The sequence below is a fragment of the Triturus cristatus genome, chromosome 1_2, assembly GCF_964204655.1.
Source record: "Triturus cristatus chromosome 1_2, aTriCri1.1, whole genome shotgun sequence".
Lineage (NCBI taxonomy): Eukaryota > Metazoa > Chordata > Amphibia > Caudata > Salamandridae > Triturus > Triturus cristatus.
The window spans coordinates 822,013,998-822,158,176 of record NC_140580.1 but is presented as its reverse complement, the minus strand read 5'-3'; the positions used below and the strand labels follow the sequence as shown (position 1 = coordinate 822,158,176).

General features: G+C 45.5%; 1 protein-coding gene across 1 annotated transcript; it reads left to right on the top strand.

The window, feature by feature from the left end:
* The first annotated feature begins 32,601 nt into the window (after positions 1 to 32,601).
* RPL22 (ribosomal protein L22) lies at positions 32,602 to 108,543 on the top strand. Its single transcript, XM_085608877.1, has 4 exons — positions 32,602 to 32,735; positions 35,870 to 35,974; positions 69,499 to 69,623; positions 106,291 to 108,543. The coding sequence occupies exons 1-4, from the start codon at positions 32,724 to 32,726 to the stop codon at positions 106,433 to 106,435; spliced, it is 387 nt and encodes a 128-aa protein (XP_085465003.1). The 5' UTR covers positions 32,602 to 32,723; the 3' UTR covers positions 106,436 to 108,543.
* The last annotated feature ends 35,636 nt before the right edge of the window (positions 108,544 to 144,179 follow it).

Here is a 144,179-nt window from a genome sequence, read left to right as displayed (position 1 = left end):
AAATGATAGAATGCGCCCATATTTCGCCCCTCACCGTCTCCAGACTCCCTAAGTGGTGTAGAGGAGCTATATCAAGCGCCAATAAATACAAATAAATAAACTTGTCTCTGTACCATAATGATTAGCTCGAGCCTGGCGCTTTCTTCCCCCCATCAAAAACGCTATAAAGTGTATGGGCGCAACATGATGGCACTACACAGAATACTAATGACTAAATAACTACACACATAACTAAAGCAATATGTCCCTGCTTCTTAAGCATGATCGTGTTACGTACCTAGCTTTTTATTAATCGTTGCAGGCTATCTAAGCGCACTGAAGTGCCTGGAAGGCAGCGTGTTGGCGCTACACAAAACACCAATAACTGCATTATTGTCTTTTGCTGTTTACGAATACATTATCACTCCAGATTCTCAAAATATTCTGATGTGCCTTGAAGGCACCATGTTGACGCTCTACAAAATACGATCTAGTAGGCTTGTAATATTTATTTGAATCCTGTTGGAAAACACCAGAGTACACTCTGCTCTTCTACTCTGGAACATCGTACGCTCTGACGTGTCTGAAAGGCAAATTGTTGGCGCTACACCAAACAGCGCGGTACAAAAGGGGGTGGCAATGGACGGAGCATCAGAACCAATTAAACACTCACACCCAGTCAACAGATCTGGGTTTGAGCCATCACCGTTCTTTAGCCCACTCTGCCATCCCAGTTCAGACATGGCCATATGCAAATCAGTCTGACCCTGTGCCTCATGGGAACAGTCCAGCCCGAACTGCCAAGCCATGCCTTCCCTGGACCGGAAACAAGCTTCCTAGGACCGGTTTCTGGCATTTCAGCCGTCTTCAGCCAGGCTTGCTTGAATCCAGTGGCAAAGCGAGCAAGGGACTCACGTCTGAGCATACCCTGCCAACTTATGGCGAACAAAGCGGTACAAAAGGGGGTGGTAATGGACGGAGCATCAAAACCAATCAAACACTCACACCCAGTCAACAGATCTGGGTTTGATCCATCACCGTTCTTTAGCCCACTCTGCCACCCCAGTTCAGACATGGCCATATGCAAATCAGTCTGACCCTGTGCCTCATGGGAACAGTCCGGCCCGAACTGCCAAGCCATGCCTTCCCTCGACCGGAAACAAGCTTCCTAGGACCGGTTTCTGGCATTTCAGCCGTCTTCAGCCAGGCTTGCTTGAATCCAGTGGCAAAGTGAGCAAGGGACTCACGTCTGAGCATACCCTGCCAACTTATGGCGAACAAAGCGGTACAAAAGGGGGTGGTAATGGACGGAGCATCAGAACCAATCAAACACTCACACCCAGTCAACAGATCTGGGTTTGATCCATCACCGTTCTTTAGCCCACTCTGCCACCCCAGTTCAGACATGGCCATATGCAAATCAGTCTGACCCTGTGCCTCATGGGAACAGTCCAGCCCGAACTGCCAAGCCATGCCTTCCCTGGACCGGAAACAAGCTTCCTAGGACCGGTTTCTGGCATTTCAGCCGTCTTCAGCCAGGCTTGCTTGAATCCAGTGGCAAAGCGAGCAAGGGACTCACGTCTGAGCATACCCTGCCAACTTATGGCGAACAAAGCGGTACAAAAGGGGGTGGTAATGGACGGAGCATCAAAACCAATCAAACACTCACACCCAGTCAACAGATCTGGGTTTGATCCATCACCGTTCTTTAGCCCACTCTGCCACCCCAGTTCAGACATGGCCATATGCAAATCAGTCTGACCCTGTGCCTCATGGGAACAGTCTGGCCCGAACTGCCAAGCCATGCCTTCCCTCGACCGGAAACAAGCTTCCTAGGACCGGTTTCTGGCATTTCAGCCGTCTTCAGCCAGGCTTGCTTGAATCCAGTGGCAAAGTGAGCAAGGGACTCACGTCTGAGCATACCCTGCCAACTTATGGCGAACAAAGCGGTACAAAAGGGGGTGGTAATGGACGGAGCATCAGAACCAATCAAACACTCACACCCAGTCAACAGATCTGGGTTTGATCCATCACCGTTCTTTAGCCCACTCTGCCACCCCAGTTCAGAAATGGCCATATGCAAATCAGTCTGACCCTGTGCCTCATGGGAACAGTCCAGCCCGAACTGCCAAGCCATGCCTTCCCTGGACCGGAAACAAGCTTCCTAGGACCGGTTTCTGGCATTTCAGCCGTCTTCAGCCAGGCTTGCTTGAATCCAGTCGCAAAGTGAGCAAGGGACTCACGTCTGAGCATACCCTGCCAACTTATGGCGAACAAAGCGGTACAAAAGGGGGTGGTAATGGAAGGAGCATCAGAACCAATCAAACACTCACACCCAGTCAACAGATCTGGGTTTGATCCATCACCGTTCTTTAGCCCACTCTGCCACCCCAGTTCAGACATGGCCATATACAAATCAGTCTGACCCTGTGCCTCATGGGAACAGTCCAGCCCGAACTGCCAAGCCATGCCTTCCCTGGACCAGAAACAAGCTTCCTAGGACCGGTTTCTGGCATTTCAGCCGTCTTCAGCCAGGCTTGCTTGAATCCAGTGGCAAAGTGAGCAAGGGACTCACGTCTGAGCATACCCTGCCAACTTATGGCGAACAAAGCGGTACAAAAGGGGGTGGTAATGGACGGAGCATCAGAACCAATCAAACACTCACACCCAGTCAACAGATCTGGGTTTGATCCATCACCGTTCTTTAGCCCACTCTGCCACCCCAGTTCAGACATGGCCATATGCAAATCAGTCTGACCCTGTGCCTCATGGGAACAGTCCAGCCCGAACTACCAAGCCATGCCTTCCCTGGACCGGAAACAAGCTTCCTAGGACCGGTTTCTGGCATTTCAGCCGTCTTCAGCCAGGCTTGCTTGAATCCAGTGGCAAAGTGAGCAAGGGACTCACGTCTGAGCATTCCCTGCCAACTTATGGCGAACAAAGCGGTACAAAACGGGGTGGTAATGGACGGAGCATCAGAACCAATCAAACACTCACACCCAGTCAACAGATCTGGGTTTGATCCATCACCGTTCTTTAGCCCACTCTGCCACCCCAGTTCAGACATGGCCATATGCAAATCAGTCTGACCCTGTGCCTCATGGGAACAGTCCAGCCCGAACTGCCAAGCCATGCCTTCCCTGGACCGGAAACAAGCTTCCTAGGACCGGTTTCTGGCTTTTCAGCCGTCTTCAGCCAAGCTTGCTTGAATCCAGTGGCAAAGTGAGCAAGGGACTCACGTCTGAGCATACCCTGCCAACTTATGGCGAACAAAGCGGTACAAAAGGGGGTGGTAATGGACGGAGCATCAGAACCAATCAAACACTCACACCCAGTCAACAGATCTGGGTTTGATCCATCACCGTTCTTTAGCCCACTCTGCCACCCCAGTTCAGACATGGCCATATGCAAATCAGTCTGACCCTGCGCCTCATGGGAACAGTCCAGCCCGAACTGCCAAGCCATGCCTTCCCTGGACCGGAAACAAGCTTCCTAGGACCGGTTTCTGGCATTTCAGCCGTCTTCAGCCAGGCTTGCTTGAATCCAGTGGCAAAGTGAGCAAGGGACTCACGTCTGAGCATACCCTGCCAACTTATGGCGAACAAAGCGGTACAAAAGGGGGTGGTAATGGACGGAGCATCAGAACCAATCAAACACTCACACCCAGTCAACAGATCTGGGTTTGATCCATCACCGTTCTTTAGCCCACTCTGCCACCCCAGTTCAGACATGGCCATATGCAAATCAGTCTGACCCTGTGCCTCATGGGAACATTCCAGCCCGAACTGCCAAGCCATGCCTTCCCTGGACCGGAAACAAGCTTCCTAGGACCAGTTTCTGGCATTTCAGCTGTCTTCAGCCAGGCTTGCTTGAATCCAGTGGCAAAGTGAGCAAGGGACTCACGTCTGAGCATACCCTGCCAACTTATGGCGAACAAAGCGGTACAAAAAGGGGTGGTAATGGACGGAGCATCAGAACCAATCAAACACTCGCACCCAGTCAACAGATCTGGGTTTGATCCATCACCATTCTTTAGCCCACTCTGCCACCCCAGTTCAGACAAGGCCATATGCAAATCAGTCTGACCCTGTGCCTCATGGGAACAGTCCAGCCCGAACTGCCAAGCCATGCCTTCCCTGGACCGGAAACAAGCTTCCTAGGACCGGTTTCTGGCATTTCAGCCGTCTTCAGCGAGGCTTGCTTGAATCCAGTGGCAAAGTGAGCAAGGGACTCACGTCTGAGCATACCCTGCCAACTTATGGCGAACAAAGCGGTACACCAAACAGCAACACACTCGTTGCGCTGCATTAGGACTATAATTTTACGCCTCACCACTTTCAAATGTCACCAGCCGCCCCTGGGTCAGCTTTACTAATAAAAATGTATATCTGCCTAAACATACTCATTTTAGCAACATTAGAATAATGAAAGACTGGGGAAGTTCTAACTACAGCACAAAAAAAGAAAGCAAAGTTTTAACTATACCATTCATGTTTGAAGGCAGCTCTTTGATGACAGTTCATTGGTCACTGTCCTATGTTAGAATTGTAACTTCTGAACTGCAAGTAGCACAAGGATCTCTGTGACAAAGGCAGTAACCCACTGAGCTTCCACATAAAATACAGTTCATCTGCATTTAAAAACTGCTAACAGACAAATAATTGCTCTCCAGCAGGATCATTTATCACCAGCGTTATCTGGGCATTTTGTATTGTCTTATTGTTGTCCTGCAGTGGCCATGATAATGATAAAAACTGTTTAAATGAAGCACACACGAAGTATGTGTCCTGTGGGCCTGTGCATATTGTAAAAAGAAAAACAAATAGTAACACATTCTCTTACCTACTCCATTAGTCAAACTTAGTGTCACAGCCTGATGTGATAAGCAGCTGCAGGGGGTCAGAAAAGGTGAATAGGAATAAACAAACTTATTTTCTCCGGGCGCTGAATAGAAAAATAAATATCCACGCAGCAGAACATTGTCGCCTTTGCCATGTGGAGCAGAACATTGTCGCCTTTGCCATGTGGAGCAGAACATTGTTGCCTTTGCCATGTGGAGATGAAGGGGTGACAAAATAAACAAAGCCTCGTTAACATGTAAATGGTCTTTTAAAGACCTGTGAAGTACTCGGGTGCGGCTGCGATAATCTCTAAAACTGTCTGGGTGTGTGCGCGCCGGGAAGCTGTCTCAGCACGGACGCACACACACGACAGGATTGGGCATTGAAGCACTTTGAGCTCCATGGCGTTGCGCGCCTGCCTTCAGGCCCTCACTGCGAGGGCCAAGGCTCCTAACCCTAGAACCGGTGCCTGCTTTGAGATAGTATTCTTGTTAATTGCAGTGCACACCGGCGCTGCAATTAACAAGAATACTATCTGAAAGGCCCACATTCAGCCCCGCAGCTGCCCACTATTAGCTAAAGAACTGCAGGGTCAAATACGACGTGTGCTTTCAGAAGATTCTGAAAGCACACGTTGCGTATGACTCTGCATTCCTTTTGCTGATAGTGCGGGGCTGAACGTGGGCCTTTGAGATATCATTCTTGTTAATTGCAGCGCCCGTGTGCACTGCAATTAGCATGAAAACCATTTTAAAGGCCCACATTCAGCCCCGCAGATGCCAACTATTAGCAAAGGAATGTGGTAATCTAAAGCGCGAAGTGTTCTTTCAGAATCAAAAACACGTCGCGCTTTAGATTACCACATTCCTTTTCCTAATAGATCACGCCAGCGGGGCAGTTTGTGGGTCTTTGTGAAAGTATTCGTGTTAATTGCAGCACATGACGGCGCTGCAATTAACAAGAATACTTTCACAAAGGCCCACAAACTGCCCAGCTGGCGTGCACTATTAAGAAAAAAATGCAGCAAGTGTAGGCGCTTTAAAATTGGTGGCGTGAACGGGCTGTGTTGTGTGTGTGCACGCCACAATCGGGGATACTTTAGTGCGCGCGCGCACATCCGCGCACGTTCTAGGGAACAGTGGTGGTCGGTGGGTGTTGGCGCTGTTCCCAGTGCGGTCGGCCACTAGGAGTTGTCCCAGGCCGAGGGGGTGGATCTGAGGATGAGGACTTCCGTCTTGTCCGAGTTCAGCTTTAGTCGGCTGTTCTTCATCCACTCGGCGAAGGCTTTCATTTCTTCGTGGAGGTTGGTTTTGGCGGTGTGGGGGTCCTTGGTGAGGGAGAGGATCAGCTGGGTGTCATCGGCGTTAAGAGATGATGTTGAGGTCGTGCAGTCGGGCGCCGTGAGCGACCGGTGCCATGTAGATGTTAAACAGCGTTGGACTGAGGGATGAGCCCTGGGGTACGCCACAGATCTCGGTGGCTTTGGAGCAGAAGGGGGAGGCGGACACTCTGTGTTCTGCCGGAGAGGAAGGAGGGGGTCCAGTCCAGGGCCTTCTCTTGGATCCCGGCATCGTGGAGGCATGTGCGTAGTGTGCGGTGGCAGACCGTGTCAAAGGCGGCTGACAGGTCCAGGAGGATGAGGGCCGCGGTTTCTCCGTTGTCTTGCAGGGCCCTGATGTCCTTGGTGGCGGCGATGAGGGCAGTTTCTGTGCTGTGGTTGCTGCGGAACCCGGACTGGGACGGGTCCAGAATGCTGTTCTCCTCGGGGTAGCGGGTCACTTGTTTGTTGACGGTCTTCTCGATGACCTTCGCCGGGAATGGGAGCAGGGAGATGGGCTGGAAGTTCTTGAGGTCCTTGGGGTCAGCCTTAGGTTTCTTGAGTAAGGTGTTGATCTTGGCGTGCTTCCAACTCTCCAGGAAGGTTGCTGTCTCGGAGGAAATGTTGATGGCTTTCCGGAGATGGGGTGCGATGGAGGCGCTGGCTTTGTTGAAAATGAATGTTTGCTGTAGGATCAGCTTTGCTGCCTGGAGCAGAAACCGGGTTGTCTTGCATGATAGCTGAATGCTGTGGCCATTCAAAAATGTAATTACTGCAGGGTGGCAGTGTAAGAAGTTGGCCTGGTATACGCTGCTCACTAATTCTAGTGATCACCTTGTACCATGCCAAACAACCCTTATGGTGGTGGTTGAAGTCAACCTTGATAGACCAGCTATCCTAGTGGTAGCATGGACAGTGCAGTCTGCAGGCTAAACTCTTGAGGGCATGTGAAGCCAGCTGTTTTACCATATGTAACCTCCTTGAATACCAAATGAAAGGACACCACACAGATATATATTCAAAATATATATGTATTTATTTACCAAAAGTATCCCCTATACTCTTTATGAGCACAGAAGCACATTCGTTTAAAACAAGGCAGTGTTTAAATATACAAAAGTTGCACAATTATGGATGGGCCAGGTGGCCAGCTAAACCATATACTAAAATAGTGGTATAAGAACCACTAATAGAAAGGAAGGAAGGCCTAGGGCCTTGGGAATCGCTGGGACGACAAGGAGCTAACTGCAGTTAGTGACCAGGAGGCCCACAGGATGCATGTGCAGCGTTAGAAGTCACACGCATGCACCTATTGATTTCAATGGGTGCGTAAAAGTCACAAAGTTAAAGAAAAAGGAGCCTTCCGGATGGACCAGAATGTAACAACTTGAAACCTAGACACTAGAGATGTTTCTCTACCCAGGAGCACCGGAGTGCCAGCGTTACCTCACCCACAGGAAGCGGGTGCACAGGGGTCAAAGTGCGTCGGGTTTCGTCGTGCAGGTCTATGGAGCCTGAGGATGAAGATGCTGCAGGCGGCCAGGCAGGAAGAGTTCGGGTGGATCCAAGGATGGATCTGAAGAGTAGACGACCTGTAAGCAGAGGGGACAGTGTTCAAAGTCACTAGCCAGTGACGGGCGTGGAACCAGGAAGGAACCAGGCGATGTCGGATGCCAACAGGTGAAGAAAGGAAGCTTGTCTCTGCAGCCACGTGGAAGTGAAGATGTCGACGACGTCCAGGAGTCACTCACGAGCTGTCCCACGAAGGCTCTAGCTGATGGCGGTGTCGGCTTCTCGATTGGAGCAAACAGGCCTTGGCTAATGCGAGCCACGCAGGAGTCGATAAAAGCTTGGTGCTCTAACCAGCAAGGTCAGAGGGGCTGCTCCTTTTCACAGGAGCAAGGGCCAGTCTGGAGCAACCAGACCAGTGGTGTTGTTTGTAGATTTCGTCGCCAAGATGGCCACTAGCCAACGGGCCAGTAACCGGGATGACGCGTCGAGTGGCAAAAAGCAAAAGGGCCCCACGCAGATCTCGTGGATGCTGGGGGGCTGGTCTTTGGTGCAAATGCTGCTCGGTGTTGGGGCTTCTCAGGGCCCAAAGCACAGCATTGAGAATGCCTCAGGTGCTGCGCAGTCAGCTTGTTGTGGATGTTCCAAGATGGCCGGTCCCATGTCTCTCGGTGCCTCCACGGGTTTCTTCTTTGCAGGGACTGTGGATCTGGCTCAGAGATGTCTGGGAGTCTGGGTCTTGTCAGGCTCTGGGCTCGGTCTCCAGCGGGAGGCGGCGGCAAAGCAGTCGTCGAGTTGCTGGATGGTGCCTGTATTCACAGGGTGGTCACTCCTTGGCCACAAGGGAGATTCTCTTCAGTCTTCTGTGCAGCAGAACGTCGAAGTCCAGTAGTTCTTCTTATTAAAGTCGAGTTTCAGGATGATCTCAAGTCTTGGGACACAGCTCCTACTCTTATTCCAAATCTAGGGGCCGGATTACCTGCTAGGTCCCTCCTCTGGGTGGGACCAGGAAAGGGGGTGGTTACACCCCCTTTCCTTTGTCCAGTTTCGTGCCAGGACTGGGGCTGGAGAGCCCCAGCTCCGGTTTGAACTGGCATATGCACAGGGACACCTTTTGTGCCACAGGCATGTCTCAATCTATTCAGCCCTCCCTAACCCACTACACAAAATCCTGTCTGGGGTGGTGCAAGCACCTCCCCTGACAGGAAACCCTTTGTCCACACCTCCCAAGCTGGAAGGACTCCCAGCAGCAGGAGGGCAGACTTGTGTCTGTGGTGCCAGCATCCATTTTGTGATGCTGAGGCTATGTCTAACTTTACCCGGGTTTCAGGTTAGGTACATGTTGTGTCCCTCTAGAAGGGTGGAATGCTACCTCCGTCGCCAGAACTGGCAAGGGGGTAGTATTCCAAATCGTATGACACCTTACTCGACATGTTTTGATAAAGCCAAACCAAAGTTAGCATTTGACCGCGAGGTACATAATGCACTTAAGAGTATATGGTATGGCAATATCATGAAACAGCTGAAGGACGTTGTTCCGAAAGCTGCAGACAGGCTCAGCTCATGCCAGAGCACCATCTCACATGAAACCAAGCACTCTGCCTCCAGGATTGTTAAGGCCTGCCATAGGAGTGGCTGATAGGTTACCATGTGTCCATATATGTTAGATATAGATATACTATATCTAAGTAAGAGGTGATTACACCAACTTACCCCAGCTGAGTGATCAGCCAGTTGTGTCAAATAGTGAGGCCAGGCCAGGCCAGGGGTGGCATAATACATGCTGCAGCCCCTGGTAGGCCTTGGCTACACCTATGCCCTGGGTACCTGGGGTACACTGTTACAGGGTCCAATAAGGTGAACCAGTTCCAATTGGTAATGCACCTAGTGTGCATTGGCATTAATTTAGGGAGAGAGCAGCAGGGCTGTGGGTCTGATTAGCAGGCCCACAGCCACACTAAGTCATAAAACCAGTGAAGTAAAAGCAAAAATTTGGGGTGACCATAGGATAGCAGACCCTACTCTCCTACAGGCAGGACCTAATTTGCAGGGCCCTTAATGCAGGGAGTAGCAGTTTCAGCCTAAGGAGTAGAGGAGCAGAGTACACACAGATTAAATGGAGCACGCTTTCTCAACTGTGACCACATAAGCGGCAGTGGCTGTCTGGCCAAGCTTGGTTCCAGGTAGGTGCAAGGTCCTTTGATGGAAATGTACCCAGTCCGAAGAGCAATAGGGCATGTTGTATGTGTGCTGACATATGTGACATCAGATATGGCTGTGGCTCCTAAGAAGAGTAAGACTGCAAGAATTCCCATGCATGCCATTTGTGGGGGAGCTTTGCCTTGTTGATGATCCATGAGTGCTGTTTTATGGCCATATTGCTGACTTTTTTAAAGGCGATGAAGTCTATTTTTGAGTTTTAGGCTGTATCTAATTTTAAGGTGTGAATAGCCTGATCTGGGTTTGATCCATCACCGTTCTTTAGCTCACTCTGCCACCCCAGTTCAGACATGGCCATATGCAAATCAGTCTGACCCTGTGCCTCATGGGAACAGTCCAGCCCGAACTACCAAGCCATGCCTTCCCTGGACCGGAAACAAGCTTCCTAGGACCGGTTTCTGGCATTTCAGCCGTCTTCAGCCAGGCTTGCTTGAATCCAGTGGCAAAGTGAGCAAGGGACTCACGTCTGAGCATTCCCTGCCAACTTATGGCGAACAAAGCGGTACAAAACGGGGTGGTAATGGACGGAGCATCAGAACCAATCAAACACTCACACCCAGTCAACAGATCTGGGTTTGATCCATCACCGTTCTTTAGCCCACTCTGCCACCCCAGTTCAGACATGGCCATATGCAAATCAGTCTGACCCTGTGCCTCATGGGAACAGTCCAGCCCGAACTGCCAAGCCATGCCTTCCCTGGACCGGAAACAAGCTTCCTAGGACCGGTTTCTGGCTTTTCAGCCGTCTTCAGCCAAGCTTGCTTGAATCCAGTGGCAAAGTGAGCAAGGGACTCACGTCTGAGCATACCCTGCCAACTTATGGCGAACAAAGCGGTACAAAAGGGGGTGGTAATGGACGGAGCATCAGAACCAATCAAACACTCACACCCAGTCAACAGATCTGGGTTTGATCCATCACCGTTCTTTAGCCCACTCTGCCACCCCAGTTCAGACATGGCCATATGCAAATCAGTCTGACCCTGCGCCTCATGGGAACAGTCCAGCCCGAACTGCCAAGCCATGCCTTCCCTGGACCGGAAACAAGCTTCCTAGGACCGGTTTCTGGCATTTCAGCCGTCTTCAGCCAGGCTTGCTTGAATCCAGTGGCAAAGTGAGCAAGGGACTCACGTCTGAGCATACCCTGCCAACTTATGGCGAACAAAGCGGTACAAAAGGGGGTGGTAATGGACGGAGCATCAGAACCAATCAAACACTCACACCCAGTCAACAGATCTGGGTTTGATCCATCACCGTTCTTTAGCCCACTCTGCCACCCCAGTTCAGACATGGCCATATGCAAATCAGTCTGACCCTGTGCCTCATGGGAACATTCCAGCCCGAACTGCCAAGCCATGCCTTCCCTGGACCGGAAACAAGCTTCCTAGGACCAGTTTCTGGCATTTCAGCTGTCTTCAGCCAGGCTTGCTTGAATCCAGTGGCAAAGTGAGCAAGGGACTCACGTCTGAGCATACCCTGCCAACTTATGGCGAACAAAGCGGTACAAAAAGGGGTGGTAATGGACGGAGCATCAGAACCAATCAAACACTCGCACCCAGTCAACAGATCTGGGTTTGATCCATCACCGTTCTTTAGCCCACTCTGCCACCCCAGTTCAGACAAGGCCATATGCAAATCAGTCTGACCCTGTGCCTCATGGGAACAGTCCAGCCCGAACTGCCAAGCCATGCCTTCCCTGGACCGGAAACAAGCTTCCTAGGACCGGTTTCTGGCATTTCAGCCGTCTTCAGCGAGGCTTGCTTGAATCCAGTGGCAAAGTGAGCAAGGGACTCACGTCTGAGCATACCCTGCCAACTTATGGCGAACAAAGCGGTACACCAAACAGCAACACACTCGTTGCGCTGCATTAGGACTATAATTTTACGCCTCACCACTTTCAAATGTCACCAGCCGCCCCTGGGTCAGCTTTACTAATAAAAATGTATATCTGCCTAAACATACTCATTTTAGCAACATTAGAATAATGAAAGACTGGGGAAGTTCTAACTACAGCACAAAAAAAGAAAGCAAAGTTTTAACTATACCATTCATGTTTGAAGGCAGCTCTTTGATGACAGTTCATTGGTCACTGTCCTATGTTAGAATTGTAACTTCTGAACTGCAAGTAGCACAAGGATCTCTGTGACAAAGGCAGTAACCCACTGAGCTTCCACATAAAATACAGTTCATCTGCATTTAAAAACTGCTAACAGACAAATAATTGCTCTCCAGCAGGATCATTTATCACCAGCGTTATCTGGGCATTTTGTATTGTCTTATTGTTGTCCTGCAGTGGCCATGATAATGATAAAAACTGTTTAAATGAAGCACACACGAAGTATGTGTCCTGTGGGCCTGTGCATATTGTAAAAAGAAAAACAAATAGTAACACATTCTCTTACCTACTCCATTAGTCAAACTTAGTGTCACAGCCTGATGTGATAAGCAGCTGCAGGGGGTCAGAAAAGGTGAATAGGAATAAACAAACTTATTTTCTCCGGGCGCTGAATAGAAAAATAAATATCCACGCAGCAGAACATTGTCGCCTTTGCCATGTGGAGCAGAACATTGTCGCCTTTGCCATGTGGAGCAGAACATTGTTGCCTTTGCCATGTGGAGATGAAGGGGTGACAAAATAAACAAAGCCTCGTTAACATGTAAATGGTCTTTTAAAGACCTGTGAAGTACTCGGGTGCGGCTGCGATAATCTCTAAAACTGTCTGGGTGTGTGCGCGCCGGGAAGCTGTCTCAGCACGGACGCACACACACGACAGGATTGGGCATTGAAGCACTTTGAGCTCCATGGCGTTGCGCGCCTGCCTTCAGGCCCTCACTGCGAGGGCCAAGGCTCCTAACCCTAGAACCGGTGCCTGCTTTGAGATAGTATTCTTGTTAATTGCAGTGCACACCGGCGCTGCAATTAACAAGAATACTATCTGAAAGGCCCACATTCAGCCCCGCAGCTGCCCACTATTAGCTAAAGAACTGCAGGGTCAAATACGACGTGTGCTTTCAGAAGATTCTGAAAGCACACGTTGCGTATGACTCTGCATTCCTTTTGCTGATAGTGCGGGGCTGAATGTGGGCCTTTGAGATATCATTCTTGTTAATTGCAGCGCCCGTGTGCACTGCAATTAGCATGAAAACCATTTTAAAGGCCCACATTCAGCCCCGCAGATGCCAACTATTAGCAAAGGAATGTGGTAATCTAAAGCGCGAAGTGTTCTTTCAGAATCAAAAACACGTCGCGCTTTAGATTACCACATTCCTTTTCCTAATAGTGCACGCCAGCGGGGCAGTTTGTGGGTCTTTGTGAAAGTATTCCTGTTAATTGCAGCACATGACGGCGCTGCAATTAACAAGAATACTTTCACAAAGGCCCACAAACTGCCCAGCTGGCGTGCACTATTAAGAAAAAAATGCAGCAAGTGTAGGCGCTTTAAAATTGGTGGCGTGAACGGGCTGTGTTGTGTGTGTGCACGCCACAATCGGGGATACTTTAGTGCGCGCGCGCACATCCGCGCACGTTCTAGGGAACAGTGGTGGTCGGTGGGTGTTGGAGCTGTTCCCAGTGCGGTCGGCCACTAGGAGTTGTCCCAGGCCGAGGGGGTGGATCTGAGGATGAGGACTTCCGTCTTGTCCGAGTTCAGCTTTAGTCGGCTGTTCTTCATCCACTCGGCGAAGGCTTTCATTTCTTCGTGGAGGTTGGTTTTGGCGGTGTGGGGGTCCTTGGTGAGGGAGAGGATCAGCTGGGTGTCATCGGCGTTAAGAGATGATGTTGAGGTCGTGCAGTCGGGCGCCGTGAGCGACCGGTGCCATGTAGATGTTAAACAGCGTTGGACTGAGGGATGAGCCCTGGGGTACGCCACAGATCTCGGTGGCTTTGGAGCAGAAGGGGGAGGCGGACACTCTGTGTTCTGCCGGAGAGGAAGGAGGGGGTCCAGTCCAGGGCCTTCTCTTGGATCCCGGCATCGTGGAGGCATGTGCGTAGTGTGCGGTGGCAGACCGTGTCAAAGGCGGCTGACAGGTCCAGGAGGATGAGGGCCGCGGTTTCTCCGTTGTCTTGCAGGGCCCTGATGTCATTGGTGGCGGCGATGAGGGCAGTTTCTGTGCTGTGGTTGCTGCGGAACCCGGACTGGGACGGGTCCAGAATGCTGTTCTCCTCGGGGTAGCGGGTCACTTGTTTGTTGACGGTCTTCTCGATGACCTTCGCCGGGAATGGGAGCAGGGAGATGGGCCGGAAGTTCTTGAGGTCCTTGGGGTCAGCCTTAGGTTTCTTGAGTAAGGTGTTGATCTTGGCGTACTTCCAACTCTCCAGGAAGGTTGCTGTCTCGAAGGAAATGTTGATGGCTTTCCGGAGATGGGGTGCGATGGAGGCGCTGGCTTTGTTGAAAATGAATGTTTGCTGTAGGATCAGCTTTGCTGCCTGGAGCAGAAACCGGGTTGTCTTGCATGATAGCTGAATGCTGTGGCCATTCAAAAATGTAATTACTGCAGGGTGGCAGTGTAAGAAGTTGGCCTGGTATATGCTGCTCACTAATTCTAGTGATCACCTTGTACCATGCCAAACAACCCTTATGGTGGTGGTTGAAGTCAACCTTGATAGACCAGCTATCCTAGTGGTAGCATGAACAGTGCAGTCTGCAGGCTAAACTCTTGAGGGCATGTGAAGCCAGCTGTTTTACCATATGTAACCTCCTTGAATACCAAATGAAAGGACACCACACAGATATATATTCAAAATATATATGTATTTATTTACCAAAAGTATCCCCTATACTCTTTATGAGCACAGAAGCACATTCGTTTAAAACAAGGCAGTGTTTAAATATACAAAAGTTGCACAATTATGGATGGGCCAAGTGGCCAGCTAAACCATATACTAAAATAGTGGTATAAGAACCACTAATAGAAAGGAAGGAAGGCCTAGGGCCTTGGGAATCGCTGGGACGACAAGGAGCTAACTGCAGTTAGTGACCAGGAGGCCCACAGGATGCATGTGCAGCGTTAGAAGTCACACGCATGCACCTATTGATTTCAATGGGTGCGTAAAAGTCACAAAGTTAAAGAAAAAGGAGCCTTCCGGATGGACCAGAATGTAACAACTTGAAACCTAGACACTAGAGATGTTTCTCTACCCAGGAGCACCGGAGTGCCAGCGTTACCTCACCCACAGGAAGCGGGTGCACAGGGGTCAAAGTGCGTCGGGTTTCGTCGTGCAGGTCTATGGAGCCTGAGGATGAAGATGCTGCAGGCGGCCAGGCAGGAAGAGTTCGGGTGGATCCAAGGATGGATCTGAAGAGTAGACGACCTGTAAGCAGAGGGGACAGTGTTCAAAGTCACTAGCCAGTGACGGGCGTGGAACCAGGAAGGAACCAGGCGATGTCGGATGCCAACAGGTGAAGAAAGGAAGCTTGTCTCTGCAGCCACGTGGAAGTGAAGATGTCGACGACGTCCAGGAGTCACTCACGAGCTGTCCCACGAAGGCTCTAGCTGATGGCGGTGTCGGCTTCTCGATTGGAGCAAACAGGCCTTGGCTAATGCGAGCCACGCAGGAGTCGATAAAAGCTTGGTGCTCTAACCAGCAAGGTCAGAGGGGCTGCTCCTTTTCACAGGAGCAAGGGCCAGTCTGGAGCAACCAGACCAGTGGTGTTGTTTGTAGATTTCGTCGCCAAGATGGCCACTAGCCAACGGGCCAGTAACCGGGATGACGCGTCGAGTGGCAAAAAGCAAAAGGGCCCCACGCAGATCTCGTGGATGCTGGGGGGCTGGTCTTTGGTGCAAATGCTGCTCGGTGTTGGGGCTTCTCAGGGCCCAAAGCACAGCATTGAGAATGCCTCAGGTGCTGCGCAGTCAGCTTGTTGTGGATGTTCCAAGATGGCCGGTCCCATGTCTCTCGGTGCCTCCACGGGTTTCTTCTTTGCAGGGACTGTGGATCTGGCTCAGAGATGTCTGGGAGTCTGGGTCTTGTCAGGCTCTGGGCTCGGTCTCCAGCGGGAGGCGGCGGCAAAGCAGTCGTCGAGTTGCTGGATGGTGCCTGTATTCACAGGGTGGTCACTCCTTGGCCACAAGGGAGATTCTCTTCAGTCTTCTGTGCAGCAGAACGTCGAAGTCCAGTAGTTCTTCTTATTAAAGTCGAGTTTCAGGATGATCTCAAGTCTTGGGACACAGCTCCTACTCTTATTCCAAATCTAGGGGCCGGATTACCTGCTAGGTCCCTCCTCTGGGTGGGACCAGGAAAGGGGGTGGTTACACCCCCTTTCCTTTGTCCAGTTTCGTGCCAGGACTGGGGCTGGAGAGCCCCAGCTCCGGTTTGAACTGGCATATGCACAGGGACACCTTTTGTGCCACAGGCATGTCTCAATCTATTCAGCCCTCCCTAACCCACTACACAAAATCCTGTCTGGGGTGGTGCAAGCACCTCCCCTGACAGGAAACCCTTTGTCCACACCTCCCAAGCTGGAAGGACTCCCAGCAGCAGGAGGGCAGACTTGTGTCTGTGGTGCCAGCATCCATTTTGTGATGCTGAGGCTATGTCTAACTTTACCCGGGTTTCAGGTTAGGTACATGTTGTGTCCCTCTAGAAGGGTGGAATGCTACCTCCGTCGCCAGAACTGGCAAGGGGGTAGTATTCCAAATCGTATGACACCTTACTCGACATGTTTTGATAAAGCCAAACCAAAGTTAGCATTTGACCGCGAGGTACATAATGCACTTAAGAGTATATGGTATGGCAATATCATGAAACAGCTGAAGGACGTTGTTCCGAAAGCTGCAGACAGGCTCAGCTCATGCCAGAGCACCATCTCACATGAAACCAAGCACTCTGCCTCCAGGATTGTTAAGGCCTGCCATAGGAGTGGCTGATAGGTTACCATGTGTCCATATATGTTAGATATAGATATACTATATCTAAGTAAGAGGTGATTACACCAACTTACCCCAGCTGAGTGATCAGCCAGTTGTGTCAAATAGTGAGGCCAGGCCAGGGGTGGCATAATACATGCTGCAGCCCCTGGTAGGCCTTGGCTACACCTATGCCCTGGGTACCTGGGGTACACTGTTACAGGGTCCAATAAGGTGAACCAGTTCCAATTGGTAATGCACCTAGTGTGCATTGGCATTAATTTAGGGAGAGAGCAGCAGGGCTGTGGGTCTGATTAGCAGGCCCACAGCCACACTAAGTCATAAAACCAGTGAAGTAAAAGCAAAAATTTGGGGTGACCATAGGATAGCAGACCCTACTCTCCTACAGGCAGGACCTAATTTGCAGGGCCCTTAATGCAGGGAGTAGCAGTTTCAGCCTAAGGAGTAGAGGAGCAGAGTACACACAGATTAAATGGAGCACGCTTTCTCAACTGTGACCACATAAGCGGCAGTGGCTGTCTGGCCAAGCTTGGTTCCAGGTAGGTGCAAGGTCCTTTGATGGAAATGTACCCAGTCCGAAGAGCAATAGGGCATGTTGTATGTGTGCTGACATATGTGACATCAGATATGGCTGTGGCTCCTAAGAAGAGTAAGACTGCAAGAATTCCCATGCATGCCATTTGTGGGGGAGCTTTGCCTTGTTGATGATCCATGAGTGCTGTTTTATGGCCATATTGCTGACTTTTTTAAAGGCGATGAAGTCTATTTTTGAGTTTTAGGCTGTATCTAATTTTAAGGTGTGAATAGCCTGCTGAAGGACAGTTGACCACGAATTTTTGTGATCATTCTGCCTTGCCAATTCCGACCAGCACAAAGCAACTAATGAATGTTGTGGGTCTGATCTCAGCTTCCAATAGAATTTGACGAGTGCTTCGCTCCTCATTGGGCCTTGGTGAAACAGACCAAACTCCAGTCTGACCTGAGATTGTGACATATGTTGTGGAAGGAGAAAAAATTGCTTGAAGAGTGTCAATTGGAGCAGGTTTAGAGTGGTTGCATCGCTCTCTTTCAGTAGTTCAGAACTATAGGTGAGTGATGGAAGAAACTTTGCTTTGATGATCTGTAGCAGATAATGATGCTGCATGGCTTTTTTTGTAGAAGCTTGAACATAAACTGAAGTTTGTTTGCGGTTGCTCTTCGAGAGAAGAGGTTCTCCCTGAAGGTCAATTGGGCATTCATAAGCACACCTATGTATTTGTACAATACAATCAGTTCTAAGGGTTTACCTAAGGCTTTCCACATAAATTGAAGGGCAGTTCTCCGCGATGTCTTTGAAGAACATTTTTATGTGGTCTAGCTCCAGCCCCAACGTTTGGGTGTATTTTGGCCATTGGGTAATTAGGAGCTGAAGGCCAATCGGAGTTTGGCTTAGTAGCACAATATCATCAGCGTATTGAATACATTGCAGAGGTTCATGGACTAGTTTGGGAGGGTTGTACATACATTTGGTTAGTTGTTTGTCTAGGTCAGCTGTACAGATGTTAAATAAACACGGGTCTAAGACCCACCCCTGCTTTAGGTCTGTGTGTGTAGGAATCTTGCAAGTGGTTTTGTGGCCGTCGCCAACCTTGATTTGGTCCCAAGTGTCTGAGTACAAATTATTGATAGCATTCAATAGTTTTGATGGCACTCCCCATTTGGCCATTTTTGCCCAAAGACGATCCCTTGGTACCCTTTTGAAAACTGCTTTCAGATCCACAAAACAAGCATAGAGTTTGGATGTTTTGGTTTTAACCTTATCTGCGAGGAGACTGACTGCTAAAAGGTTAGTTGTTGTGTTCATGCCTTCTCTGAAGGCTGTCTGCGTTTTTGGACTAATGTTTACAGAGAAAACACAGGCTTCCAAATCTATCAAGAGACTGTAGGCACAGATCGTTGCTTCTACGTCAATGAGGGCGATCAGTCTGTAGTTTGCGGGGTTAGTCTACGAGCCTGATTTATCAAGAAGTTGAAGTATGCCACCTCGCCAGGATGCCGATATGGAGTTGATGAAGAAGGCATAATTGAAAAGAGGGGTTAGATGGGTGGCCGAAAATCATTGATCTTTTTTAACCCCTCCCCTGCTCATGACGGAGCCATTCCGTCATGAGCCACGGTTGCCGTGTGCTCATGACGGAGTGGTTCCGTCATGCCGCGACCGTTGGCGGCCGCTCCGCCCACGCGGCGCTGTTTCCCCGCCTGTGCGGGGGGACAATGTAACTGGGCGGAGTCATGACGGAACCACTCCGTCATGAGCACAGCTCAACCGTGGCTCATGACGGAGTGGGTCCGCCATGAGCACAGCGCCACCGCGCTGCCCCCCAACCCCCCCCAGCACTGCGGCGGAATTCCCGCCGCAGCGAAGGGGTTAAATAGAACATCTGATGTCTGTTCGGGCATGGGGCCCCCTCAGATCTGAGTTGCTTGTGAATGCACAGGACCTGTCGATGGTCCAATCACAGGCAATCTAAAAGGGTGGATGCTAGGTCCGCCATTGAGGTGGTTTAAACGTTGGGCTCGGGCTGGACCAGTGCGGTTCTGTATGATTGGTCAGGGTTGTCCAAGGTGTAAAAAGCTGCTATTTGTGCAGCCTATTCAGCTTCAGAGATGGCAACATTGTGGCAGTGGTGGTACCCATTTGTGAGTTTGTTAATTTCGACCCAGAACAGTTTGCTAAACGTCAGCCAGTGTGTAATCCAGGACTGCGTTTGTTTTATGTGACATCCTGGTGTATGCTGCCAGTTGACCCTGGGGGAAGTGTCCCTTTAGTGTAAAGTGGCCATTGTTTTCTAAGGCCTAGATACATGACTTTCCATACCGGTCAATTCAGGAATAATTTGAGATAATTGCTAGGGCGGTTAGTTGCATCTGTGTTTGGTGCTCTTGGGCCTTCGCAGATCTGCTTTGCAATAAAAGCATATTGAAGTTTCCTGACAACACCAAATGTGCTTGCGGAAAAGTGAATTAGAGGGATTTGAGCCAGGCAATCAGGGTCTTTGTTTTGTCAGTTTTACTCTTATTACCTGCATAGAGGTATAAATTAAAGACTAGAAGAGTGAATTTCTTGTGTCCGGGGGAGGAGGCTGACAGTTTGACACATTGAATTCAAGGAAGGCCCAGGTCTAAGGGTTCTTAATGCCACTGAAGGTTGATGGTGATTTAGGTGGAGAGTCTGCCTGTATCTCTTCCTGCCTGGTTTGAATTTATGCTTCAATTTAAAAGTTCTTTGAAGCCAAGTAGCAGTATAGATGTGTGCAACCAGGTTTCCTGCAATAGCAGGATGTCAACGTTTTGTAGGAAAATGGTGGAGTGATTCTCGACGACCTTGCTGCTGACGCTGTTCACATTGCAGGAACACAATTTTAATTATGTTTTTTCAATGCTGGGACCCCTTGCCTTTGAATTCATGTCTCTCACGTCACCCTTGAGGGTAACCCCTTCTTTGTCTGTAGGATGACCTGCCTTGTGTGTAATAGCGCTCCTGGTGTGTCAGGCTGGTGGTTACTTGAAATGTGTAGATGGGCTCTCTGTTCTCTTGGATCTGACACACCTATGTCCCCCCTTAGTACGCCACTCGTTGGATTTGGCACCCTGTGTGACAGTCATCTGGCTCTTTGCGAGGGAAGTAGGGGGCTGGGGTAGGGCTCTGGCTCAATCCTTTTTATTTTGATGCGGAGGAGAGACCTTGATGTAGTAAGTATGGCATAGACAATACATATGTACTATGTTCCCGCAGTGCACTCCAATAGTAAACTCACTCTTTTAATCAATCATTTCAGTGCACTTTTGTAGTTTTTCTCCTGTGTGTGTTCCAGTATAAAGTGCAATTTCTGCTATTGCACTGTGGCAATTTTAGAAATACATTGTAAAAAAATCCTCCTGTTCAGGAGACTGGCAAGATTCTGAACTGGAGAATTTTTTACAATGGATTTCTAAAATTGTAAAATTCTACAAATTGAAAGTCTCCAATGAGAATATTGAAGAAGCAACAATGGTCAACGAAAATATTTGTGAATAAATACCATAGGATGAATAAAAACAACAGAATAAAGGGATTTTATTACAAAATTAAGATGAACAAAACTGTTGGGTTTTAGAAGTTAGTAGCGACCAGAGTCAGGAGGTGGTGATCCACCTCTGACACATTCTTCATAGATGATACATGACTACACTGTGGTACAACTTTTTTCATTGCTCATATTGACTGCCTCTATTTGTACAGAGTGTGACTACAGGCTCGCCTTGCCACTGGAGGACCTATGGAGCAAAACGTTTGCTTTTTATATGAATGTCATGTAATTATTCAATGTTTTGCACTGTCAAGTATGTTGTTGCGATTGTATGTTCGATCACAGGGTTCCTCACTATACTAAGTAGCAGTACTCACAAAAACACTTCATGAAGTATCTCTTTCAGCCTGCAAGGGCTTTAATCACTTTGAGGTGTTTTTTAAGCTAGTATGCACAGCGCTCCTTACCAATCTTTCTGGTGTGAAGCGTTCTGTTAATCTTATATGTGCTATGTATCATGGCAGGCTAATTCTCTGCTTATGTATTACAGGCATAACAGACTATAGCACCAAGCAGGTGAAATGTGTATTTGAGCATGCAGAGTGTGTGAAGTTGCTACACTTCACGATGAATATACAATCTGATCAGGAGAGGAATCAGGGAGTGAGTTCCTTGGTCCTTAAGATAGCCATGGGGAAGGCTGGCTTGAAACATGTAGACTGTGTAAAAGGAAGGGTCACCAAAACCACACTTGCTTTCTACATTTCTTCCTTTTTAACCATGTCATCTGGAGGACAGAATAAAGCATAGCTTTCCTACCAGGCAGGTATTTTTAATTCACATTAAAAACCGCTCCAAGTCCTATTCTACCATCATCTAGTCTAGTGTATACCATTCAGTGCTCCCGCATATTTTGCAGGCAGCATCACACCCCGTTTTGCAGCGGAACGGGAAGAACCCTATGATGAAGCATGCCACCAAGGGGTAAGGGGTAACCCTGGTGGGTGAGGGTTATATAAAAAAGCCCTGTGCTTTTTTCTACCTGTGGTTTAGCACACACTGCAGAATAGGGCTCTATTTTTCTTGAGAAACTTGTTAACACTGTCTGAGCATTTGTTGCACCTCATTAGTACCTGTTTATCACCCAAATATAACATTAAGCAACCAAAAAGTGACCCGACAACCTTTTCAAAGGGCATTCCACTGCACTGCAAAAGATGTTGCTGCGTTTTTAGTAAGATTTGGGCATTTTTAATTCATTAATTAATTAATTAATCTTTATTCGGATTCAAAAATGTATCCATAAAAGCACAGGTCAAAATAAATCAATATTAAAATACATAAAATCGGTATAATAACAGCATCGTACAAAACAGTGCCCATAAAAGTCCAATAAATACAAAATAGCATTACGATATAGCTATAAAGTGCAGTTGGTTACATTTGTTCATTACAAAATGCCTCGATTTCATGTGACCCTAAAGGGGAAATAACATATACAGTGCACGCCTAAAAAATAGACCTTCATTAAGTACTCATAGAGGTACCTGAGTGGACTGCCGCTTTCAAGAAGGAACCTACACGGAAAACCAAAGCATCCTCTTCTAATTTAAGAATTTCTGTGTGGGCTGTTTTATGATCAATAATGGCAGTTTCCTTAAAAAAAGGAATCAAAAACAATTTTGTATACATTTGATAGAAATTACAGAAAAATTGAAAATGTGGCATTGTTTGTTTACTAAGGTTATCACATGGGCATAACATTTGATCTAGCTTAGCATTAAACCCTAGGGGGAAACAGAGCATATATTTCATAGTACCCGCTCTTAGTCGAAGCAACAATCCTCTTTCCCAACGGCTAATATTCTTCAGAAGGTAACTAGATGGCAGATAAGATGGCGGCAGTCGTACATCTTCTAAGGACCTATACCTTGCTACTGAAGATTTCAGGAGCTCTTCATCATGTCTAGCCCTGCTATACTTATCATATAACACTTCCTGAAGCGATTTTTTACTTACACCGTCCATATTAGTTGGGTTTAAGAAGATATATTCGAGGTTTACAATGATTAGACTTTCCCGTACGGCAGAAAGCCACGTTATGTCTATCCCCTTTTCACATTTCAGGCAGTCAGAAATTATATTTCTTGTAACTATTGCTGCTGGATTCTGCCAAATTTTAAGACAAAATATACTAGGTCGCGCCCTAATAAAGTCCTCAATATATGGCAATTTTAACTCTCCATGGCAAATATACTGTGATACGGAGATTGGGGCCCCCAGCAATTTCCTACAGAATCTGTTTTCCTCACCCTGAATGCCACTACAACCAGTGAAGCCCCAAACTTCCGCCCCATAGGTTGCAACAGGGATGCACTGCAATTTAAAAATGTTGGTAATAGGTAGTACCACCTCAACTTTTTTCGGTTGGGGTAGTGACAATACCGAATTAATTGATTTAGCGAATTTTCCCCTGCTGTGTGCCACATGAGTAGTCCAGTAACCATTGGCCGCAAATATCAGCCCCAGATAAGGAAAAGTGCGGATGCTTAGTAAACGTTCGTTGCCTATGGGGATTGAATTAACAAGGTGCTTTTTTGGGCCACATGCCATTATAACAGATTTGTTAAAATTTGTACGAAGATCTAAAACTGCCATAAAATCAACGAAACCCTGTATTAAAGTGCGCAGTGCATTTGGTGTGCAGCCCATCAGGACCGCATCATCTGCATATAATAAGGCGGGTAGGATATTACCATTAATGATGGGAACATTATTAGTGAGCTTAGACAGGGAGTCATGCAGATCATTAATATATAAAATGAATAAAAGAGGGGCCAATACGTGACCACACCGCCTTTACCAATCCACACCCGGGCCTTTTAGTCCCTATGTAGGTACGCTAAAAAATTAACTAAAACTTCGTCCAACCCATATTTTAAAAGAATAGATCAAAGGTGTGACCTGTTAACAAAATCAAAAGCTGAAGTAAGGTCCATGAAGGCTAAGTAAATAGGGGATTTTCGTGCTATGGTATATTTACCAATAATTAAGTTAAGGTATAGGCACTGTTCTACAGTGCCTATTTTGCTTCTAAAACCTAACTGACAAGAGTTTAAAATATGTTCATCCTCAGCCCAGGACCTAATCTTATTAAACAGGATTCTCCCAAGGATTTTTAATGTATTATCAATCAGGGAGATTGGTCTATAGCAGCTAGGGTTGGAACAATCACCCTTTTTAAAAATAGGAACAATAATACTAGTAGACCATGTGCAAGGAATTGGAGCAACAGTTAGATTATTAAAAACATTCAATAAGAGGGGTGCCCAAAAAACAGGTTTGTGTTTAATAAAATCTATCGGTAGCCCGTCGGGACCAGGGGCTTTATTGCCCAAGCTTTGGTGTATGGCTTCCTCGACTTCAGATACGGATATCTCAATCCTAGAGGGTCTTTGATAGTTATATGATTCCTCATTCCTTGGTGTGGCTTGATAGATCTTTGAAAAATGGGATACCCATGCTTCACTGGAGATTGTACAGCTTATAGAAGTTTATGGGTGGCCTGCAGTTCTCATCTCCTTCACAGCTAACCAAAAACCATTCCCGTTGTTAAGTTTGGTAGCGCACGCAAGGCTATCCCTATCCCTTTTAGGACCTCTTCTTTCCGTTGTTTCGTGATGCACTTGTATTGGTGTCTCAAGGATTTTACTAATACCGAGTCCCTAGGATTCATCACAAGGGCCTCCCGGAGATCTCTATTAGCTCTAGAGCAAGCACTATCAAACCAGCGTGGACACCGGTTAGACTCAGTTAGTGGTCTAGATAATATTTGTTTAATGCCCCCACACAGTTGAACAAAGGCATCAATTACCTCAGGGTTGTGATCAACTGGTGACAAACAACTAGCAATTAGTCCTGGAAAAGCTTTTATCATTCTAGGAAATAAGTTGTTGTTATCAATGCCTCGCCAAGCCAGTCTTAGATTGTCAGTGGAAGGCACTAAATTGCATTTTATGCTACAAACAATATTTGTTTTGCTATAATCTGCAGATTATGCCGTAGATTGTGGATTATGTGTCAAATGCGACAAATGTATAACTAAGCAAAAAAGGCCGCGGCTGCACAATCGCATAGTTCCAGTGGTCCAGATCTTACGTTATTCTTATATTGCTAAAAGGGTTTTTTTGGCATGTAAAAAATATGTTTTAGTACACACAAGCCCAACCACTACACTATGATTTTAATCCTGCCTGTGTGTTTCTCCAGGCCATGCCCTCTTACCATATAATACCTACCAATTTGAATGATATGTGACCCTGACACTTTGTAACCTACACTAGGTTATGGAAAATTTCCTGTATATTGACTTACACACTTTTATGATTCCTTTTTGTTGTATAATTTGTGTGTGATGTAAAGCTATACTAATAGTTATTAGTTTAAGTACTCCTATAGATACATCTGACATTCTTACAGTGCATGCATATCTCTTAGATGCAGTGGTTCAATTAAGTCAAAATTTGCCTTCAAATCATAGTTTATCTCTTAAGCACTTGTGAACTGCCTCTGTCTCTCCTCTCAGACTGTTGAAAACCATAGATCCAGAAGGAAAGCCTTCCAGTTTCACCTCATGGATGCTCTATGGCTTAAAGGATCAGCTTCTGATATGGCAATGCATTTGTCAACTGTTCCTGGCTGTTTCAACCCCCTTTTGGACACCATTATATTTCAAAATGGTGTTATTCCTGAAAATAATCTCCTTATAAGGATCAATTGCCTTGTTTGTCTCCTTCTAAAATGCCACTCCTAAGACTTTAAATATGTAAGTACCATTGCGCCATCACGGGGCTACGCAATAGTGGCTATGTTTTTTTATTATTATACAGTTGCATGTATAAGAGACTAAAGATGTGCACCAAATTTTATGGCAAGACCGGAGGCTCCTATTATGCTTTCTTTTCTTGCATTTATTCCAATAGCAGCAAGATAAGTATAAAACCTACACTCCCCAGAAGGCTGTAGGAGAAAACTACTGGCCAATGGGGAGAACAATAACGTAAAATAAACCAATCAGGTCAGGCCAACAATATAAAGACCTATCTGACCGCAAGCAGTCCTCTTTTCTTGCTGCTCGCAGTCAGATAAGTCGATTATTTTATTTCTCCTGTATTAAATTCTGTATTTCTAATTGTTGGGCAAATTGAAAGTGTTACCGTTGCTTTGCTTCCGCTTGGTTTCACGCGCGTTTAATGCGCTAGGTTGCCGTGGTTACGGCTTTGTTACAAACTGCGTGTTTAGCTTCCCCCTCAGTTTTAAATTCAGCGCGTCTGCTCGCGCGCGCGCTTTGTTTACCTTTGCCGGTGTTCTCCCCTCACGTTTGCTGCCTCAGTCACGCCTCGCTTTTTCTGCCGTTTTCAGCGCTGTCTGCCCCTGTATTGTAGCTTTGACTACAAGGTCTCCTCAGCGCTCCTCTGCCTGTTGCTGTGACACACCTCCTCAAGCTCTTTGCTTCACCGGCAAGCTCGCTGGTACACGCCCCCTTTGTTCTTTTGTCTGGATTAACCCCTTATTTGCCAGTTTTGTCATAATGGAGATTCCCAGCTCTCCTGAGCTTGACAATGAGGAAAACACTCATTTTAAATCAGATTTAAGCCACTTTATTAATTCTTCTGTGGAGACTGCAGTTGAACACTCCATGCAGAGAGTGTCAAAGACCATGGAAAATTCTTTAATCCGTATAATGACCAAAGCATTGGCCAAGTCTGCGGGGGAAAGCAGAAAACGAAAACTGGTTACTTCCACTCTTTTACCCAAAAAAGTGTCACATGTGGTTAGCGAGGGTTCCTCGCGCAAGATTGAGGATGCTATTCCTCCCAGGCCTCAGTCAAAGGAGGGGTCTACTTTGACATTTGGCAAAAGTAAAGCCAAGCTTAAAAATGTGGAGGTTCCTAAGAAGCTGGTCATTAATACCATCCAGGATACGGATGATGATGATTTGTGTGACACAGACGAAGACACTCTCTTTGATCTTTTTGGTGTTGGTGATTCTTCGCCCAAGAAGCAGAAGTTATCACCCTTTGAGTCCGAACCTATCCTGGACTCAGAGGGAATGCCCATGTTTGATCCTGCTTTGATTAGACATCTGAATTCTACGGAATGGTTTCCCATTCCCCATGTGGGAGAGTATATATCTCCCAAACTGCGACAACCTCTGGATAAATCAGTCAGAGCTAAATTGAAATCTGAATGCCCCAAACCTTCCTTGGCCTCCAACATTACGGTCACTCCCGCTATTGACCAACCGCTCCTCACCTTCTTTTCTAAGTTCGGTAAGGACCCTCGTAAGGGGGTGGACAGAGCATGGTCCCCTTGTCAGGACAAACTCTTGGATATGGTGGGCCCCCTTGCCCGCATTCTGGATCTGGCAGAGTCGGCGCGCTCTGAGGAGTTGGTGCTAAATCCTGAAGAGGTTTCGCTTTGGGCCCAGCGTACTTTTTGTTTATTGGGCAATGCCAATGCCGTCATTACGCATGAAAGGCGCAAAGGTCTCCTAATTAAGTTAGACCCTAAGTTAGCCAATTTGGCTTCTCAGGACCCTGGAGTCAAAGCGGACGGTTTACTCTTTGGTGATTCTTTGGTCAAAGACCTGTCTAAATTTGTTTCCACTTTTGCCTCTCTCGACAAGGCTCAGCTTTCCATCAAAAAAGTTTTTGCCCCTCGGGTTTTTGGCAGGGCCGGCAGAGGCAGGAGCCGCTCTTCCGGCCGTTTTTCCACCTACCAAGGTTCCAGAGGCGCCTCCAGCGCCGGATTTCAAGAGTACAAGCCTCAGTTTTACCCCCAGCATGGCCGTGGCTTCCGGGGACGTGGACAGAGGGGCCACAGAGGCAACAACAACAACTCCAACTTCTCCCAACAAGGTAAGCCTGTCTTCTGGCCCTCCCGTGGGAGGGCGTTTAGCTCTCTTTCTAAACAAATGGCAAACTTTAACCTCAGACCCTTGGGTTCTAAGTTCTGTCCAAGGCTATCTCATAGAGTTTTACGCTCCTCCTTTCCAGGATACTTTGCCTCCTCCTCTGGTTTTTTCCGCCGACGTGTCGCGCTTGAGCTCTCAAGAAATTATTTCCCTGTTGGCAAAGAAAGCTATCCAAAGACTCCCATTCGATCCCTCGGGCTTTCTTAGCACCTTGTTTCTGGTTCGCAAAAAGAACAAAAAGATGCGTCCTGTTATCAACCTCAAAGTTTTCAATCAGTTTGTTGTTTACAGGCATTTCAAAATGGAGACCATTATCCATTTGCGAGACACTCTGCGAGCCAGCGATTGGTTGGTCCGCCTGGACCTTCAAGATGCATACCTGACAGTCCCTATCCATCCCTCGCATTCCATGTTCCTCCAGTTTCAATGGCTGGGCGTCACTTATCGGTTTTGTTCGCTCCCCTTTGGGCTTTCTTCGGCTCCTTGGTGTTTCACCAAACTCATGAAACCTGTGGTGGCTTATCTTCGAGCTTTGGGTATTCGCCTGATCATCTATCTGGACGATATTCTTCTGATGAATGCGAGCAAACCAGGTCTCTTGCGGGACCTTCAGGTGACCCAATCCCTTCTGCTCGATCTCGGGTTTCTGATCAATCCGGAGAAATCCATGTTGATTCCCTCTCAAAGTGTAGAGTTCCTGGGGTTTCGCGTGGAGTCTCCCTCAGCGTCTCTCTTTTTCCCTACCGAAAAGATCGCAGCTATCCGTTCAGAGATTTCTCAAGTTCTTTCTCTCTCCCGAATCTCCCTTCGCTCCCTCGCAAGGATCGTAGGGCTTCTCTCCGCCTCCATTCAAGCCATCTTCCCAGGTCCTCTTCATTATCGGGCCCTTCAGCGCCTAAAAATACGACATCTACGTCACGGGCTGGCTTACTCAGATCTTATCCTCCTAGACAGAGATTCGCGTTCCGAACTGCGTTGGTGGATAGACCATTTAGATGCGTGGAACGGAAGGACTATCTTCGCCACGGCCCCAGATCTTGTATTAGAATCAGATGCCAGTCTGGCGGGTTGGGGCGCCCGTTGTGGGCCAATCTCGACTGGAGGTACATGGTCTCTAGAGGAGTCGTCATTGCACATCAACTGTTTAGAGATGCTTGCAGGCTCCTTTGCAATCCGCAGTCTCGCAAAAAACAAGGTAAGTTGTTCCATTCTTCTCAGGATGGACAATGTTTCTGCGGTCCGTTACATCAACCGTCTCGGTGGCACAAGATCCAAACCCCTTGCGGAACTCGCCAGGAGTCTATGGCATTACTGTCTCTTCCACAATCTCTCCCTCCAAGCCGAGTATCTCCCCGGCGATCTCAATTCCGTCGCGGATTGGCACTCTCGCTATCTCCGGGATTCCAGCGACTGGAGATTACTTCCCTCCGTGTTTCATTCTCTCTCTCTCAAGTGGGGTCCTTTCTTCATCGACCTGTTTGCGTCCCGCCTCAATTCCCAGTTACCTTGTTTTTACAGCTGGCGCCCGGATCCGCTAGCTTTAGCGACCGATCCGTTCCTTCAGGATTGGTCACTTCATCTCAATTACGCTTTTCCTCCCTTTCTTATGATCAACAGGGTTCTTTCCCAGATACGACACCAGTAAACGTCTCTAGTCATGGTAGTGCCCTTTTGGCAATCCTAGATATGGTTTCCTTCTCTTTTGGAACTAGCAGTGGACTTTCCGGTCCTTCTCCCTCATTCCACGGACCTTCTTCTGGACCCTCGAGGTTCCCCTCACACCCTCATTCTGGATCGGTCTCTGACTCTTTCGGCCTGGAAGCTCTCCGGCCTCTCTCTACTGACCAACTCCTTTCTCAGGAAGCTTCACTCTTTATCAGCCGAACCTGGGCTCCCGGTACTTCCAGAGCATACAAATCCGCTTGGTCTCTTTGGTCAAGCTGGTGTCTGGAACGGTCTATCGATCCCTTTTCAGCCCCTGTGACTTTTGTGGTTAATTTTCTGGCCTCGGAGGCCAGCGCTGGCATGTCCTATCGCACGGTGAACCTGTACAGATCAGCTATTTCACTTAATCATCATCCCATCGACAATAAACCGGTTGGCTCTCATCCGCTGGTTTGCCGTTTGTTAAGAGGAGTCCGATTTTCCAAACCCCCGTTGGCTAAGTATTCTTCTTTATGGGATGTTAATTTGGTTCTTAAATTGTTTATGGATTGGCCTGACAATGCTGCTCTATCGCTGAAAATGTTATCTGCAAAACTTACTATGTTGTTGTGTTTAGTGTCCATTAAACGTGTCTCTGATGTTAGGGCTTTAGACCTTTCTTCAAGGCAGTTTTCTCCTACTGGAGTGTTGTTTCAGGTGCAGAGACGCACAAAAACAAATTTACAGTCAGTGTTTTACCCTTACTTTCCAGCTCAACCGAAATTATGTGTAGGTCGCTACTTAAATGCCTATGAACAAAAATCTGCTGACTTTAGGACTTCTTCCCATACCCAACTGCTCATTTCTTTCCGCAAACCTCACCTCCCTGTTTCTTCTGCTACTCTGGCCCGTTGGGTCCGTTGGATCATGTCTCTTGCGGGCATTGATGCTTCTGTCTTTGGTGCTCTTTCTACCAGGGGTGCCATGGCTTCTAAAGCCTTTTGGTCAGGCTCGCGCCTAGAGGATATCCTTAAGTCAGCAGATTGGTCTAATGATAATGTTTTCAGGACCTTCTATTGTAAACCTGTGATTACTGCTTCTTCTCTGGTTGTTGATATGCTTTGAACTAGCATAATAAGAGCCTCCGGTCTTGCCATAAAATGTAGATTTTCCTAATAAGTTATGACGGAAAGTCTTAATTTTATTAAAGACACGGAGGCGAGTATTATCCCTCCACAACAGCTCTAATTTGTTCTGTTTTCCCCCCCTTAGGTACTCCAGCATTACCACCGCCTTCCTCGTGAGTCTGGTCCTACCTCACCGGAGTTCTTGACGTCGACGCCCATCTGTCTGCCATCTTGGTTTCCTCAGGATGTTTCGTCCATGGTGTTCCTCACTCAAGAACTGTTTACCTGGATATTGACTGTTTACCTACTGTTATTCTTGGTTCCTTTGTTTTCGTCTTCTTCCTAACTCGCACAAGAAAAGAGGACTGCTTGCGGTCAGATAGGTCCTTATATGGTTGGCCTGACCTGATTGGTTTATTTTACGTTATTGTCCTCCCCATTGGCCAGTAGTTTTCTCCTACAGCCTTCTGGGGAGTGTAGTTTTTATATTATCTTGCTGCTATTGGAATAAATGCAAGAAAAGAAAGCATAATACTCGCCTCCGTGTCTTTAATAAGATTAAGACTTTCCGTCATAACTTATTAGGAAAATCTACATTACATTGCGAATAGTAACCTTACAGTGTTTTTATAATCAAATTTATACATTTGAATTCAGACAATACAGCCACACGATAGCATGTTGAAGTACATCTCGACCCTGCGTACGGATTGTGTTAATCAAATTGCATCAGTTACAACACTGAAAAGTGTACAATGCATTTCCACCAGAAAACACCATTAGCACAATTGCATGCAATTCATTCCGCCTGACGCAGCCACTTGTCCCACACCATTTCATGCTTCTCCAGGCAGCCCCTTGCTACATAAACCTGTTTTTCCTGCATTGCACACCACTCCAAAGCTCTGCGCCGCTGTGGAGTATCCTTATAGTTATAAAGTAAGAACATGTTACATACAGGACAAGAGACCAGATTCAGGTGGGAGACTCCTGATTTGTGAAGCCAATAATGTCTTTATTATGGCTGTCTTCCTCCTGAAATTGCCTCTGTTTCAATAGAAATCAATGGTGGAAATACAGTCTTCCAATTATATTTTTTAAAATATCCCCCTTTCCTCCTCTAAAATGTTTGCATGTATGTTACCAAATTAATTGCCAGAAATGATGTCGGATTGATATGGAATAGCACTGAAAAAATGTACGTTAATATACAAAAATGAAAATAAAAAGGAAAGCAGGGTCACCACGAGATGGCCAACATCCTCAATGCAGTATGTTTTCTTTAGTCTGACTGCTGTTTTATTGGCATGAAAATATTTAAGAATAATAAGCAAAGTTAGTATGTATCTTTATCGGAATCCATTTTAAAATGTCGTCATATTTAAGTCTTAAGTAGTCGTTTAAAATGTAGAAAACCTCAGATTATTCTAGTGTGGATATTGGTTTTGCACCACAGGTGATTGACTATAAGCAAACGACAATCATAATTTAGAAAAAAGTTAATGTTTTTAAAAAGATGACCATATAGAAGTACTCCCAGTCCCTGCCCAAGATGGCCGCCACGTCCTGACAGCCACGCTGAAAACTACAGTAGCACGCTTCCTGCAAGCGTTTGTGTCTGCCGTAATTCGCCTCCTGACGATTTCTGCTCCATGCAAACTACGTCTTATAGTTCATTGACACAAAAGAAAACCTAAGTGGCAAAGCTCCATTGCTTGTCGAAAAGAAGCAGGACAATGGCAAAACCAACACGATCACAGTAACAAGCAATAATTTCCGATTTCAATTCAATAAGAAATTCAACTTCCTAAAAACTGCCAATATTGTCACATATTCTTAACATCCACTAGTTTTATATATTCGTTTAATCAAACTTCAAAAGTTATCAAATGTTCTGACGGTTAAACAATAATATCTGCGGGATTACGTAGCTCGAACTACCAACATCAATCATGTGGATTATGATAATCTGTTAAAATTTACAGCACTGCAAAAATAGCACTGATGCACAATTGTGTGCTGAGCGTAAAGTGTTACAAGGTTCCCTGAGCCTACTAACTCTGTCCCGTTTCACGACTTGAATAATCGATCCCCGGGCACCATGATCGGTTCCAAGTTGATGTATGCTGCCTGCACTCGGAAGTACTTTGCGCATGCGCGCTCTGCTTTCTTCTTTTCGATCGTAATTGAGTCGCAATGGCGCCTGTGGTCAGTATCTTGTTGCTCTAAGATTTTGATGTTAAGTGGTTATCATTGCTTGGGTGACACGCGCTTTCCACTCTGCTTCTTGGGTTCTAGACTGTAGTCGACTTGGAGAGTTTGGGGCGGTCTGGGGCTCCGTTTTGGAGAGACTGAGGGCACGTTGCGTTACTGCCAGGCGGCCTGTAGCAGAATCGTTTCCCACGAGCTCCCAAAACCGTGCGAACTGATTAGCCTCGGGGAATGGCGAGAACAGACCCTGCGTGGCGTGTGCACGATTGGCGTTGTGAGGGCCTTGCTTTTAATACTCTAAACGCATGTGACTATCTCCCCGCATGTGTCTATGCAAAGAGACTAGTGATCCTACGTGCTGGTTTTGTGCGATGTGAAATGAGTTAAGCCATAGGGTGACGTTTCCTGTTAGAGGACGTTTACGCCACCACTGTTAAACCGTATTTTATATATCATGCCGCTCAGGTTATTCTGTTATCACATGACCCTGTATTGCACGCAGTTGAATATACATGTGCATATGTTGGATTATTTTTGACCAGATAAACGAGATATCAGTCACGGCACAAAAAGGGGCAAACAGTGTGATAGGCGTTGCAAAAACGTTCCTTAAGAATACTATTATTTTCAATTGATATCATAAAGGGGCGGTCTACCGAAGAGGAAAATAAGTTCTTTCGTCAGTCAGGCATGCGAACATTCTTTAACAATAAGTATCCCAAAATGTATATTTTTTGGGGGGGGGGGGGGGCGGTTGAGACACTGTGGCAACATTCGCCATATTAAAGTCAATGTCCCTCAATTAACCATTCCAAATGTATTTCACAGTTACTAATAGTCATGCCTACAGACTATTCGTTCTTGAGTTGAGCGACACAGTAGTATTTACACCCACCACGAAAATTAGTAAGCTCTGAACGACCCGCCCTCAAACCATAGTACTTTTCTAATAAAACTAATTCTACTTTACGAAGTAAATCCGTTTCGTATACATTGGTGTGGGTTGTTGAAATGATAGGATTGTAGGGATAAAACAAACGTGCTTATCCTCCCGGGTTCTGGTTTAACTCTAGGCAGAGCTAGGTCACCTCAAGTCACATTTTTGGACTTGCTTTGTGTTCTTCTTTAAGTTTAAGTTTCTTTGAAATGTAATATACGTTGCTGTTTTCAAATCCTGTTTACATTGGCGAGTCCTCTGAGCACGCAAGGTAAACTTTGAAAGTTCGAAAAAGAGGACCTGGAATGGTCTAAGTGTATTTTTCTCATAAGTAGTGTCGATAATAGCAGCAACATTAGCCTGAAAAAACTAAATGGCAATGTTCTTGCAGGTACAATTGCTGTTTGCCTTCTACTTATTTTTACCTTCTCTGGAAATGTGTAGGTTGTAAGACTTGTGCAGTTTGTTCCTAAATATAAACAAGTATAGTTGAAGCACCTGTTGCATATCAAGAGCCCATTACCCAACTGTTGTATTGGAAAGTGCTAATTTTTTGGTGTTGCAGACCCAGATGTTCGTTCCAGCTATTAAAGCTCATTCTATGTTTGTTTACGTCAGTGGTCTTCAACCTTTTTAATGCTGTATCCCTGCCACCCTTGTTATAAAATATCCACAGGTGCTAACACCCCCTGACATTTTCTCAATTATTCTATACAATTGGCAGCTTTGGACATAACAACTCAAACATTGCAGTTACGTTCCATTATTCCTTTTAAGAATGCAGTCAGATAGGTTGTTGCCAACATGCTGGTGGCAACCTAGACTTGAGTGTAAATGTATCCACAGGCATTCTCTCTATTGGAGAATGGACTTTGAGGCTTCGAGTGTCTAACCCATTCTTACTCCCCATGCGACACACGTTTGACTCCTACTAAAGTCAAAACATGAAAGACCTTACCGATTGCTCATTACAGAATGTTTTTTTTTTGCCACCTTTTTCTTTTGCTAAAAATACAGTACAGTTTCGAGAATATTTGTTTATGGTACCCTTAAGGCATAATAAATGCTCCTCTTGTTCAAAGCTTACGCCACCACCCGCTGCCCCCACCCTCACCTCTGAAGTTCACACCAAGACCATCTCCCAGTTTGAAATCCTGGTATAATTTTATTTTTCAAACATTCCAACAGTATGGATGCTAAGCGTGCACATTGCTTCAGATGACTAAATATCTGCCCTGCATTGCTCCTAGCTACAAAAGCTAATATTTCCATTTGACCAGAGTCTGTCACTTAAAAATTTAACGGAATGAATAAATGCGACAGATGGATTCCGTCTTAAGAGTAGATCAAAAGCCATGCAAGCCTACGATGTAACATATTACAGATTTTTAGGCTTGAAAGCAAACTGGTCTGCATAGTCCTGTTACCCACTAAAATGCTATGAACCCTCTGCATGCTAGTTGGGGTAAATTCAACAGTGTTTATGGGCGCTTTTGTAACTGTTAAGCAATAGGTTTGTGCATGTGGTTACTAAGGTGTTTACCAATTGGCATCTAATCGCAAAAGGACTTTTTAAAGGACCATTTTTTTAAAGTATTACATGTACTCTAATTGAAGTAGAAAAAAAACAACGGTTACTCAGCTATAAAATATTTACTTGTATCCTGCATACTTTTTTTTGCCTTTTAGTGCACAAAGAGCACATTGTGATAGGGTTTTTTTGTTTGTGCGCCAATAGCATAATTTCCATGTCATTCATGGTACTTAAACAGGTTATTGTTCGTGCGGTTAAATATAAAGCTTTTGGTGTGGAAACATTTGCAATCCATGGACTTACTTTACACGGTAGTTCGAGCGATCTGACCAACGTATATTTTTATTCTAAAAAATATTCCTGTCTAGGACCAATGCATTGGTCTCCATGGTGCTTTGGTGTTCACTTAGTCAGTGTTCATTTAGTTACTGTATTTAAATTTGATATCACAAGTATGTACTGAACTGACACTAAATCGATCGTGCTGCCAGTAGCTTTCATATTGCAGCAAGAGATAGTTGATAATCCAACATCCAAAATACACCAGTCACTTGACCTAGGGGTACATGTCCCTTACTGAGCTTTCGTTGATCATGCTGTATTTTTTAAAGGGAACAGTTCATCAAACGTCTTGACTCTCTTTTGTGTATTCACTTGTAGAAGAAGCCTGCAACAAAGGGCAGCAAAAAAAAGAAGCAGGTTCTAAAGTTTACTTTGGACTGTACCCATCCCGTAGAAGATGGCATAATGGATGCTTCTAACTTTGTAAGTATTTTTTTTATCATTATTGAATTTTAATTTGAGTGTAATGAACATGGCTGCCAATAAATTGTGCTACAAGGATAACTGCCAACTTTTGTCCTGTCTACTTTTGTCCTGTCTGCATTTGTCCTGTCTGCATGTCCATTTTCCCTAAATCTCTAAGCCAAAATCCTTGACTTCTGTTGGACTGCACACTATCCATGGGTTCCTCAGTATACACAATCAGTAGCTTCTTCTACTGGGCCTTGACCCCTCTCCTCTATAGTGTACCACTCCTCGCAGCTCTTTATCTACTAGAGTATCCTTAAAGAAAACTGCTGCAGTAGTCTTCACCTAATAACAAAAGCTACCTCTTTTTTCCCCCTTATATTATGTCGACCTACATAAATTGTGATAACCGCTCTAAAGACTAAAATACGTTCACCATGAGCTTGACCAACATACAGTCTCTCCTAGGGAATAGAGCCTCATCCCAACCTTCTTTACCTTAGTGTTGAGTTAGTTATGAGGGTGAATGTGAAAAGTGTATCTGGCTTTTCAATAAGTGTTTACCTGCATGCTTTTTTTTTTCTTTGTTGCAAGAACCCAAATGTCTGGATTTATGGTTTCTTTGTGGAGGCAGATACCTTAGAATGACTTACCCCAAGCAAAACTCGCTGTTATCATATACATTTAGTTTTAATAACTGAATCATATAGGGTTACATCAATAAAATTCGAAAATTGTAATCCTAGTGGTTATTTTCATGACCTTGTTCGTCAGGTTTGCCAAGCTTACTTCCACAGGGCTTGTTATATATCCATTAAATGTTTTCAGCTATTGTAATTTTCAGGAAACACTTTGCTGAACTATTGAATTAAGAAAATGAGTTATGAAAATGAATGGGGCCCCACTGGTGCGCCCTCCTCTGGTGAGTTTGGCAGCAATAGACCTTCAAGGCTGGCAGCGTCGCATCTGCCTGAACTCTCGTCAGATTCCTTTGCTGTGTTGTCTACTTTTTTGAACCAGGACACATTCCTTACAACTGTATATTGATACCACCTACTAGGTTTCAGCCTCAAATGGGGTACAGAATTGCTACCCTTGGTGGCGGTCCCGCAAGAGGACATTGTCTCCTACCTGAACGCTAGGGGTAATCGCTCTCCTTTCTAGACTAGCCTGGTTGTTGGTGGCCTGTCTCTTCTCAGCCTTGCTTGTCCAGAATTGCTGGCTGCAACTCTGGGCCTGTTGGGATGCTGTCCCTTTTGGAGCTTCGCAATAGGAGGAGGTCCATTGAGGCACAGTTGGTGGTACTGTGTGGGGTATGTCTTTAGGCCCTCAGGAAGTGATGCAAACAACACTCTGGGTATTAGCCTTATTGTCAGCTCTCAGTCCTCATGAACCATTCGAATTTCCCATTTACTTGGGGCTACTAAGAAGTCACCTTCCTGTGTTGAATGGATGGGGACGTCATGTAGTCCTGGAATTCCCTCCCCTGAAATGGAATACCGTTATCAGTTTTCAGTTCAGTGGAGAGGTGTGGCTCACTAGGTAGAGGCGGCAGACCCGTAAGCAGAGAATCGGCCATGGACCAGGGTTCAATTCCCGACGCGGCAGGGTCGTGGACCAGGGTCAAAATGGACTTGATAATTCTCGCCTCGGTACCTACTCTAACCAGGAACACACTCGGCAACTCTGGGCATTAAGCTTGCCTCATCTCTACAACGGCCCCCCACAGACGCCGGGGATGCCTGGTTTCACCTTGGAGATACCCAGAAAGGGACCATCTCACAGGGATAGCCAGGACGGGTTCCCCAGCGGTCCACAGCGCCGGGACGCCCCCGTTGGTGGGCAGCTGTGCGCTTTACAAGCTTACAACATTTACATTTACATCAGTTCTATGGGCAGGCTGACTAGTGCAAATGTCTTCTCCAAGACTGGCTAGGGCTACCTCCATGTCTTTAGTCCTGCTATTTGACAGTTTATGAGAGCGTGCCGGTACCAAGATATCGTCCAGGGAAATGCTGGGCTGTCGCAGGACGAGGCGCCTGAGCACAGCTGATTTGCAGCCTTGAATTATCTGGGCGTGAATTTCTTCTGCTGATCGATGTTCAGGCATGTGAAGGCCAGTCTTCAATGGAGTGCTTGGAATTTATCAATGGACTCGTCATTCGCCTGATGGGTTTAGTGTAGTGTGAAATCTGGGTTGAGCTGTGGATCGAAATGTTGATTTAGGGTTGCCACTGCGATATCGGAGTCAGTGCCCCCACATGGGTTTTTGGGAAAGTTCTCGAACAGATTGTAAAGTTCAGCATCACCAAATGTACCCATAGTGATCTCTTGACCGCTCATTCGGTTTCACGGGTGGCATGAAAATAATGTTGCAAACACCCCACCCAAGAGCACCATCACAGTACAGCCGTGGCGGGGTCAGCTAGCTCGCTAATTGGGGATAGCCCCACTACAGAGGCATGTGTATATGGGGCTGCGGCGCCTGACCATGGCTTGTCATCGTTGTGGGCGCATTTGGAAACTAGTGTTGTCCTTGGCACGTTCTCCCGCACTTGGGGCTCGTGCCCTTTATTCCCCTCAGCCCAGGCATGTCAGTCCTGCAGTATCACCAATGTACTATCCTCTTTGGTGGTCCTCTTATTTCAGTTTACTTTCCTTTTTCTCTATTTTATTTGTGTAGTTTGCCAGCTGCGCTGTATTTACAATAATTTGCCACCTCCATCTTTTCAAACGTTATTTTTATTGCTCGTTGGCAGTGGTGGCTGTGTCTCTGCTTTCATATGCTTCTGCACGCTTTCTGTCCAGAAATTCAGGCAGAGACGCACCCATCAAAATGAGAATTGTATGGAGAGGTCCGTAATGTTTAAGGTTCAGGGTGAGGCTGGTTGCGTGATTTTGCCCTCGATGGAGCTTGGCCATCTTCTTGGTTGGTATTCTTATTTGGATGTCCAAGTCCCAGGGGATGATTTTCTGTTAGATTCTCCATACTGCTGGATTATGTTGGTGTGAAATCCATTTAAAGCGACAAATCAGAAGTATGCACGTTTAGGACCCCTGGTTATACCTACAGCACCTCTGTCTAATAATGCATGCAGGCAAAACATTTTCTGATGTATCCATTCTGACATGCTTATGTCCATGATTTGCAAACTGTGGCCATACCTGTTGAAAACTAGTGTGTGTCCGGGCGTCAAAGTACATACTGTGGTTCTTAATGATGTTTGGGAGGGGCACCTTTTAATACTTAGTAAATAGTGCTCATACATCAAAAACTAAACAGAACATTTTACTAAAAGGGGATCAGTAAGTAGACTGTGATTTTGCCCTGTTGAGAATGTTAATGAAAAAAGTGAATTTAAAGGGACAATCTTATGACGTTGGAACTATATTGTAGTCTATTTCCAATTCCCTTTATAGGACAGGAGGTCCATATTTCTTAGCGAACATTTAGTAAGGTGGTCTCTGAGGACAGAACTTCGACTAGAAAGGACTATAGTAAATGTTGCACTTTTAGTAGGGCACACTGGGTTGCTTCTTACCATGTTATCAATAGAGCCCTCAAAAGTCCTGCTGAGGTGGCAGAGGCTACAACCCCATGTTGGTTTGGAGCACAGCATTTGATTGTGCAGAAGTTGTGCGCTTCCAATGAAAGAGTGCATGCGTTTCACCTTTTCCTTTGTGTGAAAGGTTGTACTCAAATCCGCTGGAATGTATTGGTTATGGGTGCAAGCCAGTTATCAAGACTAGGTCAGCTCTGTTTATTATGAAACATTACGATATAGCCAGTAGGCTTGACATTAATTGTGAAAACCATATATTAGAAGGCTTTTAGGCTTTATGGATATATTATTACTCTGTATTAAAGATTACATTTCTTTTGTTACATAAAATGTCACAGATTATTGTAGTAGTCAAATGTTTTGAGCTTGGTTACCCCTCTGTCAGTGATGAGATAAGATAGGCACATTGGTAATCCTTGTTAGGCTCTCTCAGGAGCGAACATATTTCGATTTGACAACTATAAATTTATATTGGTACTTTTATTCCTGTTGGTTGCCTTGTGGGACAGCTGACTCAGTACAATACGTGTAAGTTGGTTACTGTGACAAATCAATGAATAATCTCAGGTTACTGCAGTAGGCAAGAGTTGTCGTGTTTGTCACTCTCCCTGGCAAATCCTGGGCGTAGAAGATTTTCACTGTTATAATCCTTTTTTCGTTAATTCTTTTTGAGATGTAGGTTTTGTCAACTGTAATTTTGTTTACACTAAGTATTTTTGATGGTTGCCAGATAATTCACGCTCATGCCTTTGTTGGTTATGTTGTCAAGCCAATGGTTAAGCCTTCTAGTTCATTGGCAAAATCTGTCAGATTCCATAGGTTTGAGCTGTTTTTATGAAAAATAAAAGTAAAGCCAGGCGGCTTGTCTTTCGTATTGTGAAAAGCTTGTGTTGAGGCAACAGGTTGTTAATACCCTGTGCTAAAAGCTGTAGACTGTTACTTTGTTGCACAGAATTGTATAGCACTCTATAGTAGGCAGTGGTTTTGCTCTTGATTTTCTGCTTGAACAAACCATGGGGATAGATTTGCACTATATTAATCCTTATAAGGTCCTCATAAAAGGGATTCTATATTGTTTTAACAACTGTACTCCAATGCTATTATGTCTGCTTTGCTGCAAAATGCAAGTTCAGAACAGCAGGTCTGCGTTAGTAATGGTGACAGGCAGTGATAGACTATGGGCCCGATTGGTCTATTAGGAAAACTTATGCCAGTTGCCATACGTCTTTGTTTATTATGAACACTTACGATAAAGGCAGGAGGACGTATCTGTTCTAAGACTTGTGTTAAAGCCAATAGATCTTTACAGGTGGATCTGTTTTGTAGTATTTTAAAATAAGCCAACATACTTAGTTACACTTTTGCTGGAAACGACGTCTCTTTCTGTCAGTCAGTCAAGAAAGCTTTATTCGATTTTCAGAGTAAAATCATAAAAGCATACATTTAAGAAAATACAGTACATATTTAATACAGGTAAAAACAGATCAAAAGATTAAAATGATCAAAGACATAATGCATTTTAGGATGGTTGCATTGAGTTCCGAAATTTGATGGCCTATTTTAGAAAGCTAGTTACTGCAGAGAGAATACGTTCATTTTCTAATTGTAAAAGCCTAGTCATGGCTAGTCTGCAAGTGCGGATTCCCCAAGCCTTTAAGATTGGTTTCAGAAAAGCTCCCCTGGGCAACTGGTAAAATTTGCAAAATAAAATAGTGAATATTTGATTGAGCAGAAGTGTCATCACAGGGACATAGTAAAATTTCGTTAGACCAAATATTACAGGCAGGAAAAGTAATCATACGAAAAAAGTTACCAAATCTGAGACGGGTCAATAGCATTCCAGCACAGCTACCTGTTTGTCCTTGCTGGGTCCAGCCTCTATTCTTTGCTCCCCTGTGTGGTGCCATACTTGCTGTGCCTGCCACCTCCTCCCTCCCGCCGCCGCGTTAGTAATTTCGTGGCCGCAGTGCACAGGGAGGAAGAGACTACATTACCCAGGCTCCCTGCTCGTCACCACCCCGGAAGCAGCGCGATTCCATCTCCCGCGCCCGGAGGCGTTTAAATAACGGACACTCTCCCCGCGTCGCGGGATCGCGCGCGGGTGGCGCCGGGCAGAGGGCGGGCCGTCTGTGGCCGTCCGGGGCCGAGGGGGGCCGGGCCACCCCTCGTGGTTCACGAAAGCAAGACTGAAAACAAGACTAAGTGTAAGACATTTAACTTCCTGCTTCACTATTGGTATTACCCTGCATATAAATTGTGTATAATATTGCCCCCCTGTTAATCGTGTGCCAAATAATGTCTGTTACGTCGCCCGTAAAATCAACTAAAGGCAAGAATACATCAATGGGAGGCCCACGCAAAGGGACATTAGATCACTTCCTGGCTAAAGCCGTTTCGAAGCTAGATCATCAAATAGCGGACACTGAACGCCGCCTGTCTTCTGATCTACTTCCCAATAAATGCTCATCTTTGGGCCTTATTCAAACGATCCCCTCCCCTACACCACAACTTATGGCTAACATGTCTATTCAAATCAGTGACCCGGGCATCCCTCTACTCCTACAAGACCAGTCGTTGATAGTGGATACCCCAAGGGAACTTGTGACTAGTAACATTAACGTGGACCCTTCCTTACATTCCACCTTGGAAGAGGTTCCACCAAATATCTCCTCTAAAGTAAAATCAAGGTCTAAGAAAAATAGCAACCTCCATAAAAATCCAAGACCTGGGGCCACACTAAAGAGAAAGCGGGGGGGTGAGGGTATGAAAGGCAGCCGCCCAAAAACACCAAGATTACATTCTAGCCCCATACAAGATAAAAATGTCCAATCACCTATTGTGCCTGATCCAACTGACGGTTTAACTCAGAGGATTGAACATCTTGTTAAATCCCTATTATTGCCGTTATCTGAGAGAATTAAAAGGCTGTGAACAATTAGATACTCTAGCAGTAGTATCTTCTTCGAACACCACACTACTGAAAGATTTGGTCATTCTTCAAACTACTGAAAGTCAGAAATCTTCTGGCACTACCTCTCTAGGTGATCCTTTACTGCCATCTAAAGCCAATATACAGCTCTCGCTTAAACCTGTAAGCGCGCTAACTCCAACAGGAGAGGGGAAAAAGTTAGCCCCACCTAACATCTTAGGATGTAAAACTACTAATAACATCAGGGCACTCTCCCCGAATAAACCCTTGAAAGGAATGGACGAGCACATTGATTTACCACCTGAGGCGGCACCCTATGTTGTAATACTCACAGGAGTACCAGAATTGACATCAGGAAAGAAAGAGGGGTTTACAGAACTTAAAAACAAAGTAATCTATTGGCTAAGTAAGAATAGACCTTTGCCCGCCAATATTAACGGTGAGATTCTATTCGTGAGAAGGCTGTCCTGGCTAGGGTGTAGGCCCAAGGATATAGAGGGTGATATCGTAACTATTAATTTCAAAGATCGGAGAGTAGTTACTCATATAGCGGATTGGTTTCTTGGGAGAGGAGGGGAAGGAATATCAACTCGTCTCTTGAGTTATTTCTACCCCCAATCTCTCCTTATCCCTTGTAACAATAGATCCACTCGTGAAACATCTAGAAATGTCAGACATCCTCCATTGCCTCAACATCCCAGTACATTCAGTTGCCGGATGGACTTCCTCCCTCTTCCACCCCTCCTAGACAGGCCTCACTTCTACCAACAGCAACATACATATAATATACCTCAGTACTCACCATGGTCTGTCCCTGTTACAAATCGCTTCGAAGCCTTGACAGACCTAGATGATCTGGATTGACAGATGGAAACTAACCCGGAAGTTTATCCTCATGAACCCCCTATTGTGGCACCTAACTCTCACCTTAAAATTGTAACTCCTGGCATGGATGCTCATAACCACTATGATCAGGGAATCTCAATCAATGAGGTAATCAATGACCAGGTTTCTATTAATCCTGATAAATCATATACTGGACCCCTCCCCCAATTCGATATCCTTATTGATCTTAGTTCCCTTCCTACCTTAAGTTCCACACGTAGAGATAAAATTACCAATGATCCCCCAATAAGGAAGACATTGGCTGCCCAAAACATTATCTCATGGAACGTTGCAGGCCTTCTTAATAAAATATCGCATCAACCCTTGTTAGACATAGTGACTAATTATAGTATCATCTGCCTTCAAGAAACGTGGGCTGTAGATGAACTACATATACCAGGATATCAGACCTTTCATGCACCTGCACAAATAAGTCCACAGGGGAGAAACAAAGGAGGCTTGACCATATATGTCTCTATAACACAGGGCATAAAAGTTATACGACATTTATTTACTGAGTAATATCAGATTTTAGCAATTAGTTGGGGTCACGTAAAATTTCTGACCCTCATTAATTTTTATAATAATATTCCAAGTAACAGCCTAGAAAGCCAGATCGATAAACTTATGCAGAGTGCTGACACTTCTAAGACCCAGAAAGAAGATGAGTTGGTTCTGATCTGGTTGGGTGATTTTAATTGCACAATCTGCCCACATGGCTCCAAAGGCATTTGCGGCCTTGGTGAACATAAGGATGATAACCCAACCCACTTTGTCCACTCTAATCTGGGAAATTCTTTTAACAATATGCTCTTTCATTTTAACTTGTCTTACATTAATGAATTATGCACCCCAAATATCCCCTTCCAGCCAGCTTTTCATGGGCGGGGTTGCAGCTCAATCATAGATTTCACCCTTATATCCTCATCCAATGCAGGGTTAGTTACTAATTGGGAAACACATGATGTCTTCTTTTTCAGCGATCATTACCCAATTTCTTTCAATCTAAAAATTAAAAACACTCATCAGACTTCCATAGATAAGTTTAACTATCACCCTAACATTAACTTAGCTACAAAAAATGGCTACTCGATAAAATGGGACAGGGTAAACAGAAACGGAGGAGTCATCAGAAATCATGACTTCCTTTTTAAAAATTCAATGTGACCGTAAAAAACTGTTAACTAGAGAGCATCGATCGGGTATTTATTCAGCAACCTATAATTTTATTGAATTCATTCCCGTTAGGCATAACTTTCTCCTGCCCGGAGATCACAAAGGCAATCAAAGACAGCCCCTCAGGCAAAGCACCTGGCCCGGATGGTGTCCCGACAGATGTATATAAAGCTGAGATCGATCTTTGGGCTCCTCTGCTAACGAATGTTTTAAATCACTCTAACCGACATGGGTTTCTACCGTCCTGGTCTGAAGCCATAGTCGTTCCAATTTTTAAAAAAGGAGACAGAAACGACCCCACCTGCTACCGGCCAATATCACTCTTAGATGCACTAATGAAGGTAGCAGCCCGGGCAATTTTAAATAGAATACAACTTTGGGCAGAAGAAAATAAGGTAGTATCACATTTACAATATGAATTTAGCCCTGGTAAAGGCACCATAGAACAGAGCCTAAACTTGGCCTTAGTCCTATCAAAATATACCCAGGCAAAAAAGGGAAAACTTTTTGTTACTTTTGTGGACCTGAGTTCCGCTTTCGATTGCGTGAACCATGAGACATTATGGTCTATTTTGTGCGAGATGGGTATGGATTTTAATATTCTCCAATTTATAAAAGCATTGTATAGGGACGTAGGAGCCAGGGTACGCTTTGGAAACAAAGGGGAGTGCTCTGATAAATTTTCCATTAAGAGAGGGGTGCGGCAGGGGTGCATTTTAGCGCCCCTGCTTTTCACCCTATATATAAACTCTATTGGCAAACACCTAACGGAATCACAGTGTGACTACCCGATGATTCGGGGAACTCCGGCCCCATTACTCCTCTATGCTGATGATGCTGCCATCATGTCTCGAACTAAGATTGGCCTTCAGAGGCCTGTCCTGAAATTCGCAAATTATATGAAAGAACGAGGGCTAAAAATTAACATCTTAAAAACATATACGATGGCCTGTGGTCCTGGAACAAAGAAAGCCCCTTGCTCAATCTTCTTAGACAATAAGAGGATCGAGACCACAGATCAATTTTCCTATCTCGGAATAAACTTTGATAGGAAGGGAAGCTGGCATGTAGCTATTAATGCCAGAAATTTAGCCTTCATTCGAGAAATAGGCGCCCTGAAAAAGTTCTCAGCCAAACTAGGTGGCAGACCAGTGAAAGAGTTGATTGAAATTTATAAAGCTAAATGCATCTCCACTGCCATTTATGGAGCTGGTCTTTGGGGCATTGAAAATTCATACTTGATTCACAAAACAGAAAATCAGTTTTTACGCAATTTATTTGTTGTTCCCAAAACAACAGCAACCTATTTTATACATATTGAGCTGGGTATGCCGTATATCTCAGATGTTATCAAAATTGCGCCTATACTACTGTGGCATAAAATTTGGGTCACGCCTGAGACCTCATTAAACAGAGACCTAATCACAGATTGCCTTAGTCTCGATGGATCAACCAACATTAAATGGCTTACCTATGTAAAAAACATGCTGACTGATCTTGGTCACTCTGAGTTTTTCGCGAGGCCATCAAGTTTGGAAATGGTGCCCAGAAAAACGTTAAGAGTTGGCTCTCAACCATCTAACAACTAAAAGATGGAATCTGGAAAAAACTAAAACAGTCACTGATTTCCCAAAAATAACCACGCATGAAGGCCTTCAAAGGTACCTCTTAATCCAGCCAAATTGCTATGCTCGAATGCTATTGATCCGTCTCAGATTTGGTAACTTTTTTCGTATGATTACTTTTCCTGCCTGTAATATTTGGTCTAACGAAATTTTACTATGTCCCTGTGAAGACACTTCTGCTCAATCAAATATTCACTGTATTTTATTTTGCAAATTTTACCAGTTGCCCAGGGGAGCTTTTCTGAAACCAATCTTAAAGGCTTGGGGAATCCGCACTTGCAGACTAGCCATGACTAGGCTATTACAATTAGAAAATGAACGTATTATCTCTGCAGTAACTAGCTTTCTAAAATTGGCCATCAAATTTCGGAACTCAATGCAACCATCCTAAAATGCATTATGTCTTTGATCATTTTATTCTTTTTATCTGTTTTTACCTGTATTAAATATGTACTGTATTTTCTTAAATGTATGCTTTTATGATTTTACTCTGAAAATCGAATAAAGCTTTATTGACTGACTGACTAGTTACATTTAATCATTTGTAAGCAGGGATTTTAGTTTTGATTGCCGTCTTCGAAACTGTAGGGGTTGAAGATTTGCACTGTAATTGTAGCTAAAATCTTTTCTGAAGGCTAAGTTGTCTGCGTGTATCTTGTGATAGAAAAGTCAGTAAATACGTACTGGTATATGTTTAAATATATATGTGGGCTTGTGTATACACAAATGTGCACTAAATAAAGCGAAGGAAAGAAGTGAAGAGGACATCTAAAAGGAAAAAGCGGCCAGAGCAAATTTTCAGTGGTTTGTGTGCATGTATTTGACCACGTGCTGTTGCACTCAGATCAGTGGAGCCAGTGGCTGAAGCACCTGTTTCCATACCTGATAGTAGTCAGCCTAGGGCAGTGGATCAGACAACTTCAGCCATTGAATCTATTGCTTTGTGAGTGACAGAATTTGTGTGGCATGTGCACAGCCATCTGAAAGAGTGTACCGAAGTGCCAGGATTGGTGGGCCAGTCTATTAGTTCTCCATTTTCTCACTCATAGCCCCTCCACCCCCTTTTAATTTCCCTGCTTCTTCCCCCCCCTTCTCTCCATTATTATTTTTTTTTTTTTAGCACATAGCGCCTAGAGACCCTCACGGGTGAGTAGCAGCACCATACAACCTCCTGATTGATTATTATAACTCCCCAGATTGTGCTGATTGGCCACTTTGACTGCCCTTTTCTTTTGCACTGCACCACATCCTGCAAGGGCACTTTCTCTATACTATGCAATCTTCATGGAATGGTATTGTCAAAAGTTTACCATTGATTTACCATTTCAAGATAGCAAACTTTGTTTTAAATGTGGCGGCCATGGTGGAACTTGAAAAAAAAAACCTGTACCACACTATTGCAAGGCGGCCACTGCTGCTATATTTTTGTTACTGCAAAGGAGGCAATATGTTTTTTTTCTACTTATTATCTTTAAATTGCTATGTTTGGTTTTTTGTTTTGCTGTCAAAAGCGGGTGAATGCAATAATAGTTTGACAGTAGTGGATATGAATAGATGTATGAATGCAAGGGTAAGTGACAGTACGTATACACTGATTTTTTTTTTTTAATGAATACCCTTGTGTGATTGAAGAGACCCTTTCATTTAAAAGCCACATTTATTGCCAATGCTTGTTGTAGAGAAGGATGCCTGAAATCGGACCGTATGTTCTTTGTAAGTGTGCTCAATGTAGTTTCAGATCTGGGTTATCAAGTTGGATGTGATTGTTAACAAGCCTACGCTAACAGTTCTGCAACCAGAAACTGGCAATTGTGACTTTTTTAGGTCTCAGCTAGCGTAGGCTGGCCAGACATGCGCAGTCTCGCTGGCGAGATTTTGTTTTTGGGTAGCTTTCACTTGCGGGCTTTAAGCCCCGCCCCTCTTTTCCATTGGCTGGTGTCACCGTTTATGCTAAATGGTGGCCAGGCATTGGAAAAGAGCTTCCAGTGACGTACACTTTTCTCTTTTAGAGCCGTCCCAGTTGGACTGGCTCGTCGGACTTCCTGCTGGCGTAAAAGGTTTCTTATCTTCTTTATGGGGCCAAACACATGGCCCCATAAAGACAAGAAACCTTTTAGCAGGCGAGGCCGTCCAAGTGGGACGGCAGAAAAAGGCGACAAACGTCATGGCCACAGCTTGTTTATTTGCAGCGCCGTCCACACGCTTGTTCTCTGTCTCTTGCTTTCTCTTTATTTAGTCTAGTCCATCTTGCCTCCATTCTCTCTCCCTTTCCGCAGTGTGTAATTTAATTTTAATCCGTGTTTTTTTCGCCGCAGCTACATGTATGCTAAGCATTGCGAGTCAAACACATACAGCCACAGTAAAAACGTAGAACACACGTCAACGCATGCAACTGGCCATCACACCCCGGTGCCCCATCTCGGCTACTCGCTCCACGCCGATGTCGCCAGGCCCTCAAACCGCATGAAACAAGAGTGCACATTTTGTTTGAAAGATGACACTTCTGCTGCCTTTTGTGGCTGAGAACCAGGGTCCACTTGGCAGCCGATCATTAATGAGGCTAGGGGTCATAGGTTGCACAAAAGGCCGATGACCCCAAAGCACCTAATGGGGCTTGCCCGAAAACCCCTGCGCTGGTGGAAATTCACTTTCAAGCTGCTTGCCTCTTCCTCTGGCCTAGCCTCGGAGCAAATGTTGGCAAACACTTGACTGGTGAGTAATTCAGCCTCGGATTGGACCAAGAAGCTCTTTGGGAAGGGGAGAGGGATAGGGTAACCCGAGACAAACCTGGGGGAGAACCAGGCTGAAAGAGGAACCTAGGAAGAGGGCTGCACAGGGCCCGCGGCCTTATTGGATGTGACAAGCAGAGATGGATTAAAGGGCTCTATGGTGCTAAGTACCCCCTTCTCGTCACAGCCAGAGAGACCCGCCCTGTGCTGGCCAATGGGGGCATCGTCTGATCGCGGACTGCAGATATCTGCCGCGTATATCGTTTTTATAATGTACATAAATGCAGGCAAAATCATAAAGTCAGGGCTTTTAGTGGGCCGGGTCCTGCCGGTTCTAATAAGTATTGGCATAGCCAATAGGTCTCGCCTTTGGGACCTTATAAGGGTTTAGCCATGCAACAGTTGCATAACTAAATACTTATAAGGTCCCAAAAGCGAGACCTATTGGATATGCAAAGCGGCCGTGCGGCCGCAAAAGTGAAAGTAATTGCTTTAAATCGCCTGCGCACATGCACTGTAGCTCTAGGCTGGCCTGGTAGCACTTTTTGGAGCCCTCTCAATAAGTCTCGCCAGTCCAGCGCATGCGCTGGGTCAGGCGAGACCTAAAAAGCAGGTGCTGACACTGGGCCCGATCGGGCTCTCCGTATTTGCACTCATCGGGGTGGAAAATAAATCTTCATTCTGCAGCAATGCCACCCTTCACTGCCTTTGATGTAACTTCAAAGAGACTTGCTATAATATTTTCCTAGTCTCGTAATTTTAAGAAGATATTGTATACAACTAAGCCATGGTTGTTGCTTATGTATATTATGAAACTAATAACCATTGACAAAGCCAATAGTCCAGGCTGGTTGTAGATGTAATGTTACTCGTTGCATTATATGTCAGGATGCAATAACAAACAGCAGAATACCAGTGGGGCGGCCCACAATGGTAAACAATTTTTACGCTTGGGTGTTTTCAAGCCACGCCTTTAATTATATCGACCGTGCCCCACTTGAGCCCCCCTAGTTGTTCCAGCCTACTTAAAGCCCTGCTTAAAGTTACTTCCTGCTTCATGTTCACATATTTGTTGGTCCTGGCAGCATGCTGGTCAACTTGTGTGATCGCGTCCTTCGTTTGGAGCACACTCTCCTAAGCATTCTGGTCCTTTTAGTGTTCAACATTATCAGATGAATACTGTTAATATGTTATGTTATTACAACTTATAGAGCGCACGATTACCATACGGTGTCCTGGCGCTAAGCATTGATAACCTAAGATAACAGAATGACTAAAACTGAGAGAAAAACCATGTTTTAAGACCCTTCCTAAAAACGCAGAAGTCAGAGGTGTTTCTCAACATGAAAGGGCGTTCGTTCCAGATTTTAGACGCACTATTTACAAAGCTTCTACCTCCCCAATTGACTTTTTTGAAGCAGGGAGTTTTCACTAGCTTAGCGCCAGTAGATCTAAGAGTTCTGCAAGGGATGTACCAAAAAAACGTATTTCTTAGAAACTCTGGGCCAGTCCCGTTCAAGGCCCTGAACACTATACATAGTGCCTTAAAACGGGATCTCAGATGAGTTGGGAGCCAGTGCAGCTTCTTAAGTTCTCCTTTGACTGAAACAGTCCTAGGAGTCCTGGTCAGCAATCTGGCAGCAGCATTTTGAATAACCTGTAGCCTATTTTGATGTTGTGTTTGTATATTAACATAAAGACTGTTGCAATAGTCAAGGCGTGATAATATAAGTGCAGTCACCACCTTTCGCAAATTCCCCTCAGATAAAAAGAACCTGGTTTTCCTAATCATTCTAAGCATCATAGAGCATCATAGAGCATCCTGATGTCACCTTGCTGACCTGGTCCCCCATATTGAGTTTATCTACCACAACTCCCAGGTTTTTGACTTTCCTACAAGGTGTGGGGCAAAGACCAAGATTAGCAGGCCACCAGTCTGGTGTCCACATCAAAGGATTATTGCCAAATCTCAGAACCTCTGTTTTAGCTGAATTCAGCTTGAGGCAATTTGCCGCCATCCACCTAGAAATGGATCCCATGCATTCTGAGAAACGTGCACCTGTTTCTTTTTCACCTCCCTCCATCACTGACAGCACAATTTGTGTGTCGTCCTCGTAGGAGGTGAGCTGAAACCCAAAAGATCTAATGATGCCAGCCAGGGGTGCCACATAAATATTAAAAAGTGTAGGGCTAAAAGATGTGCCCTGTGGCACCCCATATGGCAGAGAAAAGGGTTCAGAAATGTTGCCGTTAAGTTTGACTGTTTGTGACTATCCTTCAGAAAGGAGTTAAGCAGATTCCATGCTCGACCTCCAATCTCTGGTAGCCGATTAAGTAATACTTTGTGATGAACGGTATCAAAGGCCGCGGATAGGTCTAATAGGATCAACATCACATTCCCTCCCTTATCCATCACCTCTCTAATCTTCTCTGTCGATTTAAGAAGCGCCAGCTCAGTGCTATGAAAAGCTCTGAAACCGTCCAAGTTATTGAGCTGGAGAAAGTCACTAAGTTGCCTGTTTATAGCTTTTTCTAGTATTTTGGCTGGTAGGGGGAGTCTGGAAATAGGACGGTAATTTGTTGGGTCCTTAGGATCCAAAGACTGTTTTTTCAGTAGCGGAAGCACTGAAGCTTTTTTCCAGAGATTAGGAAAGATTCCAGATAAAAATGTCATTAAATGGAGGTGTCAAAACCCTACAGGTAGTATCAGTTATCTGCTTAATGATCCATGTAGGGCAGGGATCACTCGGGGCACCAGATTTTATACTATTCATGAGTTTCACAGTGTCCTCATTATCCAAAGGTGAAAAGTAGTCCAGGGTACTACCAGGAGGATGAGAGATTTCCACTTTTAGATCATTCTGATTCTTATCAATCAATTCTGACAGGGAAAGGAAGATTGATACAACTTTCGACTGGAAAAAACGCCCCGATAGTATTGCAAAAGTCAGGGTCAACAGGATCATTCGGCGTCCTGGGGTTTGACAGTTTAACTGTTTTAAACAGCTCCTTAGAGTCAGATTTAGCTTTCGTAATTTGTAAAGAAATATATTCTTTCTTGGCTAGCATAAGGGATTGTTTATAATTAGAGATCGTTAGTTTGAGTTCTATTTTATCAGACATGGCATAGTTCTTCCGCCATAATCTTTCAGCACATTTGCATAATATTTTTTTTTCCCTAAGCTCTCCTGAGTACCAAGGAGCGGTAGGTGAGGCCCTTTTCGGTGTCCATTTTATTGGAGGTGCTAGTTTAAGACACGCCTCCATTATCCAACTGTTGTACAAACATGTTGCTTCTTCAATGTCCTGCGGAGCTGTATACATTGTATCAATAAGGGAGGTTTCCAGTTGTTTAACACCTAATTTACCCCATGCCCTAGTAATGATCTCCTTGTTATGTTTGGAGCCAGTAGGATACCTCCTAGCACGCTTTAATTCAAAATTGACTACGAAGTGATCAGACCAGATAATCGGGAGAGTGGAGATATTAACTAGGTCAGTTATTAGAGAAGATCCCGTCTAGGGTATGTCCTTTCATATGAGTAGGAGAGGAGACCAGTTGTTCAAAGCCTCCTATGGCCATGATATTGTTAAGTATGGCTGTATCTGGATCTTCAGATTTTTCCAGGTGAAAATTAAAATCTCCAAGCATCACAAATGATTGTTGACTCAGTCCTTCTTCTAATATCACATTCAAGGAATCCAGAAAACCATTCTTCCCTCCTGGAGGACGATAAATTAAAATCCCTTTAAAAGGCTTATAGAGTGCTGAATAAATCTTAAAAGACAGAGCTTCACAACCTTGATCATAAACAGGTAAGAAATGTGGAGTAAGTGAGTCATGGTACATCACCGCGATCCCTCCACCCCTTTTCTGGGTACGATCAAGAGAATAACAGTGAAAGCCAAATGGTGTGGCTTTCACCAGGTCTGGACCCGAGGTGCTGTCTAACCATGTTTCTGTGACAAAGGCCAATTTGATATTGTTATCCTCTAATAGAAGGGCACATTCCAACGAGTGCTTTACTAATGATCTTGCATTGAATAAAATACATTTCAGATTAGTGTCCCTGCCAGTATGAAGGGGAGCAGGGATGGTGCCACGCAGGCATCGTGAAATCCACTTGTCATTTTCATTAATGTTTGCTGTTCAATACAGTTTAACACAGCAGATATCTTGTGCACGCCTGACCCTTTCTGACAAACACCCGAGAAGAGCGGCTGCGTCTTTTAGATGGGAGGGGTAATGCGTGTGGTTCCTTGGCAATTTTGGCTCAATAAGAGCCAGGAAACAAGTTCACACCCACAGGGCTCAGGCACACCCGTTTTATTTGCCACTTCAGGCTCTAGCAGTCCCAGCAAATTGGCATTTCTGTTCTGTTTAGCAAACTTGCCAGCACCACTAAGCATTCTGGGACTTGTAGTGTTCATTGTTCTCAGTCTAGGGAGGAGTTTGACTTCATACAGTCTCTGGGACATATTCAAGTGCTTTGCAATCATATTTGTAGCACAGTGCAGCTCAGCATGCACTGGAACGTGTTGCATATTTAATGCTTCTGGGGTAGAGGCAAGGTTGATTTGTATTTAACTGGTTCTTGCTCGTAACAGCAGAGCGAGCTAAAAATGTAGTGTGCTGAAGCAATGCGGAAAGTGTTGATACTGTGTCTACACACCTCAATGCGGGATTATATATCTCACGTGTTTTTCTCTCACAATGTTGTATTAGGATCCGACCACTCAGGATTTAATTTTACTTTATCCACGCAAACAGTGGGAGGCAAAGTCCTTTAAAGGACAGTAAGCACTATTTTTTTGTTTTTATTTGCAGCGCCGTCCACTGGCTTGTTCTGTCTGTCTCTTGCTTTCTCTTTATTTCGTCTAGTCCATCTTGCCTCCATTCTCTCTCCCTTTCCGCAGTGTGCAATTTAATTTTGCTGTCTCCATTCCCATTCTTATTTACTGCTCGGCGACTATCTTTTTTTTTTTTTTTCTTTCCCTAGTTTTTTTTTTCTTCTCTCCATCTGCCCCATACCTTCTGTCTCTCCTCCTCTGCTCATTTCTTCTCCCTCTCTGAATATGTCTTTGCCTCTCCCTGCCTATCCACTTCCTTCCTGCTCTCTCGCCTGCTATCTCTTCTTCTGATCCCGTCCCTCCCTCCTCATGCTGTTCTCCGCCCTCCCTTTTTCTGCTGGTGCAGGGGGGTAGGGGTGGAGTTGTGGGGGGGGGAGGGGGTTCGTGGATTCTTTGTTAAAAGAGGTGAAACATACTCGGAGTGGACTTGTCAGTCTTAAGGGAATCTTAATTTTCAACTGCGGAACAGGCTTCAGAATAGATAAGATTTTCAACATTACGCTGTGAAAAGGAAAGCCGATTTCCAGATGGGTACAATCGTATGAGACTCAGCTGGGCAGCGTCACAAACCGATCCGCCTCAGGCTGCTTCGGGGCTTCCAGGTTTTTAAAATATAAAGTTCTTAATACTGTCAATCAGCCTGCTCTTAGAGATCAGAATTTTGTTCGCTCAGGAGAGTGAAAAATATAAAATGGAAACTAATCTGAGCACGTATGCCTGTTGTGGCCAGCACTGCAGTAAAGGACCGACCGCATATCAATGAACCATCATGGCCTGCCTCTGAGAGGAGCAGCCTGGCCCAAACCTCTGTCTTCATAGGGGAACAAGAGCCCTGGGCGTGTTTTGGCTTTCTGGGACCTCACCAATGAAGATAGATTGAGTTCATAGCACAGCGAGCTACGGTGCCCACTTCCTGGCACATGGCCAGGCTGGCTCACTGAGAGGGAGAGAATGCTGGAATTGTATTGAATCACTGGTAGCTTCCATCTGTGTGTCCATCCATATCAATATTCAACCATTTGAAAACCTATCCATCTATCCGTCCATCAATCCACTCATCCAGCCCTCCATCCACCCTTTCACTCACTCATTCATCTGTTCACCATATCCATCTGTACACTCATCCATCTACTCTTCCACTCATCATCCATTCACTCATCTACCCTTTCACCCATCCTTCCACTTACTCCTTCATCTACCCGGTCACTCATCCTTCAACTCATTCACCCTTTCAGTCATCCATCCTCCCTTTCTCTCACCCCCTTTTTATTTAGCCACCCACCCATCCATTGACCATATCACTCATCGTTCCTTTCGCTCATCCATCTATCCTTTCACTCATACATCCACCCTTTCACTCATACATCCACCCTTTCACTCCTTCACTCATCTATCCACCCTTCTATCCATCCACCCTTGAGGAGGAAGACGAGGGCACTTAGCACCAGGACCCTGTCTCACACACGAAAGATCTGCGGCAGATCATCGTTCAAAGAATGATCCTATTCTGCTGTGTTTTAGGTGTTTCGGTGACTATCGTACTGGGTATATTGTATGTGTGTTCTCTGCTTTTGTTCATCCACTTCCACCTCACAACGTTTGCTTTGTTTTCAGTTAGTCTTACAATTGCATTCTCTTCAGCCTTGCGGTTTAAATTTCTGACCATAAGAGTTTTAATCTTAACTTCTCCTCTGATAAAATGTTGAGATCCTAGGCAAATCACTTCACCTCCAAATGCCAGTGGGCATTATTTCATGCAGCCACTGAAATATAAGGCGCTTAGAAGCTGCAAGATAATTTCAGAGGAGATGTAAATTGGACAAATCTGCAAATGCATCTTTTTGCTCCCTTGGCCCCGGTGCAAGTTAGTGAGAAGCAGAAGATGCAAGGGCGGCACACTATGACAAAGAGCAAGCAGTGCGGCTGATTTCCAATGAGCCAGGAGTTCTTGGCAAGTCCCAAAGCCACCACAAACATTGTAAATCAGAGGGAGCTCAGGGGGCAACTGTTCCGGGTAAAGGGTCGCACGTAAAATGGCCCAGTTTCCCCTCGTGTGTTCTTACTGATGGCGACCAGAGTTGCTGGATGTCTCGAGGTGAGAGTATGTACACTTGAACAACTCACCCGTTTCTGGTTTAACTGCCTCTACGCGCAAGCTATGTGGTACCATGAAGACCTTTAGATTTGTTACCCCCTCCCACTGCTCTTGTTCAGGTGATGAATCTAAAGAAGACACCCCAATACTTGGGGCTTAAATCATATATGCCTCTTTCGGAATATAAAAACAAGCATTGAAAATTCAATAGGTCTCGCCTTTGATTAAGTCAGAGGTCTTCAAACTTTTTTGCTCCGAGCCCCCCTAAGGAAAATATTTTTAAGTCTGAGCCCCCCTCCAAAACTTTATGGCAAGACTTGGGCGAGCGGAAGTGGTAAAGCTGAGTGTGGGGCTCATGTGTTGTGAAGCTGAGGGTGTGACAGCGACCAAGGTGCCTGCTACCTGAAAGAACTTTAATTTGGTGCCATTGGTTAATCATCAAATGTAGGGCCTGCTTGGGACCCAGTGTGGGACCCAGTGTAAGCCTTAATTGAGGAGTCACTGGAAGTTTCATGATGACAAGTGACATAAGGGTGTTGAATTCTGGAAAGTATCATTTTAATGGATACTTTTAGAAATGCTTGCAATGGGTACATTCTGATTACCAATTAGTAAAGACATGCTTTGAAAGCCCTTGTTTTATCATAAACACTAAACCCAGAGCAACTGGAATTGTACGATTCTGTGGCTTTTGTTCACATAATTATGGATCTTCCACATAAACCATCACCTGGTGCTTAAGCTGCAGATTTTAGAAAAAAATATTTCTTGCTCAAAACGATCAAAAATGTGGCGCCGTGTTCCCACATAGTGGAAGGCCCTTCACAAAAGTTAACTGGCCTCCTTTAACTTGATTATTTCTGTATTTGGTAAACTGTTACTAATAGGTAAAATCTTTGCCCAAATAGGATGTATAAAAAGTACAAAATAATGAAGTAATAGTATCAGAAAATATGCCGCATTATGTGCATTTTAGTTTTGTTAACACAGCTGCATAATTTGGTGCTCCCCGGTCACATAATTCCTGTGGCTCTGACTAAACCATGCTGCAGCACCCTATCTTATACTGTGTATACAGTTTTAAAATAATGATTTACATATTCACATTCCCAGTGCTGTATGTTAAGAGGATGGGACCTGTAACACTATATATACACATACATTCCATTTTCCCCACTGCGCTCACCAGGATTCAATTCTGTGACTGTTTGACCTCACACAGACCTCTGCAATGATTGCATTAACAAATTGAGGTCTCATAAATATTAATGAGTTTTCATTTCCGATGCGTGTTATTTTATTTGCATTTACCAGCAAGTGAAAAAACAGAACAAAATAGTTAAAGAAATGTTGTTCTTTTTAATCGTGTCTTTGACTGCCTTGCTCTTCAGCTGCTGTTTGTAAATGAAGACCGCTTGGAAACGCAGCCTGTAAATAGGCTTAAGAGAAAGCGGAACAAGCACTGGCAAAGTCAACAGGTGTAGGCTTAAGAACCTATTGATTTTTGCTAATATAAACTAAATGAAAAGGTGGTCGTTGAGGGGTTTAAGCACCCCAGAGAGCAAAGAAAGGTATACGGATGAGATGAGGAATACAGAGTGGTGAGGCACAGTGGATGTGCCCTACGCCAGACCTGCTGGCTTTGAAACTGGGGAGCTATGTTAACCCCAGCATCAGCACAGAATCCTGTGATTCTAGGCACATTATTTGTTCTGCCATGCTTAAAAAATGACCTGTGTATTGTACCTGATGCTTAATGTAAAGTGCGCAAATGGCTCTGCGGTGTAGTTTGAGTGATATATGAAAAAATAAATAAAACGGAAGCACATGAGCATTACGGGCGTTGGTCAGGGGCACATCAGTACACAGGCATTGGACTTGCACAGAAGTACACTAACCTTCAGAGTGACATGGAACGCAGGGTGTAGGGTAGAAGCAGCATACAAGGGAGACATGGATAAAACATGCACTCTAATGGAGTACTTCAAGAAAAGGGAATTCCTGAAAAGCTGGGACTCATGGAAGAAGAAAAGGATCCAATCGGAGATACTGTAAGAAGCTGTGCTACACAGAAGGGCCAGTCTCATGCTGAGCGGGCTTAAACAAACCGAACCAGCAAATGGGAAGAGAGTAACTGAGCGACAAAACAAAAAGCCAATGCTATGCAGTTGGCGGAATGCATTCTTAGGTATGCTTTCAGCATGCTCTCTGTAGAAGTCTGTATGACCAGACAGTGCAGACTTCGACCTTAAAAACAGGGAATCAAAATGAGCTTAAAAAGACCTGGAGCTGCATTGCTACTAGTTTAAATCGTCCATAGCAAGAGGAGTTAAATGAAAGGAGAGCGTTCCAAAAGGCGTAGCATCTTATGCAAGGGAAAACTACACTGTTTGTTCACTCTGAGATCCCAGAATCCTGGTTTGGGCTTTTTTTGTGCAAGAAAAGTATTTTGTGGCAAAATGCTTGTTTCGTTTGACTTTCGTTTTGATGTTTTGGTCTTCATTCGTGGCATCTTTTCCCAAAGTTCGTTCCAGGCTAAAGATATTTTGTTTACACTCAGGTTTGCCCTTTCAAGACTAAAGCCATTTAGAGCAGTTCTCACCTGAGACTTTCCCCAATAATGATTTCTGTTGGGTAGCAAAAGTGGAGGATGTTGCCTGATTGTGAGGCAGAGTGATTATGCTTTTAGAATGGGGAGTGATTATGCTTTTTGAGTGCTAAGCCATGGCTTTTTAAAGAAGGTATTATATTTGAGGATTTGTTGGTGCAGCGATTGTTGTGCTCCCTGCCCCATTCTTAAGCCTAAAGCTCCCACCTCTCCTGAGGGTTAAGCAAAATAATTAGGTCTTCCCTAAAGAGAGCTTTTAGCTGGCTGTTGGAGGAAGGCCTCTTGTTAACCAAACCAGGCTTAGACCAGTCCGTTGCTTATCATGGTTTGGCATTCTTTTCACTCTTTTGTGCTAGCTTCTCATTCAGTGGCTTTACTTTCTCTTAGTGTTTGTCTATCCCCTGGAGCAATAACATTAACTTTATGTCCAGGGTGGTTTATAACACATGTATTGCTTCTGTTACTACTGTAGTCTCTTAAACTGGAGGTATGAATAGCCAATGATGACTTTGAACACCTTTCAGATTGTCAAGAGTATTGTGACCACCATGCCCTTTTTGAGTTTTCCCAAAGGATACAGATTGCAGTAGGGTAGCGAGACATCTTTCAGCCGCTGAGCAGTCTTTTCTCCAAAGCTGACTTTGACGCAGTTCACTTTTATTGTGATATGTAACTTACTGGTGCTCATACTAACATGACCGTTTCTCTCTCCCGTATGTCACTCGGCTCCATGAAAGAGAATAGCTTGTGTTTGATTATTGAAGAAGTTCCCATGATTTGGAAAACAGTTGCCTCTAAAGCTATAGTTATAATGGCCACCTTGGTTAAATGAATAAGAAATAGCACGCTGTTTCTTGATGAGAACTAATTCAGATCAGGTTTTATTCTTCTTTCTTTAACGATCTGAAAACTTGAGGTATCAACTTGCCACTATGATGCATGCTCGGTATATGGTGCCTTGTTCTAGTGGTTATGTAGTTTCCTGCTATTCTTAATACATAGTCCCCACCCTCCAAGGAGATATTCTATTGTATTAGAATTAATTGAAGACTGGTGTTACATGTAAGTAATTTTACTTAAAGATGCTAGAAAAGTTTGATTTTCATTGGTCTACTGTCAAACATTTTGGTTGTGATGTAAAAAAAAATTTTGTCCTCATCTCACCAAAGATGTTGGCAGATTTAACAAGCTGACTTTTTGTTGTTACTGGGCGCCCTTGGGCTAACTGTGTTAGTCTAGACCAGCATGGCCTTCCTCACATATTTGAGGTCTGGTGTAATCATAGGACCCGAGAGGAGGACCACTACTTAACAATCGCAGGCGCCGTCCACAACCAATGGAAGCCAGATATTTTGTTGGTTATCCTCTCTACCATCATGCTCTAAACGTGCCATGCTCAGGGCAGCTTTAAGCCAGCCTTCTCTGCCTGGGGAGTTGGATCTTTCCACCTTATGCAGATCTCCCTCCTAGCCAACAGTACCAGGTATAACAACAAGCCCATGTGGATTTTTGGGAGCACCCCATTGGAAGAATCATTTATACCAAAAATCACCAAGTGGAGATCCATTTGTCTGTTTCAAAAATAGATGTTAAAGAGTCTCCCACATTTTTCCAAAAGGAGCTTAACTTCGGACATTCAAAAAAGATGTGAATATCGGCAGCAAGTTTACATCTAGGACAGTTTGGAGCCGGAACCGGGACGAACTTGGCAATCTTGGCCTGAGTATAGTAGAGCCTATTGAGCACAAAAAAGGGGTGGTTCTTAAGACTGGCGGGCTTTATATATTTAAAGTAACTTATGTGACGGTTCAAAAAAATCTTCAATGCCATAGGCAAGTGATGTTTGATTCTAAACCGATGTTTGAGGGGGGATCTCGAGATCCTCTGCTTCAAGGAACCTTGTGTCCCAAAAAGATATTTCTTTCTTTTTTGGCAGGGGGTCTTGTAGTATCTGCTCGAGTTCCCAACTCCCAACAATTTCGCCCGCTTCTGCCTCATACCATGATCTTAATTGGAGGAACTTAAACCTTGAAAATGTAGGACCAATCTTTGCTTGTAAGATCTCCCATGGAAGAATCCCATCTGGATCCACCAGATCAGACCACTTCACCAAACCGGCACTTTTAATCGGGGTAGCTAAACTATCACACAAGCAAAGAGGGGTTCCCGGAGAGTCCCAAATAGGGGCAAAATCAGAAAAATAACCTATGCTCCAAGTGCGTCTAACTTTGTACCAGATCGTCAAGGCAGTCTTGAGAACCTTAAGGCGAACCCGTTTAAAAAACCTTGGGGCCCCAAATTTATATAGAAACCCTCCTTGTCCACTCCTCAACCAATCCATGCATTTCGCCCAATAGTCTACCCCAGGTAGTTTCCTCTGGGGTAGTCAAGCGCATCCTAATGCCCTTGAATTGGAAAGCCATCAAATACCAGTTGATGTCCGGTAAGGGCCAACCCACCTTTTAAGAGTTTCCTTCTTAGTTTTTTCCATGATATCCTCGAACTTTTTTGTCCCCATATAAAACTACCAATTTTCCCCTGGATCTTACTTATGTTCTTGTGGGGTAAAGTTAAGGGAATTGCATTAAAAATGTACGTCTGCTTTGGTAAGACATACTTTTTCACCAGATTTACCCTCCCATAGATGGTCAAAGGGAGGTTTTTCCATCTGGCGAAAATTTGATGGATTTCCTTTTCAATTTTCCCCAGATTTATCAAAGGGATTTTGTTCAAGTACCTAAATTCCTTGCTGGTAGGGCCGCCTCTATACACCGTATTCCAGCACATAACTTCCGTTTTGGCTGAGTTGGCAAGGTACCCAGAGATCGAACTGAATTCCTTCAGCCTGTTTTCGAGTTGTGGAATGGAAAGTTCTGGATCCCTAGTGTATACTATCACATCAGCATACAATGCTAATTTACACTCCTAATTTAATGATTTAAACAGGCTGATGTTATCCAATCAGTTTACGCCATGGGCTCAATGTAAATATTAAATAAAAGGGGGGGGGGGAATAGGGGACACCCCTGTCTTGTCCCTCTCTGGATGTCAAAACTTGGGGTCAGGGAACCGTTCAGGAGGATCTTCGCAGATGTGCCTAAGTAAGTTCTTCAAAGTATGCACAAAAATAGGACCCATACCCATGACCTCCAGGACCCCCCAAAGGTACCTCCAACACACCCGGTCGAAGGCCTTAGCAGCCTCTAAGGCCACTACTGCCAAGGGGTCCGCCCTTATCTCAGCCAGATCAATGTTGCCTATCAATAATTGGGTTTGTTCCTGGATTACTCTCCCCACCATAAAACCTTTCTGATCGGTATTGATTAGGTTTGGTGCCAATTTCGCCAACCTCCCAGCCAGAATGCCCATAAAGATCTTGTAATCTGCATTCAGCAAGGAGATCGGACAGTAAGAGTCGGCCATCAGGGGGTCCTTTCCTGGCTTCAGTATTATAACAATCGTGGCCTCCTTCCAGGATCTGGGTATCACCCCATTGGAACAATAAACTGAATTAAATAAAAGTATGGAGTACCGGTAAAAGTTCATCAAGTAACAGTTTATATACATCATTGGGGAGAGCATCAAAACCGCAGCCTTTTTATTTTTTAATCTCTTTATTTGAACCCTGATCTCTTCCCTGCTCTAGGTCCTCCCTGTACAGATCTGAAAAAAGAGATGAGGCATTTTTGCATCTCTTCAGTCTTACTAGATTTGTTCCCACTACCATCAATGATGAGTTCGTTGATATTATTTTTTGCCCGGTCTATCCTCGCTTTCCAAGCCAATAAGGCCCCTGCTCTTTCCCCATACTCAAAGATTCCCATATTTCTTGATTGCCATTGGGCCTTACATTTCAAATCTAGGAAACACCGAAGGTCCTGCCTGGCCTCCTCCAGGTTCCTTCCTATCTGCTTCAGTTTTCCTGTATCCTCCGGGTTTGTGTTGCCCCTTTCCAATTCTAGAGCTGATATCCTACTCTCCAAGGTCTGTAATTCCAAGATCTTTATTCGGTTCTTGGAGGATATTCGGCCATGTAGCGTGCCTCTCAAGCTGGCCTTGTAGGCATCCCATACGTGTTCTATTGAAGTAGATCCTAGGTTAACAGTGAAAAATTAAAGAGAGGACTCACTGATTGACTGAACAATTCCTGAATCTGATAACATTGTTCTGTTCAACGTCCATCTAGATTATGAGCCAATGCCATCCGTGGAATATAAAAACAAAAGGGGGGCATGATCAGACAAATGACTCTGCAGAATCGATATATTAGTAAAGTTGTCTAAAATTTCTCTATTAACCAACACATCTATTCTGGAGGAATGGTGGTATTTTTTACAATGGAAAGTAAAACCTTCGGCACCACCTATCTTAGCCCTCCAGAGATCTACTAGATTTATATTAAGTATTACATTTTTCAAAACCCTGCGTGATCTCGGGGTCCCTATTACATGACTCAGGTTGGATCTGTCTTTAACCGGGTCAAGCCGGACGTTAAAATCACCTCCTATTACCAAGGGAGGGTTTGCCATAATTAGACTTTCTTGTAATTTAACTAAAAAGACAGGATCATCCGTATTTAGACCATAGAAAGATGAACAAGTCCCTCCCATCCCCTCAAAATCCATCAGGGCTATGATCCATCTACTTGTTTGGTCTGTCTGAACTGATTTAATCCTACAAGGAGCCCCTTTCTTCACTACAATTGCTACCCCGCGGCTACTTGTTGTTTGCTGAGAAAAACAGAAACACTATCCAGGGAATTTTGGAAAAAATTATCTGACTCAGTTTGATTTAAGTGGGTTTTCTGTAACAGGCAGACCTGTGCTGGTGAGAGTCCTAAGTACTTTAGGATCAACCTTTGCCTACGCGGGCATCTCAAACCATTCACGTTCCAAGAAATAAAATTGATTTTACGACCCCTTTTCATATTACCTGTCATTGGCTTGGGCGTCTTTTACTGGAATTTGGTGGCACTCCTTATTAAACAAGTGTGATGAGGAATATTATTTTCCCTTTCTGCTCCCTACCGTGTGCTCCCCTCCGTGACCCCCATGGTCCCTAGACCCCCCTGAACCCCGAGGAACCTTCCCTTCCAATAGGCTTCGCCTATTCGGACACTGCTCCCTCTGGCTATATTCAATTACTTTAAGCCTGCAGATGCTAGGATCCGGAAACCAAGCTCTCAGAGAAGCCTCTATATTCTTCCTTTACTTCCCTCCCTGTTTTTCACGATGAATCTTTGCAATGAGTGTCCACTTCTGTAGAGCGGATCATATACATGTGGTTATTCCACATCAAACGCAATGTAGCTGGGAACCTCAGTTGTGCTTTAGCCCCGAAACTATTTAACTCTACTAGTCTTTTCCCCAGCTCCCACTGTCTTGTGGCCGTTATGTGCGAGATGTCGGATCTGATGGAAAAAGAGAAGGGGGATCGATCTGAGAATAACGAAGAAATGACCCCTTCCTTTAAAGCAGATGTCAAGATCAGCTCTTTAACGGAATAAGACAAATTTACCAGTATCTTACGGGGGTTCTGCCTTCCCGGATTTCTTTTAAAGGGGTCCCTGTGGACTCTGAATTTCGTAATTGAGATCAATGTTTGGGTGATTCTTAAGAACTGTACCCTTCAATAAAGTAATCAGGAACCCCCTTATGTGTTCCCCCTCCAAAGCTTCCGGAATAATTAGGAACTTCAAATTATTTTTCCTCAAATGATTCTCCAATCGTTCGAGGTCGTCCTTCAATTCCTTATTTTGGGAAGATAATTTTGCCAGATGGGAGGTAGTAGACTCAATCGATTCTTTCAATTTAGGTATCTCCTCTTCAATTGCTTCAGTCCTTGCAGTAACTTCCTCTAACTTCTTAGCAAGAACCTCACATGTCCGAATAGCAGCTTCATTCGCTTCTGAGACAGAGAACCTATTAGCCAGTTCTGCTTGGCTCGTCTCAGAGACAGTAAATCTACATGCCATCTCGTCTTTCATGGCCAGGAGTAGGTCTGCAAGGGAGTATGTGTTTGATGCTGGTGCACTCAGATCGTCAGGAGGAGGGAGAGTTAGAGTTTAATTTTTATTATTCTGACTGGCCAGACCACTTCGATCCTCCATCCGCACCGTTGGGGCTGCCCCATTTGCACCAAAGCCTGCTCCGATCCTTCCTTCTGCAGACGTTCTTGCTCAGCACAACTCTTTCCTAGCCCTTGGCCCTGATCTTGATCTTAATTTTTCCGGTTGCTCCAGCACTGAGTATCTGTTGGTGAGACTGATCGCTGGGTGGATCTCCAGTTCTGGCTGAGATGATTCAGCATAGTTAAACTGTGCAAGCTCACTACCCTTGCCCACCGTCTTCATCCCATTTAAACCTATAGGGGCAGGAGTAGGAGCCAAGGGTAACATGCAAACCGATGTATGGGTAGGAGTAGTCCCAGTAACAGACTTAAGTGTGCTTTTATCCGCTGGTGCAGACGACGGGGAGAGTGGGGTTGTTGATGAGTGACATGACCTGATAAAAGGGTTTCAAGGACGAAGTGATTTTCGGGCAGATGTTTTTTTTGTCCCGAGACTTCGCCTTGCCTTTTTGAATTTTAGCTATTACCGAAGTTACAGAACCACCAGCCCCTCCTCCCTGTTTGCGCTGTGCCGGTATAATTCTAACTTCTGCTACTGCTACGGGGGAAGACTCGCTGGGGTAGAACAGTGAGTAATCACTGTATTGGCTGTCAAATGAGCTGCCCTTGCCCGCAGTGAATATCTGCTCAATTTAGGGGGGGGGGGATAGACCCTCTAGCATCTTAGCACTCTTCTCCATACAGTCAATAAACCTCCTGGTCCCCACCTCTGAGCCGCCACCCTTATTAGCGCGAAGACGTTTGTTCCACTCTTTATCTATCAAGGTTCCTTGCTCCAGTTTGCCTTCCGGTTGGGCACTTACTGGGTCTCTGGAGTCCTTGGAAACCTGTCAAAACAGCCCGCCAAGACTGGATCCCCCTTACCTGCTCGGAGTCCAGGCAATCACCCACTGGGTAGCACTCTTCCTTTGTGTCGCTGTAGCAGGGCATGGAGTTCGCAGCGTCTCCACTCAAGCGCGGCAACCCCCCATCTCCAGCATGGCTTCCCTGCTGCTGCTCCGCCAAAGCCGCCCGGGAGACCTGGGAAGAGTAGAGCGTCAACCGCAGCCGGGACGTCTCGTGTCGGACCTAGCAGGCTCCCTCGCATACTGGGGGGAAAAGATATCGCCGAGAGGGAACAATCAAGGAGGGAATGCAAAGACAAAACACCGAAGAAATGCAGAAATCAGAGGTCAAACATTTTAGAGCTTAGCCGATCCTTGGTTTCCAGCCGCCATAAGGAGTCTGAGGGAGCGAGCCCGCGGCCGTTCAGCTGCGGCTGCCATGTTTCTCCATCTGTTAATGTCAAGATAAATAATGCTTAATACATAGTCCCCCACCCTCCAAGGAGATATTCTATTGTGTATGAATTAATTGAAGACTGGTGTTACATGTAAGTAATTTTACTTAAAGATGCTAGAAAATTTAGATTTTCATTGGTCTACTGTCAAACATTTTGGTTGTGATTGTAATTTTCAACATGAAGATTGAACCTCAAAAGACCCTTTGAAGCCAATGCTCTCAACAGTGTCAAAGCAATTTGTCTTTAGCGACTAGATTGTAGTATACAGTTGTTGAATTTCATTTGTGTTCTTTTTTTCAATACACCCTGTTAATTGCTCTGCTTTAGGGCTTTTTATTGATGCATGAGCTTCTTATTTCCAGTCCTGACTGGAAACTTGCTTTGCTTTTTTAATTATTAATTTATAAAGCAGGTATCTCTCGCAGTGCTTAGTCATTGGAGGCCACCAGAACTCATGTAAATTGGACTAAATATGGAAATTGACTAACGTCTTTCTGGATATAAATATTGTGAAATTGCAAGTAAAACACATAAGGCACACCTGGCAACCACTTCTCTAAGCTAATGAAGTTTCAGTAATTTACTAGGATAGCTTTTTCTTTTATGGTGTTAATTATGCCATTAACTGGTTTGTTGCGCATGTGGTCTTTACATGCTTAACTGTTTTAAAAGCGACTCTTAGACTACCCTTAATGCTTTGGAAGGCACTACATTTTCCCCAGAGACTGGATTAATTCCAGCTGGTAAAAGTAGAACTTTGATGTTGATATGTGAAATGGCAAGGAATGCATCTTCTATGGTGCGGAAATGAGTTTCTAAAGTGACCGTCCCCATCTTCCTTTGGGTCACCTGCAAAAAAAGGCCCTGTCGTTGCAGCATGAAGAACGTTTTAACCCCTTCGATGCTGCGCAGATTCCGCCGCTGTGCTGACGGAATCTTGCGCGGGCGTGGTCATGACGGAATGGTTCCGTCATGAGCACAGCTCAACCGTGGGTCATGACGGAACCATTCCGTCATGAGCACCGAAGGGGTTAATGCATGGACTTTCACTGATGCGGAACTGAAAATCATGGACTACCGTTTTTAGGTCTTGGCCTGACGTGTGCAGGACACCACAGCGGCGCTCTGACAGCCAATGGCATGTCTCGGTAGGGTCCGTTATCTGTCTCAGCACTGCGATGTCCATCCAAGAGGACTGTCAGTACAGAGGTACATCACAAACTATTTGCGAGTATGTGTCTATGAGATTCAGTCAGGTAAAGTTGGGCTTCATGCAGAACTGGCTGATAGTTAAAAGGTTATTCAATATTTAACGCTCACTGTTGTATGGAAACGTATTCTAGCCACGCAGTGTGAACTGGAAGCAACATCTAGTTCTGGGCTCCGGTTGAGTGGGTCTTGAAGGCTTAGGAGGCTAGAATTCCTGATCGCAATAAAAACAAGCATTAAAAATGCAATAGGTCTTGCCTTTGATTAAATTAAAGCCATTTGCTTTGCTAATGGTATTTTATAGCAAAGCAAATGGCTTTAACTTGATGAAAGGCAAGACCTATTGCATTTTTAGGTCTTGCCTGACCCAGCGCATGTGCTGGTCTGGCGCGACTTTTTGACAGGGCTCCAAAAAGTGCTACCAGGCCAGCCTAGAGCTACAGTACATGTGCGCGGGCGCGCGTGCCGCGCTTGACCGCGATTAATATCACTTTCACGGCCGCATGGCGGCTTTGATGTTTGATCGCGATTGCGATCACTTTCACGGCCACTTGGCATAGCCAATAGGTCTCGCTTTTGGGACCTTATAAGCATTTAGTTATGCAACTGCTGCATGGCTAAACACTTTTAAGGTCCTAAAGGCGAGACCTATTGGCTATGCCAATGCTTGTTCTTGTTTGGTCCCATCCCAAACTTTCAATTAAGTTTTGTCATTTTGAATAGTGCATATTGATTGCTTTTTGTTTTCTTATAAGTTTGAGGATCGCGGTAGCCATGCAGCAGAACTGGTATCAATTCTCTGTTGAAAGCAGTACTAATGGTTCAAGTTGAAATAGTGTGTATAAATCCGAAACACAGGAAGGAACAGAGTTCCAAGTTTTAGGCGGTAAAGAAGGCATGTATTTGTTTTCGATTGCTAAACTTCTGAGGTTTTGAGAGTAGGTTTGAAAAAAAAAAAAAAAAATTTTTTATACATGGTCTGAAAGGTAACGGAGGTTTCAATGCGTTATTTGCATAGCAATCCATGTTGCGTGTTTGAGCTGCGGATGGAGAGACAGAAAATGCTAAAAATAGTTAGCTTATTATGCTAAAAGACCGCTCTTGCTAGCGAAGTAACAAAGATTTTTTTTTTTCGCCCGGGAAATGGATAAACAGTAAACCGGGACTACCAAATTAAAAAAGTGCATTTGAGGCGTCAAAGTTAACGAGCAGTGGCATAGCAAATAGGTCTCACCTTTGGGGACCTTTTATAAGTGTTTAGTTGCACTTTATTTTATGTTGTGCTATAGTTTCATTTCAGGTTATAGGCATTATGTTAAACCTATTTTTGTTGCACAGGATATTAGGAACTACAAAGTTACTTTGCATAGTTTATTTTTAACTGATCTAGTGTGTTTTAATGTTGCTCTTTTTATCTTGAGGGCAACCAATTTGAGGAAAAGTATCATGTTTTAGATTCAATTAGCTTTGGAATTTAATAAATTGTGTCAAGACTGGACAATTATACGAGTTAAGAATTATGCACTTTAGCTTTACCCCGCCGTAGGGAAATGCTTTTTATGCTTTTCTCTTTATCAATGTTTTATGAAATGTTATGGCTGGTTTTAACTTGCCGAATAAAGTTTTGATCTGACTGGCAAAATTTGTATGCGACCATTCGGTTTGTGCTATGCGCTATGTTACTATTTCCCAATATTTATACATGAAAATCATTGGCAAAATGAGGATGCTAAACACACAATTTGGATCTTTTTTGACATATCGGAAGAACTTTTGCAGCACTCTTGATGCACGAGGAGATCCATAGTAAAGAGGCAGCAGAACAGTTCTGGAGGCCTCCTGTTGGCAAATGGTGGTGTTTTGGATAAAAAGGAAGAGAACCGCTCTGGTACCTACTGCTCTGCGTCACATCAGGCTCATTAGAACTAGAAGACCGATTGTACAACTTGGCAAAAGCCACTGATGGACCTAAAAAAACAAGCAAGCTGGTGATGCTCTCATCAAGAATGTTGAAATGCTCCTCCACTACTTAGTCACCTTTTAAGTACTTACTACGTTATCTGAAGCTGGATAAGCTTGTTAGTCGTGCTTGGTGACTTGGTGTGGCTGCTTTGTCATTGATTTTTTTTTTTCAGGGCAATTAGTTGTAGCCATTAGTGCAAGTTGCAGCAAGTTTTCTAAAAGCCATTCGTGCGACTGGAGATTGGTTTGAAAAGCATCATCCAGGTAAGAAAGGACTTGAGAGGACTGCAGGATGCCCTTGATATGTACTACATCGAAGCTTTGACTGCATCTTTTAGGGGGTTATCCTGAGGTAATGGCTACATGGTTATGATTACTGTGTAAGCTTTGAACATTTGTTTTTTGTGTCACTGTTTTTACTTATAATTTCAGTTTACATTTTTTTTTTTAATAATGCAATGTTGAATTTGACTGAGCAGTAATGTGCTTTTCACAGGAGCAGTTCTTGCAAGAACGAATCAAAGTTAATGGGAAAGCTGGTAATCTCGGTGGTGGCGTGGTGACCATAGAGAGAAGCAAGAGTAAAATAACTGTAACTTCAGAAGTCCCCTTTTCTAAGAGGTAAGTTAGAAACATGAAATATACATGTGACATCCGCATGGTATGTCCACGCTGCATCGCTGCTATTGTCCTTGAGGGCCCTGTGATAGAAAAATTGCTTTGGAATCATGGCAATTACGTTTTTGCTGCCTATGTACTAGAAAATAGAAGTGTATATTTACATCCGGGCCTAATCTAATCCTATATTTTTGCCACACTTTTTTGAGAACAATCCTATTTTTCACTTTACAACTGTGAAAGCTGCAACTGCATTTCGAACTAAATCAATTTTGCAAACTCCTTTTTGCAAGAAACAAAGTGCAGACTGGATTTGCTCTACTTTTTTGTGTTCATAGACTAGGATGTGCGTTGCAATAAAATGTTATATTTTAATAAAGAACAGTAATTTAGTGTGGAATTAACAGTTTTATTCTTTTACTTTTCCAAAACATTTCTTTTCTCAGTACAATTTAATTTAAAAAAAATGTAGGTCAAGCCTGGGCAGCGCATGCGCTGCCCTGCGAGGCATGCTGTATTCAGGTATGGACTTGAAGCTCCTCCCATATTTTTCATTGGCTTGTTTTATTGTCCACTGTGGCTTTTTATTGGTCAATAGGCTTAGTAGTCCTCCCATAGTACCGCCGTGTCTTATTTTGTAACATCCTATGAGGTCATCCCCTGTTACGTGTTACTCGGTAGACTTTAATTGCAGCCTCCGAGCACTGTTTTCTCAAATAGCTTTGTGGTGACGCTCTCTCCTAACGCTTTTAACGCTTTAAAAAAACCAATCTTTACACGGGCGCTGAACGCATTTCCAGTGCAATGCGTCCTGCATTTGCAAAAGTTTTACGCTATTGGCTTTGTAAATGACTGCCTTTTACATATCTTTTTTTAAACCAACACATAAATATGACCGTCATTTACAATGCCAATAGCTCAAACTCGTAAATGCGAGACCTATTCCAATGCAAATGCTTGTTTGGATATGCGTTGGTGCCCTTTGCTGATCCAACATTGATTAAAGCTGCTCCCTATATAGTTGCAAACTTGTTGGTTTTCCTAATTCTCAATTAGTATAGTTTAGAACGTTTTAAACGCTCATTAATGGAACAAATCTTGTAATATTCTATTCACGGTTTAGTGCAACAATTATTTTCATATAAGATTCAAGATTAAAGATCAGTTTCACCATGCAGTTAATTTTAAATTACTTTGTGGAATCATTTCCTTTAGAGTTAGTTTCCTCGTGTTGTTTGATAACTAAAAAATGGGGTGCTTGATTGGCACGACGGAGGGTATGGCGAGTACATGAACCATTATGTGCTTTATGAACTTATGAAACGTTATAAAGCTGCATTCTCTTTAATTCAGAAATACGATTGTGTATTCACAATTATTTCTGAAACATTTTTTGATTGTCTCCAATGAAATGTTTTTCCTGTTATCAAACCAGATGGTGAATTAGTTTAAGCGTGTCTTCTCTGATGCTTGCGCATTTCTGCAGTTTATTACTTAGTATAGAACTTATTTGCAATTTCGGCTAATAAAAATGTCTCATTTTAAATTAACTTCTTCCCACCTGAGGAAAGACAGTTCTTAGATCACACCTACAGGTAGCATTTAGCTTTCTATTCGACCTAATTATATACAATATTTTTTGGTTTGGCATGGGAAATTTAATGTCTTTTAAAGAAGTAGTAAAAGTTCATTCTGTGGATTCCTCCGGGGTCCCCAAGGTTATCTGCTTTAGATTTGAGACTTGGAGACTCCTGCTGGTGGATTGTAAAGGATTATGCTTACCAAACGTAGAGCTTCCGGCCTCAACATCTGCAATCTTGTATGCTCAGCCTGCTTCCTCTCCGGTGAAATTTGGAGTTCAAGTCACACACTGAAGTCTTCTCTTGCTGTTCTAAAACCTATTGACTGTGCATATGGGTGAACAGTAGGGAGGAGTCCACTAATCTCACACATAGAAAGAAGCTGAAGCATGTATGAGATGCACAGTGCAAATTCTACTGCCTCAGCCCTGTGGTCCTTATTCCCCCAGGACACTTTGCTGCTGAGATTGCTTACTGCACCTGGAACATGCAAGAAGTGTGTTTATTTGGGGATTTTTCTTTAACGCTAGCTGAGCGCTTTGATAGGCTGTCAGATTTTAGACTGCCTCTACCTGCTGGAGCGACCTAATTTTTTTTTTTTCACACCTCTGAAAATGTGTTTTCTGCTTATCTGACAGTCTTGTTCCTCATTCCCCTGGAATCAGCAGGAGTGGCCATCATTGCATGTGATGTGGCCTAACACCAGTAGAAACCATTTATCGGGTCCCTGTGTACTAATGGTCTTGTTTCTTTTAATGTTTTGACGATGGGTATAGGTGTTACTACAGAGTTTGCCCTGCTACCTCCAATTCTCTTTTGTGGCCAACTGATCACAATTAAGGTGTCCAGATATGACAAGTGGGACAGCTAACAATAGGAGCAAGCTGTTCCACCCTGGGGGGCCGCTGAAAGGAGACACGCGTAGCGCCCTCACCAATGAATAATGAGCGTTCCTTTGGGAAGGCCAGGGCCCTGGGGAGATTACTTGGAGGCAGGCGGCAGTAATGGTAACCCTTCCCCCACCCCTCAAAAATACTTGATAATTTTGTCTCCGAGTGGGGGTAGGGGGGTGTTAAGGGAGGGTAGTGCCCCGGAACACTGGTGTGTAGCTGACCTCTGATTGGCGAGGACTACACTTGACATACGGCACTCTTCTGCAGGAGCACAAGAGGTGAAACAGCTGTTACTCCTGCAATGGTTAGAGAACACAAAAGTGGCAGATTCTTTTGCTGACTCAGGAGAGTGTGCTGGGTGCAAAGAATAGGACATGGTATCCTAGGGAACACTGCCACACGTGCACGTGTCCATTTGGGGCCCGACACTGGAATGTGAGGGGGTTAAAGCTAAAAGGCTTTTTCCTGTCGTGCAAGACTGCTTGAATATTGAGCGTGCTGTGCCCTGATGGGTAGCAACACCCCAGTACCAGTTTGTAAGTGTTTGGGGGGGGGGGGGGGGGGACAAAAGCACTGGTGGCTACCACTATCCAAAATATAATCTTGGAGTATCATGACACCCTAAATGTCCCAAGTGGCCTGGGGAAAACTTGTCCCAGTTTCCAAGCACACTTCGGGCTGGGGTGTTAAGCCTCCTGGACCTAGGGTGAAGGGGTTTCTTTTGTAGGGTGCTTAGGATCTTTGCATTAAATGTAAAAGGTGAGAAGCCTCATGTACTTGGTAAATTGAATCTTGTAATGCTTAATTAACAGTGACCTAGTTAACAGTGACATTTTACTTTAAAATGCCATTGTGAAATTGTTCCATTATTAGAGCTGTTGAGGTCGCTTGTATTATAGTTATGACATCTTTCTACTTTTATTGTTGTGGTGATACCTTGACAAACTGGGCTGGTGTGACTTTCAATAACTGCACCCATATAGGGATAGTGTATTCCGCAAATGAGGGGGTATTGGGGTTTTAGGGTTCAGGGCTTGCTGGGCTGTCAGCTGTTAAAGAATGTCCCCAGAGGAATTTCTGCTTGCCATCATGTACATATGTATCAATTAATGTGTGGTATTGAGAGCGTGGAGTAAAAATACATTTTCTTTTTCATAAGTAAAGGCACTGACTGGACAAATAATTGGAGTGTTGTTCATTATGTGCCTAAGGACTGGGGTTCTAACCCACACATCGTACTCTGAATAGGCCCTGCACTGAACTTTATTAGTTATAATTTGCCTCTAGAAAGGTAGAGGCTTCCCACCGGGCGTTGTTATCTAATCCTGCAGTGTTTACTCTGTTTTGTCCTATACCCTTGTATGATTGGCAACCTCTTAAATTTTAGCAAAGCATTGACCACATTTGCTATTCGTTAGCATCAATGGCAGTTTATCTCTAAATCTATCCACTAGTGAACTCGAACAAAGGAAAAGAGGGCATGTCTAATTGTCAGTATCTAGCGGACCTGTTTAAAAAAAAAAAAAAAAATGATGGCTGACTTTGTTTGCATTATTGCCCACATACAAAGTATTTGGATCGACCTGCTGCTTGAATCATTGGACCAAACTGTTCAAGAAACAAGAAATTTTAACTTAGGAAAACTGTTTTTTAATTAGTTGGAAGGCTTGTGCTCTCAAATACCTTCTTTGACAGATATCCCATATAAGACTAGTAATGTATGCCCTCACAAGGGATTGACTGACACATTAGCTTTAATAATTCTCTGGAATAGCAAATCTGTCTGTTATTCCCTACTGTCTGCAGTTACATGTCCATTACTAGTAAAGGTGCACTGTACCTCATTTCCATGGAAACTGAATATAAAATAGCATATGTTTTAAATGAAAAGATTCTTGTTGACCCTTTGTTGCTCCAAGAATGGCATTCATAAGGAATCAAACTGGTTATGCAGAAGTCACTCAATGACGGTTATTGTATGCTTGAAAATTCACAGTAAGGCTTTCTGCAAGGATTTACTCTCCTTATTTAACTGCAAATGTTTTTTAAATGCATACTGCTGTAACTCATGCACGAACACACACCACACACGAATGTTATATTCCACTACTTTAAAGTCAGTGGCTTGGATTTGGAAATGTAAATGAACAATAACATTGCCAGCTAACTAAACAAAAGATTAATTTGAAAAGTACCAATTTGTGAGTTATTCTTGTGTACCATTTTTAATTCAGAATTTTGGAATTTCACCCTGTTTCTAGGACGTTCTAGGAACTGTAATTTCACTATTATGGAAAAGGGATTAAATACCTGGGTATTGCACATTTAGTATTGTAAATGAGTATTGTGTGCATTGAAACATGAGACCCATCACAATGTTCACTGTTACTGTTATGAATATTAACCCAATGAGAATAGTAAATCCTCCTTAAACGTGCTTCCCCACTGAGTGATTCGATCTCTACACTGTTAGTCTTAATAGCTAATCTTCCATTGAGCTAGAAAGTTCAAAAGGTGAGGTAGCTGTGCCCGGATTCAAACAAGTGACTTGCAGGTTCCTATATAAATGATGGTCGGCGCTTAATTCACTGAGTTAACATTTGCATATGTACCATGTGTCATCAACACTTGTATTGTATCAAGTTGAATCCTTTGAAGTGATGAACCAATATTTTTGTCCAAGGACACCAGTAAAAACACATTATGCAGGTATTTTCAGCGCAATCTGCAGTTGATTACCGTCAGCCCCCTTTTCTAGTAAAGTGTGTAATTGTAAACTACTTCAGAGTACGTGGACGTGTTTCTTTGATTTGTCAGCAGGTATTCACTGATTAAACCAGTTTTATTTTCTAAAGACACTGCCTGTTACTGGTAGTTGAGAATAACCAAGCATGTCTTAATAAATCACATTATCTTTCTGCCTCAAAACCGCAATCTGTTCAAGTAAGTATCTTGTGAGACCTGTTTTATATAGGTATAGATGGAGACTGATGAAAAGACCACAATGCTCTTCTTTTCTATTTGTCTGTTAATAACATTTCCTAGCTATAAACCATTGTAAGAAACGTTTAATGCAAAAACATTTAGCGCTGCATGGTACTCTTTAATCACTTTTCTGTTTTCCTCTCAGTGGAAGTAGCTTTTTAGGTTTTGCTTGCACTATCCTTGTGAAATCTATTGTAATTAATATAAATCTTAAAAGGGTCTTACATCCCACCCTCTTTCTTTCATCTCAGTTTCTATTGGCTGTAGCGCACTGTTTCCTGTTCCTCGTGTCCTTATCAGTTTCCAGATGCTGAAGTAATGTTTCCATCTGCTTTCCGGGAACTATTTTTTGAAGGTTTTTGCCTGCACAGTGCTTGCTCTACTGACTTGGTATAATTTGCAATGGGAACCACAATCAAGCCTCACACTTTAAATGCACCGCTATCTCTCCTGAATGAGCGTGTTATTTCACGCTCTCCCTTACACCGTTTTCTGTGTCATGCACTACAATTACCATGAGCATTTGTGCCCCCTCCCCGATTAACTGATCATGCCTCAGGCTTAATTGACCTCAGTTCAAAGATGCACGGGGGTGTGAGGTGGGGATACGGACTGGGGGGGTCCTTTCTTCTCGCCAGTCACGCCATTGACTAGGACGCCGAGAGGTAGGGTAGGGCACTCTGTGCTTTGAGAGCGGGTGGCACTCATAGTCGCATGTTAGTTGAAGTAATCGCGTGTAAATGTTTTAAGGGGCCACCTGACATTTCCTTCCTTCATTTATGGGCTAGTGACAAAGCTGCTCTTAGCTGCAAGCAGCATTTGGCCATTTACTGTTCGGATCTGACTTCTCTGAGCATTACTCCCGTTTTGTTGGACTTTGAGCCCAGGGTGCCTACATATAGTGTTAAACTACTAAATAAGGTAGGATCAATAGTCGCATGTCAGTACATTCAGAATGTGTATAACCTTAAAAGGGCCTCTATACGTTCCCTTAACTAGCGGAATGCGGACAAATTTTCACGCAGAGTTGAGCCATATGTTAACGTACATCTATGTGGGTAATAAAATACTCCTGATTTGTTGGGCTTTGAGCCCATGGTGCCCACTTTTGCTGTCAACAATAGATACTATTTATTGCCAAACATGTTCTTACGCAATACAAACAGTAGATATTGTGATGCTGCAAAAGTTACCTTTTATTTAGTCTTTCCTGATATTACAAGTTGAGTGGGTTATGTGATATTCCCTGATCGCTCACTCTTCCATTTTTAGGTATCGCTTGCATGGCGCCCGTGTTATGTCATGCAGCTAGATTTTCGACTGTATATTTTTTGGGGAGCTGAAGCGAGTAGTTGAGCTTGATCATGTGCTTGAGTATACTTTACTATTTTGAAGTGTATCTGAGAGATTGTGATCTTCCCGGAAACCTAGCATGTTGAGCTGACAAGACTTGAACCTGGTTTCCCTGTTCCAAAGTCAGCAGCTCTGGTTGTTAGATCACAAAGGCGCTCCTTTCACAAGTCTATCATACTTCAGCCAAAACCTCTTATTTCTCATTGTCCCAGAAGGACAGCTACCAAATGTTATTCATAGTGTTTCCAAGTGATCCTCCCGGGATCCAACCACAGGCTCATATTCCCCATTTTCTTGAGAGCTCCTCTAACATACTTGATCCACTGGAAGTTTCTGGACCACACTCAACTGAGTGTTTGTTCCAGCCCCTGCTGATAAAGCAGTTCAGCAGTGGCCCAAATCCTTCCCCAATAAAGAATTTCTCATTCCTGCCCCAACAGTTACCGGTCTAAGCCCTACATCCAAGCACGTAAGCAGGAGCAGGGGAGGTACTGACCAGAAGGCCCAGCAATTGTCTCAGAAAACGGTTCTCTGCTTCACTAGAACCTTCACATCCCAGCGCCCCCCACGGACCTCGCTTGATGTTTATAAAGTGGAATTTAAACCGGGGAGATGGTCGTGCCTAGGTGCCCCTCAACACTTTTGTCAGCCCCCCAATATAATGCTCCAATTTTTATCTACACTAGGAGATGTGGGTGGCCCACTCCAACCACTCAGGTTGATCCAAAGATACTAGATCGTAACCGTTCAGGAGGAGCACCCTTCAAAATACAATTGGATTGGATCGGTTTGTCTAACAGGGATTGAACACCATATATTTAGTCTTTACTACATTGATGTCCAAGCCCCACTGCCTGCAGAAGTCACTATATCTACCTAAGATATACTGTAGACCCATCGGAGATTTTGATAAGTGTATTGTCTGCGAACATTAGGGCAGAGACTTTCATGTTAGCTGGTCTAGGTGTGTCATTCTTACTGGCATTTAAGTGAGGTATTAAATCCTTCAGATACAAGGTGAAGCGCGTGGGGGCAAGAACTCGACCCTGCCTCACGCCCTGAACAGGAAACTGCTGTGACTTCATCTAGCCTACCACATTTGATGCTAGTGTAAGCTGATGAACATAGCAAGGAGATATTCAGGGATCCCCATGGTGGCTAACACTCCCCATAGGGTATTTCTAAGCACAAGGTCAAAGGCCAAGCGAAGATCCACAAACGCCACATTTAACCGCCCATCCTCTAGGGCCATCGACTTCCACAATAGTAGTTGAAGCCTAAACACCTGGTCAATAGTTAGTTGATGTACTATAAAGGAAGCCTGCTTGTAATGGAGTTAGTATATTATTCGCCTCCATCCACGCTTGTAACCCATCTAGAATGATTTATTAGCCACAGCGTTCACAGCAACTGGCGAACCTGGAATCCTGTTAACCCCCAAACCAACAAGAACATTCGACATTCCAGAGAAACAATTCTGGAATGTAAAAGAAATTAAATCACCACAGCCTGGCTGGTGGATCAGTTCAAAATTAGAAAGATGTATATCTGGAGTCGCAAATGGGCAACAAATAGCACCAGAAGACTCCTCATCATGTTAAATTAAGTGAAACTTTTCTTTTAATAGGCTAATTTGCTTTGACACGGAGAGTACCAAACAGTTTCAGGACAATGATTTTTGCATGAATATATATATATATATATTTTTTTTTTTGCATAGGGAGGTGTGTGTCTCTAACAGGAAAAGTGGCACACAAGGGAGAGAGCAAGTGGAAGAGCACATTGAATGTGGGCTTTGGTATTGGGTATAAGCAGCCCACGAGAGAGAGAGAACTGAAATACTCATGCACTCGCATGGAGTGCTGAAAAAGGAAATGGTGATTCACTAACTGTGAGCAGTGTGGCGATAGAAGGCAGTCAAACAAAAAGGTAGTAAAGAGACTATGCTCCAGGGGAGGCACAAACACAAGAATAGGAAGACGAGCCATCAAAACGAGAAGCAAGGAAATGAGTGGAAAAAGCCAACCAGTTGTAAGCAGTCTGTGTGCTGTAAGCTTTTGAATACAGCTGTCTGGTAGTCGAGGCCTAAAAAGCGAACAGCCCTAGCATATGTGGGTAATGTTTCACTAGAGTACATTGGCATAGCTGCATGCTGATCATACAGTCATATACACACACACACACCCCCAAGCTATTCAAGCTAGAAAACACAAATGTTACACATTCGGTGTCGAAACATATATTCAGTAATATCCATCCATCACACAGTTCTCCATAAGAGGAAATATAAAAAATCCGTGGCAACCATATGAATGTACGAAAGGTAATCTAAAACCATTTACGAGCATGTGACTATAGTTTTTCCTCTTGATGCATCCAACTCTCCCACCACCTGTGTTGAGAGGTTTGAGTTAAAAGTAAGTAAAGGAATCAAATTTACTTCTCAGGAAATTATTCTGAAAAATGATAATGAAGGTGACACACTGGTGCTTTGTGGCCTTGAACTGAATGTCAGACTGCCTATGGTTAATGCAATAAAGAAAAAAACTTAGTAATTCAGTGAGGTTCCAGTCCCACCCACTGTATGGCGGAATAATGCAGAGCGTGTGACAGTCTCACACTGCACAGCTTAGGTTACATATGTAACTTGTTTCTGAATTAAAGATTCCTTCATGAATCATCAATATTGTAATACAGTTTTGTTTTTAGTACTAGTATTGTTTTTGGTACTTGCATTTTGTTTACATGGCTTGTGCCTACGGCTAGTGTTGATGCAGCCTCTTGCCTTGTTTGAATGGTAGCAGTGTGTATGCATACTTTGGGAGCTGTTTCTCCTGAGAGGGATTGAGGCTTGATGGGAGTAGTGTGGACTGATAGTGGGATATAGCATGGCAATTTCAACAGGGTATGAGAGATAAATGCTTCCATACATCCACCTGAACACCCCAGTATCTTGGAAGGCATCCCTTTAAGTCTCCAGATAGTCTGAATTCTAGGGTCACTAGTTAGTCTGAATTCCAAGGTCACTAGTTATTATACAAAACATTCTGATTGGATGTTTCTGGGGTTGGGCAACTTTAATAATCAATTTTTTTATTTGATATAGTACAAGCCTAGGTCTATGAAGTAGTGGAGTGCTCTATAGAGCATGTCATTTTTTAAGGTGAAGCTTATACTTCATTAAGTGCTTTACACAGAATAGTGTTGTCTGATACCCATTTGAAACCAGAACACACAACCATGAATTAATGGTGAAGTGTAGTTAATTTTGTGGCATTCTTATTTACATTTGTAGTCTAAGGCCCAAAAATGTAAGCGACTGTCCGTGTTAGAAGCTTGGAATAGATGATCCTCCAGCTCAGCTAGGTTTATATTTGGAATATATTTTTACTTTAGGTTTGCTTAGTTTTTTCCTTGTGTAATACGAGCAGAAAAAGTTGTGAAGACCAATTGCTTAGTTGAAAGTTGTTGTAAATGAAGATACAGAGTCCATCTGTACATGTAGGATGTTCCTTTATTAGTGGCTTGGTTCTAGCATAGATGATCAGGATAGAAAGAGTAGATAGATGGTACAAAGACAAACCCACCAGGAGCAGGCTCCCAACAGCTCAGCCTGAGTTGACCAACTGCCACTGTAAGCACAGAGACACCCAGGCATTCCATGATGTCATGATACATTCTACAGAGCTATACAGTGGGGATTAGTAGAGAAGTGATTTACTACACATCTTCCTTCCTTAGGGAACACCAGCAGAAATAAAGAGAAAGATATGTAAGACACCTCAAATATAACATTAACATGAAAGTACAACAATGAGATGTACATATCTAATAGTGTATAGAGATAACAGAGCATTGCATTACTACAACACACCCCATCCCCCTCCGTTAGGGAAGCATGGCTTAGATGAATGAAACCCATGCAAAGGAGAGTGGTCACAGCCACAACCTCCCCAAACACGGGTACACCACAAGATCAACACCCTGGTAAAAGGTACAACTGAGGTAAGATACAGTCCAGAAGAGTGCAACCTCCACAAAAACAACAATACACCAGGGAGAAGGCATGCTGACACTGATAAAAGTTTGTTAAGGGTAAAGGAAGAGATCTAAATACTTCTCACTCAAAGTCCTACAAACCTGAAACACTTGACCACGAGTTCCAAGTAGGTGAACTTCAACCGGAGCATAGTGTCAACATGAAAAGATGCCCCATGGGCAGTAACCCTGGGAACTAACCAAACAACCTCCACCAAAAACCCGACACATCGTACTAATCCTGGAAAAATAACACAACCTCCTCTAAATAGGGTACAACACAGAGTACTCGCCCTGAAAACAAGAACTACAACTTCCCCTAAATAGAGTACACCACAGGGTACTAACCCTGGAAAACTAGAGGCACCCCCACAACCTCCCCAAAGAAATACTCTGGAAAAGAACATAACCTTCCCTAATAAGGGTACACTACAGGGAGAAGTGCCCTGGAAAAACTATACAACCCCCTATAAAAAAAATAAAAAAATAGAGAACACTGTGGAAAGTTGGAAACAAAAAAAAAATTAGAGGCGTTGACTACCCCCACAACCCGGAAATGAGTACACTACACTTGTGAGCTATACGTAACGCTCACTGTCTAACACATAAGAAAAACTGAAATAGAGCACAGACAACTGACTACCCACAAACAACACAGTTTCCCCTAATTAGGGTAAACCTAGACAGGTAGACCACAGGGTGCTCACCGATATGGTGTGTAAACCACCCCTAACTTAAAACTACAACCTCTCCTAAATAGTATACATCACCTTGGAAAAATTACACAACCTCCCGTACACCAGAGAGTACTAACCCTGGAAAACATTTCAAAACCTCCCCTAAATAGGGTACACCACAGGGTGCTAACCCTGGAAAACTGCAAACTAAATTAAAAGCATTGACTACCCCCACAATCTCCCCTAAGTAGGGTACACCACAGGATATTCGCTCTGGAAAACCATACAACCTCCCCTAAAACTACAACCTCTCCTAAATAAGATACATCACCTTGGAAAATTACACAACCTCCCCTAAATAGAGTACACCACAGGGTACTAACCCTGGAAAACATTTCACAACCTCCCCTAAATAGGGTACACCGCAGGGTATTCGCCCTGGAAAACCACACAACCTCCCCTAATTAGGGTACACAGAGTAAGCGAGTAAACGTCACCCTAAAAAACAAGTTGAGGCACTGACCGCCTAGAAACAGCTAAGCATTAACTGCCCACTGGAGAGGCTATGTTATAAACTGAGTGCCCCCACAAAAGAAAGATGTGCACAAATACAGAACATGAATCATCAGTATAAGCATTACCCGAGGTCTCTACACACAACTCCATTCTAGCTTGAAGTTTCTGTTTTTTTAAAGAGTGGACACTTAGTCCTGGTTGCAATACTGTTAACTATGACCATTGCCGGTTTTGGGACCTTTTGTCTCCTCTGCTACTGGTTCTGGGACCTTTGTCCCCACACGATACTGGTTGTGATACCTTTGTCTCCTCCAGGTTCTGGTTTGGCTCTCAATAACCATTTCCTTGTTTTCATCACCTTTAAGTAGCTTCTATATTTGCTAATTGCCAGCTCTCAATGTACCAAAATTGCATCCAAAATATTTTAGATGGATATTAACATCATGCATTCCGACAGTGTAATTGCGTTTCTCATGGCAGTGATTGAGAAATATCTTATCATGCGGACAGAATTGAATGAAATCCTTTCAAGTTCAGCCCCCAAATCAAATGTATAAATGACTGAACACGCAATACACCACCAGCACTACAACAGTCTCCTTTTCAATACTTCATCCCCTGCGTTTTGACATTCTGGCGGCATCAAGAGGATACTCCTTTTAGGTCTTCTTCAGTGACTTTGCTTATTTATGTGCTTTTGAAGATAAGCATCAAAACAATAGCTGTTCCTGTTCTTGACATTCCTGGTTTTAAACTCTCTGTCCTTGCTCTGTGTTCTTTTCCACAGTATTATACCTTTCTAGTTCTGAACTTAGTCATGTCATGTGAACTTCAACCTCTCCAGACATATTCCCGTGGAAACTTTAATTATGAGTGTACTGTCTGTCCTACCACCCAGCAAATACTTTTAAAATAAATAACAATGTATTTTCCTCTTCAACGAGCTCTTAGATGTATTTTTTTTTTCCTTTACTTGTGATAATTAAAAGCTCCACAAGGTGGCAGTGTTGTAAGAGATTTGATGCTGTAACAGTCTCTATACACCCTTACAGGTGGAATGCAGCGTATACACAATAAACATCAGGCTTGACACTAAGTTAATTGTGTTGCGATTCCGATTTCCTAGACAATTCTTTCGAAGCACAGCATTCAAACAAAAGGACAGCAATTACTCACCGTTTCCTTTTCTCACATTTAACTGCTTTATCTGGTTTATCTTTCTGTTAATTACACTCCGTGTTCGGTAACCTTGGGAACAAAATACCAAAATAGCTGCTCAACATTGTGTGACATTGCGCCATGACGCACTGAAAATCCTTCTCGGGTCAGATTCTGGATGCTGATGACGTAGCACTGTGAATGCGCCGGTTCTCCGCTAGAACATATGGAGATTCCACGACGTCATCCGCACGAATTTCCCCCCCCCCCCCCCCCCCCCCCCACCTACCACCTTGAACCAGCGTGAGTACTTCCAAGCGTGTGAATCGCTGTGTGCGTGCTGACCACAGCGCCAAGATCCACGACAAAATGTACAAAGTTCGCAAACTCCAACAATCCACGAGACTCGTAGTTATGGTGATGAAGCGAAGCACAATGCCGGAAGAGTAACCATAACGACCATCAAGATGGCGGTGACAACGTAATGTGCGTGAGGACATGGACGACGCTTAGACGTCTGACACACGGAACAGGAAGAACGTAGAACGCTGTACCTGCAACTCTCCACTGTCACCAGAGAAGATTCTATGATGTCACCAGATCAAGGCAAGGAATCGCAGGCGACGGACCTCCCCACGAAGTAACTGCCACTGCCAGGGACTGCCTCAGGTACGCCGATGAGTTGCTCTCTCCTCTTTTTACAGCGCGCTGGTTCGGCACGGCGAACGGCTAAATAACCAACTGTCTCACCTCAGAAATTCTGGTACCTCAGAATTAGGGACACGCACAACTTAACGGGTGTCAGTCAGAACGCTCTGCTTTGCGTTACAGAAAACAGTCACTGATCAGATGGCTTGCACAGAGACACTCAGGCATTGTAAGACTGGTCCTGTTGTTGCTTGCGGCCAGATCATTCCTCAGTAAATAATTGAGCAGAACGTACAAGAAACCAACACATTCACCGAACCAATGGCCTGTGCTGCATGCAACTTTACCAAACAAACACAGTAATTGCCGATTTCCTCACCAGTTGAATAAAAGTTGCTCACTGCAGGATGCTCAGACTGTCCCAAGAAGTCTCCCTTCCATTTTTAAATACACCGCTGCTCTCACAATAAGACTTTCTTTACTGTAAAAGGTCCCTTGAACTTCGATAACCCTTTGGTGGCAATTCACTGAGGGTGCAGACAAGTCACAACACTTCCAGGCAGACTGAAGGCTCAAATACAGCAAGAGGACACCGCAGGCTTGTTGCCAGAGAGACTGTGCGCTCTTAAAGTCTTAAAGGTGACAGCAGGCTCCTTAGAAGACAAACGCCCAGGCTGCAGGCTGTCCAGATGGTACAGGACACTGGTGGGGCTGTCCAGGGCGTTACCTCTCAGTTTCAATTGACGTTTTGAAAGTCCTTAAAGTGTTTAACTGCTTGTCCTTTAGTTCCTTGGTTGACCTTACTCCTTACTACACACGTAGGTTCAAAATCGTCGCCAAAGATTGTTGTAAATGAAGATACAGAGTCCATCTGTACATGTAGGATGTTCCTTTATTAGTGGCTTGGTTCTAGCATAGATGATCAGGATAGAAAGAGTAGATAGATGGTACAAAGACAACCCCACCAGGAGCAGGCTCCCAACAGCTCAGCCTGAGTTGACCAACTGCCACTGTAAGCACAGAGAGACACCCAGGCATTCCATGATGTCATGATACATTCTACAGAGCTATACAGTGGGGAATAGTAGAGAAGTGATTTACTACAAAAGTCTTACCAATGAAGTCCAATAATAAGCAGACCCTCCAGCATTTCGCTATTTGGAGAAACCCCCCCCCCCCCCCCACTAAATTGGTAGTAAGTCCCTTAAAAATATGAAAAGCAACCTCATTCTTTTATCATTACAGCGGTCACCCCATGGCCAATAAAAGGAGGGTCAGCATGCAGGGTATTTGTTAACTTACTCCTCGCCTACCTGCTGTTTTACATACTTCAAAAGTACTCCAGGAAGCCACCTATCTGCCATTGAAAGACTGTCCTAACTCCTCTGCCCAGGCTGGAAGAGAGAAGACTGCTTGGAGACCAGGGTGCCGAACAGGGCATCACTTAAATTATTCCCCGGCCTCCTGCAGTATGCCTGTCTCCTCCAATGTCCCCACCCCCCTTCTATTTACCCACCCGGGGTTTCTTAGATTTGTGCTACAAAATTTCCATTTTGGTGCCGCAAAATTTGCTCACTTGTGCTACAAAATCTGCTCACCTGTGCCGCAGTATCAGGGGGTGGGATGGGGGGGGGGGGGGAGGTCTGATCATGCATGCTATCCAGCATGCAGCGTTCACTAAAGACGAGATTGTCTGCATCTGCTGATGACTGTTTCTGGATAGTCTTGAAATACAAAGTTTGCACAAAGAGGAGCTAGCAAGCACACTATGCTCACATCCTGAATCCATAATGAGAACCACCAACATTAAGAATTAATCATCTGTTAATCTAAATTGTCTACTCTACAACCTAATCCTTACCTACTCTGCCATATAGAAGACCGTGACTGTAAACATAATTAAAATGTGATATCTTTGCAGCTCCTCTGCTGTAAATGTTCCTCTGTTCGCCCTGCCTCACTCTCTTCGCATACTGGCGGTTAAGAATATACCTTCCTGATGAGTTCAGATTATCCTTTCAGCAGCATGCATTGAGCTGAAGCTTGATATCAAAAGGTGCTCGAGATGTGTTTAATATTGCCAGCAGCTTAAGTAATTAATACTGTTGCATAAACAAAATGTAATATCCAGAAATGGGTGGCTAGGAAAACAAATGCATGTCTAGAAATATTTTTAAAATTGGACTTGCATGTCTAGGACTTTACAGTGGGATCTTGCCCAGAAGAGTAGTTGAATGGCATGCTCCTGTAGTTTAACAGGAGTGGTACATTTCACCTTCTAATCAGTTTCCTTAGGGCTGCCAGATTTAGAAAATTGCTATCAATAGTTCCTTTGCCCATGGAATTTTCTCTGAACCATGTTATCAGTGGAAAATATTCTCTAGTTGAACATTTGCACAGCTGCAGTTTTTCCAACATTTCCTCAATGGGGCAACATATTTAGTAGAACCTTGTTAGTTTGTGTATGAAATATCAAACGCTTAACCTCTTTGAAATTGGAAGTGTAGATACTTTTTTCATGCCATGGAAAGTAGTGCAATGACAAATGGGTAAGCCCAACTCCTAAACTTGGCATATATTCATTTGCTCATCTTTTTATGCTTTTTCTCTTTGGTTTCACCATAGTATGATTTCCACCAGCTATGTGGAGTCGATTTTGGAGTTGAAATCTCCATTATCGAGACCTACAGTGTCCAGTAATGGATTTTGCACCACCTCGTTCAACATTTTTGCTGCCTGTTTTTGACAGAAAATTGTGACAGATTCTAATTGTCTAGTGGTTAACCTGGTTTCAGGGAGCACTGGATTGGTAAATGACACACTACTTGAGCAGATTCTGGGGAAACACTACACAATTTGTTTGCTCTGTTGACTAAACCAAGTGCTAAGTATCTTCTGTAATGTGCCATCTTGCCATTAGACTTGGCCCAAAGTATTCATCTGACCAGAACTCCACAAGGTTGCAAATTATCACTGAGAGAACAGCAACAAAGCTTAAACTGCTTTAGATAGTGGTAGCTGTCAGTTGCTAATTTTTTAGGTTGACTTGTGATGGAATCAGTTTTGTGCTCCTGCAGCCCACTTATGTTTTGACAAAGCTCTGTCACAAAAGAACACTCCTAAACACTTGCCAATTTCTTCAATATCTAAAACCTCTACGAATAACGTTCTCAAATGTAAATTGGCAGTGTTTCAGAAAACACATTTCTGTTAATTTAGAAGTGACAATTTCAAATGAATCTCTACACAAATGGAAATAAAGTGCACATTGTAATCCACATACTTTGGCCTACTTATAAAATAGTTAAACATCTCATAGACTTAAAAATGCTCAAACGTTTTCTCCTACTAAATCTATGAAATATTTTGCAGACAAAGTAAACGGTTGGTATAATTTACAGAATATTTTTCCCCGATCTTCTACTTTAAACATTAGTAGATTATCATTAAAACTCTTTAAGACTGAAGTTATTTTTATTGCTGCCAATTATTAAACACATTTGGGTATATTTCAGCCATTTCTCTTCTGTCACATACCTCCTACCTATGGGAGGACTGCAGGACTATTTAAAGGCGGGGATGTGGCACCAATTGTGGTTAACAGCGGCATCTGAAGAAGGCCCGATGGCCGAAATGCATTATGCTTAACGGTGTCTGTTAAAAAGCTTCAACTTGGATTCCCCGTGTGGCCTCTTCCTTGCGCTCATCGGAGAGGTTTGTGTGGAGATAGATATATATTCAAAAACTCAAGCGCTCCTTCTGGGTACCAGGAAACCTGTGGGTAGTGGTGCACACACCAGCGGAGCCACCAGTAGGAGTACGTGAAAGCAAATTAAAAATCCGCTCGCTCTCAGGAACCTAGCCACAAGGATTGCGATACAAAAAGGATTTTATTTAGTCATAAATCCGAAATTCGTTAAGCTTTTCAACCGCCAATCGGTCTTGCTCACACAAAATAAACCGTGCATTCAACATAAATGTAGGACTAGTGCCTTGTAAACAAATACAGCTGGAAATGGAAGGACTGTGTTTCACTTAATGTGAGTTCCATCTTGAAAGAGTGTGTGAAAAGGATCAATCCAAGTTATTTAAACCATTATCTTCAGGAAAAACGAAATGAACACTGTTTGTACATATGTTGCATCAGTGTATCTGTAAATCAAGACCTTCATGAAGAACGTAAAGTTACAGTGACATTTGAAGTTATTTCAAATGGCATGACAGTAATATATAGTTCATAATGCACAATGTAACCATGCCAATATGCACATGGCATGTCCTCATTAACAAACGTGTATTCCCCGAGTGGGTAAAAAGGGATGAGAGGATGTTCCAAACGGCATGACAGCAATATACTGTAATGCATAATGCACACTGTAACCTAGCCCATGTAACATTGCAAACCCTCGTTAATCAACTTTCATTCCCCATTGGGTACGAAGGCATGAAAAACTTTAGGCGCTCAAAAATGTGTTGTAAACGAAAATTAAAAAATGGTGAATTTGAAATCCTTATCTGTGATACAGTCGACATCAGGTGAACAACTCCATTAAAGAAAAGGGTAGGGAACCCGGGATGTCCCAGGTTGGATCCGAGGGTGCCTTCCTTACCTCCTGCAAGAATAAAAAGCACAGTATAGACACATATATTTGACAGAAGGCAGACAAATATACAACAATGAAAGAAATCTTTGTTTTGTAACTCTAGTTGCACAAGTAATGGCATGCTAAAGAGAACCAACACTAGTTACAGTGTGCAGATGTACAGCTATTTCCTCATCAATGTTGTGCCCTCCAGGGTAACGGGTTCCTAAATTGATGATCTGTCGGGACTCTCGTCTCAAAATGAGTTCTCTGTTGCCTCCCTGTGTACCAATGTTGACCTGTTCTATGACAAAGTATTTTAGTTTGGAACTGTCGGAGTAGTGGTACTGTTCAAAGTGTCTGGCTATTAGGTTAGATGATCTTTCTTGTTTATTGCCCTCATATGTTCCATGACTCTCTTCTTGGCCATGTGTGTAGTGATACCCACGTACCAGAGATTACACGGACATTCCAAATATATGACCTAGGAGGAGCTGCACGTGAGAAACTGTTTTATGTGTATGTTACTGTTGGTAATAGCTTTAGGGTATTCCTTTCTCATGAGGCTGCCATGGCAATCCTTGAAGTGGCAGCATGGAAAGAAACCCTGTAGATTCATGGTGTTCTTGCCTGTGATGGTGGTGATATCGCTGTGCACCAAGATATTCCTCATATTGCGTCCCCTGCTGTATGCAATTCTTGGTATTTCAGGGATGGATCTACCAATGATGGGATCTTCGAGAATTTCCCCGTTTTTTGCCAGTATTTTCTGAATGAAAAACATGGCTTGGCAGTTCGGGCTGGACTGTTCCCATGAGGCACAGGGTCAGACTGATTTGCATATGGCCATGTCTGAACTGGGGTGGCAGAGTGGGCTAAAGAACGGTGATAGATCAAACCCATATCAGTTGACTGGGGGTGAGTGCTTGCAATGTTCTACACTCCGTCCGTCATTTCCTTTGGTTTTTGCTTTGTTCGCCATAAGTTGGCAGGGTATGCTCAGACGTGAGTCCCTCGCTCACTTTGCCACTGGATTCAAGCAAGCCTGGCTGAAGACGGCTGAAATGCCAGAAACCGGTCCTAGGAAGCTTGTTTCCGGTCCAGGGAAGGCATGGCTTGGTAGTTCGGGCTGGACTGTTCCCATGAGGCACAGGGTCAAACTGATTTGCATATGGCCATGTCTGAACTGGGGTGGCAGAGTGGGCTAAAGAACGGTGATGGATTAAACCCAGATCAGTTGACTGGGGGTGAGTGCTTGCAATGTTCAACACTCCGTCCATCATTTCCTTTGGTTTTTGCTCTGTTTTTTGAGTTCCCATTATAGGTCAGTAAAATTCATATATACTCATTCCTCTTAAAGGAAAATCCTCCCTCGTAGGGTGGTTTTTGCAAGTTTATTTAGCACGGTATACCCAGCTGTTGGGTATGCCGTGCTAAATAAACTTGCAGTAACTACCCCGCGAGTGCTATTTTTCCTTAGATAAGGAGGAGGAAGGATCGTTCATAGTTTGCGTGGGAACAACCCCACGGGAGTGCTCCACAGCAAAGTAGTTTGGAGCTGTGATATATATATGTGTGTGTGTGTATATGTATGTATATATATATATATATATATATATATATATATATATATATATATATATATATATATTATACATACTACTGGCGGTCGCCAGTTTATAGTTAGGATCGTGTTTCCATAGGAAATCCGCAACATTCTATTTGGAATAACTTTGGCACCGATTGACGAATCCTCGTGAAATTTTCAAAATAGGTGGGGCGCTCCGCTCCTTCCCTGAAAGTCTCGGGGGGCCGAGAAAAAGGGGGGGTCCCAAAACGCGTTTTCCCCATGCATTTTTCCATAGGACCTTTAGTCCAAGCTACAGCCCGAACGGCTGAACAGAATTACTTGAAATTTGGCAGAGAGGTAGTCCTCAGGTCAGGGATGTGCCTTTTGCAGGTCTGGTGTAAATCTGTTCAGTATTTCCTGAAAAAATAGCATTTAAAAGCATATATATATCTATAAGCGCGCACCGTGCGCGTACGGTAAAACTTACCGTACGCGCACGCTGCCGTGCGCGAGCGCGATTCTGATTGGTTGTTAGATCTTCGTAAACATTCGAATCGGTCGAAACCAGGAAGTGTCGGCTGCCATTTTGTCTCTCGCAGTCTAAGGGGGTGAAAAACAAAGGTGGAGAACGTGAAAAGGGCGCATGGTGGACAGTTCCTGACCCCCTAGCCTTTGTCAGGGGGTCCCAGAAGGACCCCCAAGGGCCAAAATTTCCTTTAATTTTTTTGCGAAAAATCGCGGAGTACGCGTAGCGTGCGCGCACGGCAGAAACGGAAAAATTCCGCGAACTGCGTAAAGTGGGTGCGCGAAGCGCACCGAGCGCCCACAGCGCGTGCGCGGTGCTCGAAGCGCACCGTGCGCGTACGGTACGCGCACGGTGAAAAACCTTAAAAAAAAAAAAAAATACATAACTTAGCATTTAAAAACCGTACAAATTCACTGAAAAAACCATAGGTTTCACACATGTTATAGTTAGCTGGACATTTCACTCGTGAAAAACCATTGAAATTCCCCCGTTATAGTTAGTGCAGGCAACTATAATGCACACGACCGCAATCCTCTGCTGATGACGTCAGATATTACATCACTGATGACATAGTTAGTGCAGGCAACTATAATGCACACGACCGCAATCCTCTGCTGATGACGTCAGATATTACATCACTGATGACATGTGTCTTTCTGAAAAAAAAATATTTGTAATATATGTATAGCTAAAAATTAATGGAAGAAGACATGGGTAAATAAGTGTCTAAATACAGTGATATTCCCAGCCACACCTGCTAATTTATGACTGGTCCCAATATCAAGCAGGAATTCTCCTAGGCCATTGTCTTTAGTACTCTAGTGTGAATCCTCCTAATTTGCTACGTGTACCTTTCTGATTGTCACAGTGCTTTCCATCAGCCTCTACCCACATTAACTTAAGGATTCAACTCGAGATGTAATTAGTAATTGCATTCTGATCTGATGTTCATCCTCAGTTCATTTGGCCATCTCATCTACTACCCCGATACGTTTCTTAGTTTGATAGAGAATATTTGCATGGTGGTAGCTTTTCAAATCTTTGTAGTCGACTTGTTGAAGCAATTGCTTAGTTTGCAATCTTTCAGAATCTTTTTGGCTTTATGGCTAGTATATGCAGAAAAGTTTGGACAACTGTTGCGTCATTTCATACAAATATAAGTGACCTCTGACTAGTATGCAAGTACAGAAATACATTTAGGTAAAACAGACCTTTTGATGGAGTGAGTCTTACCTCTTAACCCTAATTTAAGGTTAATCTATCTGTTTATTATTTTAGACTGCTTTTTAAGCATAGTTGGAATACTTCAATCCAAAACACCTTCCCACTAAAAGTCATACCTGAAAATGTTGCCATACAGTGACCTTTGATTTAATCGTCGTTGAATCATTGTGGCTGCTTGTATGGAGCCTAGATGTGTAACGCAATCTTAGAAAAGAGTAGGTCTACGGTGAAGTAGCTAGACTGTGACAGTTACTTTCTTCCCAGTGTTGAGGGAAGTCCTATCCTTAGGTTTGTTGTGAATGCACTTTGACCTGCCCTTCAAAGTTGCGCGTATTGGAGCATGAGTAGGAGCTATGTTTTTAAACTGTGAGTGGAGTCAGGCTGTGTGGCCGGTCGAGTTACTTTAGTTTTTTTTCCTCAATCTTAGCACATGGAGCAACTGTTAACTAAGTAATAGAACTATTACAAATGCCAGACTGAATTAAGTCCTCCACATTCTCTAGTCTAAAATTAAAGCATGGCCCTGTTTTAACAGTTGAGATTTTTCTTTTTGGTGGAGTTGTGGATGGAAGAGCAAAGCTTACAGAAACCATGTTTTTCCCCTGACTCAAGAGTAGATCTCAAGTATGGAGATATGATTGAAGGACACACTTAAACTGCCCTGACCAAACTGAGGGGTGTCTGCTCATTTTGTCACAAATCTTAAAGATGCAAAAGAAGTCCCTTCAGAATGTTAGTGAACGTGGGTGCAGTATGTCGGAGAGTGACGTCTTCTTTACAACTCAAGGGGGTGGTCTCTAAATGTGGCAAATTTACAAACGCTATTTGTTTTTTATTCCTCCAAATTGGTATCCCCAACTTTTTTACCCAGCATCTGCCCATCTAAATTGTTTTAATGGATGTGGCTGCTAAATCTCGTTCCCCACAACTTACATAGAGCTTAATAGAAACTGCGTGCCTCACCTTGAATGACCTAGTTAATGCCAATATTTTGCAGTCTGCTAAAATAGTTCTGTAGGTAGAAATGGTTCAGTCAGCATCAGTGGCTTCCATTTGTTGCTTAAATTAACACTTTGTTCAGTTGACCACTTCACACAGCAACATATAGAACACCAGTGACTCTTCTGGATATGCTTTATTCATTACTAGAGTAATTAGAGAAGCTATCTAGAAATGCATTTAACAGTCTACCCGGAAGCCAGGGAGCGGAAGTCCCCAGTAAACTGATTTGACATGACAATCTCAGTTAAATTGCAAATGTGATTCCGGTCCCAGTTAAGTCAGGGAGATCAGCTGAGTATGTGGAAAAACTCATTGTTTTGGATAGGTGGAGTGAGTACTCAAAGAACACTTTAGTGTACAACTCATGTAGATATACCCTGTGACATGAAATTACAATCATGAAGAAGGATTAATATGAATAGGGCCCTCTCCAAAAGCAGAGTGTACAAAAGGTGGTGAAAGGAAAGTGAGCACAAGCATGAAGGTAGAAAATTATTTTTAAACTAGGCAAGCTTGCCAGATTTGATTTTATCAATCTTTGCTTTGCTCTTGTGGTATTTGCAAATTGCTGCTGGACCCACAACAATCTTAAAAAATTGCTAAAAGTAAGGAAGTTATTTTGTGCTCGTAAGCAATTGCTATAGTAGTCCCTAGAACTTAAATGTGCAATGTTGTGTATGGATCTGCTCCTTGTTGAAGGGAATAATACTGTTGTTCACAGTGAAGTTTTTCAATGGCTGAAGTGGGTTGACACATTGCATCATGTTTTATTGAGTGGAGAAAAAAATGTGAATGGCATAAGACTAGTAGTGAAATAGGGCTGACTGGAAGCCCCTCTAAGTAAATCATACTTAGTAGTTGGCTAAACCAAGCCTAGAAGACTTCACTTGTGGATATTAATGGAGTTTCCATATCAAAGATGCCCAAACTGCAAAGGTGTTATGTTTGCACTATGTGAGTAAAGGCTTTATAGTAGGGGCACTTCTCTGCAGGCTCCGATAAAACTAGGAGTCCAAGGTAAACAGACACAAAAATCATGAATAAATGATAAGGTGAGTTTACCTAGAACTAATTTGTCTTTAGGTGCTATATATATATATTTTTTTTAAACGTCTTGGCCAAGCTTTAGCTAGCCCTCTGGTTAAAGTCGCCACAAATTGAATCCACCTATGCTGATACAGGAATAGCTAACTATTTCAAATTGAGCAGTGTGAAATGATGATTAATTTACCCCTTAATAGATCTACATGTCCTATTTGGATGGGTGCCATTTCTGTAAAACCAGTCAGGTTAGTTGGATTATTCTGTTCATGTGAAAAACTGTCTCCGGTCTTCTTTCATTAACTGAAGGTTTAGAATAGTATGCGGAATAGAAAAAAGGCTAACTCACTGAAAGTTCTTGTTTTAGTATTGTTACACTACTCCTATGGTGAATTCTCTTTGGAAATTTGATTCACTAAAAGGTTATGAAAAAATAAGCTATCCTTGGGTAACAAATCTGTGCTACTTCGGGGCACAAGCTCAGGATAATAATTCATGACTGTTTCCGTAGATTAGTGGCTTGATTTGAAAATATCTGATTCTCCATATACACTGACCATATTCAGCTCTTAGAGGCCAACCATTTTGTTTCTTACGTGATGAGTGCTCCTGCTTTATCTTGTTGAATTTCCTTTAACATACATGGCTACTAAAGATGGGTATAGCTTGAAGATTGATGTTTTTATTACCAGCTCTAAAATTAAGAGACTTGGATACACGAGGTCTCAGATATTGAGTTTTTAATGTTTGATAAGATGACGACAAGCTTGTCATCGAACAGGAGGTCTGTTATTCCTCAGTTTACACTTAATTTGCAAAGGGAACAATGGAGAACAAAGCTTCTAAGATTACATTTAAATTGTTGGTAAAGGGTCCCTGAACCATCTAATGTCAATCTTATGTAGAAAAACTGTACTAAACTGGTGTTTATTTCAAACCATAAACTGCCAATAATTTCAAAATTCAGAGTAGGTCAAGTGTTAATTTGGGGACAAGGATTTTTTTCTCCTTCCCTTCGTTTCAATAGTAATTAGTTCCGTGTGCAAGCGCAGGGAATCAGTCTCCTTAGAGGGCTGTTAACTAGCAAAGTAGCCCAAATTCCATTATTTAATCGGTTTCCTGAGCAATTAAAAAGAATGCATCCTCTAGGTACACCTATGGTTGGCAGTTCCTTGAAGCCTTTCAATTCAGGCCTCTTTAACATAGGGCTACCTCTGTTCACCTCAAACAAATTATTATTTTTACCTACTGCTGAAGTAGACTTTAGGCACCTTATTTCTCAAAACAGAAAACATTTTGAAGGTGTGATTTTTCAGATTTATATAATGGGGCTCACTGCCAACCATAACAATCTGAATTTGGATGTATTTAACCACCAGGGGTTAAACAATACTAGGTCAGATCAATGCAGACAAAATGGGAGGGACAATGTTCTTTCTTTACCAGGACTTTTAAAGATAAAGAGTAGGCTGGCACACACTGAATGCCCATATGGTACTACACCCTTAACGTGTGTATAAATGGGACATGTGCACAACTAAGATCTAAACGAAAGTACCAATGTTTGTACACAATATGTCCATACATTTGAGAAGGTATCCGGCATATGTGCTCGGAGACAACCAGGCAGTCAGAGGGGTTAATCTAATGTTCAGGTATAGGCAGTATCTAAGTTAGAGGCTGAAGTGCCAGGAAGCACCAGATTGATCTTTAAATAGCTGATTTTCATAGTCATTGGGGAACTCCAGGCATCACCTGGGTTGTTATCCCACCTTGTCATGTTACCGACCATTACAGAGCTATGCAATATGATTTAGCAGTTGTCAAGAATGACAAGTTTGTACTATGCACACCTCTCCTGGGGTCTTGCCTGTGGGTAACCTGTGGGTATCCTGCTACCTTTCAGCAGGGGTTGAAGAGCTTTACTCTTTTATCCCTGGCCCGCCACTACTGACAGACGTTTGCCAATGCCACTATTTTATTTTTATACAGATCCATTTTTAACTAGAATGTGCTTTTTCTAAGTGATTTAGTGAGCCTGTTTACTTGCCCTATATTTTCTTTTGGTTTCTATTTTTTTTTCTTCGCTAAGGCAACCTATGGTGCAATGATTGGGGTTCAAGCCACATTCAGATAATTTCCAGTTAATGGATCTGCATTTCTCATCTTTCACTATTCGTTGCATATATGTTTTGTGTGAGCTCTTCAAAATCCAAGCAGTCTCTGAAGAAATGTCTGAAGTGGATGTGGAGCTAAGCAAGCTAGGGCGCTTAATTTTTTAAAATTTCTTTTGTAGCTGAAGTCTAGGTTTTGGAGTTCAGCAACTGATTGCAGTATTGTGCACTTCCTAGTCAATGAGAAGGTGACACGCCCTGCTCTTTCCAGATTTCCCACCTTAAACCTTATCTTACTGCTCAAAAACTGCACATGCTAGTAGTATTCAGAAAAGAGAAAGCACAGGTTGAGCAATTTTATATTTTCCACACGTCTCCCAGAACCTGGATTAATCTGCTGGCAGTCCTAGTTGAGGTATGCGGACTAAAAGTCAGGGTCCCAGCTCAAGGTTTTCAGTTATTCGTGAAAAGGCCATCTAGTCTTACAGTCCCAGAAGCCAAGAAGTCACTGACTTAACTCAAGTACTATGGTAGCTCCTTCCACTTAAGAGTGGGTGATTGACAAATCCCCTTTGATGCTCCAGTGAAAAAGAACCAAGCCATAATTCCATCGGTTCCTTCTATTGTATATGGCCTATCTGTTAAATATAGTCCTTATCCAGCTCCTGGTTTCATACAACCACTACCACCACACAAGGTCCACCTCATACCACCACCACCCAAGGTCGACGTCATACCACTACCACCACAGGAAGTCTACCTCATACCACCACCACATGAGCTCGACGTTATACCACCACCGCCACCACTACCACCCAAGGTTGACCTCATACCACCACCACCCGAGGTCAACCTCATACTACCACCACCACCCAAGGTTGACCTCATACCACCACCACCCCCCAAGGTCGACCTCATACCACCACCACATGAGCTCGACGTTATACCACCACCGCCACCACTACCACCCAAGGTTGACCTCATACCACCACCACCCGAGGTCAACCTCATACTACCACCACCACCCAAGGTTGACCTCATACCACCACCACCACCCAAGGTCGACCTCATACCACCACCCAAGTTCGACCTCATACCACCACCACCCGAGGTCAACCTCATACCACCAACACCACAACCCGAGGTAGACCTCATACTACCACAAACACCTGAGGTTGACCTCATACCACCACCACCAACACCACCCGAGGTAGACCTCATACTACCACCACCCTCACAACCCAAGGCCAACCTCATACTACCACCCCCACCACCACCACTACCACCACCCGAGCTCGACCTCATACCACCACCAACACCCGAGGTTGACCTCATACCACCACCACACCCCTACCTCCCGAGGTTCACCTCATACCACCATCACCCGGGGTCAACCTCATACCTCCACCAGCACCTGAAGTTGACCTCGTACCACCACCACCTGAGGTTGACCTCATACCACCACCACCACCACCACCCAAGGTCAACCTCATACCACACACCCTGCTCGTTACACATTTCCCACCTTAAACCTTCTCTTAGTGGTCAAGAACTGCAAATTCTAGTAGCATTCAGAAAAGAGAAAGCACAGGTTGAGCAGTTTAATATTTTCCACAATTCTCCTAGAACCTGGATTCACCTGCTGGCAGTCCTAGTTGAGGTATGTGGACTAAAAGTCAGGATCCCAGCTCAAGGTTTTCAGTTTTGTGAAAAGTCAAGCTAGTCTTACAGTCCCGGAAGCCAAGAAGTCACTGACTTAACTCAAGTACTATGGTAGCACCTTCAACTTAAGAGTGGGTGATTTTACAAATCCCCTTGGCTGCTCCAGAGAAGAAAAACCAAGAGATAATTTCATCTGTCCCATCTATTGTATATGGCCTATCTGTTCCAAACAGTCCTTATTCAGCTCCTGACCTGTAGTCGGTCATGGCCATTCTAGATGGATATTTCCCGGTGCACCTGCATCCATCCTTGCTTTGGTATTTTGGAGGAAGAATCTCCCTGAATCTGCCTTCTTAAAGTAATTGGATAAAAAAACAGGCCCTATCTCCATCTTCTTTATTTTTGTTGTTGCAGAGTTTTATATAGCGCGAACTTGACCCGAATCCAATCCGGTATCAGAGAGCTCTACATAGCACCAGTTACGTTACATGAGGACACATTATTATTTTTTTTTGTTAGGCTCGGGGAGATTAAGTGATTTGCCCAGAATCACATAATGTTCAGTGTCATTACTGAGACTCGAACCCAGTTCCCCAGGTCCGAGGTCGAGCGCTCTAGCCGTTAGACCAACTCCTCTCCCCTTCTTTGTTTCAGCAATACTCCAGTGCAGTCTCTAATGCGTCTGGCAGCCTCTCAAAGGTAAAGTGAAGTCCTCCCACATGGACGACGGAGGTAAAATACCTTAGATTGTGCAGAAATATACCAGTTGGTGCTCTCAACCCTGACAATAAGGTAAAGCCTTCATGGTAACGAAGAGCTCTATCTTAAGCAGAAGTTTGACTTGTTCCCCTCTTGCCCAAAGAGTTGAAGAGCAGCCTTGACAAAGCTGTAATGTGCTCACTAACCTAGCCACCAGGACCATGAACGGGTGTTTGTCCTGTTCTCTGTCCTGAAACCAGAGGTGCTGATAAAGATGTGAACTTCTCCCTTTCAATTTAAATGTTTCATTCCTCATCTGATATCATTCTTTAGCAGTGCAAGTCCTTCACTGCCACATCAGGTGCCGTCCAAATCCTAGCTCAAAAACCTCTCCATCTCTTTACGCCAATGAAGACCTTCCACGTGTGTAAGGGTTAGGAGCCCTTTGCCACTCCTCGGAAGAGGAGATGCTTCAGAGGGAAGGAAACCTATGGCAGTTGGTGGGAAGGCCCCATCCCACCCTTCCAAATCTTTATCTTTGAGTCCGAATAACCACAGATGATTATATTCTGTCAGTTGTGAAGAACAGCTATGCTGCGCAACTAAGTATCCTCCAGTTTTGCAGCGTGAATCTTTCTGGATTCACTATGCTGTGCATTATTCCGCAATCTTGTGGTTGGGTCCGGATTCGTAGTCTTTTCTTTGTTTTTTTTTTTTTTAGCCCAGGTGGGCGGCGACGACCCACCATTTGGCGTACCTCCCGTGACGTCGTCGTGCTTCCTGCGGAAGTCCCACCTTTGGGGCGCCATCTTCAGATTCTTTTTTCCGCCGTTGGGTCTGGATCGTCATCGGGAAGCTCCAGAGTTACAATCGAAGAAAGAAAAGCGAGTTTCGTCGATTACTACGAAGATATCACAGGAAAGGAATAGATTACATCAGGAGCGCGAAGAAAGGAAGTTTTGCGCCTTTTTCTTCGACGCCCTTGGAGAATGCGCACTCAGAGGCCCTGAGCGCAATGGACAAGACGCCATTCAAGTTCTGCCCTAACTGCCACCACAAGTTCGCGCAGAAGGACCAGCATCCGGTCTGCAACCTCTGCCTACCGGTCGACCACCAGAGTAAGGATTGCAACGCCTGCTCAGCCTTCGCGCCGAAGACGCTCCGGGTGAGAGAACGGCAGAGAAGAGCCAACGCCAGCATGGATGGCAAGGGTAAGGCCTCGTCGCTCTACGATCTGGGCCTCTCCACGGACGATGAGGACAACGTCGCCGAGGGACCCGAAAACTTCACCGTCGTAGAGACCGACAAGAAAAATGAAGACTAGGTAAGAGAATCGTCGAGCTCAAAACAGAAAATACCTCAAATCCGAGGGTGACTCGAGAAAATCTGAATCCAAGTCCACAAAGGGAGCCCCGGCGCCGAAAACTTCGACCAAGGGGGGAACCATGGACAAGAGGCCGAGCGGATCCTTCGAAAAGGGCTCCCTGGTGCCGAAAGACGCCGAAAGGCAAGGATCGTCTAAGACAACCCATGAAACGGGACGCTCGATGCAGAAAGAACGGTCGGCGTCGACGCAAGTTCCGTCAAAGGCCCGCGGTCGACGCCGAAAGCATCTCCGAGATGGAGAAAAAGAAGAGGCGGCTCGAGGCCGAAATGGAGAACATCCTTCAAAGGAAGAAGGAGTTCGACGCCAAGATGAAGGAATTCAAGATTCCAACGGCTCCACTGACGAACGTCGTCTAAGTCAAGGACTAATTCGACACCGAGGGGCTGGCGAGAGATCTCGAAGAGGAAGACGAGACCTATTATGAAGGCGAAGCCGAGGAAGAAGATCAGCAGTCGTTCTACAGCTCGGCGCCATCTACCAGCCACGACATCGAATGGCAGGATCTTGACACCGAAAACCCTGAGGAGCCCGTGGACACGTACCCTTCGAGGCCTTCGCCACCCGACGACATCGGGGTGTACAATATGGTGGTCAGGAGAGCAGCGACAGCCTTCGGCGTCAAACTCGACGAAGAGAGGCCGAAAGCCGATTTCCTCCTCGAGACCCTGCTCCCCATCCAGACGAGCCAATTCCTCCCCATGCTACAAAGTGTGATGAATCAGGGGAGAGAAGCCTTCAAGGAACCAGCGACCTGCCGTTCGATCACGCCCAGGACGGAGAAGAAGTATAAGCACTCTTCTCTGGACCCCCCTTACATCAAGGGTAGCATCACCGCCGACTCCATCATAGCTTCCACGGCCAGGAGAAGGGCCAACGTACCAGCAACTTCGGGGCCACCACCTGATAAAGAAAGCAGGAGGATAGACCTCACAGGAAGAAAGGTCGAGAGGAACGCCGCAATGCACTGGCGCATGGCGAATTCCAGTGCACTTCTCAATAGGCACCAGTACCCGCACTGGGACGAGATGGGGGAGCTAGTAAAGCACCTCCCTGAAGAATACCGCCAGAGAGCCTCGCACCTGGTGGACGAAGGTAAAAACATCGCCAACTCTTGTATAAGGACGGCGTTGGACGGGGCAGAGACTTCGGCAAGACTAATGGCCATAGGGGTCACCGAGAGAAGACCTGCATGGCTAAGAATCTCGGGATTCTAACCGGAGGTGCAGAACAACATCCTTAGCACCCCCTTCAACGGAGAGACACTGTTCGGAGCAACAGTAGACGAGAAACTCACCCAGCTGAAAAAGAAAACGAAACGGCGAGGTCCATGGGGGCCCTACAGCTGAGGGGAATGAGGCGAGGCAATCCCTCGAGGAGACCTTACGGTCGGGGAGGAAGCCAGCAGGGGGCGTCGCACCAGACGTTCCAACAGGGTGATAGTCACGGACAACAAGGTCAACAGAAGCAAAACTGGCAGTACCAACCTCGGGGCCAGTCCTTTCGCAGAAGAGGGAACGGACGTGGCCAGAGGAGGAGAGGGGGTGACCAGCCCTCATCAAAGTGACTCAGCACGCAAGAGGACGCCTACCCTCGACATGCCCCCAAGGGTGAGGCGCAGTACAATATCAGGGGGGAGAGAAGAATAAAAAAGCCTACGAGCATACAACACCAGTAGGCGGAAGACTGAGGTTCTACCTTCAGGAGTGGCGGCGTATAACCACAGACAAGTGGATACTGAGCGTCATGCAGTACGGATACTGCGTAGATTTGGAGAAAAGACCTCCAAACAGAAGACCAAAGGGAAGGCAGAGATCGGCTCAAGAACTGACCCTACTTAGAGAAGAAACATGGGAACTTCTAGAAAAGAGAGCCATAGAGGCAGTGCCGTTCAGAGAACGCAACAAAGGGATCTACTCAAACTACTTTGTGGTCCCGAAAGTAGACGGAAACCTCAGACCCATCCTGGACCTGCGTTACCTAAACAAGTTCATCAGAACGCAGAAGTTCAAAATGACTTCGCTGCAGGAGGTACTGCCCCAAATAAGAGACGGGGACTTCATGGTCACTGTGGATCTCAAGGATGCCTACCTGCACATCCCAATAAACGGAAGACACAAGGGCCTTCTAAGGTTCAACATCGACCAGGAACACTACCAGTTCACAACCCTGGCCTTCGGATTAAAATCGGCGCCAAGGGTTTTTACAAAATGCCTGTCGGCGGTCTCGGCCCACCTACGAAGGCAGGGGATCCATGTCTACCCCTACTTAGACGACTGGCTGGTCAAGGCAAACTCACGCGAGAAGTGCGAGAGGCACGCAAAACGCGTAACAGACACTCTGACGAACCTGGGGTTCTCGATTCACTGGGGTAAGTCATCGCTGGAACCGGAGCAGGTGAAGATTTTCCTGGGTGCAAAAATCAACTCCCTGAACAACACAGTGGTGCCCAGCGACAGGAGGACAGATGCCCCGACTGAAGGAGACGCGGCTCTACCAGAAGGGGCGAGCTCCGACAGTGAGGTCAGTGAGCAAGATGATGGGGATGATGGCGTCGTGTATCCAGCTGGTGCCGAATGTACGCCTGCACATGAGACCATTCCAAGAATGGCTTCAACAGCAATGGTCACAAGCAAACGGAAGTTGGGAGGATCTAGTGGTTGTTACGCACGCAGTGCAGGAGGAGATAACTTGGTGGAACAGAGACATGACAGCAGGGAGAAGCCTGACACCACCAAACCCAATGGACGCATCGCAAAAGGGATGGGGAGCGCACATGGACAACCTCAGAGTGAGGGGTCTGTGGGCTCCAGCAGATGCGGTTCGCCATATCAATTACCTCGAGTTGAAAACCATCCTGCTAGCCCTGAAGGCATTCCAGAGGCACCTGTACAACCAGAGGGTGTTGGTTCAAACAGACAACACCACGGCAATGTTCTATATCAACAAGCAGGGGGGGACACAGTCGTTCCCTCTCTCCTCTCTGGCACAGGAGATTTGGAGATGGGCCATACCTCTCAGGATAGATCTACTGGCAATTCACCTACCGGGGAAGGACAATGTGGAGGCAGACTGGCTAAGCAGGCAGACCTCGGCATCGCACGAGTGGGAGCTCAATGGCGAGGAAACGGAGAAGCTTTTCCGGAGATGGGGAACTCCCACAATAGACCTATTTGCAACACGCCAAAATGCCAAAGCTTCGCGTCCAGGCAACCAGATCAGCAATCCCAAGGAAATGCCCTATGGATAAGCTGGTCGAGGACATTTGCCTACGCCTTTCCACCGATACCCCTGTTGCACAGAGTGCTCGACAAGTGCAGAACCAGCAACATGACTCTGATCCTAATGGCTCCGCAGTGGGCAAGGCAGACATGGTTCTCACAAATTCAAGAAATGGCACAGGGCAATCCATACAGGTTCGAGAGGAGAAGGGACCTGCTCTCCATGCAAAACGGAGAGGTCCTGCATCCAGAGCCAGAGACCCTCAACTAGGCGGCATGGCTCCTGAAGACCTAGAGTTCGCGCACCTTAGATTGCCTCCTAGCACTATGCGGGTGCTGCGGGAGGCAAGAAAACCAACTACACGCAAATGCTACAACGCAAAATGGCAGAGATTTACGGTGTGGTGCAGGAAGAAGGGCTTGCAAAACAGAATGACTAGAGACTCAACAGTACTGAGGTACCTCACACACCTTCTAAAGAGTAACCTCTGCTCGAGCTCCCTAAGGGTACACCTAGCAGCGATCGTAGCCTACACCAGAGGTGAGAAGGGTGGAAGCTTCTTCACTTCGCAGGTGGTGAAGATTCATGGAAGGTGCCAAAAGAATTGCCCCTCCTAAAAGGTTGCCGCCGACAGCGTGGAATCTCAACGTGGTACTGACGGAGCTCATAAAGGCACCGTTTGAACCCATTCACAAGGCCTCACTGCAAATGTTGACGATGAAAACGGCCTTTCTGGTGGCCATAACCTCTCTACGCAGGGTGAGCGAGCTTCAAGCGCTAACGCTACAGGAACCCTACATTCAGATTCACAAGGACAGGGTGGTCCTGAGAACAGACCCACACTTCATGCCCAAGGTGGTGTCGGCGTTCCACATGAACCAGAGTATTCAGATACCGAGTTTCTTCCAAAACCAGACTACGAACGCAGAAAGGGCGCTGCACACTCTCGACGCTAGGAGAGCGGTGATGCACTACATTGAGAGAACCAAGGAACTCAGGAAATCAAAGCAGTTGTTTGTGTCCTTTGCTACTAGCTTCATGGGGAGACCAGTGACTAAGGGCACCATCGCTAGATGGATTACCCTCACTATTCAATTCTGCCACAAACAGGCTGGGCAGGAGCTAGCAGAGGGGCCTCAGGATCACTCCACAAGGAAGAAGGGGGCCACCGTGGCCTTCCTGGCAAACACGCCAATTCAGGACATATGTCTAGCGGCAACTTGGGCATCTGTGCACACGTTCACGAAACACTACTGCGTGGACATTCAGATGAACAAGGAAGCACAGGTTGGACAGAAGGTGCTTCAACACATTTTCAACGACCACCGCTCATCTACCACCCAGCCGCCACAAAATTAGGAAAACCGCTACAAAGTCTATGCACAGCCTAGTGAATCCAGAAAGATTCACGCTGCAAAACGAATAGTTTCTTACCTGTCGGTGTAGTTTTGCAGCTTGAAGATCTTTCTGGATTCACTAGCGAACCCGCCCACCTCCGCCAGTAAGATGAGGCTGGAGGGAGAGGGGGTGAAATGGAAAACATCAGAAGGAATAAAACGTACAGAAAATGGACTGAAGGACTAATCAATCGCCTAGGGTTAAAAAAAAAATAAATAAATAAAAAGAAGGGAAAAAAGAACCCAAAGATGGCAGCATGACGACGTCACGGGAGGTACACCAAATGGTGGGTCGTCGCCGCCCACCTGGGCTACAAAAAAAAAACAAAGAAAAGACTACGAATCCGGACCCAACCACAAGATCGCGGAATAATGCACAGCATAGTGAATCCAGAAAGATCTTCAAGCTGCAAAACTACACCGACAGGTAAACTATTCGTTTTTCTTACATAGCTGGTATCACAAGAATCTCTGCAGAAGGTAGGTATGCTAGGAGTAATGAAGCTGATCCCAATATAGTATGGGGCTGCGATAACCCATACTATTTCTTTTGAAGGAAAATGGGGGACTATTGCAATGTCTGTAAAATAACTGCTCTCCCTGCACATGTAAAAATACTGATTTTTGTTTTGAGAGCAGTCCGCTGTCCAAATTGACTAACGTTCTCAAAGGACCTTCAAGACACCACTTCTCTGTACCAGCCTTGAAATAACTCCGGAGGTACTTCAATTTCACACTAGGAAAACAATGCTGCGTTACTGAGTGCTGCCATGCCAAACATTTGGTTCTGGTGTTAGTTGGGACAGCAGAAGGTGAGTGGATTTAACTAGCTAGACAGCTGTCTGGACCAGGTAGCGTCAAAGGAGGATACAGAGTACATTCTTCATTGCTGCTCTAGATCCTTAATACGCTTGGGTTCTCAGTAAACCACCGTTAATCCTACTTGGTTCTTCTGACAGGATTAATTTCATGGGGTGATGCTGGACTTCAGATTGTTGAAAGCCTTCCCTCCTATATACATGTTAACTGTGTGACTGAGACTGCAACAGTGTGTTGGTTCTGGGCTATTAAGTCTTGACAGCCTGCATAGTGGTAGCTTCTTATATCAGACTCTGCACATGTATTATGGAGGTCTGTCTCGCTGAACATAAATGCATTAGCCTTGATTACCATCTCCATAGCAATTAAACAGTCTTACTAGTGGTCTGACCCAGAGACAACTTGTCCCTGGACAGGGGAAGACTTTAGCGCCCCCTTCTACGGTCATTTAGATTGAGCAGCCTTTCAACCTCACAACCCTCTAATCTGCCTGGACAGGCATGAAGAGTTATCTTGCCTCTATTGCTGGAATGGGAGAAAATTGATGCAATTCATGCACTTGTTAACTCCTGTTAGTGGACTAATTGTATGATTTCATTTTTTCTTGATGTGACCCCAAATGCATGGCATTCTTTTTAGTCTGTTCATGGAAGTCTATGGGCTCTCCTTTCTTTTCTTCAGAACTTTCATTCCTCTTGGTTCTGTATGCTTTCTCTGCTAGAGGAGCATTGCATTAATAGTAAGTATGTTGTAAATACCCAAAATCTACAGGATAAGTAAAAAATATGTTTTGAGATTTGAACATTCCCTACTTACTGGTAAATGAGAACTAGTTTACAAGAGACTTGAAGGCTAACACGTCCTCCGCTTTTGAGTGCCTTTTTTTCAGGATATCAAAGTTAGCTAATTGCATAGTTTTGGCAGCTCAAAATGAGTGGGATTTAGCTTGCTCTTTTCCGAGGATCTTAATGTTTTCTTAGATTGATTTGCTGCAACTGTTCTGCCCTATAGATGTTCCTTAATCTCTCGTAATGGTTCCTACATGGGTGGTTATAGTGTACTGGATCTGATATTCTGACTGATAGCTAGGAATTAACATTCATTCCTTGTGGTTCCCAGTCTCAGGAACTACCTTAGCATTCCATGTCGTCGACTAACAATATGGGATCTGTTCTAACTGTTCCTTGTCCCCATAATAGTACTGCTTCCACCTCTTAGGGTGCTTTTGATTTGGGGGGGAAAAGCTCTACTGGTCAGGTCATTAATGGACATAATCAGTCATATTCCTTTTTGGGAGTTTGAACACATTGGCATAAATACTATTGTGTTCGGAGTTAAATTAACAAATGTTCCTAGTATTTAAACTGTGAAGTTAATATCACGGGTATCTTTAATTTGACCGGTGGATCCTGATGACCAGCTGCATTTAGGTTACATACCATGACCGTGTTCCCTCCTGATGTTTTAAACGGTTAAATGTTAAACAATATCTGGTTGATCTCCTGAACCTATTAAGTGTGCTGATACACAATAGCTTTATAAATGTGTTTTTCTCAATATTCTTTTTGTTTATTCACAGGTATCTGAAGTACCTAACTAAAAAGTATCTGAAGAAAAATAATCTGCGGGATTGGTTGCGTGTTGTTGCAAACACCAAGGAAAGCTATGAGCTAAGATACTTCCAAATTAATCAGGACGAAGAGGAGGAAGAAGATGAGGATTAAAAAAATATTGGAACATTTTTGTACATTAATTTCCTGAAATAAAATCTGTGAAAAAAACATTGTTTTTGTTAATTTACTAGTACTATGTTGGAGTGTCTAAATCCATTTTTTCGATGTAAAATCCTTCGCACATGTATTGATCATAGGGCCTGGTGTGGTGGCTTGATTTGCAGGTCTATGGGTCAATGGCCCTGATGGGTTACCATGACGGTCTACATTTGTTAGAAAAGGACCAACAGTTCTTCAGGACATTGCTTCTAAGTGCAATCCACCCAGATGCATGTAGAACTCTATTCTTAAGTCTGTGAGCGAGGGCTGACAGAAGGCTGGTAAGTTATCAATTCATTTCTTTTCCACAAAATAAGTGTCAGTTGTGGTAATGGGAGAGGAAGGGAGCAAATTTCAGAAGTTTTAACAACCAAATTATAGAAGGCGTGTTAAAGATTTTTAGTTTCGATGTGCGCTACAGATTTATACTATATATGTTTTAATGAGCAAAATACTTCCAAGTTTTGTAAACTCATACAAAGAACAAGTGAAGATATTTTAATCCTAGAACTGAAAATGTATATCCGAGTCATGGTCTTGATGCTTTAAAAGTTTTCTGACCGTGTCCAGAAGTCAGAAAAAACTCCCAGTATTGTTTTGGACACATGGAGTCTTACAGGGGTGTCCAAGAAATTTACTGAGAAGAGTAGAAAGTTGCAGAAGTGGTAGTTGGAAGATTGTGGTAGCCACTTTCCTTAATGTTGGGGAGTCCATTAATAACACTTTAGCCCTATCTAGAGTACCCATTATGAGTAACTAGCATCATGTTATGGGGCTATTCACATGAAGAAAAGTTTGGATCATCCAAATGTTTGCAGATATGCAACATTCCACATTGCAAAAATATTGGCTTCAGTAAAGTTGGATTTAAAGGACAAATTGTGCTTGTATTAGCAATGCATCAGGTGGTATAAACACTGGTCTAATGACCTTTTTGTCCACATAGAAATGAAATAATTTGACTTGTGATTACTTCGTAAAGAAAAAGAAAAGCCCGTTTGTCAGTCTGAAGATGTTCAAGGGATTTTGTTTACTAGGCAGTCTGCAAATGTTACAAATTAACCGCAAACTTACTTAAGCATTGGTAAAGCCAAAGGGTCTTGCCAATGTATTCTAGCCCTGGTATACAGCAGCACGGCTAAAAGTGAAGGGGAAATAATATCTAACGCGGCCAGTGATGGTGATGTCATAGTGCTCTTTAAATTACAAGCGGTTTTGAGCAACCTGGACACAGGTGAGAAAGTGGGAGGAAAGAGCAGTACAGACAACAGGAAGGAGAGAACAAACCATATGGGAAATTGGAAGGTTAGAAAAATAAAGTGCAATGACTAGGCCAGCGCTGGCTGCTTCATATTTCTTTCCCCTCCTTTTTGAGTGTGGGGACAGCACAGACAGAATATTGGAGGGAAGAAGTAATAGACAACGGGAGAGTGGGAGGGGAAAAAACACAACATGGACAACCGGGGGTGGAAACGATGAAGCAAGACTGAAGAATCAACTAGGACAACAAATGACAGGGAAACGGAAAAAATAGTTCCTAAATGACAGCGCACGCAGACAAAGGTCACCTTTCAAAATGAAGTCACCAGTAGTTGGTATGTGCTCCTTATGAAAGAAGTGAAACTGGGGCACTCTGGCCAGTTAGGATGAAAAAAACGTGGCCATAAAGCCAAAGAACGGTAAACATTAGGCGGGATCTAAGCCCTCTTAGTAAACCATCTTTTGTAAGCGACAGCGCATTTTTGCTATTTTAGGTGAGATCTAAAAATAAGCAGGGGTAATGTGTGTGCTCTTGAATCTGAAATCCGTCATTTAGAGAGGTTCTGAAGGTAGCTTTTGTGAACATTGGACTATAACATCTTAAGTTAATGTTTCTGGTGTGACTATAGTCCAGCAGGGACAGAAATGAAACGTACCTTATGGTAAATATGTAAATATGTATCTTGTTTTAGTTTCTTTTGTATAGTGATGTATAAATGGTAGTAGAATTTTCTGTTTGAAATAGCAAACATCTCTGAAATGTTGATTTAAAAAAAAAAAAATAGAAATGTTTTAAGAAATTTTTTTTCTCAGTATGATTCTTGCATAACGGAAAAAGCTCAGGCTAGGCTGTGAGCTAGGTGCGATTGTGATGGAAGAACGCTTAAAACAATTTTAGGTCTGGCCGGCGACAGTGCCTGCATTCTTGCTGATGAGGGGTATTGTATACAAGGGGCATAGAGCCTACCCATTGCTTACAATTTGTTTGCTTCATTGTCACACTTATCGACTAAGTACAAATACTTTGACTAGTGTCCTTCTACTTCTGCTCGTGCTGGGATTAAGGTACTTTTTCTTTATCTTTATTTCTCCCCCCCCCCCCCCCCCCTCCCTTAATTTTTAGTCTCCCTGGCCCCCCTCCTGTCCCATCTCACCCTGCCCCCCCCCCCCCCCCCCCCCCCCCCCGCCCCCGGTTAGCGGTTCCAACAAACGCCACCTGTTCTCAGTTTCTTCTTTAAATATTTTATATAATGTAAAAAGGGCATCAGTGCGGCATTTTAACGGGCTCCAAGCAAGCCCCTTTATCTGTAGAGAATAGTAGGTAAGATTAGTGGGGAAAAGGAGGTGGATAGATAGAGAGGGTGAGAGAGGAAGTGTATTTTCTTACACTAGGATTTTTCTAAATTCTGAACATAGTCCATCAACAAAAAAAAAGGGGGCATGTTGTGGCAACATGAAGTGTAAACGTATTAAAATGAACCTTGAACACTAAAAATGTTCAGTATTGTAAAGAAGATGCAAAGATATTGTAACAGTAGGACACAAGTGATGCAGTATCAAAGTGGATGAATATTAAGGACATAAAATCTGAAAACTGCAGTTCAATGAGCCTCATTGCTGCCTGTGACACATTGTTTGATAATAGGTAAGAAGGAGAGAAGGAAGAGGGTAAGTAAGAGCAAGGAGCAAAGGAGTGAGATGATGTTTCGGGCATGTTTTTACTAAATTCGCTTATTCTGTTAACATAAAAATGGTCTTCTAAAAACTGAGTGAATTGAATGCTTGAATTAATCTCGGCCACTGGAAGTCGCTCTGGACCACATTCGAATCCATCATTTTTTGACCCGCCCCCCAATGCCACCTCAGTTTGGACCCAGCCTTATGCAAAAAGGCTTGACCCTGCTCCATCTGGAGTAGTCCAGCTTGAACTGCCAGGTTCTCCCAGGACCAAAATGCCAGCATCTCAGGACCGGTCCTTTCTATGGGCTTGTCAGCCAGGCATAGCCTTAGTCCAGGGTCACAGTGAGCATGGAAGCCACATTTGGGCATACTATCACAATTAGGACATCAGGGTGATGGATGGAATACTTTAATCTGAACCACTGGGGATCACACAAGCTGCATCCCAATCAATAATCTTTTTTGCACCATGCCACCTCAGTTTGGGTCCAGCCATATACAAATCATCCTTGACCATGCCTCAGTTGGACTATCCAGCCCGAACTACCAGGCCATGTCCTCCCTGAACCAGAACACAATCCACCCAGGGCCATTTCTGCCCTTTATGGTCTCATCAGCTAGCTATAGCTTGATTCCAGTGGCAGAGTAAGCATGGGTCCACTTCTGGGCATAACAGTTACATTCTGGATTGTAATGCTACCCCAAGTGATTCACTGGTAAGCCTTATTGTAAACGTCCTCCCATCAGCTTTTGTGTGTTTGAGCATATAACTGAGTCTACTCTGAGATGGTGTGTTGGGCCAAAGAAGATTGCTTTGGAATGCTACCCAGAGTGATTGCATGGCTAGACTTATTACAAGCATCCTCCTGTCACCTTTTATGTTTTACATAAAAATGTGGACATGTAATAGGGAAGCCATTGAACGTTGTAATAATAGTATTGAATTATGACTTGGTGTCACTTTTATCTGAAAGAAACAATTAGTTATAGATTCCTTTACCTTGTGAACTACCCCATGTGTCAGACTGGATCCAGAGAATTTTCTGTCCGCAGTACCTGTGTGTGTCGAAAGGTGGCTTTGGTCAGCTCTGCGTTTGTCGTTGGCGTCGTGGTCGCCGGGATGACGTTGCGGCAGCTACTTAGACGCCGCCCTCGCGCGCGGTCAGTGTTTTCTTTTTTCACGCCGGCCAGCGCAGATCCGGAGAGAGCGGTACCTCCAGTCACTTTTTTACTTTATGACTTACTCAACACAGTTTTTGAGTCTATCGACTCCTGGTGCAAGTTATGGATGCCCTGTTTCAAGCCTTGTGGTTCTTGCCAAAAACTGATGTCTGTGACTCCACCACCACCACCTGAGTTAGACCTCATACCACCACCACCTGAGGTCGACCTCATTCCACCTCTACCTGTGGTCAACCTCATACCACCCCACCACCTGAAGTTCACCTGAAACCACCACCTGAGGTGAACCTCATACCACCAAAACCGGATGTCAACCTCCCACCACCCCGAACCACCTGAGGTTGACCTCATACCACCACCTCCTGAGGACAACCTCATGCCACCCCCACCCTCACTACCTCATGTCAACCTCATGCCACCCCCACCCTCACTACCTCATGTCAACCTCATGCCACCACCACCCTCACTACCTCATGTCAACCTCATGCCACCTCCATTCCCACTACCCGAGGTCAACCTCATACCACCACCACCCCTGTGAGAAGTTGGCCTGGTATATGCTGCTTACTAATTCTAGTGATCACCTTGTAGCATGCCAAACAACCCTTATGGTGGTGGTGGAAGTCAACCTTGATAGACCAGCTATCCTGGTGGTAGCGTGGACAGTGCAGTTTGCAGGCTAAACTCTTGAGGGCATGTGAAGCCAGCTGTTTTACCATATGTAACCTCCTTGAATACCAAATGAAAAGACACCACACAGATATATATTCAAAATATATATGTATTTATTTACTAAAAGTATCCCCTATACTCTTTATGAGCACAGAAGCACATTCGTTTAAAACAAGGCAGTGTTTAAATATACAAAAGTTGCACAATTATGGATGGGCCAGGTGGCCAGCTAAACCATATACTAAAATAGTGGTATAAGAACCACAAATAGAAAGGAAAGAAGGCCTAGGGCCTTGAGAATCGCTGGGACAACAAGGAGCTAACTGTAGTTAGTGACCAGGAGGCCCACAGGATGCGTGTGCAGTGTGAAAAGTTACACGCGTGCACCTATTGATTTTAATGGGTGCGTAAAAGTCACAAAGTTAAAGGAAAAGGAGTCTTCTGGATGGACCAGAACCTAACAACTTGAAACCTAGACACTAGAGATGTTTCTCTACCCAGGAGCACCGGAGTGTCAGCGTTACCTCACCCACAGGAAGCGGTTGCATAGGGGTCAAAGTGCGTCGGGTTTCGTCGTGCAGGTCACTGGAGCCTGAGGATGAAGATGCTGCAGGCGGCCAGGCAGGAAGAGTTCTGGTGGATCCAAGGATGGATCTGAAGAGTAGACGACCTGCAAGCAGAGGGGACAATGTTCAAAGTCACTAGCCAGTGACCGGCGTGGCACCAGGAAGGAACCAGGCGATGTCGGGTGCCAACAGGTGAAGAAAGGAAGCTTGTCTCTGCAGCCACGTGAAAGTGAAGAGGTCGACGGCTTCCAAGAGTCACTCACGAGCTGTCCCACGAAGGCTCTAGCTGATGGCGGTGTCGGCTTCTTGATCGGAGCAAACAGGCCTTGGCTAATGCAAGCCACGCAGGAATCGAGGAAAGCTTGGTACTCTGGCCAGCAAGGTCAGAGGGGCTGCTCCTTTTCACAGGAGCAAGGGCCAGTCTGGAGCAACCAGACCAGCAGTGTTAGTTGTAGTTTTCGTCGCCAAGATGGCCACTAGCCAACGGGCCAGTAACCGGGATGACGCGTCGAGTGGCAAAAGGGCCCCACGCAGATCTCGTGGATGCTGGAGGGCTGATCTTAGGTGCAAATGCTGCTCGGTGTTGGGGCTTCTCGGGGCCCAAAGCACAGCGTTGAGGATGCCTCAGGTGCTGCGCAGTCAGCTTGTCGTGGACATTCCAAGATGGACGGTCCCACGTCTCTCGGTGCCTCCACGGGTCTCTTCTTTGCAGGGACTGTGGATCTGGCTCAGATGTCTGGGAGTCTGGGTCTTGTCGGGCTCTGGGCTCGGTCTCCGGCGGGAGGCGGCGGCAAAGCAGTCGTTGAGTTGCTGGATGGTGCCTGTATTCACAGGGTGGTCACTCCTTGGCCACAAGGGAGATTCTCTTCAGTCTTCTGTGCAGCAGAACGTCGAAGTCCAGTAGTTCTTCTTATCAAAGTCGAGTTTCAGGATGATCTGAAGTCTTGGGACACAGGTCCTACTCTTATTCCAAATCTAGGGGCCGGATTACCTGCTAGGTCCCTCCTCTGGGTGGGACCAGGAAGGGGGGCGGTTACACCCCCTTTCCTTTGTCCAGTTTCACGCCAGGACTGGGGTTGGAGAGCCCCAGCTCTGGTTTGAACTGGCATACGCTCAGGGACACCTTGTGTGCCCCAGGCATGTCTCAATCTATTCAGCCCTCCCTAACCCACTACACACAATCCTGTCTGGGGTGGTGCAAGCACCTCCCCTGACAGGAAACCCTTTGTCCACACCTCCCAAGCTGGAAGGACTCCCAGCAGCAGGAGGGCATACTTGTGTCTGTGGTAGCAGCATCCATTTTGTGATGCTGAGGCTCTGTCTAACTTTACCCGGGTTTCAGGTTAGGTACATGTCGTGTCCCTCTAGAAGGGTGGAATGCTACCCCCGTCGCTAGAATTGGCAAGGGGGTAGTATTCCAAATCGTATGACACCTTACTTGACATGTTTTGATAAAGCCAAACCAAAGTTAGCATTTGACCGCGAGGTACATAATGCACTTAAGAGTATATGGTATGGCAATATCATGAAACAGCTGAAGGACGTTGTTCCGAAAGCTGCAGACAGGCTCAGCTCATGCCAGAGCACCATCTCACATGAAACCAAGCACTCTGCCTCCAGGATTGTTAAGGCCTGCCATAGGAGTGACTGATAGGTTACCATGTGTTCATATATGTTAGATATAGATATACTATATCTAAGTAAGAGGTGATTACACCAACTTACCCCAGCTGAGTGATCAGCCAGTTGTGTCAAATAGTGGGGCCAGGGGTGGCATAATACATGCTGCAGCCCCTGGTAGGCCTTAGATACACCTATGCCCTGGGTACCTGGGGTACACTGTTACAGGGTCCAATAAGGTGAACCAGTTCTATTTGGTAATGCACTTAGCATGCATTGGCATTAATTTAAGGGAGCAGCAGGGCTGTGGGTCTGATTAGCAGGCCCACAGCCACACTGTCATAAAACCAGTGAAGCAAAAATTTGGGGTGACCATAGGATAGCAGACCCTACTCTCCTACACAACTCCCCATCCCAAACACAGGGACATTAGACTAACCTTGACCAGTTGTGTCTTCATGTTCTAAGTGGAAGTACCGGGAGAGACCATCTGCATTACCATGGTCAGTCCCTGGGCGGTGCTCCACTGTAAAGTCCATCCCCTGTAGGGAAATGGACCACCTGAGTAGTTTGGGGTTTTCACCCTTCATCTGATTTAGCCATAAGAGGGGCTTATGGTCGGTCTGAATCTTTAAGTGAGTTCCAAATAAGTATGGTCTCAACTTCTTCAGGGCCCACACCACAGCAAAGGCCTCCCTCTCAATAGCTGACCAACGTTTCTCTCTAGGGGTCAGCCTTCTGCTAATAAAAGCAATGGGCTGGTCTTGACCATCTACATTAAGTTGTGAAAGCACAGCTCCCACCCCCAACTCAGAAGCATCTGTTTGGACAATAAACTCTTTGGAGTAGTCAGGACTCCTCAGGATAGGTGCAGAGCACATGGCCTTCTTCAGGTCATCAAATGCCTTTTGACAGTTTACTGTCCACTGAACCTTTTTGGGCATCTTCTTGGATGTCAGATCATTAAGAGGAGTCACTATGGACCCATAGTTCTTAACAAACTTCCTGTAGTACCCAGTCAGGCCCAGGAAAGCTCTGACCTGAGTCTGGGTAGTTGGAGGTGACCAGTCCTTGATGGTCTGTGTATGAGTAGGGTCTGCTATCCTATGGTCACCCCAAATGTTTGCTTTTGCTTCACTGGTTTTATGACTTGGTGTGGCTGTGGGCCTGCTAATCAGACCCACAGCCCTGCTGCTCTCTCCCTAAATTAATGCCAATGCACGCTAGGTGCATTACCAATTGGAACTGGTTCACCTTATTGAACCCTGTAATAGTGTACCCCAGGTACCCAGGGCATAGGTGTATCCAAGGCCTACAGGGGGCTGCAGCATGTATTATGCCACCCCTGGCCTGGCCCCACTATTTGACACAACTGGCTGATCACTCAGCTGGGGTAAGTTGGTGTAATCACCTCTTACTTGGATATAGTATATCTATATCTAACATATATGGACACATGGTAACCTATCAGTCACTCCTATGGCAGGCCTTAACAATCCTGGAGGCAGAGTGCTTGGTTTCATGTGAGATGGTGCTCTGGCATGAGCTGAGCCTGTCTGCAGCTTTCGGAACAACGTCCTTTAGCTGTTTCATGATATTGCCATACCATATACTCTTAAGTGCATTATGTACCTCGCGGTCAAATGCTAACTTTGGTTTGGCTTTATCAAAACATGTCGAGTAAGGTGTCATATGATTTGGAATACTACCCCCTCGCCAATTCTGGCGACGGGGGTAGCATTCCACCCTTCTAGAGGGACACGACATGTACCTAACCTGAAACCCGGGTAAAGTTAGACAGAGCCTCAGCATCACAAAATGGATGCTGCCACCACAGACACAAGTCTGCCCTCCTGCTGCTGGGAGTCCTTCCAGCTTGGGAGGTGTGGACAAAGGGTTTCCTGTCAGGGGAGGTGCTTGCACCACCCCAGACAGGATTTTGTGTAGTGGGTTAGGGAGGGCTGAATAGATTGAGAAATGCCTGGGGCGCACAAGGTGTCCCTGTGCGTATGCCAGTTCAAACCGGAGTTCGGGCTCTCCAGCCCCACTCCTGGCGCGAAACTGGACAAAGGAAAGGGGGTGTAACCACCCCCCTTCCTGGTCCCACCCAGAGGAGGGAACTAGCAGGTAATCCGGCCCCTAGATTTGGAATAAGAGTAGGAGCTGTGTCCCAAGACTTCAGATCATCCTGAAACTCGACTTTAACAAGAAGAACTACTGGACTTCGACGTTCTGCTGCACAGAAGACTGAAGAGAATCTCCCTTGTGGCCAAGGAGTGACCACCCTGTGAATACAGGCACCATCCAGCAACTCAACGACTGCTTTGCCGCCGGAGACCGAGCCCAGAGCCCGACAAGACCCAGACTCCCAGACATCTCTGAGCCAGATCCACAGTCCCTGCAAAGAAGAGACCCGTGGAGGCACAGAGAGACGTGGGACCGGCCATCTTGGAACGTCCACGACAAGCTGACTGCGCAGCACCTGAGGCATCCTCAATGCTGTGCTTTGGGCCCTGAGAAGCCCCAACACCGAGCAGCATTTGCACCAAAGACCAGCCCTCCGCCATCCACGAGATCTGTGTGGGGCCCTTTTGCTTTTTGCCACTCGACGCGTCATCCCGGTTACTGGCCCGTTGGCTAGTGGCCATCTTGGCGACGAAATCTACGAACAACACCGCTGGTCTGGTTGCTCCAGACTGGCCCTTGCTCCTGTGAAAAGGAGCAGCTCCTCTGACCTTGCTGGTTAGAGCACCAAGCTTTCATTGACTCCTGCGTGGCTTGCATTAGACAAGGCCTGTTTGCTCCAATCGAGAATCGTGAGTGACTCCTGGACGTCGTCGACATCTTCACTTCCACGTGGCTGCGGAGACGAGCTTCCTTTCTTCACCTGTTGGCACCCGACATCGCCTGGTTCCTTCCTGGTTCCACGCCGGTCACTGGCTAGTGACTTTGAACACTGTCTCCTCTGCTTACAGGTCGTCTACTCTTCAGATCCATCCTTGGATCCACCCGAACTCTTCCTGCCTGGCCGCCTGCAGCATCTTCATCCTCAGGCTCCATAGACCTGCACGACGAAACCCGTCGCACTTTGACCCCTATGCAACCGCTTCCTGTGGGTGAGGTAACGCTGACACTCCGGTGCTCCTGGGTAGAGAAACGTTTCTAGTGTCTAGGTTTCAAGTTGTTAGGTTCTGGTCCATCTGGAAGACTCCTTTTTCTTTAACTTTGTGACTTTTACGCACCCATTGAAATCAATAGGTGCACGAGTGTAACTTTTCACACTGCACACGCATCCTGTGGGCCTCCTGGTCACTAACTACAGTTAGCTCCTTGTCGTCCCAGCGATTCCCTAGGCCTTCCTTCCTTTCTATTCATGGTTCTTATACCACTATTTTAGTATATGGTTTAGCTGGCCACCTGGCCCATCCATAATTGTGCAACTTTTGTATATTTAAACACTGCCTTGTTTTAAACGAATGTGCTTCTGTGCTCATAAAGAGTATAGGGGATACTTTTAGTAAATAAATACATATATATTTTGAATATATATCTGTGTGGTGTCCTTTCATTTGGTATTCAAGGAGGTTACATATGGTAAAACAGCTGGCTTCACATGCCCTCAAGAGTTTAGCCTGCAGACTGCACTAGGATAGCTAGTCTATCAAGGTTGACTTCAACCACCACCATAAGGGTTGTTTGGCATGGTACAGGGTGATCACTAGAATTAGTGAGCAGCATATACCAGGCCAACTTCTCACATTAGTGAGCAGCGGTTGGGATTTGAGCTCGCTGTGTTTTGCCAATTGTAATCTTTGAAAATATCATTTGAAAGATCATACAGGTACCTTTAGGTACATATAAAAACAAGACTAGTATACATAAGTTCTACTGAACTTAGTTGTTGTAGAGCAAAGGGAGTAGCACACGCTGACTACAACTAACTAGAAAAGGTACAGTAGGACAACACCAGTGTAGGTAGATTGCAACACATCCACCTCACTAAGAGAATGGCTGGAGCAGCAGGAGCCACTGGGCTCCCAGCTGTTGAGAGTGACCCTCAAAAGGCACCATCCAAATATTCTATGTTAAACTATCAGGAGTTAAAACAGCTGTGTAACACCAGAGGTCTTAAGCAGGGTCAAAACCCTACTATAGCCCGACTCCTAGAGCTATTAGATCACTCTGATACTCTAAGTCCCCCTGACTCAGTCCCTACAGGGTCTGGAGATGGAGGTCACCCATCTGAAGATGATAATACTAATGCCCCTATCACTCCAGAGGGAGATGATGTAGATGAGGAGGAGGCCGATTCAGATGATAGAAATAGCCAGGTGCCAGTCAGGAGACTTAGCCAGGCTAACTTAAGCTTACATGGGACTGGAAATGGGATACCTCCCTACAGACCCCCAAGCAGGCTTAATCAGAGACAGAGGGATAGAAGATCCAGTTCGAGTGGGTCTGACAATTCCACTGGCTCTAAATGCCCCAATGCCCCTGCTCAGAGGAGGACGACTTCCCCTCAGAGAAGACAGCATGAAGCCAAGATGAGAGAGGCTGAACTTAGGATTCAAAGGCAAGAACTAGAAGTTGCCTTAGCTAAGGAGAAACTTGCTAGAGCAAGACAGTCTAGAGAGAGTGTATTAGATTCCACTGGTGGCAGCAATATCCCTAAGGATAAAGACAGGTCCTATGATTATAGAAACCTGAGTAAGATTGTGCCCCCCTACAAAACTGGGAATGACATCCACAAATGGATAACTGCCCTTGAGAGGGCCTGCAGAGTACAGCAGGTCCCTCAGGAGCAGTGGGCAGCAATCTTGTGGCTCTCCTTTGAAGGTAGAGGCAGAGACAAGCTCCTCACAGTTAGTGATGAGGATGCTAGAAACTACCTGGTCCTGAAGGGTGTTCCGATTGATGGGTTAGGCTTAGCCACTGAACAGTACAGGTTAATGTTCAGAGACACCCAGAAGACACAGACTCAGGACTGGTCTGAATTTGTTGAGTGTGCCACTAAGGCTCTGGAGGGCTGGTTGCTGGGAAGTAAGGTTGCAGATTACACAGGATTGTATAATCTAATTATGAGAGAGCAAATCTTAAATAATTGTCAGAACCAGCAGTTGCATCAACACCTGATTGACTCAGATCTGACCTCTCCCCAAGAATTGGGAAAGAAATAAGACAAATGGGTTATAACCAGGGTTAAGCAAAAGAACCAGAACCAGGGTGGTGACCAGAAGAAGGCAGACGAAAAGGGTGGGGAACAGAAACCCAAAGACAAGAAGTCTTCACCAGGCCCTCAACAGAATAATGAGGGTGGGTCCCAAACTTCCAAGAAGAAGGAAGGTCAGAAAAAGCCATGGTGTAATGTCTGTAAAAACACCTCTCACGGGACCAGTGATTGTAAGAAAACTGGAGCCCCCAACACTGCAGCCCCTAAGGCACCTGCACCCACTAGTACAGTTGGCAGTGTTGGTACTCAGGCTAAGGGAGTAGTGGGGTTAACCTTGGGTACTGAAGGAGATTCTGGCCTAGTCAGAACTCTTACACAGGCTGTTCTGATTTGTGAGGTGGACATGGATTTGTCCACTACTGTGAGTCCTAGTAATCTAGGCAAGTACAGACAGACACCTCTAATAAACAATAAAGTGGCTCAAGCATACAGGGACACCTGTGCCAGTGTCACCATGGTGAAACCTGGCTTTGTGGACCCTGGACAGATAATACTAGGTGATAATTACCTAGTGACCAACGCCAGCAATGTCTCTGCTACACATAGTGTGGCAATTGTTAATGCCTCCTGGGGAGGGGTAACTGGCCTCAAAAAGGGTGTGGTAAGTGCAGACCTCCCAGTTGAATGTCTGTTGGGCAATGACCTAGAATCCTCTCTATGGTCAGAAGTGGAGTACAGGACTCATGCAGAGATGTTGGGGATTTCATCACATGTCCTTGCTGTGACCAGGTCACAGGCCAAAAAGTGCTTCACTGAACCTCAGGTCTTGGAGCCTGGAACAATGGACCAATCACCTACCAAGAGGAAGAACAGAAGGGTAAAGGCTGTGCCTTCCCTCCTGCCTGAAAGTGAAGATCAGTCTTCTCAGGAAACTGATTTTGAGACCCCTGAAGGAACTGTCCCTGAAGAGCTTGGACCTGACCAGGTTGAGTTTCTGGGGGCAGGGGGACCATCTAGGGCTGACTTAAGGCAGGCTCAGTTAGACTGTACTTCCCTTGAACCCCTCAGACAGCAGGCTGCTGGGAATGCTCAAGGTACCCATAAAGTATATTGGGATGATGGGCTCCTTTATTCAGAGGCTAGAGACCCCAAACCTGGTGCAACCAGGAGGTTGGTTATACCTCTGCAATTTAGGGGCTTCCTTCTTACCTTGGCCCATGATATTCCTCTAGCAGGACACTTAGGCCAGAACAAGACTTGGGACAGGCTTGTCCCTTACTTTAAATATCACAATAAAGACGAGACAAGGGATTGAGTCTTCTCTGACTCCCTTACCAATATATAAATCTCACACGACAGAGGAAAACGTCATGGCAAAAATAGATATACTATACATTAGGAACGGGAAATTCAAAAGAATTCTTAATACTGCCCTCACACACTTGGTAGTGTCATGCTTCATCATTGGGCCGCATCATACACCCAGGTGCAGACCAACACACTGGATGGAGCGCAATTTTTTAAAAGAGAAGATGAAGGCTAGTGGTGAGGGTAGAGTGTAATAAAGAAAGGCAAAAACACTAGAGTGTCACTCAAATCATAAAGGAAAACACATTTTTCTCCTGGAAAAAGGGACCAAGAGAGGTGCAGATATAATTATAAAACTACCTAGGGGTTAACCCGTAACTCTTTATTATATGTCAACCTCTGGCAGGATTGAAACTATCAATATGGGGTATTCAGGGCAGGTAACGACCCTTCTATCCCCACTGCAGTTACCAACATGTTTCTGCCAGCTTTTTATGCGCCAAACCAGGTCGCTCTGGCATTCGTCAGGGTGTTGGTCCCTATTTATTGGACTGTACCCCATTCGGGTATTTTATTACCTTTTTACTCTGTATATGCGGGCTTTGCCCCAACGTCACTCTTTTCTGGAAATTTCCAGGAGGATTCACAATTAAGAGTTTACGTATTTTTATTCTAAACCCGGGACTGTGGGGGAGGTGCTCTTGTCGTCACACTTACTTCAAAGAGACACTGTCTCCAGTAACCCCTCACACGTCGACGGAGGACGTGTGAGGGGTTACTGGAGACAGGAATAAAAATACATACTCTTAATTGTGAATCCTCCTGGAAATTTCCAGAAAAGAGTGACGTTGGGGCAAAGCCCACATATACAGAGTAAAAAGGTAATAAAATAACCTAATAGGGGTACAGGCCAATAAATAGGGACCAACACCCTGACGAATGCCAGAGTGACCTGGTTTGGCGCATAAAAAGCTGGCAGAAACATGTTGGTAACTGCAGTGGGGATAGAAGGGTCGTTACCGGCCCTGAATACCCCATATTGATAGTTTTAATCCTGCCAGAGGTTGACATATAATAGAGTTACGGGTTAACCCCTAGGTAGTTTTATAATTATATCTGCACCTCTCTTGGTCCCTTTTTCCAGGAGAAAAATTTGTTTTCCTTTATGATTTGAGTGACACTCTTGTGTTTTTGTCTTTCTTTATTTCACTCTACCCTCACCACTATCCTTCATCTTCTCTTTTAACCCCTTCCATGCCCATGACGGAACGGTTCCGTCATGAGCATCGGTTGCGCTGTGCTCATGACGGAACCGTTCCGTCATGGCCCCGCCCGCGCTCGAACCCTTCAGCACCGCGGGGGAATTCCCGCCGCGCTGAAGGGGTTAAAAAATTGCGCTCCATCCAGTGTGTTGGTCTGCAACTGAGTGTATGATGCGGCCCAATGATGAAGCATGACACTACCAAGTGTGTGAGGGCAGTATTAAGAATTCTTTTGAATTTCCCGTTCCTAATGTATAGTATATCTATTGTTGCCATGAGATTGTCCCTCACTTTCACTGGCCTCACATGAATGAAGATACCAAGGAGTTTTGTTGCTCCTGTGTAACCTGCCAAGCCAGTGGCAATTCGGTGGCACAACAAAGGCCCCCCCCCTTATACCACTACCTGTGGTGGGGGTCCCCTTTGAAAGAGTGGGCATTGATATTGTGGGTCCCATGGATCCCCCCCCCCCACTGCATCTGGGCACAGATTTATACTAGTGGTAGAGGATCATGCCACCAGGTATCCAGAGGCAATTCCTCTTAGGGCCACAACAGCTCCTGTTGTGGCCAGGGCCTTACTGGGAGTTTTCTCCAGAGTGGGGTTTCCTAAGGAGGTAGTATCTGACAGAGATGCCAACTTCATGTCAGGATACTTGACAGCTATGTGGAAGGAATGTGGTGTCAACTACAAGTTCACCACTCCTTATCATCCACAATGCAATGGGCTTGTTGAGAGAGTCAACAAGACCCTAAAGGGCATGATCAAAGGATTACCTGAAAAGCTTAGGCGAAGATGGGACATCCTTCTACCCTGCCTTCTGTTTGCTTACAGAGAGGTCCCACAAAAAGGAGTTGGCTACAGCCCCTTTGAATTGTTATTTGGGGACCCTGTAAGAGGACCCCTATGTCTGGTGAGGGAAGGATGGGAGTTACCTCTGAAAAAGCCTAAGCAAGACATAGTGGACTATGTACTTGGTCTCCGCTCCCGGATGGCTGAGTACATGGAGAAGGCATCTAAAAACCTGGAGGCAAGCCAAGAATTACAGAAAGCTCGGCATGACCAAAAGGCTGTTTTGACTGAGTACCAGCCAGGACATAAGGTATGGGTGTTGGAGCCAGTGGCCCCAGCAGCACTCCAAGACAAATGGTCTGGACCCCATACAATTGTTGAAGAGAAGGGAGAGGTTACCTACTTAGTGGACCTAGGAACTCCCAGGAGCCCCCACAGGGTGCTCCATGTCAACAGACTCAAGGCATATGTTGACAGGGCAGACATGGGCTTGCTCATGGCTACAGATGAGGGGCAGGAGGAAGAGAGTGGCCCTCTCCCAGACCTGTTGTCTCAGAACCCTGAAGATGGCTCAGTTGATGGTGTGGCCTTAGGTGGCAGCCTCGCTGAACATCAGCAAAATGACTGCAGACAAGTTTTACAGTCATATAGACATATGTTCTCCTTGACACCCAGTCAGACTAACTGGTGTACCCATGTGGTGGACACTGGTGACAGTCTTCCTGTGAAAAGCAAGATTTACAGGCAACCTGACCATGTCATGGACTGTATAAAGACTGAGGTGCAGAAAATGCTGGAGTTAGGTGTCATTGAGCCTTCAGAGAGCCCCTGGGCTAGCCCAGTGGTTCTGGTCCCCAAACCTCACACACAAGATGGAAAGAGAGAAATGAGGTTGTGTGGATTACAGAGGACTCAATGCTGTCACCAGGACAGATGCACACCCAATTCCAAGGGCAGATAGAGCTCATAGATACACTGGCTTCTGCCAAGTTTTTGAGCACATTTGATTTGACAGCTGGCTATTGGCAAATCAGGTTAGCTGAGGAGTCTAAGGCCAAAACAGCATTCTCAACCCCAGGAGGTCATTACCAATTTGTGGTGATGCCCTTTGGACTGAAGAATGCACCTGCCACTTTTCAAAGGTGGTGAACCAAGTCCTTACTGGGTTGGATGACTTCTGTGCAGCATATCTAGATGATATTGCTGTCTTTAGCTCCACCTGGGAGGATCACCTGATCCACCTGACAAAAGTACTAGAGGCCCTGCAAAAGGCAGGCCTCACTATCAAGGCTACTAAGTGCCAGATAGGGCAGAGTAAAGTTGTATACTTGGGCCACCTTGTAGGTGGAGGCCAGGTTCAACCACTGGAGAGTAAGATCCAGGCCATCAAGGACTGGTCCCCTCCAACTACCCAGACTCAGGTCAGAGCTTTCTTGGGCCTGACTGGGTACTACAGGAAGTTTGTTAAGAACTATGAGTCCATAGTGACTCCTCTTAATGATCTGACATCCAAGAAGATGCCCAAAAAGGTTCAGTGGACAGTAAACTGTCAAAAGGCATTTGATGACCTGAAGAAGGCCATGTGCTCTGCACCTATCCTGAGGAGTCCTGACTACTCCAAAGAGTTTATTGTCCAAACAGATGCTTCTGAGTTGGGGGTGGGAGCTGTGCTTTCACAACTTAATGTAGATGGTCAAGACCAGCCCATTGCTTTTATTAGCAGAAGGCTGACCCCTAGAGAGAAACGTTGGTCAGCTATTGAGAGGGAGGCCTTTGCTGTGGTGTGGGCCCTGAAGAAGTTGAGACCATACTTATTTGGAACTCACTTAAAGATTCAGACCGACCATAAGCCCCTCTTATGGCTAAATCAGATGAAGGGTGAAAACCCCAAACTACTCAGGTGGTCCATTTCCCTACAGGGGATGGACTTTACAGTGGAGCACCGCCCAGGGACTGACCATGGTAATGCAGATGGTCTCTCCCGGTACTTCCACTTAGAACATGAAGACACAACTGGTCAAGGTTAGTCTAATGTCCCTGTGTTTGGGATGGGGAGTTGTGTAGGAGAGTAGGGTCTGCTATCCTATGGTCACCCCAAATTTTTGATTTTGCTTCACTGGTTTTATGACTTAGTGTGGCTGTGGGTCTGCTAATCAGACCCACAGCCCTGCTGCTCCCTTAAAAATGCCAATGCACGCTAGGTGCATTACCAATTGGAACTGGTTCACCTTATTTGACCCTGTAACAGTGTACCCCAGGTACCCAGGGCATAGGTGTATCCAAGGCCTACCAGGGGCTGCAGCATGTATTATGCCACCCCTGGCCTGGCCCCACTATTTGACACAACTGGCTGATCGCTCAGCTGGGGTAAGTTGGTGTAATCACCTCTTACTTAGATATAGTATATCTATATCTAACATATTTGGACACATGGTAACCTATCAGTCACTCCAATGGCAGGCCTTAACAATCCTGGAGGCAGAGTGCTTGGTTTCATGTGAAAGATGCTCTGGCATGAGCTGAGCCTGTCTGCAGCTTTCGGAACAACGTCCTTTAGCTGTTTCATGATATTGCCGTACCATATACTCTTAAGTGCATTATGTACCTCGCGGTCAAATGCTACCTTTGGTTTGGCTTTATCAAAACATGTCGAGTAAGGTGTCATACGATTTGGAATACTACCCCCTTGCCAATTCTGGCGACGGGGGTAGCATTCCACCCTTCTAGAGGGACACGACATGTACCTAACCTGAAACCCGGGTAAAGTTAGACAGAGCCTCAGCATCACAAAATGGATGCTGCCACCACAGACACAAGTCTGCCCTCCTGCTGCTGGGAGTCCTTCCAGCTTGGGAGGTGTGGACAAAGGGTTTCCTGTCAGGGGAGGTGCTTGCACCACCCCAGACAGGATTGTGTGTAGTGGGTTATGGAGGGATGAATAGATTGAGACATGCCTGGGGCACAAAAGGTGTCCCTGTGCATATGCCAGTTCAAACCGGAGCTGGGGCTCTCCAGCCCCAGTCCTGGCACGAAACTGGACAAAGGAAAGGGGGTGTAACCACCCCCTTTCCTGGTCCCACCCAGAGGAGGGACCTAGCAGGTAATCCGGCCCCTAGATTTGGAATAAGAGTAGGAGCTGTGTCCCAAGACTTGAGATCATCCTGAAACTCGACTTTAATAAGAAGAACTACTGGACTTCGACGTTCTGCTGCACAGAAGACTGAAGAGAATCTCCCTTGTGGCCAAGGAGTGACCACCCTGTGAATACAGGCACCATCCAGCAACTCAGCGACTGCTTTGCCGCCGGAGACAGAGCCCGACAAGACCCAGACTCCCAGACATCTCTGAGCCAGATCCACATTCCCTGCAAAGAAGAGACCCCTGGAGGCACCGAGAGACGTGGGACCGGCCATCTTGAAATGTCCATGACAAGCTGACTGCGCAGCACCTGAGGCCTCCTCAACGCTGTGCTTTGGGCTCTGAGAAGCCTAAACACCGAGCAGCATTTGCACCAAAGACCAGCCCTCCAGCATCCACGAGATCTGCATGGGGCCCTTTTGCTTTTTGCCACTCGACGCGTCATCCCGGTTACTGGCCCGTTGGCTAGTGGCCATCTTGGCGACGAAATCTACAAACACCGCTGGTCTGGTTGCTCCAGACTGGCCCTTGCTCCTGTGAAAAGGAGCAGCTCCTCTGACCTTGCTGGTTAGAGCACCAAGCTTTCAGCAACTCCTGCGTGGCTTGCTTTAGCCAAGGCCTGTTTGCTCCAATCGAGAAGCTGACACCGCCATCAGCAAGATCCTTCGTGGGACAGCTCGTGAGTGACTCCTGGACGTCGTCGACATCTTCACTTCCACGTGGCTGCGGAGACAAGCTTCCTTTCTTCACCTGTTGGCACCCGACATCGCCTGGTTCCACGCCGGTGACTGGCTAGTGACTTTGAACGTTGTCCCCTCTGCTTACAGGTCGTCTACTGTTCAGATCCACCCTTGGATCCACCCGAACGCTTCCTGCCTGGCCGCCTGCAGCATCTTCATCCTCAGGCTCCATAGACCTGCACGACGAAACCCGACGCACTTTGACCCCTATGCACCCGCTTCCTGTGGGTGAGGTAACGCTGGCACTCCGGTGCTCCTGGGTAGAGAAACATCTCTAGTGTCTAGGTTTCAAGTTGTTAGGTTCTGGTCCATCCGGAAGACTCCTTTTTCTTTAACTTTGTGACTTTTACGCACCCATTGAAATCAATAGGTGCACGCGTGTAACTTTCCACACTGCACACGCATCCTGTGGGCCTCCTGGTCACTAACTACAGTTAGCTCCTTGTCGTCCCAGCGATTCCCAAGGCCCTGGGCCTTCCTTCCTTTCTATTCGTGGTTCTTATACCACTATTTTAGTATATGGTTTAGCTGGCCACCTGGCCCATCCATAATTGTGCAACTTTTGTATATTTAAACACTGCCTTGTTTTAAACGAATGTGCTTCTGTGCTCATAAAGAGTATAGGGGATACTTTTAAGTAAATAAATACATATATATTTTGAATATATATCTGTGTGGTGTCCTTTCATTTGGTATTCAAGGAGGTTACATATGGTGAAACAGCTGGCTTCACATGCCCTCAAGAGTTTAGCCTGCAGACTGCACTGTCCACGCTACCACTAGGATAGCTGGTCTATCAAGGTTGACTTCAACCACCACCATAAGGGTTGTTTGGCATGGTACAAGTCAGGAATCCTCTTTCTGGGCTGCAGGGACCTCGGACTCCGGCGGGAGTGGGCAAGTTTGCGACCGTTGATTGCAAGATTGGGTGCCTGCCAAGCAGGGGAGTCACTCCTTGACTCCAAGGGAGATTATTCCATCTTCCAGAGGTACTGGAACGTCGAAAGTCCAGGATTCGTCTTCAGAGCGTCGTCCAGGGGTATCTAGTTTGCAATGGCAAGGGTTCCCTAACTTATACTGGAAAGGAGGGTCTAGCTCTATGACCCCACCTATGGGAGGGTCAGGGGTGTGGGTGGCTACACCCACTTCCCTTTGTCCAGTTTCGCGCCAGAGCAGGGGCAGGTAGCCCTTGAGCCGGTTTAAACTGGTGTATGCACAGAGGAGCCTACTGCTCCCCCAGCGCAGGACTTCAAAACACTCTAGGAGTGCATCCACCCAGCCCCAATACACTAAACCCTGTCTGGGAGGTGGTCACAACTCTCTGTGACAGGATACCTATTGTTGGGCTTCCTCCACTGCGAGTTTCGGTCATCAGCAGGAGGGCAGCCCAGTGTCTGTTACTGGTGGTATACATTTTGTGATGCCAGGGCTCTTCAGGATTCTACCGCGTTTCCACAGTAGGTACATGTCTGTCCCTCTAGAAGGGTGGGATCATACTCCCACACCAGTTACTGGTGTGGGGGTATGATTCCAAAGCGCTTGACACCAAACACAACTTGTTTTGATGCAGCCGTTCCAAAGTTAGCATTAACCGCGAGGTTATAAGGCACTTAAGGGTATATGGTTTGACCGCATTCACAAACAGCCCCAGAGAATGGACTCTGAGAGCTGCAGAGGGGCCCTGCTCAGGCAGAGGCAACACCCCCTCACATGGAAACCAAGCACCCTGCCCTCAGGATTGATAGGGCCTGCCTTAGGGGTGACCTCATACCACCACCTGAGGTTGACCTCATACTATCACCACCCCCACCACCCGACATCAACCTCATACTACCACCCCCCACCACCTGACATCAACCTCATACAACCACCACCACCCGAGGTTGACCTCATACCACCACCTGAGGTCGACCTCGTACCACACTACCACCACCACCCAAGGCTGACCTCATACCACCACCCCTGAGGTCGACCTCATACCACAACTAGCACCACTTGAGGTTTACCTTATACCACTACCAACTGAGGTTGACCTCATACCACCACCACCATCCGAGGATGACCTCATACCACCATTACCCCCACCACCTGTGGTCAACCTCATACCACTACCACCCCCCACCACCCAAGGTTGAACTCATACCACCACAACACCCCCCACCACCCAAGGTTGACCTCATACCACCCCCACTGCCTTAGGTCGACCTCCTACCACCACCACCACCTGCCGAGGTCGACCTCAGACCACCACTCCCACCACAAGAGGTTGACCTCATTCCACCCCCACCCTTGTGAGAAGTTGGCCTAGTATATGCTGCCCACTAGTTATACTGGGCACCTTGTACCAGTCCAAACAACCCTTATTGATGGAAGGTTTAAAGACAACCTTTATTGAAAGCTATCCTAGTGGTAGCTATGGAGAGCAGCCTTCAGGCTAAGTCTTGATGGAGTGTAAACCAGCTTGGTTTACCAGGGTATAACTTCTTGAATTACTAAATATAAGGAGAACCACTCAAGGTATATATAAAATATATTTTTATTTCTAAACACTCACTTCTAATCTCTTTATGAGATTAGAGTCCAAGATACACAATACTACAGTTCTAAAACAGCAGTAAATAGCACAATATAGACACAGTGCCTATAGCACGTAGAATCGCGGAGCCCCGTACTATTCTATGGGAAAGTAGAGGTTGGAATTATAGTAGTTAAGGACACTTAGGTGAGGACTTTGAACAAACCCCTTTAGACCTAAGGGGTTCTAGGGCCAGCACCCTCGGGAGCACCAGAGTACCCGAGTTACCTCACCCAGGGAAGCTGGGTGCATAGGTGTCAAATGGTGTCTGGAATCGTCGTTGATTTCAATGGCGATCTGCTGCAAAGTGCTGCTGCCGGGAAGGAGAAAAGTGTCTGGTGTGATCCAAGCCTGGATCTAAGATCAGAAGAACCTGAAAGCAGAGGGGACAGAGTCTGGGTCACTTGCCAGTGACCAGGGGCACGATAGACGAATGCCCACAGATGTTGGGTGATTTAGGTGCGAAGGGGTGAAGCTTGACTCTGCAGCCATGAGGACCAGGAGGCGTCGACGACAACCAGGAGCTGGATTCAAGCTGCCCCACAAAGGATGTAGAGTGCTGCGGTGTCGGTGCCCGCGCCCGGATTGAACCCAACAAGCCTTGGCAGCAGAAATCCATGCAGGATGAGAAAAGATGCTTCAGTGCAGAACAGCAAGGTCCTCGGGACTCCCCAAGCAATGGAAAGTCAGGGCATGTCTGGCGCAACCAGGTAAGTCCAATCAGAGTTAGAGTTGCCTGTACAGGGACCCACCAGTCGATGGACTAGGGATCGCGAAGGGACCTCAAGAAAAAACACAAAGGGCCAGCTCACGCAACACTTGTGGAGTGTAGGCAGGCAATCTTCGGTGCAAATGCTGCTCGGGGTCAGGGTTACAAGTAACCCAAAGCTCTGCTGCAGGAGCCGTTGGAAAGCTGATGCTTCTGCAAAGTGACGTAGTGTCCAGGGGTTCGGGTTGCACGGTCGCCACGAGGGATATGGGCCTCAGACTTTCTGTGGTCACTGATCGACCTCTAAGACCACGGAAACCCACCTCCTGTGTTGCAAAGTTCTTCGGAGTCCTCAGGAGCTTTGGAGATGCAAACCGGTCAGATGCGTCTTTGGTGCCTGCCTTGCAGGGGAGCAACTACTTTACTCCAAGGGAGATTCTTCAGTCCTCTAGATCAATGTAGATCGTCAAAGTTCCAGGATTTAGTATCAGTTTTGTCCAGGTGTAATCTAAAGTCCTGTTGCCAGGGGTTCCTATCATATACCCAAGGAAGGGGTGGGACAAACTCAACGGACCCACCTATGGGAGGGTCAGCAAAGAGAGGTGGCTACACCCATTTCCTTTGTCCGGTTTCATGCCAGAGCAGGGGCTGGTAGCTCCTGCAACCGGTTTGAGCTGGACTATGCACAGGGGCACCAAATGTGCCCCCAGTGCAGAGTTCAAAGCACTCTTGGAGTGCACCCACCCAGCCCCAATAGGAGGTGGTGACACCTCCCTGTGACAGAAAACCTATTGTTCAGGCCTCCCTTGCTGGAGTTTCTTCCAGTAGGGCAGACTCGTGTCTGTTGCTGGCAGCATTCATTTTGTGATGCCAGGGCTCTGTTTGCTGGTACCGGGTATACCAGTGCTGTCGTGTTTCTCCCTCTAGAAGGGTGAGATGATACTCCCACACCAGTTACTGGTGTGGGGGTATGATTCAAAAGGTGTTTGACACCAAACACGACCTGTTTCTGTGTGGCCATCCCAAAGTTAGCGTTTACCGTTTAGTTATAATGCACTTATATGGTTTGGCTGCATCACAAACAACCCCGTAATAAAGTTTCAGAAGACTGCAGAGGGGCTCTGCTCATGCATGGGCACCCTCTCACATAAAACCCAGCACCCTGCCTTCGGGGTTGGTAAGGCCTGCCATAGGGGTGACTGATGGGTTTATATGTGCAGTGATATGGAGAGATCTAGTGAACCTATATCTTAGTAAGGGATGCATGCTCCACCTTACCCAGGCTGCAGTAGCAAACCTGTGGTGTCGTTTTGGAAGGCTTCCCAGGGGTGGCATAATACATGCTGCAACCCCTGGTAGGCCTCTGGGGTACCTATGCTCTGGGTACATAGTATACCATATACTAGGGACTTATAAGAGTACCCCAGAATCAAATCTGGAGTGTACCTAAAGTACTGGTAATCAATTTATTGAGGAAGTAGGTAGGCTGGGGTCCTGGTTAGCAGGGCCCCAGTCAGACTAAAGTCGGAAAACAGTGAAATATCAGCAAAAAGTGGGGGTAACTATAAGAAGCAGATCCTACTCTCTTACAGTATGTATATGTTAATTACAATTATTTGGAAAAAGGAATTGCATACTTCACTTCAAGATAACTATGCACCTTAAACCATGTAAAAGTTGCTGCTTCTAAGTACATATGCCAAATTATCTGGAGGCCTTAACTTTGCCCCATCCCTCCTCTCTAACTCTTCGCAAATCGTTCTGACTACTATGAATTCCCAAACATCCATCTCAAACTTTCCCCTCCTTTTTAGCCATTTCACACAACTAACAGGCACACACGACCAGAACTTAAAAATGAAACTTGCTACTACTTTTAAATCCATTCTCATCATTCTTATCTCTGCTCTAAACTGTACTTAACACACAAAATCAAGAGCAAAAGCTAAAACAATGCACAAGTTAAAAATCCCTTATTACTAAACTACTAATAAACTCAAATCTTGGGTTCTGAAGTAGCATTCTACTTGCCGCATAGTGTTTCAAAGCCTGGTCGGGGATAGTAAGCGCTATATAAATACAATTTTCAATTTCAGAAATCTATCAGATTAGCTATGGCACCAGCAAATCTATAGATTTGTTTTACTCGGGCTGAGTTTAATAAGACTGTCTCCACGGAGGACGTGCAATTAGAATTAGCACGCCTTTGAAAACAATCAAAGAAAAGAATAATTGAGTTTCCCAGTCTTCGATCATAAATCGCACAAGGATAATTCTGGTTCCCGATTCATATCAGACTCCAGAAGAAGAGTTCATCTGAGAAAGGTAGACCTCAGAGTCTGGCTGTCCACATCCATTCCATAGCCTTGAGGAAGAGCCGCCATGACACCTATGAAATAAGCTGTCTTCAGGGTCGAAACGTCGGCGTAACTTGCTGGCTCAGTATTATCGATTCTCCTGGCTTTGAACATAGTGTATTTTTGCCCGCTATCGGAGACATTGATTAAACTCATTCTGACCCCTTCTATGATCAAACTGTATTATCTATTGTGAATACCTGTACATATTTTACCTGCACTTGTATATATTGCATTCACTTTATCACAGTCACTGAGCACTTATTTCACATGTCACTGTTTTATTGTTGACAACCTGAAAAATCTAAAAAATCTAGTTAAAATAAATATTCTGATTGAATTCAGTATACATGAAGTGGTTTTTGCATGTGTTCCTGTTAGGTACTATTAAAATTATATGGTATATTGAAAAATTACATAATGCTGTGAAGTAATTATTCTCATACCCGACAGAACCATTGTAGCTTTGTTGAGTTTATTAACAGGCCGTAAGGGAAGGCTATAGTTTTATGTCTAATACAATGCGTATTGCTACTGTGACAACACAAGAGACCAATACCCGCAAAATTGTAAAAGATTTCCAAATGTTTAAAATATTGGTCCCAATATAGGCTTCTTGACTCTGCAGCAGCAGCACACAGGATGTGGGCAAAAAAAAATTCTAAAACATTAGATATAAAAATCCACAATCATGATTCAGATTCTGGAGTCTGATCGGTGTAGGTTAATGGCTGTTTATTTTAGACAATTGACAATAGTCAGTACATACACCTCCCATAGAGGATGATCTCTAGCCAAAGCCAAAAGGCTGTGATGGTTGTGGCTGTTCCACTCCAAGGCTGACCTGAGCTGTATGTTTCCCGTGAAATCCGATGCCATTTGTTGTCTGGAGGTGCATGTTTCAGCATCTGTGTGTGATATTCACCATATTTGTGCCTGTGCCTGTGCCTGAAAAAGGTGGAATTTCTTTTAGTGCTGTACCATTTGAAATAACCACCAGCAGATTAAAAATTGAAAAGCAAAAACCTTCAATATATATGGATTTAGATTTCAGGCGGCTGGAGAAGAAAAATCCTGATAAAGTAGAGCGGTGGTACTCAGACTACTGCCCGCAGACTGCTGGCAGCCCGGGAGAGTTCTCCTTGCAGCCCTCTTTCTCTGGTAAAGAGAAGCAGAGAAAAGCTGCCGGTGTATAGTTTTTTTTCTGTCGTTTTTACTACCCAGCCAACTTTTTCTCTGGATTGGGTGTTTTTTTTTTCTTTTCGAAATACCCAATTCAGACGAGAGACTCCAGATTTTTAATCCAAAAGCTTTATATTGGATGTTTCCCACTTAAAATTGCCTAATTAGTAACACGACATTTGGGAAAATACATTCCCCCTTTTTTTTCTAAATCTCCTATTTTCCATTTTGAAAAGGCGTTGTTTTTTTAACTGTCCCGATTAATCACCGATCACTCCCTGTCTCCCTGGGGATGGCGTAGCATCGATGCGGCCCTCAAGCACATTCCAGACTGTACTTTGTGGCCCCTGAGAAAATATTGGAGTACTCATTAACTATTGTTTGTGTTTACCTGAATCTATCCCCAAGAATGATTTCTGTTGGGTAGTTAAAGTGGAGGATGTTGCCTGATGGTGGGGCAGGGTGATTATGCTTTTAGAGTGGGGGATACAATGCTAAGCTATGGCTTTTTAAAAAAGATATTACGTTTCTTATCAGACTTTGTTGGTGCAGCGATTGTAGTGCTCCCTGCCCCATTCTCAGGCCTTACCCTCCCACCTCTCTGAGGGTTAAGCAAAATAGTTAGGTCTTCCCTAAAGAGAGCTTTTAGCTGTCAGTTGGAGAAAAACCTCTTGTAAACCATACCAGAAACCAACGATAGGCTTAGACCAGTCCGTTGCTTACCATGGGTTGGCATTCTTTTCACTCTTTTGTGCTAGCTTCTCATTCAGTGGCTTTCCTTTCTCTTCGTGTTTGTCTCTCCCCGGGAGCAATAACATCAACTTTATGTCCAGGGTGGTTTATAACAGACATGTAATGCTTCTGTTACTACTTAAGCCGCTTAAACTGGAGGTATGAATAGCCAATGATGACTTTGGACACCTTTCAGATTGTCAAGAGTATTGTGACCACCATGCCCTTTTCGAGTTTTCCAAAGGATACAGATTGCAGTATGGTAGCGAGACATCTTTCAGCCACTGAGCAGTCTTTTCTCCAAAGCTGACTTGGACGCGGTTCACTTTTATTGTGATATGTAACTTACTGGTGCTCACACTAACATGACCGTTTCTCTCTCCCGTATGTCACTCGGCTGGGAAACATCGTTTACATCGCATTCAGTACAACGCGATGCTGTTACATCGCGGTCGTTACAACGAACGCGATGTAACCACGCGATGCCATTACAACGCAAGTCTTTACATCAACTTGCGCTAGATGGCGTGCTAACATTACAAATAGTGTAGTTTACTATCCCAACACCTTCCCTACTGTTAAGTGGACTGGAGTTGGAATAGTAAATCACGCTTTTCTAATGTTAGCACGCCATCTAGCGCAAGTCGATGTACAGACTTGCGTTGTAATGGCATAGCGTAGTAACATCGCAGTCGTTGTAACGAATGCGATGTAACTGCACGCGTTGTAATGACTCGCGTTGTTACGTCATACATCCCACTCGGCTCCATGAAAGAGAATAGCTTGTGTTTGATTATTGAAGTTCCCAAGATTTTGAAAACAGTTGCCTCTAAAGCTATTTTTATTATGGCTACCTTGGTTAAATTCTTAAGAAATAGCACGCTGTTTCTTGATGAGAACTAATTCAGATCAGGTTTTATTCTGCCTTCTTTAACGATCTCAAAACTTGAGGTATCAACTGCCACTATGATGCATGCTTGGTATATGGTGCCTTGCTCTAGTGGTTATGTAGTTTCCTGCTATTCGTGTGGAAAGGGTTTTCTAATCCCATTGCGTTTTTAAAGGGGAGAACATAAAGGTGTGGTCAGCAAAGCAGATGTGTACTTTGATACCCATTTTGACTTTCACTTGGGTATTATTTAATCTGTTAATGTCAAGATAAATAATGCTTAATACATAGTCCCCACCCTCCAAGGAGTTATTTTATTGTGTATGAATTAATTGAAGACTGGTGTTACATGCAAGTAATTTTACTTAAAGATGCTAGAACATTTTGATTTTCATTGGTCTACTGTCAAACATTTTGGTTGTGATGTAATTTTCAACATGAAGATTGAACCTGAAAATACACTTTGAAGCCAATGCTCTCAACAGTATCAAAGCAATTTGTCTTTAGTGACTAGATTGTAGTATACAGTTGTTGAATTTCATTTGTGTTTTTCTTTTCCTCACTACACCCTGTGTTAATTGCTCTGCTTTAGGGCTTTTTGTTGATGCATGAGCATCTTCTTTCCAATCCTGACTGTCAACTTGCTTTAATTTTTGCTTTTTTAATTATTAATTTAAAAAGCAGGTACCTCTTGCAGTGTTTAACCCCTTCAGTGCCACGCCCTTTCCCCCTCCTGTGCCGGGCGTTGCATTAGTGGGTGGGGTTCATGACGAGATAGTCTCGTCATGGGCACAGCGCGACCGTGCTCCATGACGAGACTATCTCGTCATGGGCACAGAAGAGGTTAATTTGAGTCATTGGAGGCCACCGGAATGCATGTAAATTGGACTAAATATGGAAATTGACTAACGTCTTTCTGGATAGAAATAGTGTGAAATTGCAAAACACATAAGGCACACCTGGCAACCACTGCTCTAAGCTAATACTGTTTCAGTAATTTACTTGGGTAGCTTTTTCTTTTATGGTGTTAATTATCTCATTTAACTGATTTGTTGCGCATTTTGGGCCCGATTCACAGAACAAACTTAAGACTAAATCCTAAACTTACTACCATTCTGGTATTCACAGAATACACCTACTACTTCTGGTATTCACAGAATGAACTTACAACTTTTGCTATTCACAGAATGAACGTAGAACTTTTTCTATTCACAGAATGGATTTACGACCACTAAACTTACGTCCGCACTCGGGCCGGAATTTCCGCACCCGGAGCGGAATTTCCGCCCACGGGCCGGAGAGTCCGCCCACGGGCCGGAGAGTCCGCCCACGGGCCGGAGAGTCCGCCCACGGGCCGGAGAGTCCGCCCACGGGCCGGAGAGTCCGCCCACGGGCCGGAGAGTCCGCCCACGGGCCGGAGAGTCCGCCCACGGGCCGGAGAGTCCGCCCACGGGCCGGAGAGTCCGCCCACGGGCCGGAGAGTCCGCCCACGGGCCGGAGAGTCTGCCCACGGGCCGGAGAGTCTGCCCACGGGCCGGAGAGTCTGCCCACGGGCCGGAGAGTCTGCCCACGGGCCGGAGAGTCTGCCCACGGGCCGGAGAGTCTGCCCACGGGCCGGAGAGTCTGCCCACGGGCCGGAGAGTCTGCCCACGGGCCGGAGAGTCTGCCCACGGGCCGGAGAGTCTGCCCACGGGCCGGAGAGTCTGCCCACGGGCCGGAGAGTCTGCCCACGGGCCGGAGAGTCTGCCCACGGGCCGGAGAGTCTGCCCACGGGCCGGAGAGTCTGCCCACGGGCCGGAGAGTCTGCCCACGGGCCGGAGAGTCTGCCCACGGGCCGGAGAGTCTGCCCACGGGCCGGAGAGTCTGCCCACGGGCCGGAGAGTCCGCTCTCGGGCCGGAAGATCCGATTTGGGGCAAGACTACATTAACTGTGGCCATTGATCATTCGAGCCAAGGGTAAACACCTGTCCAAGTCCCTACCATCCCCCACCGTGCATCAGCTGACACACTCCAGCCAATCCTAGCTCGGCAGCACGTATAACTGCAGAGCAGACACACACGCAAACCCTTACAACATGTCACTGAATTTGTTTGTTGCACTGCCCCTTGCCATGCGGCAAAACCACTTGAGGAGGAGAGCAGAGAGAATCTACAGACAGAGGATCAACCTATTTGGAATTTCCAGTCAAGATGTAAGGGCCAGGTACCGTTTCCCTCCAGAAGTCATCTTGGATATGGTTTGTGAGTGGGAGCAGGAACTTGACTCTGTGAGCTGCTGCTCTCATGCAATCCCAGCATATCTCAAGATCCTCTCTGCGCTCCATTTCTTTGCCACTGGCTCTTTCCAACGGGTCTCCAGTGACCATGTGGGCATATCCCAGGCTAGCCAGTCGCGGTGCCTGCATCAGGTACTGAGATGCATCACTGCAAGATCCCACAACCACATACAAATGCCACGTACACTGGCCCTGAGACAAAGGGCAGCACGAGATTTCTATCTCATTGCACAATTCCCACGTGTGCTGGGTGCAATTGATTGTACCCATGTGGCCCTTCAGCCACCCCGCCACATTGCACACATCTTATGCAACAGACACCGATGGCATTCCATCAACGTGCAAGCTGTCTGTGATGCCAGGGGGAGGTTCATTAATGTGCATGCGGTGTTCCCAGGCAGTACCCATGTGAGCTTCATATTCCGCATGTCACCTCTTGCCCGGCGGATGGCTGCGGGAGAATTTGACAACATGTGGCTACTGGGTAAGTACCAAGCGTTAGAAATGAGGGAAATGGGTTTTGCAAATGTCTGAATGCCCCCCAACATTAACCATTGTACAATAAGAACCACAAAGCTACATACATGGCCCAACAGATACTGCATGTAATACAGTATAGATCATGTCCTGTGCAAGTCAAAGAGGGAAATGTAACCAACTCCCTTCTCCTCAGGTGACGCTGGGTATGCACTCACCCCACATCTCCTCACCCCTTACAGGCGTGCAAACACTGTACCACAGCGTAGGTACAATAGGGCACACATACAGACTCGAGCCATCATAGAGCGCACTTTTGGTCTGTTGAAGTCGCGATTCAGATGTCTCGACCGTACAGGGGGGGGGGGGGTGCTGCAGTACTCCCCAGAAGTCGTCTGCAAGATCATATTAGCCTGTTGTGTCTTGCACAACATTGCCTTAACGCATGGCTTACACATACCGCTGGAACCTCGGCTAGCTCTGAATCTGGGAAACCGGGCCATGGCACATAACCGAGGTCAGGGCATGCAAGTCCGTGAGCAGCTCGTTGCCACATTTTTCACATGAGCAACCTGTAGTGTAATGGACTAAATGTGGATTGCTGTCTGTTGCCAATGATGAAACTTGGATATACACGACTGTGTAAATAATTCCTTCCTGAGACAACTTTGCAAGCCACACTAACTGCATGTTCATCACAGCTGGTGACAGTAATAAAAAGGTTGAGCGTGCTTCAGCTCATGTGCCCATGTCAGCGATCAGTGTAGTGGATGTTATGTTATGTTATGTTACGACTATTTATTGTGCGCACAGATACTCCAGCCAAGGAGCGTCCTGGCGCAGAGACAAGGTAGCACGTAACACAACCACAGGCTAAAAACAGAAACTAAGAACCAGCTAAAACAAGAAGGTTTTTATGGCCCTCCGAAAGGTCAGAAGGTCCTCCAGCAAGCGGATTTCAACAGGCAGGGAGTTCCATGCTGACGCAGCCATTACCCTAAACGAGCGGCCTCCCATGCGGCTAAGCCTGAATCTGGGAACCACCGCAAGGGCCAGACCCTGAGAGCGAAGGCTACGGGCAGGGACATACAAAGACAGACAACTCGACAGGATTTCCGGGCCTGTACCTCTCAAGATTTTAAAAGCAAGGCACAAAACCTTGAAGAGGATGCGCTTCCTGACCGGAAGCCAGTGTAGGGAGCGAAGGACACCTGTCACTGAGCAGAATCTGGGCAAGCCAATAATCGCCCTCGCCGCAGCATTCTGAACCCGTTGTAAGCGTGTTAGTTCAGCCTGGTTAGCCCCAGCCAGGAGAGAGCTGGCGTAATCCAGGCGGGAGATGATAGTAGCCTGGATCACCAGCTGCCTGGTCGGGGCGTCAAAGAACTTGAGAACAGGTCTCAAGCCCCTCAGGAGACCGAAACAACAGGCCGCGGTTCTTTTAGTATGGCCTACAAAGGAGAGGCCCGCATCCAGCCATACCCCCAGATTTTTCACTTCCGATACCGGGATCGGAGTAGGTCCCAACTCTGAGGGCCACCAGTGGTCACCCCACAGCTCCACTCCCTTCCCGACGACCATCACCTCTGTTTTAGTGGCATTTAGCTGAAGGCAATTGCCTGTCAGCCAGCTAGCCACCGCCTTCAGTCCGGACTGAAACCTGGGGGCCTCAATCTCCGCCTCCCCGCTGAGAGTAACCGCCAGCTGAGTGTCGTCAGCATATGAGACCAAAGTAAGGCCCCACTGCCTAGCGACATCAGCCAGCGGTCTCACGTAAAGATTGAACAACGTGGGACTCAGCGAGGACCCTTGCGGAACCCCCATGGCCAGTGGTTGGTAGTTGGACTTGAAGGGAGGGATGGCAACACAGAAGGAGCGGTCATCTAAAAAGGAGCGGAACCATTGCAACACCTGACCGCCAATGCCAGTCTCCTCGAGCCGACGCAGGAGGATGCTGTGGTCTACCGTATCAAAGGCGGCGCTAAGATCTAGCAAAATAAGCGCCGCCGTTTGACCAGCATCCAACCTTGCCCGGAGATGTTCCACCATCACAAGTAGCGCAGTTTCCGTACTGTGCCCAGCACGGAAACCGTTTTGTGTGGGGTCGAGGGCATTGGTCCGAGTCAGATGTTCAGACAGGGCCAGGTTGACGTGGGCCTCCGTGATCTTGGCTGGCCAGGGTAACAACGAGATGGGGCGATAGCTTTCAGGCTTGGAAGGGTCCAGGGTGGGCTTCTTAATGATCGGGGACACCACAGCTTGTTTCCACTTAGATGGAACAGTTCCCGTTTCCAAGGAGAGGTTGACAAGGGAGCATACGACTGTACGCCCCATAAAAGCTTGGTCTCGGAAGAGAGCAGGCCTTACTGGATCAGATGGGGACCCAGATTTGACTTGCAGCGCAAGTTTGTCAAAACCATCCAAGGTGAGGGGGGGGAAAACAAGCAGTGTAGTCTGATGGTGGATCCCATTCATACTTTCCTCAGTGAACCCTATGCTAGGGAATGTCCTATATATAGCTTGGACCTTCCCCAAAAAGTAAGATGCAAGGGATTCGCAATGGGAAAGGGAGCTCACGGTCGTAGAGGTAGTCTGCTTCGCTGTGAGATCTTTTACGGCCTTAAAGATAGCTTTTGACGGATTCGGACTGTTCCGGAATTCGGTGGCATAAAAAGCCGCACGGGCTCGGCAGATAGCTCGATGGTAGAGCTTAACGGACTTGGCATATGCAGCTTTCAGATCAGTCCCATAGGTTTTCCTCCAAGCCCTCTCTGCTCGTCTACAGGCACCCTTTAGGGCCCGGAGAGTGCCATCGTACCAGGGACTCGACTCTCTGGGATTGATTTTGGTTGAAACGATGGGTATCAGAGAGTCCAAGGCCCTAGTTATCCATGAACAGAAGAGGTCATACCCCCTTTCCACATCCGTCAAAGGGCCCAGCGGCTCCTCTAACAGAAGACGATGAAAGTCCTCTAGCCGAAGCTTTTTCCAAGCCCTCTTCTGAACCCGTCTAGCCGTAGAGATGGAAGGAGTGGCCGAGACCGGACAGAGGATGGACACCAAGAAGTGGTCTGTCCATTCCACCGGAGAGACAGAGGTAACTTGAATCCCCAACAGATTGGTAAACAGGGGATCCAAAATATGCCCCCCCAGATGGGTAGGCTGGGAAACCATCTGGGGAAGTTGAAAGGCCTCCAGGTCAGAAGAGATGGAACGCACTGTCAGGCCAGAGAGGGTGTCGAAATGTAGGTTTAGGTCACCCATGATAGAAAAGTTGGCACATTCGGCAACCAAAGGGCCAACAGTATCAGGGAGAGCATTTCTAAACGCCACATCACTGCCGGGTGGGCGATAGACGACCATCCCGGACAGGGTAAACTCAGGGCTGACAGAGACCTTAAACATGGCACTTTCACACCCGGAGATGTTTAGGGCACCCCAGACGCAAGGGTAGATAGATTTTACCACTAACGCGATACCCCCGCCCCTGGACAACCTATTCAGGGTGTACATAGAATAGCCAGGTGGGCAGGCTAGATTGGTAATAGCGGTATCAGCGTCCTGTAGCCATGTTTCCGTCATGGCAAATACGTCTGGAGCTTCCTCCTCAATGAGGTCATAGATATGCTGATAGTGTTTCAGCGCAGACCTGACGTTTATATTCAAGATCTTCAAAGTAGTAGGAGTGTCTGTGGTACGGCGAGTCTCCGAGGAAATAAACCTTGGGAGAGGATGCGGAGAGTCGAGGGCCCACCCATTACAAGGGCAATGATATGGGCCACGTAATGGGTGTACCGGTGGAAGGGTGCAACAGCAGCTTACCTGACCGATGGCAAACAGGCAATCCCGCGAGTACGTCAGCATGGTGGACCCAGGATGGTATGATAGTCCTTACACAGAGTCCCGCGACGTCCAGCGCGTCCTTAACGCGGACGGGCGCAGACGGGCAGGACTCTGGCACGACTCCGGCCACGCGAGGACACGCCCGCTGCGCGATCCCGCTGCGCTAGGGGACTCGCTTTAAGTAGGTGTTCCCAGGCTGCTCCTGCGCACTGAAGCGCTGGAGGATAGAGACACCTCTATCCACACACCCCACTCCAAGATGGCGGCCAAAACGGACAGGTCACCCACCCCAGAGCCAAATCCGCCAAAACGGCAGTGCGGGGCCAATTATAGTGCAAGTGAAGGGCGCTGTCTAAAAACAGGTACACAAAACGAATTCAACACAAAAGTTGTTAAAATTCACGAAGGTGAGAACAAATGCGCGCAGAGCGCTCACGCAGCTACCTTGTCAGGGGCGGTTCCAGGAGGGACTCGCCTTAAGTAGGTGTTCCCAGGCTGCTCCTGCGCACTGAAGCGCTGGAGGATAGAGACACCTCTATCCACACACCCCACTCCAAGATGGCGGCCAAAACGGACAGGTCACCCACCCCAGAGCCAAATCCGCCAAAACGGCAGTGCGGGGCCAATTATAGTGCAAGTGAAGGGCGCTGTCTAAAAACAGGTACACAAAACGAATTCAACACAAAAGTTGTTAAAATTCACGAAGGTGAGAACAAATGCGCGCAGAGCGCTCACGCAGCTACCTTGTCAGGGGCGGTTCCAGGAGGGACTCGCCTTAAGTAGGTGTTCCCAGGCTGCTCCTGCGCACTGAAGCGCTGGAGGATAGAGACACCTCTATCCACACACCCCACTCCAAGATGGCGGCCAAAACGGACAGGTCACCCACCCCAGAGCCAAATCCGCCAAAACGGCAGTGCGGGGCCAATTATAGTGCAAGTGAAGGGCGCTGTCTAAAAACAGGTACACAAAACGAATTCAACACAAAAGTTGTTAAAATTCACGAAGGTGAGAACAAATGCGCGCAGAGCGCTCACGCAGCTACCTTGTCAGGGATGTCCCGAAAGAATCTATTGACGCAGATGGAAAATGATACATGTACTGATAGAACCAGCCGGACCTCATGAGGATGAGTCACTTAATCAGAAAAGGCCATAACCATAGCATTGTCGGACCTGTGCCATCAACAGATGTGACTCCCCCATAAAAGATGCGCCTACAACGTGAGTGATGTCATGGGTGAATCAGACACCATGGGGCAGATTAATATGCCCCGTGCGCCACTTTTGCGCCGCTGTTGCGTCACTTTTGTGACGCAGCGGCGGCGCAAAGCCAGCGCCATGCTGCGGGCTATTTGCAACGTGACGCATCTAGGGAGATGCATCACGTTGTAAAGCCTGCGCCATATGTGGGCGTACCTGCACGGGGCGGGGGCGTTCCGGCGCAGGAATGCCTCCGAAAAGTGGCTGAGTGAAATCCACAAGATTTCACTCAGTCACTTTTCCGGCCATGCTGCGTCAAATCCCTGTGCCTGCTTGAAGCAGGCTTAAGGATTGATGCAGCATGTCAGGGATAGGGGCACCCCGAGCCTTGCTGGAGCTGCGTGGCGGTTGCGACGCAACTCCAGCAATGCGCCAACCTTACGCTGGCAGATGCATCACGCAGCTGCTTGTCCTTGCGCCACGATGCACGGCATTGTAAATGCGGCGCATCTGCGGTGGTGCAAGGGCAAACTTGCGTGACGCATCTCCCATGGCATATTCCTGCTGATTTGCAGGGATGTGCCAGGGAACATAAATCTGCCCCCATGTGTCTGTGATATATCCACACTGCTCCACCCCAATGTTAAGTAACACATCACACAACTCTGCTACTGAGCACCCAATATGGACTACATGTACCATGATGCAAAGCATGACAAACTGAAACAGGGGTTTGATGTTGTGTCAGCCCCCCCGCCCATAAGTGCAGAAATGTCTTCAAATGGTCTCTTCCCCCTCTTGTTACATTTTAATAATTCTCACATGCACTGTCTTTTCTTTTTTATCCACAACAGAACAGCAGGATGGCAGTAGATTTGATTCATGATTGTGGATGGATCTGGATGAATACAAAATGGCTGCCAACTATTTCCTGTGATGTATTTCCTGCCTCCCACTCCCTGTTAAACATATCCTGTATAAAATAATATGTTCCGGGTCATTTTCGGAGTTTACGGCACAAAAGCGGAAGTCCCGATTACAGAGCGTACGGCGCGTGTGCGGACCCCCCGCTCCGCTCCGGAACCGGAAACTGCGCTTACGGGCCGTAAACTCCGAAAATGACCCGGAACACATTATTTCATTCAGGAAATGTTTTACAGGAAGTGGGAGGCAGGAAATACATCACAGGAAATACTTGGCAGCCATTTTGTGTTCATTCTGAGTCATACTCACTCACAGATCAGATCCTCTGACATCCTGCTGCTCTCATCATTCTTATCCCCATAATGGCTGAGGGTTATGAAGAGAAGGCACCCCCTTTCACTGAAAGCGAGTTCGACATCTTGGCTGACGGGGTGCTGGCCAAATATCCTCAGCTATATGGGGACCCTGAACACCAGCTGAGCAATGCAGCCCGGGCCAGGCTGTGGGCCAACATCGGGGAGCGCTGCAGTGCAGTGGGAGTCCACACCAGGAGTGCGAGGGCATGCCGCAAGCGCTGGGAGGACCTGAAACGGTGGTCCCGGCACAAGGCTGAGGAGCTGGTGGGCCAGTCTTCCCAGCACCATGTGCATTGTCCTCGCTTATCCCCACTGTACAGGAGGGTCCTGCGAGCAGCTTGGCCGACCCTCCATGCTCCGCTGGAGGAGCAGGGACATGGTAAGTGCATGATATGCTAAATGTGTCTGGGAGTATGATGTGAGTGAAACAGTGCTGTACCATTGTGTGTCCGATGCCTCCATTCACAGATTCTGTGTCCATGCAGCAGTCACCAAGCATAAAAAGGCACACTGTGGCATATGGACTGTACAGGGCAGAGTGCATTTTGGGAGTTGTAGTTTCGTCATGACAACTGGCTAAATGATTCTGATAGCTAGGGGTATACCCAACAATTACCCTACCATTACCTGGGTAAAGAGAACACAATATATAAAGAAACGTGGTATGGAGGAAAAGATATAAACATATTTTTGAACAAGGACACTTTTAATTATCCTTTCACATGTGATTAAATTCACTTCTCATTTTCTTTGTATTTGTGCTGAGCATATACAAAAACAAATATTT

Excerpts from the sequence above, each read along its gene's own strand:
- RPL22 (XM_085608877.1), top strand. Across the intron at positions 35,975-69,498 it reads TAATGGATGCTTCTAACTTT|GAGCAGTTCTTGCAAGAACG; the intron begins GTAAGTATTTTT and ends TGCTTTTCACAG. Across the intron at positions 69,624-106,290 it reads GAAGTCCCCTTTTCTAAGAG|GTATCTGAAGTACCTAACTA; the intron begins GTAAGTTAGAAA and ends GTTTATTCACAG.